This window comes from Varanus komodoensis, unplaced genomic scaffold, assembly GCF_004798865.1.
Source record: "Varanus komodoensis strain SLA01 unplaced genomic scaffold, ASM479886v1 scaffold82, whole genome shotgun sequence".
Classification (NCBI taxonomy): domain Eukaryota; kingdom Metazoa; phylum Chordata; class Lepidosauria; order Squamata; family Varanidae; genus Varanus; species Varanus komodoensis.
The window spans coordinates 1,336,459-1,476,131 of record NW_025336508.1 but is presented as its reverse complement, the minus strand read 5'-3'; the positions used below and the strand labels follow the sequence as shown (position 1 = coordinate 1,476,131).

General features: G+C 52.2%; 5 protein-coding genes across 9 annotated transcripts in view; 2 read left to right on the top strand and 3 right to left on the bottom strand.

The window, feature by feature from the left end:
- PCYT1A (phosphate cytidylyltransferase 1A, choline) overlaps positions 1-9,767 on the bottom strand; it is a 27,169-nt gene extending 17,402 nt beyond the window's left edge. Inside the window, exon 1 of one of the 3 annotated variants that reach the window (XM_044456252.1) lies at positions 9,667-9,767. The gene's annotated coding sequence lies outside the window, so the exon portion shown is untranslated. Of the gene's footprint in view, positions 1-9,546; positions 9,612-9,666 lie in introns of those variants that run through there. The other 2 variants (XM_044456251.1, XM_044456253.1) reach the window with 2 other exon arrangements.
- Positions 9,768-16,075: 6,308 nt separating this feature from the next.
- Positions 16,076-20,894, bottom strand: DYNLT2B (dynein light chain Tctex-type 2B). Its single transcript, XM_044456213.1, has 5 exons — positions 20,791-20,894; positions 19,384-19,517; positions 18,747-18,816; positions 17,680-17,743; positions 16,076-16,871 (listed from the first exon to the last, which is right to left on the bottom strand). Exons 1-5 carry the CDS (start codon positions 20,892-20,894, stop codon positions 16,824-16,826), a joined length of 420 nt encoding a protein of 139 aa, XP_044312148.1. The 3' UTR covers positions 16,076-16,823.
- A 13,430-nt stretch (positions 20,895-34,324) lies between these two features.
- On the top strand, positions 34,325-45,046 carry PDCD1 (programmed cell death 1). The gene is made up of 5 exons (XM_044456256.1): positions 34,325-34,532; positions 36,829-37,140; positions 38,365-38,565; positions 39,971-40,005; positions 42,973-45,046. The coding sequence occupies exons 1-5, from the start codon at positions 34,448-34,450 to the stop codon at positions 43,195-43,197; spliced, it is 858 nt and encodes a 285-aa protein (XP_044312191.1). The 5' UTR covers positions 34,325-34,447; the 3' UTR covers positions 43,198-45,046.
- Positions 45,047-49,745: 4,699 nt separating this feature from the next.
- On the top strand, positions 49,746-57,176 carry LOC123036777 (receptor-transporting protein 2-like). The gene is made up of 3 exons (XM_044456212.1): positions 49,746-49,855; positions 52,357-52,875; positions 56,975-57,176. Exons 1-3 carry the CDS (start codon positions 49,746-49,748, stop codon positions 57,174-57,176), a joined length of 831 nt encoding a protein of 276 aa, XP_044312147.1.
- A 3,352-nt stretch (positions 57,177-60,528) lies between these two features.
- MASP1 (MBL associated serine protease 1) lies at positions 60,529-131,283 on the bottom strand. 3 transcript variants are annotated; one of them, XM_044456242.1, is made up of 17 exons: positions 131,171-131,283; positions 130,897-131,008; positions 120,142-120,367; positions 98,104-98,281; positions 96,772-96,903; positions 94,670-94,866; positions 92,879-93,026; positions 92,236-92,354; positions 91,766-91,844; positions 79,728-79,865; positions 78,247-78,321; positions 65,479-65,613; positions 63,788-63,901; positions 63,179-63,364; positions 62,382-62,449; positions 61,630-61,729; positions 60,529-60,891 (listed from the first exon to the last, which is right to left on the bottom strand). In XM_044456242.1, exons 1-17 carry the CDS (start codon positions 131,229-131,231, stop codon positions 60,701-60,703), a joined length of 2,259 nt encoding a protein of 752 aa, XP_044312177.1. In that variant the 5' UTR covers positions 131,232-131,283; the 3' UTR covers positions 60,529-60,700. The 3 variants fall into 3 exon arrangements, with proteins under 3 accessions (XP_044312177.1, XP_044312176.1, XP_044312178.1); XM_044456241.1 differs by lacking the exons at positions 60,529-60,891; positions 61,630-61,729; positions 62,382-62,449; ... (1 more) ...; positions 63,788-63,901; positions 65,479-65,613 and adding an exon at positions 68,411-71,554; XM_044456243.1 differs by lacking the exons at positions 60,529-60,891; positions 61,630-61,729; positions 62,382-62,449; ... (3 more) ...; positions 78,247-78,321; positions 79,728-79,865 and adding an exon at positions 88,063-88,416.
- Positions 131,284-139,673: the final 8,390 nt, after the last annotated feature.

The following is a 139,673-nucleotide window of genomic DNA, read 5'->3' as shown; positions in this document are numbered from 1 at the left end:
GCCTTCCCTGCTGTGGCACCCTCCCGCTGGAATCGCGTCCCCTCTGCAATATTTTCGGCACGGGCAACGATGACCAGTGTTAGCGTGTTTTTAAGAGGAGTGTCTTGGAAGATGACCTGCTTTGGGATCTTTAAAATGGGAGCTCTGATGCAAGCAAACAAGCCAGCCTGCGAGGTGCGGCCAATGCGCAGTCGTCACTTCCATGCAGCAGCGTCACCCTGCAGACCAAGGAATGCGACACGCACGCCTCCATCCTTCTGGAGTTCACGACCGAAGTCCGCATGACGGTCACGAAGGCTGCCCCCCGCCACCCGGCCCGCCTCTCCTCTCCCTTCCACACGGCCGCTGGCTTGGAGGCTCCATTTCCTCTGGAAAGTGCTGCCACCTGAGTGGCAGGGCCTCCGAGAACCCGGCAGCACAGCCTGGGCTGGTTTTCTTGGACGAGTCTTGGTCGGTACAGCGCGAGGATGCTGACGGGTGCTTGGCCAGGTTTGCGCAAGCACCTCTGCACTGCATCCTCGCCCCTCCTGGCTTATAAAAACCAGCAAGGAAGGACTAACCGGCTGGGCTGGGGAGGTGGTGGAGGCCTCTTTGCGGAAGGGGGTGGTCCCTTGTGCCTGAAAGAGGCGGGGGTGAGGCGACTCCTGACAAGAGCCTCCGCGGCCCAGAGGTCCTTATGCTGGCGGCTGACATCTCTTTCTGGGACAAAGGTTGCAAAAGGAGGGTCGGGGATCGACTCCGCTTCAGTCAGGGCTCAGGCCTGGGCTTGGTACAACAACAGCCTTCGTCGCCCTGCATGACAATCCACGGCAGGAGAGAGATGGGGGGTGTGACCCTGCTGATACTCCTGGGCCCCTCGGCGGCTTCTGCTACCATTAACCACGGCATCCTTCCGGGGCGCTCTCCGAGTTAGGAGTGGGGGGCGGGTACTGCTTTGCAGGGGTTCCACTTACTTGGAGGGCTATCTCCAGAAGGTGGGGCTTGGGGAACAGTGTTCAACCCTGTGGATTCTCCAGCTTGGAATTCCTCAGCGGTCTGCCGTCCTCCATGCTTTTTAACATTTACATGAAATCACTGAGTGGGGTCACACCTGGAGCTTGAAGTCCCCTGCCATCAGCATGCTGACGACAAGTAACTCTAATTCTCCTTTTCACCATTGAGAAGTGAGGCTGTGGATGTGCAGAGCTGGAGCCTGGGCGTGACAACGGACTGGAGGAGGAGGAGGAGGAGGAGGAGGAGGAGGAGGAGGAGGAGGAGGAAGAGGGCGCCTTATTTCATTTCCATATCGCCCCACAGCCAAAGATCCCTGGGATGAGGGCCAGCAGACAGACTGAAGTGCAGTCTAGTCAAGACTGAGGTGCCGTTAAAGGTCACTCCTCTGACCGGAACGTGGATGTACCAACCTGCTCTAGATGGGGTGGCACTGCTGCAGAAGCAGGCCTGTAGCCTGGAGGTGCTCCTTGACCCATAATTGTGGCCTCAGCGGCTTGGAGCGCCTCCTCCTCCCTTTGGCTATGCCCCCACCTGGACAGGGATGGCCCGGCTTCAGCAAACTCTAAACTGCGTAAGTGCAATGCACTCTATCTGGGCTGCCCTTGAAGACGATTCAGAAGCCGCAGCTTGTGCAGAATGTGGCAGCCGGATTAATAACGGGGCCCTGCAGGCCCTAACGCTTCGGACAGGTTCTGGCCTGCTTGCACTGGCCGCCTGCAGGCTCCCGGGTGCAATTCGAGGTGTTGGTTTTAACCAGGAACGCCTCACATGGCTTGGGACCGCGAAACCTGTTGGAGCACCTCTCCCACCTGGCCTGCTTGCACGCTATGCTCAACCTCTGGCCTCCCCTTGAGCGCCACCGCTGAGGGAGGCTCCGAGGACGGCAACAAGGGGGAGGGCTTTCTTGTGGCAAAACAGCCTCCCCCGCGACCTGCCTGGTGCCAAATTTGTCAACTTTCTCACGCCAGGTTAAGATAGAAACATAAAGCATAGAAACAGAGCGAGTCAGAAGGGGCCTCCCGGGCCATCTAGTCTGGCCCCCAACTCCAGCTGGCTCCGCTCACGACAGGCCCACCATGTGGACGTCCAGCCTGTCCTTGAACACCCGCACCGATGGGGCCTCAGCCACCTCCGGGAAGCCCATCCCATACCCTCGGCATCAGGAAATGTTTCCTGGCAACCACCCTAAACCTTGGTATCCTGAGCTTTGCTCCATAAAGATGGCCCTTTATGCTGAAGCTTTCAAAGATGTACTCAGCTACCAGCGGTTCGGAGGGGGGAGGTTACCCATCCTAGGTGATCTTAATTTTCCTTTTACAGGTCAGGTTTACTGCATATTTTAGCTATTTAAAATGTGCTGCCATGCTCCTTTGTTTTTATATTTGTTTTTACTTTTCGTTTTTATGCACTTCTGTAAACCACCCAGAGAACTTTGGCTATGGGGTGGCATGAAAATGAAATGAATAAATAAATACTTATTTTTTAAGGTCTATTTCCTAATGCATAAGCACATCTGTATTCCCTTAAGGTCCCTCTAAGGAAGAGCCTACAGATTACAAAAGTTACAAGACACCTACTCACCGGGCTGTGCTTATGATGAAACACCCCTGTGCACCTGCTTTGGCACCGCATGCTTTCGTTATGAAAACACACTCCGTGGCTGCGAAGGGAGGCTGGAACCCCCCAGGAGCCACACAGAAGCAAGCCCAGGAGAGGAGAAGCAGGCACCGGCACCACCGCCAGCCTGAGGGGGGCTTCAAGGTCCCTGTACCGCTTGCACAGAAGCTCCCAGGGCTTCTTCCGAAGCAGAGCACTGCTGACTGCCACCCAGACGTGCTCTAGGGTGCCCCTGACGAGCCACAGGAGGGGTGCACGGCCTACGTGCGTCCTTTCCCAGCAATCCCAAGTACCATGACCGCAGCCCAGGAAGCCACCACTGAAGGCGCACCTGCCGCTTCTGCTCCCACCTGCTCCACCGGCTGCGAGGACCGTGTGACCCAGCACAGGGGGACCCGGCCCAGAATCAGCTGCCTGCTCCCTCCCCCACACAGCCTCACACAGACTGCTTTTTCCCTGCGGTCCCGTAAGAAGGACGACGGCCTGTGCACATATGCACATGGTCTTGCACATGTGCCCCCCTCCCGTCAGCATCACAGCCAGCGCCAACCTGCTGCGCACGCCAGTCCACAGGCTCTAGAGGAAGATGGTCCTTCTTTCACATTGCCTGGCCTTGGCCATTAAATGTACAATCTAACTTTCCTCCAAGGAGTTCAAAGCAGCATACTTATTTCAGCCATGAAATATGTCAGGAGCAGGGTTCCCCCCATTTTCATTTCAAGCAGCAGGCTGTCTCTTTGAAAAAAGTGCTCTTCACAAAGTAGAGTCACAAGAAGGTGAGTCTCTGTGCATGAACAGAGTATTTTGCTGAACCTAAACTAGAAACTACTCCTGAGAAGTAGTTTTCCTTCTTTTCAGTAGCCCTGGGACCCACCCCTCTGGAGAAGGGCCACCTTCCTAGACCTATGCAGGCCCTGTACCCGGGTAGCCCTTCTAGCCCAGTGCCACATCATGGGGTCAGGAACTGGACTGGACTCCTCCGCTTCCTTTCCCTTGTCCCCTCCCTTCACTTCCAGACTCTCTCTGTTCCGATGGTCTGCCTGAGCACCTGGAGACAGCAGCCCTGAGACAATCTCATCCTCCTCTGCCATCTTGGTTTCCACCCTCCTCACTTCCCGGCCCTCCCAGCCCTCCTCCAGAGTTGGAGCCACCCTGACACAATAACCTACAGCATCTTACTCACCGGCAACTGGAATGTATGACTGGAACGGAAACCAAGAACTGGCTCACGCCATCAAGCCTGAAACCAGTCCTGTAATCCTATCTACTCAAGGAACATCTCAGTATCAGTCACACCGGAAAGTGGTCCTTCACTGGCATGCCTTCTTATGTAACTGGATTGCCATGTGCCAGCAATGCCCTTCTAGCTCTGACAGCCGGGTCTCTATGCACTGATGCTCAGGGGGCAACAAACCAGATACTGAAAATGGAATCACCCAGGAACCAGATGGACAGCATTTCAGTCTCTTTGGACAACAAAGCACACCATTTTTGCTATACTCAAAAATTAGGAAATTCCACCATTTATTTGTATTAAACTTGATGCTATCAGACCTGAGGTCAACAAAAACAAGTTGTCCCTTGTTTGGTACTCAAGTACACTGCCTTCCCCATCCTGGTATTCTTTGGACGTGGAAAAGCAAGAGCGGCATCAGCTTCATCTGCCGGCCTGAGAGGGCCAGGGGCCATGAAACGCCATCAGTACCACCCCGCTGCCTGGAGGGGCCAGCCTGAGGGAGATGGGTGTACGCCCTTGCTTGACCAGCATCACCTTCACCCTTTGAACTGGACCTTGTTTTCATTTACGAGCCACATGGCGCGACGTTTGTGGGCCTCCTGGCCCCCGTTTTCAAGAACACTTTCTTCCACACCCGTGTGTGTATATAAATGCCTGCCAACAAAGAAGTTTCTTAGATCTGATGAACTGAGTTCTGGTCCCCAAAAACCTGCCGCAATCTGTGCCAGGAGTCACTGCTAATTTAATGGACGATTTTGTGGTGAAGGCTCATGCCACAGAACTCTGCACACCTAAGAACAGAGGAAGAAATATCTGAGGCAGCAGGCCAGGGCGTGAGCGAAGGAGGCGAGGGGGCGTTCCAGAGCAGAGTAAGCTTGCACAAACAGAGCCGGCCCTGACTTTTGCCCCGAGGAGCGCAGGAACCAGAGATGTTTTCATTCACTGCCAAAGTATGTTGGCACTGTCAGTTTCAAGAGAGAGGTTCAGACTGCAAGGTAGAGTGCACTGAACTATGCTAGTCTTTGCTCGTGTGTTAGTGCAGAAAAAATCACACACACACACTCACTCTCTCTTCCAGTTATACTCAATGACCGAGGACTCTGACCATGGTGTCAAGACTGCAGTGTCCTGTGATGCAAATCAGGCGGAGGAATCCGGTTCAGATAAGGGAATCCGGAAGTCTGTGGATGGGTGCGTGGGGAGTCCTGCTACTTATTTATATGGAAACTAACCCTCTGCACTACTAGGGGCGATACCTCAGTGGCAGAGCACCTGCTTTGCAGGCAGGAGGTCCTGGGCTTGCTTGCCAGCTTCTCCAGGTAGGGCAGGAAGAATGCCTGCTCGAAATCTTGGAGCGCTGCTGCGTATCAGTGTCAGCAGTTCTGGGCTAGATGGACTAAGACGCTGACTCAGCATAAGGCTGCCTCTTGTGTCCCTACTAAAAGTACATTTCATCTTTTTTCTCCTTATGAGGGACCCACAGTGGCTTACATGGTCTCCCTCTTCTCCATATCATCCTCACTACAACCCGGTGAGGTGGGGTAGGCTGAAAGCCAGTGCCTGGCCCAAAACCACCCAAAGGTCTGCACGGCCAAGAAAGGACTGGAGCCCAGATCCCCCGAGTCCCAACCCAACACCCTCACGACACCACCGCACTGCTCCTCTGTGGAGCCTGGAGAGAGATTTCAAGAGCAGGCGTAGGTGGAACCTCCGGGAACTTCCTGTTCCACCCCAAGCCAGGATCACCCTGACTTTCTCAGCTGTCAGCTGAGCCACGGGGCAGCATTTGCACTATGATACAGTCCCAGCGCCGTGGCTCCTTTGCTGACTCACACATTCTCCGAACAAGTAACCGCTTGCATTCTAACTACAGTTTGCTTGGGAAAGTCCAGCGTACAAAGAATGGGTGATTTCCCCGAGGAAAAGATGAGTGGGATGCAGAGAACTGGAGGCATTCATGCTTGGTGCAGGCGAATACCCACATCTTATATGCCCCAGCCTGACACTGAGCCCTCACACAAGCCAATTCCATCTGGCCCATGAGGTCTGAACTTTCTCAAGGGGCTGGAAGACTCTCCTGCTTCAGGTGGGTGAGATTCCAGTTCAGAAGGGCGCTCTCACTGCCTTGCACCCGCAGCCATTTTTGAGCAAATGCAAACTGGCCCTCACCATGCAACAGGCTCAGCAGAAGCTGGAGAAAGATTCCAGACATCAACAGCCATTTCTGCACAAGCCTCACTGGCCTCCTGAAGACTATGCAGTAAATCTGAGGGACATCCCTGTTTATTAGTAGTGCTAAAAAGCCCAGCAGGACTTCTTTAACAGTTTGCACCAGACGAAAATTCAGAGGACAGCTTGCCAACTGAGAAGGATGGCTTAACATGGGAGCCCCGCACTGAGAAGGGGGCTGGCCCCTTCCAACTCCATGAATCTGTTCCTTTCTGGCTCTTGGCAGTTCATTCACAAGAAGAAGAAGCCTCCAAAGTACACATGAACCTATACATGTCTGCCCACCTTGAGCTACTTTTAATGGAATAATTTCCTGAAGCTAGTCTGTCAAGAGTTCTTTGTCATCCAGTTAAACAGAACCCAAAAATCGGAGCAAAAGCAACCCATATCCTTGCTCTGCAATATAAACAAAACATTCTTCATGTCAGTACAGTTAAGACTAAGCAAACAAGTATTTAGCTCTGGCACTTGCTGAAATGTCAGTTCTCTTGCGCATTATAAACTCCACACCCTTGCGCTTCCCTGGCATTAATCCAGGCCTGGTTATATGCTTAACACAACACCCAAGCCACAAAAACAAGCAACTGGTGCAACCATGTGTGGGCAATTCAAGTGGGATGGGGGGTGGGGGCTGCTGCCTGGTCCAGAAGTCTGGAGAATGCTCATTTTGGCCATTGAACTCCAAAAATAAACTCTCCATGGAAGTAAATTAAAACATAGATATGTGTTCTGCTCCAATCACATTGTAGTTTGGGCATGTAAATTGCATTTGTAGCCCATCTCGTTACCTTTCTGTTTTTTTCAGCTGGAGGAGGTTTCTGTGTAGTTCATGCAACACACTGGAGGGTGGAAAGCAACGGCCACCTCACACGCTCCCTGCCCCCCAATGCCCTGGCCTCCCACTGCCTTCCAAGCTGTTTCAGAAAGTTTATGGGACCAAAGGAATTGACAACCGGATTCCATGGAGATCTGTCTTGATTCTCTGGGGACAATCAGCAATGATTACATTGTGATGAAATGGCAAGCTATGTTCTGCTGCTTTACTATGCCATCAAGCAGGAGGCGATAAGAATGATCAAAGGGACAGGAGGCCACACCAAATTAGTGCTGAAGACCCAACGAAGTATTCCATCCACGGCTGACTCCTGAAATGAAACGCTGGGAAGGAAGGAGGAGGCAGGGCACAGGCAGTCGAGCAGGAAGACAGCTGGCTTCAGTGCTGCTCTCCTCCTCTGAGACCAGAGAAGAAAGGACACGCCTCTGGAGCTGCAAGGGGAACTGGCTCCCAAGGCTGCAATTAAGCACCTGTTCAGTCATCACAATTAAGCTCATGGGCAGCTGCTGCACGCAGATCCAACATCTGATATCCAGCTATTTATTGGATGGGCTGCGTAAAGCAGCTACTGCTCTCCTGTGTGTTTTCTTGGCCTTCTGGCCTGTAAGGATGCACTTGCTCTCTCCCCCGTGCCCAAAAGCATATTCATTCATCCACCACACGAATACACCAGATGGAGAGATCTTTGGTCCCAGAAAGCTTATGTCACAATCTATTCGCAAAACATTAGGGTGCCACAGAGCCCTTTGCTGAATTTTTGCTACCCTGCGTGGTTCAGAAGTCTTATGTGCAGATCCATAAAAATGTGTACAATTTCAGTAAGGTCTGGTGATCCTACAGTTGCGCTCCACCCCTCAAACTGATTTCCCCCCTAAAACTAATGATTAAGATATTGGTGATAAATGTAGGAATACAGTTCTGCCTAGAAGAGCAGACCAGACTGGAGTTACTGCGGTGAGGTGAGGAAAATGGAGACAGAATTAACCGGAAGAGGGATCCCACTGCCCCGTCCCCAGCCACCCCTGCCAAGAGCCACCCCATTGCTTTGTGTAGTCTAGGCATGGTCTCCAACTGCAGAGGTCCCACAGGGCAGCTACAGCACTGTCACCCTCCAAACAGCCCCTTTTTATGCCTCAGTCACATACCCCCATGCGCCAGCCTCTGCTGTGTGGTACGGTTTCATTTTCCACTCAGTTGCTCTTCTTTCCACCGAATCCATTGCTTACCCAAATCTCTTCCCACTGCCTCTGGGAGAGCTCTCCACACTGAGCATGGCCACCACTGCCAACCATCTCCTTGCTACATTTCCACTGCATTGTGTCGCAGCATCCTCTGCCCCCAAATGAACAAGCACATCCCATCAATGCTTCTTTAAGTCAGTCTTCTCCTACAGGGCAGAGATGCCCTTAAGACAAGACCAGCAACCCTCAGACTTCTTCCTTTCCTGCTCAGGTGATGGGGCTCCCATAGGCACCCATTTCCCAAGAAAGAAGGGCAAAGGGCGACCTGCCTCCCCTCCAATTCAAGTAAATCAGACCCTCATGTCTGTTATTTGTTCAAGGAAAACCCTAATCATGCCAGGCCAAACTGGTCTGACTCTCAGGTAGCTTTAAAAGGGGATCCAGGAGCCAGTCCTGAGAGAGAGATGAGGGAGGAGCCAAGCCATTTCACCAGCCCTGCTGAAGATCCCATGAAGGAGAAAAGGCCCATTGTACCCACCAGCCAGAGGCCACCCCCTTGAAGTCTTCCTCTCTCTCTCTCATTCTGGTAGGCAGCAGATGAGAATAGGAAGCAGAGGCACACCACCAGTCCCGCTGAAACACATTTCCCATTCTTACCTCCCCATTCAGCTTTCTTTCAGTGGCATGTCTTTCTAGATTTTAGGACTGCAGACAAAAATCTTACTAATTTGGTGTAAGCCACCCCTGAAGCAGGGAAATATAAATCCTTCAAAAAGATAAATAAAATTTGGACACAAAGGCCCTTTCTTTGCAATAGCTACCCTTTTCTAGCCCTCCCTCCAATCCACAAACGTCTCCAGGGGTCCCTTCTCAGAGGTGTGGCCCATCTCCTTCACCACGGGGACAATCTGCCAGGCCCTGTCAGTGCCCATCGCAACCTCCATTCCCTACTTCATTCGAACACTGGGGCGAAGGAGGGGGAGGAGAAGAGGGCTTCCCACATACATCGAAGGCAAGGCGCTTGCTTCCCAATGCCCTTCTAATGTCCTCATCAGCACCGCCCCCTCACTCTGCCCCCGTTCGAGTGCAGGGCCAGTGTGTGTGTCATGGCCAGTACCAGCAGCATTCGTAGGGCACGGGAGCCCCTGGGCAGAAGCAGTGGGCTGGGCTGAAGTGCTGCAGGGTTCCCACAAAACATATTCCTGTTACTACGCCACAATTGTGTTCCGCCTTTCCCCCTCTTGTAAGGGACTCGAGGTAGGTACAGGGTGCCACTTCATCCTCGCAACAACAACCCTGCGAGGCAGGGCAGGCGAGACTGCCTGGACAATGGGAGACTGTACGGGCTCCTCGTGCGCGGCGCCGGGGGCGCGCGTCGTATCCGCCATGCCCGAGGAGTCGCTGGGGCCTGGCGGGACCAAGGGTTCAAGCCCCTCCCGGGAGCCTGGCCTCACCTCCGCCCAGCCGCGGGAGCCTGGCCGCGCTCGAGCGCCCGACGGCCCGCCGCCCTCCGAGAGCGGCCACCCCGCCTCCCCTCGGCGCCCCGGCCCGCCGCCCGGCCTCGGCTTTCCTACCGGCCTCTCCCCGCAGGGCGCCGGCTGGGCTCGGCTGGGCTCGGCTCGGGTCGCTCGGCGGCGCTGCACAGGAAGTGCTTCCCGCCGGACGCCGGAAGGGGCCGTCGCAGGAGTCCGCGCTCGCGCCGCCCCCGGAAACCGGGGCCCTCGCGCCGGTTCCGGCGAGACGCGCTGCCCCGCGGCCCGCCCGGCTCCGGAGGGACGCTGCGGGCCCGCCCTCGGGGGGCCGGGGCTCGCTCGCGTCTTTGGGCCAGCCGCCCGACTGGGCCCGGCCGCCGCCCCTCCCGGCCTGGCACCCCGCGGGCGCGGCTGGCCATCACGGCCCAGCCCGGGCGGCGAGCTGCAGGCGGGGAGAGGCTGCCCGGAGAAGCCGCCCCTGGGCTCGCCTTGCTCCCGCGCTCGTCCGGCCCCCTGCCTTGGATCTTTGAGTGTAAGCTCCTCGGGGCAGGGACTTGGCCTTCTCCATCTTGGCTTCTCCGTGAGGCATCATGCACGTGGTTATAGAAACCGGTCATCTTGCCATATGTATCACGCACAAGGTGATTAATAAAGCATGATAAAAATACCAGTACTCCAATAACTTGCTATCAGTCTTAGTTCCGTGGAGAACAATCCAAAACAGCTCAATCCATTTCGATTCCATTCACAATATACCTACCGAAGCAACTTCAAAACCAAAACAATTTGTTACGAGCAGAGTGGAAACAGAACGGGCCCTTTTGAAGAGCTGCAGGAAAAGATAATCCCTTCTGTCTTAGGTGATACCAGGACAGGGTGAATGCCTTTGGCTTAGGTGAAAAATAACAGCCAACAAAGCTCTGTTTTGACTATGGTGGCTGTAATTAAGCAGTTTTTTAAAGTGAAAAACCACATCTGGGGTTGCTTTGCTACATCCCCTGAAAGGGAGCATCCAAGTCAGCAAAGGTGGTGGCTTGTTTGCAAATACTTATTAACAAATGTTTCATCTAGACGATGCCAGGAAATTTGGACACCAGGTTCTTACTACATCTTTCTAGCCCCCATGCGTTTTAATTTATCATCATTCTACTACCACTAAAATACTTTTGCATTCCTGAACCATAAAGATACAGCTTACCTAGTTAGTAGGCTGCACAAATTATTGTAAAAACCATAACAGGACAGTAACAGATAATGACATTCCAGTCGAACAATATTACATTGTGCCATTGTAGCTGAGAGCAAAAACCCAACACCAAGCTGTGTAATACTAAGATGACACTGTCTTGTTTTGTGATGCCATATAATACGAGTATTTTAGGAGATCTTAACATGCCACAAGGAAATGTGGATTAGAAGCAGAGGAAGGAATGACAATTGATAGACAGGCAGATGAGACCAGCTTAGTGGCCCAAAGCAGCAATGAATTGACATGATCCTGATGAAAACTAAAGGAGAAAGTGCAAAGGCAGGCCTGCAGCGGGACACTGAGAAAACAAAAATCACGACTAGGGAAGAATCACGCAACTTGATTATCAACCATGAAGAAATTGAAATTGTGAAAGAAGCTGCGTGCCATGGCTCACTCAGCAATTCCAATGGGAACTAGAGCCAAGAAATTAGAAGGAGACTGAGACCAGGAAGAGCAGCAATGAAGGAACTATTAAAGATCATGCAGTGTGAAGAGGAGAGCAAGGCCAAGATCATTCACACTATTGAATTCCCAGTCACTATGAATGGGTGTGAAAGTAGGACAGTGAAGAAGCAGAGAGGAAGAAGATCGATGCATTTGAAACATGGTGCTGGAGGAAAACTTTGGGAATAGCCTGCATTGACCGAAAAGTGAGCAAGGGGGTCCTGGATCAAATCAAGCCAGAGCTTTTTTCCCTGGAAGCCAAAATGACAAAACTGAGGCTGTCATACTTTGGACATATCACAAGAAGGCTGGGCTCCCTGGAGAAGGCCATCATGCTAGGGAAAGTTAAAGGCAGAAGAGGAGGAGGAAGACCAAATATGAGAAGGACTGACTCCATAAAAGAAGCCACAACCTTGAATTTACAAGAGCTGAGCAGAGTTGTCAAGAACTGGAGATCTGGGGCGGCATTTGTTCAGAGTCCTCCTAGGCTGGACACCACTGAATGGCACACAACAACAACTTTTCATTTTGGCATATAATTATTACAAATGCCATTCAGGAAGAATAACATAAGCTGAAGGGATCTTGCTTGGATATTGTTCTTTTTGTTGCTGCGTTCGTAATCGATTTGTTTCTTGAAATGTTTCAATTGAGATACTGTTCTCAATTTATTGTTAATCTGCTGGCAGTTTTTTTAGGACTTGCGCTTATCACACCCTTCTTTCAATATTGCACTCAAGGCAACTGTGATTAGACAATGGGGACAGCTGCAAATTGATCCAGGCACGCATCTGGAAGAACACACTTTCTACCCAAGTGTAGTTCTGGGTAAATATGAGATGGATGGATTCCATCAAGGAAGCCACAGAGTAAATCCGGATCTGGTTCATTGGCATGGTCATCACAGATCGGGGCATTTGTGTATCGCCTCCGCTGTTGCCAACTCTTCTCTAGGTCCCAGGTCTTTCACATCACCGGCCCCAATTCCATTAAAGGAAGCAGGTGTAGTGTACTGGTTACTTGGGAGAATCTGGGTTCGGGTCTCCCACTTGCACCCAAAGCTCACCTGCTGTGAGCCAGCCACTGATTCTCAGCCTCGCCTACCTCACAGCATTGTTGTGAGAATAAAAAATCAGAGAAGTGGAAGATGATGGGCTCCTTGCAAGAGGAAACAAAGGCAAGACAAATGCAATCACGAATACGATAAAAAAAGCTGAAGTTGTTGACAAGAAAACTGATTTTCTGCAGATGACATGTATAACCAAGATGCAGTGAGGGCCAATCAAGAACAAATTGTTTCGATGTAATTGTGCCTGTTAACGCATGAAAAAAAGATTATGTTGGTTGGTATGCTATCTTTTAGAGGTTCTGCGCCTAACAGCTAGAATTAGCTTATGTCACTGCTTGAGTGATCAGGGGAAAAGTTAGAGGGCTTCTATCAGATTCTATCAGTCCCTGCTTCTGACCCTAACACGCACCAAATTTAGCCGAATCACGGCCCCATAATTCAAGCACTGCTCACTGGGGCTGCTTGGAAGACGGAAGGCGCTCTGTACATGCTTAGCAGCAGTCCCTGTTTTGAATAGTACCTGGCCCCCTGGCCTTGGAAATGGGGGGAGGCCAAGCCCCGGTTGGCTTGGCCCCAGGGAGCCTGTCCCTGGGCGAGAGGCCTGGCCACGGCCGTGCTCCGAAGGGGCAGGGCAGGACTCACCCACTCAGCCTGCGGCGGCCCCCCTTCCTCCTTCTCCTCTGCGTCGGGCTCCCTTTGCTCATCCTCCGAGCCCCCGCTGTCCGCCGGCGAGGGGGCCCTGGGGTCGCGCCACTGGGGGCCCGCCGCCGTCCCCACGGGGTGGAGTGGGCCGGGGGGCGGCGGGCAGCATGCGGGACACAGATCCCCTTCCGCCGCCCCGGGGAAGGGCGCCTCGCACTGCAGGCACCGCTTGGACTTCCGGCTGTGCTTGAGAGGCTTGTCCGCCATGGCGGTGGGCTGGCAGCCGGGAGGCCTCTGGGGGCCCACAGTGCCTGGGACGCTGGGTGCCCAGGGCTGGGGAGGGGGCACCAGGTGACCTGGCAGTGCCTGGGCAGTGCCCTCTGCCTGGGGCCGCACTCCCGCCAGGGCCCACCAGGGGGCGACAGACACAGCCCTGGAGGGGCGGCCCACTCTGCAGCTCCCCCTGCTGGGGAGGAGGCCTCTGCCCAGCCTGCAGGCCCTCTGCCAGGAGAGTGCCAGGGAAGCGGGGGTTCAGTGGGGCCCTTTGCACGAGCTGGAGGAGGCACGAGCGGTGGCCCGGTTCAAGGTGCTTGCCTGGACATATTAAGCCCCAAACGGCTCAGGCCCCCGCTACCTAAAGGAACGCCTGCACCCACCTGGCCTCCAAGATCAACGCACGTGGCTGTCACGGTGGAAGCAAGAGGGGTGGCCGCTAGGAGGGCCGTTCCTGCAGCTGCCCCCCACATCTGGAACGCTCTCCCCACGGAGTCTCCCGGCACCTCCTTTCTACTCTGTCTGGTGCCAGGTGAGGACCTACCTCTTCCAAAGACATTTTAATATTATTAGTCACTACCTAACCCTTCAGTTGTGTTCATTTAATGTAACTTTATTAGGTTTTATATTCATATTAATTTATGCCTTTGTTTTATAATGTATTTTAATTGTCTGACGTTAGCTGCCTAGAAGTCATGAGCGAAAAGTGGCATATAAATGTTTTAAATAAACAAATGAGGTCCAGGGTTCTGTCTCTGGTGTCTTTGATTAAAATAGTCAAAGGCTGCAGGGTTAGGAATAAATCCTGAGCAAAATTCTGGAGAGCCGGTGTTCCCTGACGGTATTCGCAGAGATGGACTAACAGGCAGTGACACTAAGGAATCCGCAATTATTTTGTTGTTTAGGAACTGGTTGTGAAAATAACAGCCTATTAAAAAACTTGCTGCGAGATGATAGGATGCCTTTTCTGTAGGGTTCGGCTTCCTTCTTCTAGGAAAAGCTCCAAGACGGGGCTAAGGTTGTACGAATTTATACGAACTATAGCAAACAAAGGCTGACTCATTCGAAACGTCAGTCTTGCTGGGAGTGATCAGCAGAAAGAGGAGAAGTGGCTGCCCCAGCACCCGTTGGCTGGACACCATAGAGAGAGACACTGGCCATCTTGAAGAAAGCAGAGTGAGACAGAGAGGCACGGAGAGCAATGATGCACCGAGTCACCAGGGGTCGGACATGACGGAATGGTTGCCGATGACTCTATGAGACCTCACAACCCGGTCGCTTTACTGACTGACCTACCATAAGAGCCATGGAAAGTCTAACGTAGGATATTTGTGTCTTGTTAGAATGCCCTTCATGCTGTCCTTGGCTTTTCAGTCCACGGAGAGCAAATGATTTATTATTTTTATTACATTTCTGTATCGCCGGTACACAAAGCTCTCTGGGTGATTCACGACGTCCAAGTCACCCATCTGGATTTCAACCAGGCCTGACCCTGACCCAAGATTAGGCAGGATCAGGTGCTTCAGGCTACACGAAAGCTACACAGAATCTGGCTTTTGGCCATCTGCAATGGTTGCTTTGGTCAGTGGTCTTTGGAATAGGAAGACAGAGAGACACACACACACAGAGCGCGAGCGAGCGCACCTCATTTTCCACGTGCAGCATGGATCGTGCAGCAGGGAACTGGCAGGGGCCCCTTCCGCCAGCTCACTCTCCAGCATTCCCCAACACACACGACCACAGCCTGATCAAGCTCCACCCGCCATCAGGTACGCTCCAGATGCCTGGACTGCAATTGCTATTATTTCTAGCAAGCCATCCAGTAGAAGCTTTGAATTTCAGGATCATTCTTAAGGGGCAGCCAATTTTGGGGGGTGGGACGGCAATGTCAATCTGTTGCAACAGGAGTTTATTGGCCCACCATAAGGACTATGCGTCTGTTCTAGCATGAGCTTCTGCAGAGCAGGGTGCAACTCTTGGTACCATCTCATGCAATTTAGGAACTGAAGGCCTTTTCTGTCTAAGCCTGCACCAGACTAGCCTTTCGTGGGTCTGATGAAGAGGGGGCTCCTCCATGGATGCTTACAAAAATATCAAATTTGTGCTTTTGTTGTTGATATTACATCTGCATTTTTGTTTGTAGCATAAGCAGCCTTGGGAATATTCTGCCAAAAGGGGAACAAAAAGGTCCTTAAGCAAGCAAACCGACTGATAACCAGGTGGTCCCACACAAACCACACATTAATGATCCATCAGCAACAGGGCACCTGGAAGGTCCCTGGTTCACAGCTCATGCAAATCAAGTGCATCACCTTTCCAGGTGACCTCTGTTAAACCTCAGCCTCTTTGGCCCATTGGAAGATAATAATTCTGGCCTATGATACCCTAGGCTGGCACTTGATCGGACTTAACGGGCCTGGCCTAGCCCTCGCAGCTTTTCATGGTGATCATGCACCAGACGGGCACAACGCGCATCCTGCACATGAGTGGCAGGAGTCTTTAGCCACAACAGTATCTGACGATAAGCAAATGCAAGCTGCTGCTGTGTGCAGGCCAAGCCACGGTTGCCATTACCAGTCAAGCAGACCAAGCTACTTCACCGGGGTGCTGCAGGGCCTGCAGAGATTGGACCCTGAGCTCTTGGAACACACCGAAAGCACAAGGTAAATGTCAAGGCAGGCTGCACTATTTGATCGATCAGGTAGGCAAATAAATTATACAAACTTCTGATCAGCTTCAAAAAGTCCTCTGACTTGACTCCCAGTTTGTCTCCCTTCTAAGGGCGCTCGTTGCAACACATGCTAAAAGGAAGTATGAATCTTGCTGCAGAATTTTTGTTTTAGCCATAGGCAAACTGTATGACTCCACTAGGATTCCTTTATTCAGGCAACAATAATAATTCTAAGTATGATGGCTATACAAAACCATTTCCCCCAGTAGATTTATTAAGCTAAGGAGCTGAGGGATGAGGCAGGAAGGACGGAAGAAGATCTAATGAATCTTATCTGGGAAAACACAGTGTCACCCTTGCAGTCGTCCTCACATTTTTAATTTGGAGAAGGAGACAGAATACAGAAGGCAAACAGAATGAGAAAAAAATGAATTTGCCAGACTGGATTAGGTGTTCATCTCCTCTGTGAGTAAAACACCACGCAGTTGGCATTAAGACTTCAATATCCTCATTCAAGTGGATTGATACTCAGCATATGAGTTGTGCTTCTGCAAGCCCCACACTGGATCTGTCACCAGAATGGATGGTAAATGATAAAAACAGATCGATCCTATTTTATGCACTATTACATGGAAAAATACCATGAATTTGGTAGGATGCTCTTCTGTGCAAGCAGCAACAAAAGAACAGGAGCTGGGCAAGAACACGGGCCCATCCAGTCAGCGCGACTTGTGCAGAAAGCTCCGTCTGTATACAAAGGCAGTTCCAGGGGGAGTTTGTGATAGCTTCTAAGCACCATGTAGAAAATGCATTTGCTAAAGTGAGTATCTTGAAAAACTACACGTAGAATATCAGTTCCTCACTATCTCAGAAACGACGACCATTCTCCTTGGAGCTTCCAATCATCTTCAGTAGAAGAAGGAGCCGAAAGCAACTGCCACGCAGAAGAGGCTGTCCTGGGGAACGGAGGAGAGAATGCAGGGATCAGCGAAAATGTCTTCAGGGGAACGAAGCCACACACTTTTGTGCCTGGGGCAGTACAAAGCAACATGGGGATTTTGAATGTAATCTTTCTGTTAACATGTGTTTTCCTACAGGCTGCAGTACCTGATCCTTGGAAGCTACGGATTGGGCCAGGCTGAAATCTGGGTAGGTGACTGAAATGTTGTCAATTGTCCAGAGAGCTTCGTATAGGGTGGTACAGAAATGCAATTCAGTAACAACAAAAGCTTTTAGATTCCTGAGAAGGTGAGCTTGAAATGAGCTTTGCCTGGGGAGATCTGTATAGCCTGTTAGCAAAAGGGGGAAGTTCTGGTCCTTAGGACATGGGTTCTCAGAGAAACACCTGCTCCTGTTTTACCTTGCCCACATGTTGAGGTCACCTCCCTACAACTTCTGTGCAGTTTGGACAATGCTGCACTTCACTTAACTGCCCAGAAGAGAAATCTGCATAATGCTGCCCAATTTGGCCTTGGTACCTGGTACACCACCGAAAGCTAATATTGCTACTCTAAGAACTTCTTAGCTTGACAAAAGTGCTTTGATTAGGACTGGAGAAAGACTTCAACAACTACGAGATTTTTCATACATGTTTTGTTCAAATGGAGGCACAGATGCAGTACAGCTTTTGTGCCCTGGTACATCCTGCGCCGCGTCTTCCAGCCAGCAGGGCAAGTCCAGTTACACCTGCAAAGGGGCCCAGTGAGCACCTTCTCTGAGCAGCCGTCTGTGGATGACACTCGACAACGGTGGCAAAGCACTTACATTCATGAAAACATCCTGAGCGTAGTTGTCCGTGTCGGCATCCCAGAAGCACCGGGCGGCCATGCTGAAAACACAAACGGGGCGGATCCATCAACAAGGATGGGGGCAGTGACTAACATGTGGACGGTGCTCGTTCTACCTAAAAAGCTGGCGTGCCTCTCCAGAAGTGCCCTGTGAGCCAGGATTGGTAGAAGGGGGACTTCTATGTCTGCAAAGTCAGGGAAAATGCACCCAAACTCTGGGAAACAGCTACACGCTGGAGAAAATCAGAATGCTAATTTATTTATTTATTTAAAACATTTCTATGCTGCCCCCATCGCAACAAAGCCTCGGGGCGGCTCACAACATACATAAAAATACAATCAATAATTTAAAAACTGGTACCATCTCGGCTATATATTAAAATCTATAAATACAATAATAAGAAATTAACAGTTAAAATAACTTTTAAATAAAAAGGTCTTCGCTTGGCGCTGAAGAGCAAATAATGACAGCGCCAGGCGGACCTCTCTGGGGATTTTATCTGGTTATTAAAAATAATGCGGATCTGCATGGGTTTGCTGCAGACAAAACAAGATACGGGAGTGCTAGCTGCATCAAACATCCCAGTGTGGTGTGGTGGTGAAGGGTCTGGGTCTGGGAGTCAGGCGGACAGATCCCTGCTCAGCCATGGAAACATCTGGGTGATTGTGGGCCAGCCACAGACTCTCAGCTCAGCCTACCTCACAGGGCTGTTGTTGCTGGGCAGATCAGATTGAGAGCAGGAGGTGAATTATGTAAGCTGCTTTGAATTCTTTGTAAGAAAAAAAGCAGGCTGTATATCTAATCAATCAGTCTTATTGCTCCCAAGCTGCCTGATTTTGTCTGGATGTTTAGACATGGGATGAGAAATAGAATAGGTAACTGTTTAAAGTTTCTAAAAGAAATGTGGTAATTTGCTATTTGTAGAATGTTTGGGATAAAAGCAAAGCAATCTTTAGTTCTGCAAATTTAACAGAAATATACATAATGATGCAAAAGTATTTAACATATAGACAATTCCATAAAGAGGAAAAAGCCACACTTACTTCACTCCCTCGCCTCTCTGTTCTCCGATCACCACCTGCACAACTATTTTATACCTGTGAAATCCTTTCTCTAAAAGGGAAGTGGTGAAGAAGGATAGCTGATGAGAAGGCATGGATACATTTTACACACCTGTAGCACAAGTGACAACAAGAGAGAGGGCCTTTACAACAGTGCCCCCCCTCCAAATTCTGGAATGTTCTCCCCACTAGAACCTGGTTCGGATTCTGTAGTCTGTTGTCTTTTTGGCATCAGATTACAACTGCCCTCTTCCCCCCAGGCATTTAACAGCACGACAAGACTTTTATGTCAGCTGGTTTTAACAGGTCTAGTTTAGCCTTATTCTTCTAGCTCTGTCCAGGGAGTGTTATGGCTAATGGGGCAAGCTAAAAATCAATCAATCAATCATCTACTGAAAAATGCAGTATTTTATAGCATGTACGGTATGTGTTTCTGTGCATTGTTCTGAACTGCCTGGCTTGCTTTGGCTATTGGGCACTACAGAAATGAAATTACACAAATTATTACAACAGAAGTTCTGCCAACATCAGAACCACAGTGGTATGTGTGTGTGGACAGAAGGCCGAGAGGGAGGAATGTAGGTGGAAGAACTGCCCTTTCCGTCATACACCTTACTACCTTTCAGTCTGTCTCGGATTGTTTCTGACAAAGATTTGGTGAGTTGGGGGACTTCTTCCGGGTCGTACTGTACATTTTCCAGTTCCTCCTTTAACACCTCATGGATGCAGTCTTTCACTGTAGAAGAGCGGAATCTTAGGAAAGAGAAGGGAACAGAATTACCTTGAGTCCTATTTTCCCCTCCCTCAGTGCATCAAGGGTGTGAGACATCTGACTGGTAAGCCAAATAATGGATAGAATTCTCAAACAGGTCTCAACCTCCGCCATGTTTGGGAGGCGATACACTCCACCCACCCCTCAAGAAGCATGTGGCGTGTGCCTCCACGAACTGTGCCACTGTGCCTTGTGAGTGGGAGACAATTAGACTGCTTTGCTATACAACGCTCTGCATACAGAAAACCAGACTGCCTCGGGGGATGTCTGCACGGTGCAGAAGTTGCTCTGGAAAAGAGGCTGCCCTGGAGCCACCTGTGCGCCACTCTCGGGCTGATGGGAGAACTGCAGCTGGTTTTCAGCCCGCTGAGCAGTCACGCTTGGCAGGCATGTGGGAAAAGCGCTGCACTGAGGTGGAGGGGACTATCAAGGGAGATGCTGCAACACCCTGCGTCGTGCACTAGGACTGAACGGGGGTGAAGAGGTTATCAAAATATATTTGCAAATCACTGTGGGCATGCCAAAGTGGTTTTTAAGTCCCAGAAGCAGATTGGGAGAGTTGCTCTCTTTCACTTGAAAACTGGAGGACTTGGCCCATTTATTCCATCAAGTGACTTAATTAGGACTGGGCTGCACCCGAGGTGTTCATTGATCGGTGGCACCTTGCGAATTTCCATAATGGCTTGTGGGAAGAGGTGAAGGGTGACGCACCCCAGACCCAGCTGGGGGCTTTGTGCAAGTGAGGCGTTTCACAGCAGTCTCCCCCATCCTGGCGCCCTTCGCTACAAGTCCCATCACCGTTAGCCGAGCAACCACGGATGCATTGGACTGCACTGCCCGTTATCCCCAGATGCACCTAGCCCGGCACAGGCCATCACTGGACTACAACTCCCATCATTCCAAGCCTTCCTCATCGTGGCTATCCCATAAGCGTTGGCTTACAACTCCCTTCACCTTTAACCTGGCAGGAGCACTTGCTAAGAACTACAATCCCAGCCTCCCCAACCTAATGCTCCCGGCTGGGCGGGACGACAGCGCCCATCATGCTGCAGCTTTCTCCAACCTGGCGCCCCCGGACTGTGTTTGGGGTACAGCTCCCATCACCCCAGTCCCCTCAAGTCCACTGGGCTACAGCTCTTCATCCTGCCCCATATGTGCTGGGCGGCAGCACCTAGCCGAGGATGATAGGAGCTGCAGTCCCCCCAGATCCGTGTCCGCGGGCACCAGGTTGGGGCCGGCGGCAGAGCCACTGACTTGTGCTGGAAGGGCGGCCGGAGGCTGTAGGTGCGCGACGGGCTGCCCGGGCGGGGCGCGCGGCCCGCAGCGATGCGGGCGGGCGACAGCTGCAGCTCCGCCATGGCCGCTCGGCGGCGCTTCCGAGGGGCCCAGCAGCGTCACCATGGCGACTCTCGCTTCCGCTCCCCCGTCGTGGCGCCCCGCCTAGGAAGGCCCTACTTCCGGAACCGCAGGAAGCCGCTCTTGGCCAACGCTCTGCATTGCCGCAGAGCGGCGTCGCTCTGAGGAATCGCACCTCTATGGTCACAGCTCCTCATGGAAACGAGTGGAGTCGCCGCTCCTGTCTGAGGCCGCGAGAGCTCTGCCCCCTCACCCCACACTCAGTTTCTGGTGGAGCGAGGCTTGTCCTAATGCTGAAGCAAGGGGAAAATCCGCTTAGAAATCTACGAGGCCTCGGGGGGGTCGAATGGCTTTTCATGTTTCCTCCTGCCAGCCCCTCTACCCTTTTTACTATCTCTACGTTTCACAGGGGGAGGGGGCCATCGCGGGAACCAGAGGAGAACGAGAGCGAGGCGGGAGCGCCGGAAGTCGCGTCCCGGGACTTCCGGTGCCGCCGCCGGCTTCCCGGGCTTGTTCCGGCGCCGCCTGGGCCCCCTCAGAGCCCGGTGGCCGGGGACGGTGGGAGGAGCAGTCCAGCCCGGGGGCCCCTGCTGGGGATGATGGTGGTCCAGCCCTCTGGGGGCCGGGAAGGCGGCAGGCGGGCCTCAGGCGCCCGAGAGCCGCTACGGGGGCGGCGCGGGGGAAGCGCTGCCCGGCCCCGGCCGGCTCGGGGTGCTCTGCGCGCCTGGAGCGGCCCACCGGGCAGGCCGCACGGGAGAGCGCCGGGGCCGCGCTGCAGCCGCCCCGGGTCGGCCTAGGCCCGGCCGCTGCTCACCGGCGGCCAGGGAGCTGCCCGTGGGACGCCCACAGGCCACGCGCGGATGCAGCGGTGCTCCCCTGCCCATGTTCCCCAGGAGCCCGCCCGCCCGCCTTTCCGTGCAGAGGCGGCACAGCCGCCCAGACCGGTCACCGCGGCAGCCTCCTCCCGCAGGAGTGTGTCCGTCCCCCTTTGAAAGCCGTGTGACGTGGCGGCCATCGCGGCATTTTGCAAAAGCGAATTGCATAACTGATAGCTTGAGTGGCACAGAGCCCCGTTTCTGTTCCAGAGAACAGATGAGCCCAGGAGCCGGGTCCACCTCTGTGTCCGCTGGCAACCCTCCAGCATCAAGGGAGCGGTGAGGATGGACCGAGCCACAGCACAGCACAGAACACCGTGCCCTCCATACCAACGTTGCCTAAACAACATGCTTGTTCAGGGTGTGGCCCTTAACCACTGTCACATCCTGGCAATTTGGAGATTGGATGAACATGGAGCATGTGACCAAAGGTCTCTTGTTCGCTGTTAATTGAATAGGAGCAAAGGGCTTACTTTTTTTTTTAAATAAAACAACCTAACTGATAACTAAAAAAAAAAATTATCACAACACAAAAAAAATTGTGCGCCCCAGGAGAGCCAGTGTGGTGTAGTGGTTAAGAGCGTGGGACTGGGACTCAGGCGATCTGGGTTCGAGTCCCCGCTCAGCCATGGAGCCAACTGGGTGACTTTGGGCCAGTCACAGACTCTCAGCCCAACCTACCTCACAGGGTTGTTGTTGTGGGGATAAGATGGAGGAGGAGAGATGATGTAAGCTGCCTTGAGCCCTTTGAGGAAAAAGGCAGGATATAAATAGAAAAAAATAAATAAAAATAAATATTTCCATTTCCCTGCATACAATATAACAACAATATAAAATTTACTGTAGTCATACCTATATCCCCTCCAAAAATTCATATATGCTTGATTAGGCTTACAGCTTTTCCCTTCCATCAGTACTGCTTTTACGAAATCTTCCCTATTTCATTATATTTACTTTTATTATCCCCTTTTAAATCTTTATTTCTGATGTCAATTTATCATTAACAATCATATTCCATATTTCATTATACTATTCATTCCTTTGTATAACCCAGTTCTGTTTCCAATACCATTACTAACCTAGCTGCCATGATCAGATTTAAGATCAATTCTTTCTTCTTTATATCTTGTTTTTCAATCAGCAGCAATAACACAATTCTTGGTGACATTTCTAGATTTATATCTTAGAATTTCTCTAATTTCATTAAACACCATAATCCATATCTTTTGCATATTATCACAATCCCACACATGTGTTTATAAATTCCAATCTCTTTTCCACATCTCCAACAAACCTTAGAATATTTATCATCAATTTGGTTTAACTTGACTGGTGTTAAATACCATCTCCATGGTTAAATACCATATCCATGTTCTTTAATTCTAACAGGGCTTGCTTCTTTGTCAGAGGTAACACTTAGGCTGATGGTTGTCAACAGCCTTAACCCTTAATTTTCCTAAGCCTATTGGGGTCCTCCCAGCTGGGAATGATAGGTGTTGTACTTTAATGTACCTGGGAATGCAAGGTAATGAATATATGCGAAATCTAAGCCAGTAGCCATCCCTCAGAATGCAACAGCAAATACTATAAGCTATTCTTGTAAGGTGGAGTACTTTCTTTTGCATGCCCTGAACCTATTGGCTATCAAGTTATTATTATTATTATAACATTTCTATGCCGCCCCTTGCCGAAACCTCGGGGCGGCTTACAACATGATAAAATACATTGAAATACAATAGTAGTAAGTTGCAGTGGTGACCCCGAGTTCTAGTATAATAGGAGAAAAGTAGTTCTCTATCCACATCTTGCCATTTGTGATGTTTAACCTTGTATCCTCTTCAGGTTGCTGCAACACTTGGCACCCTTTCCTCTGATTTAAAATTCCCCTAACGGCTTCACCCGCCTTGCCTCAAGGGGAGGGAAGATGGGTCACTTTAATGGGCCTTTCCCTCCTCAGGTGTTTTTCCAGTGAGTTGATGGTATAGTCATTTATTTGAACATTGATTATAAATGTATGTGATCCCAGTATGTTTCATGGCTTACTGTTTTTAGTTTCAGTCCAGTTATGACCTCTCCCTCACATTTTCGCTTTAGTAGGACGCCACATAGGCATTCTGTTTTCCAGAATGATGATGCTGTCTCTGTTCCGAGAAGCTAGGCATGTTGCGACAGTGGAAGTTTAAAACCAGATGGAAATCCTAAACTAAAGGCATGCCTGGTTGCCCCTTCATCTCATGTTATAGCTACAATAATAAAAATAGACCTTTATGGCTATGAAGTGAATTGGCTGCAGATGCAGCTACTTTAGGGTCAGTGAAATAGTATAAGCCTGTGGCAGTTAAGTATTATCTCCGGTATTGGAGGCAGCATGTCTCTACCATTTTCTGGACTATGTAAGCCACTTATGATGAATCACCATAAAAGAGGCAATGTACAACCCAAAAAAGAGGGCACGAGTTTGCATATGCTAAATCATACGTGTAGGTGCACATTTAGGTTAGACTACTATAACGCACTCTACATGGGGCTGCCCTTGAGGATGGTCCGGATACCTTCAGTTGGTTCAGAATAGAGCTACCAAGTTGTTAACAGGGACTGGCAGGTATGAACACGTAATGCCAGTCCTTTGCCACCTACAGTGGCTACCAGTTGAAGTCCGGGCCCAATTTAAGGTCCTGGTGATGACCTACAAAGCCCTAAACAGCTTTAGGACCTGGTTACCTTCCATATGTGCCTGCCTGCTCCTTAAGATCTGGGGCAGAGGCCCTTCTCCGGGAGCCCTCCTTGAAGGAGATTGGGAGGGTGACTACCCAGAGAAGGGCCTTTTCTGCAGTGGCACCCTGATTGCAGAACATGCTCCCCGGAGAGGTTCTCCTGGCACTGGCACTTTATTCTTTTTGGTGCAAGGCTAAAAGCTTTTTATTTTTCCAATATTTTAAGGTTTGTTATTTTAATAAGGGTTTTATTGTCAGAAGTTGATTAGGATGCTGTGTTTATTTTATTTTTTGTCTTACTGTTAACTGTCCCGAGACGATGGTAAGGGACAGTCTAAGCAACTACTTCTTCCTTCTCTTTCTCCTCCTATATTTTTATTTTATACTGATAATTTTAATTTTGTATTTGTAAATCAATGTATTTTTTGTATTTTTATATTTAATGGTAATTTATTATGTACTATTGTATTTCAATGTATTTTATCATGTTGTAAGCCGCCCCGAGGTTTCGGCAAGGGGCGGCATAGAAATGTTATAATAATAATAATAATAATAATAATACTAATAATAATAAGTTTTAAATAAACAAAAATAATTAAATACATAGATTGAATTGCTATAGTTTAAATGGAAATAGTGCATCTCATTTGAGCAGACAATCACGCTGGGGGAAGGCGCGGGTAGGAGGAGGACAGGAAGATCAAATTCAAGGTGGAGCGCTTCTGAGAGGAAGGCTCAGCCTTGCGTTCACGAGCGCTGGGCAGGGCTGGCAGGAAAGGCAATTTGGAGGGCATTCGGTTCATTGGTGCTGGAGATGACTTGACTTCATGGATCAGCAGCAAATACTTCAGTATCGAGTGAAAAGTTGTGACCGGGGGGCTCGGGCACCATGCTCTGTTGGCCATTTAGTGCTGCTGAGGGTTTTTGGTGTTGCTTTGATGGGCTTCAATTGAGAAGTGGGCTTGGACGGGCCATCCTTTCAAACCGAGGACGTGCCTCAGAAAAGGATGACACCTGGCCAGCATAAACAGGAGTGTGCTTTTGTGTCCGTGTGCTTCTTGTGCTACCCTCTCTGGTCACTGCAAATGGGAGGCCAAGCTGTTGCAATTCATCTTCCTTCTGGGCACTTCACAACGGGTCTTGCAATCCATTCTGAAACACAAGCAACATTGAAGACATCCTAAAATATCCAAGCCAGCTATTTCATCCAATCAGAGTGTCCAAGGATCTACGAATAACCCAAAACACCCTCCTCCCCAGTCCAGCATAGTGGGCTTTGATGAGGAAATCAGCTGCCCGTTTTCAAGTCTGCCAGTTCATGCCTACAATTCTAGCCGCTGTTAAAGCACAAGAATGGCTCAACAGCTTGATTTAGGTCTGTCAAAACATCGATGGTTCCCCTTTCTGGTGCAAAAGCACCCATCGGAGCAGCTCACAGCGGCAAACAAAAATGCAGAATGGTTGCTCTAACCCTGGATTTGGCTTGGAGTCGTGGGGCTCCTTCGGGGGTCAAGAGTGCTTGTCTACGGAAGCGCTCGGGGAACTCGCAGAGTGGCAGCTTCTGGTTCAGCCGGCTGGTGGGCAGGCTTCTGTGTCTGTGCTGACGCCCACTCTTCAACGTTCTATGGAAAGAATCAGGTGGAAAGAATCTTATCAGTACAGAAACCTCAACTCAGCACGCAGTGGGCCCTGTTGCTGCTCCCCCCAGCACGAGGGGGCGGGCACCGCTTCAGCCAGTTGGAGCCATCCTGCTGATAAGAGAGATGCTATCGGGGCTGAACTCGGAAAGAATTTGCCTTCTTTTGGATTATTTTCGTCAAACCACAAATGGAAATGATTAGCATGTCTTTCTGCCGGGGTATGTCACATCAATGCCTTTCTCTTTGATTTTTTCAAAATTTCTAAAGTAACAGGAAGGGCATCGTTACATTGCAGATGTAAAGACCGGTGCAGCCCTTTGTGTTATCCAGCATCTGCCGCCGCCTGACAGCCCTGTTCATAGAAGGTGTTTTACCCTGTTTCTTGGCATCTTCCCTGCTCACCTCCTTCAGCAGGTCCCCTTAGCCTCTGTGTAGAATTTGGGAGGGTTGGAGGGGCTGCTGTGGGGAGAAGGGGGCAGATAAGTCTGCTTCTGCCTACCTAGTTGCACATTCCTACATCTTGATCCAACACATTAACCTGGTTCTCAGAAAAGGACAAACCATGATTTAACAAATGGCTTGTGGAACCATGGATTGTCCTATGTGCAAAGTTGGAACTGTGGGTTAATTATGGGTTCTTAACTATGATCGGCCCACAAAAAGAATCCATAGTTTATTGCTTGGGATGAAAACTGGTTTGTTTAAACCATGGCATGTTGTTACAAGTGAACCCAGAAGCATGGCTTATTTTGCCAGGCTATTGAGGCAACAGGTAAGACTCACCCTTTCCACATACCTGTACTGCAGTGCTGCAAAGATAATGGGAAGGAAACGGAAGGAACAGGTGAAGCAGGAGAGAAATCAATAACTTGGGCTGAGGGAACAAACCATAGTTTATTTGGACAGCTGCCAGACCAGCTTAGAGGAGGGCAACAAATCATGGTTTAAATATATGTATTTGTTTTAAATAAGATATTTCTTGAGTACTGTTCAGGGCAGAAGCCCCTTGAACTACAACACATAAAACCTACTCAATATTAAGGGAAATAAAAACACAAAACTGTCAGAACGTAGTAAAAACAGCAATAAAAACCAACAACAAAGCCAGCAATAGAACTGGCAACAAAGCAATTATCTCTGGTGAAGTCAGGGGCACATTTGCAAGGAGATGTTTTCAAAGCTTTCCTAAAAGACTGCAAAATACAAGGCAAGTATAGGTGCTATTGATACGGTGCCGACACAAGCGTCTGCAGGTGTTCTCCTAGGTGTTCTCCCAGGTATAACAGACTTACAGTGCTTTTCCTGAGCATGGCAAGAGTTGCTCACTTTGGTGGCTACTGTGTTCAAAATTTCTTCTCCCATCTTGGCTTGCAGGATGTAGGAACTGCAACCTGCCATAACCGGCCTGTCTAACCAGTGTTGTCAGAGTTGATTGACTGCAGTAGCAGCCCCTCCCCAGGGAACCATGCAGAAATATTTTCAGCTCTACCTGGAGACACCGAAGATTGAACTGGGAACCTTCTGCACAGGAAGCAGGGGCTCTGCCACTGAGTCAGAGTTCCTTTCATTCCATAGCTTTGGATCTGGGAGCTGTTGAATACAACAGAAAAGCAACAAGCACCTTTCGGCACCATGGATAACTTCTTTACCATTCAGACTAAACCCCAGAGTGGGTACACCACCACCCCAAGGAGAACTGGGTTCCCCAGTCTGAAGAAGCTCTTTTCTTTATGTGCCCAAGAAGTTGCGTGAACGTAAATGGTTCCCAATTGCATCGAGAATGGAGGGAAACCTCTGCCAGCTGCCCCCAGGTGTCCCTTGGGCACTTGTGGGTGTTTCACAATGGCATTGCGAAGCTGCCATGATGGTTTTTGTTGTTCTGGTTTGGCCAATGCAAGAACTGCCTGCTGTTGATCAAACCCTCTAACAAGCCATCGTTATACGGATGCCTTATAAGCCAAACTTGAACCACCTGTCATGGGTATGGGTATGCAGACCCATTGACTAAGAGACAGCTGTGTGAGGTGGTTTGATTTTAAGCAGAGTGGTGGGAAACGAAAAAGAAAGACAAGGAACACATCAAGTCAGCGTCTGGGTTTCTCAGCAGCTGCTCACATTTCCTCCAAAGAGCCTCCAGAATTGCACATAATACACACAGACAGACAACTTGCCTTTCCTGGAAGTGGTTTTGTGTTTTCTTGTTGATATCGTTCTTTGTGATCATTGCTTTTCATGCAAACAACGCAATCTTCCAATTGCTCATGAACCTGGGGAGGGAAATTGATGGCAGTTGCATCTTACCATGACCTCAAGGGAAAAAGCTGCTGGCGTCTTCTTTTATAATATTGATTTCCAACAAGAATACACGCATGCCCAGTAGTGAAGCAAAAATCCAATCTAACCAAATGGATTTTTATAATTCTGTCATTTAGAACACAGGCTGGTGGGGCCTGCTCATGACCCTCTGAACTGGGAGGATTACAGATGTCTTGTGTGGGACAGGGGAGCACCCACTTGTGGAAGGTCCGGGGGTTTTCTGGTGCCACCCCTGGGAACCTCCTGCCCTGCAAAGTGTCCGGCAGTCTGGCTTCAGTGCCTCAGAGCAGAGAGAAGGGGCTGAGGCATCACCAGGGAACCATGCCTCTTGGTGGGACCAGTCCCTCTGCTCTGCACTCCCTTAAACTCCCTCGGTTTTTCCTGTGCCAACCACAATGGGACAGCATGCTCGGGACACTGAGAGCCGGAGCTTCTTTCCATCCCCAGAGGAACGGGGCTCCAAAAACCCCAGTGGTCCTCTCAGCACTACCTAAGGTGCATGGGCTTATTCTGCCTTTGGTTTAAATACCTAACTTGCCCCATCTGAAGGACTGGGCTTGGCAACAACACACGAACTCTTGAAATGAGTGCTGTGCCAGCAATGGCACTCAAGCATCTTTGGTTACTCCCCAAATTTCAGTGTTCGCAAGTAGTCTGCTAATAATCCTGAACAAAACAAAGCTCGACGCGTCTGCTCAACCTCAGTGGGACTTACTCCCAGGCAGGTGTGCATCGGATTGGCCCCGAAGTGTAACTTAAAATTTAACCAACTTTGATGTTACCTATTTCAAAATCTGGGCATATGAGGTATAATCTATGCAGAAGAGTGGGGTGGTTCTTAAAAATCAGCAAGTTCAAACTGAATCAGTACTGTGGAAGCTCAGATTCGAGAGGCGTCTGGATAACTAGCTCAGTTGGGAACCGCCGGCACCCGTTCCATCTTCCACGGCTGGAAGAAAGCCACCATAGGTCCCCTCTGAGGTCTGAAACATACGCTCTGTTTGCCCGCTTCTCCAACCCCATCCCTTCCAGATGCGTTGGACCATAATCCCCCAGTGCGGTGGGGATTATGTGACCCCACACATCTGGAAGGCATGGGGCTGGAGAAGGCAGTAGGCCAAGCCAGTGAATATTGGAACCCTTCCCCGTTGCCCAGGCCTCAAAGCCCAGTGCGGACAGATTGGCTCTCCGATCTGGGGAGATGCTCGGGGCTGGACCACAGCGGGACTCCCCCACAGAGCGACTCTTGTCAACAGTGATGGCTGGCGCAGCCGCGGGTGGGATCCACGCTGTTGGGCCCGATCTGCCCCGAACAAGCGGCGTACGGTTCACAGCGCTTCTTAACTGTTAAAGGAGGAGGAGGAGGAAGAAATTCTGAGGAGGGGATCTGAAAAAAGAATCTGAACACACTTTCTGCTTTGTGTGTGTGTGTTTTGGTCGCGTGGTTTTGAACAAAGCAAACGTGAACCGTTCTGATGGTGTATCGGTTGTGCCTTGATGCTACTAATGAGCACAATGCCGGTTATTCTGAGAAAAGCACGAAACAGCCTGTGGTGATGGCAATGAATCATTTCTTTTAAACCGCACTATGAAATGTTTCTTGCTGATGGAGAGTATTTTGTGCTAAAGAGGGGGAGTGACGAGGGCTTGATCTTCCATTCAGGTATCGCTGTGAAAAGTTATGTCATAACCAGGCCCTTAAAATGTTTAACTTTCTCTGGATTCTTTCAGACTTGCCCCGCTGAGCCAGTTCACCAGTTAGATTAAAATATATATTTGTTTATGCCAGTGTGTCTAGGAAGAATATAAAATGCAAACAATACAAAAGGTTGGAGAAATCATAATCAGCAGGGAGGATATTTTCTTAAGTGTAGAGCAGCTTGAAAAGAGCACCCCCCCCCGCTACTCTTACATGTGGATCTGGGCCATGGCCACCCCCCGGCACCCCACAAGTGGCCGTGTGGCTAGGGGTGGCTGGCATGGGTTGGGTGACCCCACGGTGCTTGGCAGCCCTTTTGATTCACCGTGGCTTTTATTTTATTTATTTATTTATATTTATTTTTCAATTTATACCCTGCCTTTTTCCTACAAAGGGCTCAAGGCAGCTTACATCATTCTCCTCCTCCATCTCATCCCCACAACAAAAACCCTGTGAGGTAGGTTGGGCTGAGAGTCTGTGACTGGCCCAAAGTCACCCAGTTGGCTCCATGGCTGAGCGGGGACTCGAACCCAGATCCTCCGAGTCCCAGTCCCATGCTCTTAACCACTACGCCACACTGGCTCTTTTCTGTCCCTTCAGCCTTCCCCACCGCCAACAGGAAGCAGCACATGCCCCACTGCCTCATCAAAGCCCCTTCGCAACCCTAGAAAATGGGGTGCACTTTTGCACTTCCCTGAGCAGCTGGAGTCTTGCGGAAAAGTGCAAAATGTTCTGTCTGTCAGGCAAAAAGAGAAAAAGATGGCGGCTTTCACCTTAGAGGGGTGTAAATCTCAGCACCCCCCTTTGTGCTCGATATCCCTCTCCTTCCCTCACCTATTGACTGTGTCAAGAGGAAACAAAGGGGAGAAAAACCCTCTCGGAACCACCTTTAGGTCAACGTCTAGAGTCGGCACCTGATGCACTCTGACTGCAGGTGCCCCTGCCTGATGTTGTGCAGCCGGGGTCCCCATTTTCACACTCACAGAATTGACATTGCACAAGCGCAACAATGTATGCACACTGAATGCATGTTTTTATTTTTATTTAACATGATTGCTACCCACCTGCAGCCCTCCAACGTGCGACACCTTGCGCTTACGCACATTGAACGCCGTCCTCTTGTCTCCTGCCCACTTCCATAGTCTGTCCAGATCCTTTTGGATCTGGAGTACCTGCTCCTCAGTTGTGGCCACTGCTCCAGTTTTAGTGTCGTCTGTGAATTTGATCAGCTGGGGGACCCCGCTTGTCACTGGCCGCCATCCTGATGATTCCCCACTAATGGTTACCTTCTGCTTTCGGTCAGTCAACCATGCCCTAATCCACTGGACAGTGCTTTGGTGTATCCCAAAACTCCTTAATTTCTCCACCAGGATATCATGGGGCACTTTGTCAAAGGCCTTGCTGAAATCCAGGTAAACCACATCCACTGCATCCCCTCCATCCAGCCATCTCAAAACCTTGTCATAGAACTCCACAAGGTTTGTCTGGCAGGACCTGTTTTTGTGGAAATTGTGTTGTGTGGCTGTCAGCCTCCCTTCCCTATCTAGCATCACCAGATCTCTCTCTATTATGAGCCTTTCCATTGTTTTTCCTACAATGGACGTAAGGCTAACCGGTCTGTAATTCCCCACGTCCCTTGTACTACCCTTCTTGAGGATTGGGACCACTGATGCCACCCTCCGGTCTGCCGGAACCTCACCCGTTCTCCATGAGGCCTCAAATATGGAGGCCAGCAGATATGAGAGTACCCCCACCAACTCCCGAAGTACCCTCGGGTGTAACCCATCAGGGCCCAGTGCCTTTGTAATGTCCAGTGCCCTGAGGAGCTTCTAGTGCTCGACCTGCTGCACGTCCCCAGTCCCCTGATCTCAAAGCAAAGGATGGAGTGATCACTCGCATCCAGAGCTTCCCTAATCTGTACTTCATCTATTGGCTCCTCCCTGTTGGTCAAGACCAAGTCAAGGATATTCCCCCCGCCCCCGTCACCTCCCAGACCCTCTGTGTGAAAAACCCTCCCTCTATAGCTTCTAGGAAGCGACGTGACCTGGCTGTCACCGCCGAGTGAGTCTCCCAACTAATATCTGGGAGACTGAAATCTCCCATAATTACTGTGTCTCTCCCCCAAGATATCCTTAGAATCTGGCCTGTCAGGACATCATCCAGGGTCTTAAGGTTTACCAGGAGGGCGATAACATGCCCCCACTGACAGGTCTCTTTCCCTGTCAAGACCCCTAAGTTTCACCCAGACTGCCTCTGCCGAATCCCCATCTGTGCTGCCTTCTATCTCACTGCATCCTGTCCTTTCCCTGACGTATAAAGACACGCCCCCACCCCTCTTTCCCTTCCTGTCCTTTCTCAGAAGGTGATACCCCTCTATGTTCACCTTCCAGACTTGCCTTTCACCCCACCAGGTTTCTGTGATCCCCTGCAGACGACCAAGGGCTCTGTGGCTCTCCTTCTTGGTCCCTGCAAGAGTCCCGGGAGACTCGATAGATCAACTACTTTTCCGTCTCCCTGCTGTGATCTATCTCAGTCTTGCCATCCTTTCCCCACCTTTTAGACCCTTTTGTTGGGTAGGAGAAATTGTGAGAACAGGCTGGCAGAGGTGAGGCCGCAACAGGCCACCTCAGCGACATTCGATCCCTTTTCTCAGGCTATATTGACTCAGTGGGAAAATCCAGACAGATCAAAAGGTGTCTGGTGGTGGGATTGGATAGTTCAATTTGTATCTCGATTCAAGCCGTGGGCGGGATTATGAGTGTTTGTTCTTTTCGGCATTGTGTGCAGACTGGGATTCGCCTGCCTCAGCAACCCAGGACTGGCCCTGCTGTTTCCCTGACTTCAAAGTCTCCTTTGGTGCTGGAGGTGCTTCCAGAGGCCAAGCCATGTTTATACACACCTACTTTGGTGAATAAAGGTGATACACAGAATCTTAAACAGGACTGGAACAGGGAACTGGGCTGGCTTATTTTGCCCAATTCTACATTTGACACTTTGGAAGCCCCAGTGGATCTTGGATTACATCTTATTCAGCAAAAGCTCTTGTTCGATGTGCGTTGGACAGCATGACTAATTCAGCTCATTGCTGGAGGTGAAACAGAGTCAGGACTTCATTTAATCTAATATTTTGAAATGTTTTGGCAAGTACTTGCCTCTTTTTGGAGAGAGGTTATAACATGGATAAACTTTGTACTGGAAGACTCCTTTGCATGTATCGGTGCGTCATGTCCTCTTACATTATCCGCTTTCTTCCTCTACCACATCATTTTGACATCCAAGAGTGATGTTTCAGCTCCGGGAGAATCAATGCTCACTTCTCTAATACAATGTTTGAGGACCTTACAATTCTTTCAGTGTGTGAATGGATGGGATATGAATGGATTCATTCATGGATATTTGGCCTGCCTCTGTTGTAGCTTATATGTAATTTAGAAAGCTGTCTTTTCCTAGGCACATCCATGCGTACGTCTCACGTGTGTCAATTAGAATCGATATAGTCAATGTAATCTAGTTCTGCCTTTTTTCTTTTTCTGGTTTTCAAAAACGGGTTTGCTGAATCCACAATAAACCCGAATGCGTAAGGTCACGCTTGCAGCTTCCTTGCGTGGCCGCGGCGAGCGGCACTCTGAGCGAAGTGGGCCGTGGCCTGAATCCTGCGGCTCTTGTTCCTTCCGCCGTGGTTGCCCATCCACTGCTGCATCCAAACCGTTGCAATTTCAGCCCAGCTGCTTGAGCTGGCAGCCCATCAGGTTCCAAGCGCAGTGATTAATTTCTCCCAAGTCATTCTGTCCGCGCTGTTTGTCAGCCGTAAACACTGTCACGGGTCTCCGCCTGTCATGGGGACCATCCAAGGGAACTCTGCCGCTTCCCTTCCCCGCGTGTTTCCTGTTCGGCTCTGGGTGTTGTGTTCCGCTGTGGGCCGTTGCGGCTTTGCGATGTGCCAACAGAGCAGCTTGCAAAGACCCCGCCTCCCTTTTGCTTGCGGTTGCAGGCTCCTTTATCTTCCTCCTGGGATGCTGCTGTTTCCTTTAAATGCCCTGAATGTGCGAAACTTGCTCGGCAGGAGGCAGAAGGAGGTGGGCAGGAAGCTGTGGGTTGGCCCTTGGCGGGGGGTGGGGGGTGGGCCCAGTTCATGCCACGGCTGCCCCAGGGCACCTCTCGGAGGACGTGGGGCATGGCGCTGGTCTCTGCTGACATGGCGGGCTGTGGAATGGCCTGCCCGGAGCCTCGCCTCAGGCCGGCTTGAATCCCGGGCGCGGAAGTGGCTCAGGAGGAGATGCCTGGGCTGCTCCCAGCTTCCCAGGGGTAGCCATGGAGGACCCACATCAGGTGCTGCTGGCGGGAGCGTGCCTGTTGCTGCTTCTCTGCCAGCCTGCTCTGCTGGATGAGCCCTCGCGTATGTACCAAGTGTGCTTGTGGGAGAACGGTCGGTCGCTTCCTAGGAGTGGGCTTGAGGAGACCGATGTGCGTGTGAGAAGGAGAGGCAGAGCGGGCGAGCCCTGGTCCCGTGGCGGGCTCCCAGGAAGCGTGCGCGGAGGGCCGGTTCCTGGCAAGGCAGACTAGGACGTATGTCCTCGAGCCCCTTTTGTGGCCTTCTCAGGGATGTTTAGTCAGGGCCTTTCTTAGGAAGAAGGAAAACGACGCGTAAACACCACACACAAACACCACTTACAAACTCTGTAAGAGTTTGTCATAACTGCTGAGTATCTTGTGGAACTCAACGTGCTTTTCCCATTACGATCTGTTTTCTTCTTTTTAATGGGCTAAATAAATACCTGCTGGAGTTGCTTGTCAGATCTGGGCAACCGGCCATGCCACTTAGGTGGACGGCCTGAGTGAAAAGGATTCAACAGAGCCTTTTTGTACCTTAAAGAGCATTAAGGAGGAAGCTTTTGTTGACTAGGGCGTATGTCAGCCAGTACATGTCCCTGGCTAGAGCGAGAGGTGAAGTGAGGGAAAACAGCACTGAAAATTCGGACTGTTGGTATGCTGTCATCCAGGCAGGCAGCAATGGCAGACCTGCTTTTTGCCCAGGTCCTTCCGTGACGGTTGGCTTGCTCAGCTCCTCTGCGTTATTTGAACTGGGCCGCTACTCTTTTAATCATTGCTTCTTGCTTTAATAATTGGTCTTATGGTATTTCCTCAGCATTTTCTATTGTAGATCACTTTGGGTGGGTTTTCTTCTGAATTAAAAGTGGTATAGCGGTTTTGGAAAGAAATGGCACATGCAGATCCCACACTGGAGCTGCAAAGTTATTAGCTTCCACTGAATCAAGATCATGTGGGTGTTTTAATTGAAGACTGGATATTTTTCTTGCTTTGGAAATGGGTGTTGTTAGTGCTTTAGAGACACTAAAGGCTTACGACAAGGTTTGGTTATTATTTGTTTCCACTGTGCGTCCACCTACCCACACTAAGGACTTTTTCTCCCCTAAACCCATGTACGGGAAAGTATAATTTTAGACCTGCCAAGCTGGGAATACCCACGTGCCTGCTAGCGTTGTCCTTTGTTCATGGGAATGTATGCCTTTTTACACCTGTAATCCCTTAAAGCACCATGAGGGCCTTCCAGGCAAAGTTTTTATCCTGTAGTTACTGTGTCTCAAACCTGGAATATTATGGGGATGAGCACATGACAGTCTCTTCCATTTTGTAACCCTCCTGCACTTTCCTATCATTTCTCCCATCTCTTCTTTTTACAAGAAAGAAAGAAAGAAAGAAAGAAAGAAAGAAAGAAAGAAAGACAGACAGACAGACAGACAGACAGAAAATTGTTAGTGAGAGAAAGGGAGAATAGTTGTACAACGACTTCGGGGTTGTCACACTGGGGAGTTCTCCATGGGTGCACCCTAACCCAACCTCCGGTGCTTTTTGCTACAACAGATGCACCTACCTCTAAGGAATGCTTACTGGTTTTGCCCATGCGTTGTGGTCCCAAATGGGCCACTTGCCCCCACTGCCAGGAAAACCTCCTGGGCAAAGCCCATTGAATGGCCAAGAGAAAGCGAAGGCATCCCAGGAGAACTCTCCTGGCTTTGCATTTCTTTTCCTGGCGCACCAGCGCATAACTTCTTGGCGTCCCCTGCACTGCTTCTGGTTGGCCTTGTGATGTGCCACTGAGTTGTCTGGCTTAGGAAAGCCCTCCAAAATGCTCTGTCTGTGCCCGCGGGGCTCAGCCCTTCCCAGCCCAAGGCCGTGGCTTCCTTGATGGACTCGATCCATTGCATTGCTCTGCCTTCAGCTTTGCCTGTACGATTGTCTTCTCCAGGGAGTTTTGCCTTCTCACAATGTGCCCAAGGTACAACAGCTTCCATGTCATCATTTTTGCTCTGGCTTGATTTCCTCAAGAATACATTTGCTCATCTTTCTGTCAGTCCAGTGTATCCACAAAGTTTTCCTCCAGCTTTCTTCCCATCAGCTGGCTTCACTGTCCAGCTTTCACACCATCCACAGAGCTTCAGGAATACAAGAACGTGGATTATCTTGGCCTTGGTCTCCTGTAAACACTTCCTACATCGGATGTTCTTTTCTAATTCCTTCATTGCTACCCTTCCAGGTCTTAGTCTTCTTCAAATTCCTTTCCTTATTTGGGTATTTATAAATATATACATTTATTGAAATTACTTATTGCATCTATTTCTTGAATTTCTTGGCACTGCTTAGGCATCTTACTTTTTTGTTTCCTTTGGCAGCAAGGATCTGGCCATCGCAGTTAAACCTATCCATGGGAGAAACAGCTGTTTTCACCTGCAACACCTCGAATGTACTTACCTCGCAGTATCACCTTAATTGGTACAAGATGGACAGTCGGGGCCAGCCAGAGAGACTGGAAAGCAGTAAAAACACCAGGAAGTACAACATAACCAGACTGAATTCAGGGACGTTCAAGATGCAGATCCGGAACGTGCAGAAGAATGACAGCGGGACCTACTCCTGCACTCTCCTGGCCTTCTCCTTAAACGAAACACTAAAGGAAAGCAACAAAGCCAACCTTACGGTGACAGGTGAACCCTCAGAGCATTCCCCGTTCCCCGGGGGCGGCTGCCAAGGGTCCCACTGTCCATCTCTTGCAGCGCATTCCTGCTCTCTCAACCTCCCTCTTCTACAGCCGGGATCCACATTTCTGGCCTGACGCTTTTCAGCACGTTCCGAAATGATGCTGCACGAGGAGCGAGCGGGGAAACGCTCAAGCTTGTCGATGATACCGAATTATTTAGGGTGGTTCAAGCCAGGCTGTGTGAAGGGAGGCTCTCCAAGCTGCGGGGATGGGCAGCCAAATGGCAAAGTGATTCATGCGGGGGGCAAAATATATATATATATAAAATGAAAAGCAAATGGCGCATATAAGCTGCTGGGAGTTGAAGAAGCCTGAACCGATGGGACTCAGTGCTCCTTTCACGACGATCTCAGCTCAAAGTTCTTTGCGTTGCCATGGAGAAGATGGGTTCTGCCGGGAACGTTTGGTCCCTGCTCTCCCACCTGCTCTGAGGATTGTGGCCAAGCCAGGGGTCGGGGTGGGAGGGCTGGCAGCCAACCCCTAGGCCAGCGCTGCGTTCCGTGAGCTCTGGCTCCAGCGGCTGCCCCCCCCCCCACCCCCGGGCCTGCCCTGGTGGCACGTGGGCTCAAGGCAGAGGTGGCCCCACGTGGCCGTTGGCCTCCTTGCCCAAGGCAAAGCGGAGGTGAGCTCGTAATGGCCTCGTCCTTGGCCTGGTTGTGCAACCAGTCCTTGGGATATTTGCTCTCATGGAACTTCTGCCGAAGGAAGGGAGTTCTCCGAGAGCAACGCCCAGCTCGGAAAAGCCCAGCTGTAGGCTGGGGGCTGCCCAGAAGGGCTTTCGCAGCTTGGCTCTGCCAGGAGGAACGCGCAAGCGGATTGGGATCTTAGAATGCCTGGCTGGGAAGAAGCAGTCTTGCAAGGGGGCTCGAGGTGGGGCAGAGGGGGGAATGGATGTCGCTGCGCTTGGCCTTGCCAGCCTGGGCACCCCTCGCTGCAAACTGTGCGTGCAACCGCCCCCCCCCCCCGACCACGTCACCTACCACACTGCCCCACATGTCCACATTCCACATTCCCCACGAGGCTGCCCCTCTGAAGCCACCCCCAAACTTCCCGCTGAAGCAAATGGGGGGCACCAGTCCTCTGCTCCTGGATGAACCCGTGGGATTCGCTTTGGAATGCAGCTGGTTTCACAATCAGTCGATGAATCTGCCTTTCTGCTTCACATCCTCAGAAAAGCCTAACCCTGAGCCAAGACCTACAGAAGAGGAAAGGAGAAAGGAGGAGGAGGAGGAGGAGGAGGAGGAAGAGGAAAAGCCTGAAAGTGGACACCCCAACCACAGCACCCTTCTTGTTGCGATCGGAGGAGCCGGGCTGGTTGTGCTGCTCGTGTCTGTGTGTTTCTTTCTCGCCACTGTCCTCAGGAAAAGGAAAGGTACATCTCGGGGGCAGGCCCAGCCCGTCCACCCGCTCTCCCCGCGTGTCCGTGTCCGTGCAGCCCCTGCGCTGAACCCTCAGCCGGTTCCCAAGCCCATCGCTGAGGGCGCAGGCGACGGACTGAATGGGCAACCGCTGTTCATGCAGAAAAGAGCCCTTGGGTTGGGGTTCTTACTTCGGTTTGCTTTATAGGTGATCTTTCTGCATAATGAACCTCAAACTTTACCCAGAAATAATAATAGGAATAATGATGATGATGATGATGATGATGATGATGATAATGATAATAGTAGTAGTAGTAACACAAATAGAGGCACAGGTAAAGATGCGCATGTTTTAAAGCACCGGGTTCTCAGCCAGCGCATGTGCGTCTACTTTTTCAGCCCCGAGATCAGCCTTTAGCTAGAAGCAAGCGCATGGAGCCGGAGCCGTGGCGGGTTTCCTCCTCACACCAGTCCTTCCTGGGAGTGAGCTCAGGGGAGCGGCTTGGAGCCCTGCGTGCGGCTCCCGTGGTTTCTTGGTGGGAACATAGGCAGGCACGGACTCTGGTCCCTTTCAAAAGGGGACAGAAGGCCAGAGAAGAAAAAGGGGCCCTGGTGAGAGATGGATGGACTTCATAAAGGAGGCTGCAGTGCTGGACTTGGAGCCGTTAAGCAGGGCTGTCACAGATAGGCCATTCAGAAGGGCTTTCATCCAAAATGAGTGGGTCTCACCGCAGCCTCCGGTCATCCAGGACCTCCCCTTCTTCCACTGGGGCTGTGTCCCAGTGTGGAAATACTTTATTTATTTATTCATTGCAATGGCTTCTACGCCGCTCGTCCCGATACAAACCCAGCGCTTCCATGTGCCGTAAAGATGTCAGCATCACAATGATCAGTATCAGGAATTGGTCTAGATGGCCATTGTTGGGGACGGTGGGCGGCTGGGGTGGCGGTAAGGAGCAACTCGAGCTTGCCCCTCTCTGCGGCGCCCCCTCCCCTTCTAAGGAGCCTATGCAACATAGGGGAGGCAGCGGGCGCGGCCCTTTCCGTGCCCACCGGGAAGGGGGCAGCGTGGCAGCTCAGCCTTCGGGGTCTGAGCTCCAGAGCCGGAGTGGGACGGCAGAGTGTGTGCCTATCAAGCCCTTTTTGGGTGGGTGGGCAGAATCTCACGCATTGTGGCCGTGAGAAGAGCAACAGTCTACTGATTTCAAGGACGATGCTCCTGCAGGCTGCTGTAGAGTCGACTGTCTCTTGGGAAACCGCAGGTTGTGCGAGGCATCACTGCAGTGTGATGTCTTTTAAAAAATAAGAGCGCGTAAACCATCACCTCCCCTTTCATCCCGCTCAGGTGGAGGTGCGCAGGTGGGAGTGCGGCTGGGGGATCTTGCTTAACCAGTGGATGAATTCTGTGTTGTCTTGCAGGACAGAAGAGGTCACAGGATGAAAATGCTCCCTTGGTAAGAGCCGTTTTGCTCAGAGCTGAGATTGTTTTCATGGATGTGGCTGACTTGGGTTTGCACCTGAGCGCTTCAGGTCGCAAAGGACCCGCTGACCGGGATTACAGGGCAACCTGTTCAAGGGCCCCTGCATGTTCCTGGCAAGATGGCCTTTAAGAAAATAGCTGGCAGCCAGAGGTACTTCTGAATCTGCTGTAGTTTTGGAGTGACCCTCCTATTGGCAGTGATGGGAGATTTATTTGTGTTTATTAAATGTATATACTGGCCATCAGATTTCTCTCAAATACAAAGAGCTCCTTCAGAGGAAGGATTTTCTTCAGGTCTGTGAGGAGTTAAATTCCTCACTCCAAGCCAGCTCTGATCATGCAGCCTAAGAGCAGGTCCAAGCCGTGGCACCGAAGTCTGGGGGAGAGCACCCCCCCAGGCAATCTGAGTTCCGGAGGAGCTTTGCACGGTGCTGAACCAAACCTCCAAAGTGCCGGGCTTCACAATGCACCAGAGATACATGCTGGGGCTTCTTCCAGGGTCACGAATAACGCCCTGACTTCTGCGAGCGGATCCTGGCAGGCGGTGCAGGTTGGCAGTTCTAAACCCAGCCAGGCAGTGCATTTGCTCCTGGTCATCGTCTCCTTTGGGGATGAAGCCCAGCAGATCCTTTCAAGTTCAGACTGAAACCCGGGGTGGGTACACTGCCTCTGCGGTGTCGGAGCCCCGTCCGAGCCTGCGGTGCTGCGAGGCCTCCGAAAGCCACAGCCGACTGCTGGGGGGCCTTTGCTTGCGCTCAGTGGACACTGGAGCACTGTGCGTACTCTAGCGCACCGCCATCCCGCCTCATCACAGAGGCTGGGCGGGGGGCAGGTAGCAGTCATCATATTCCCATCCCCTGTGTTTGCTCCCTGCTTCCTCATTTCCCCTGCGATCATGTGAGGGAGAAAAGCAGGCCAGTTGCACAAGCCCTTCTGGCTGCTGCTGCATCTGGAAGGTCTCCTGGGAGGCAAAGGGCAGGCGTGGCCAGACCAGGAAGGCCTGTTCATGCCACCCGTGTCTGCCCCGTTCACACATCCGTGGGGTCCGGGAGTCTGCTGCGAAGACCCGAGGGCGTAGCTGCAGGCCAGTGCCCCTTAATTTCCGCTGGAATCCCCTTGGACATTCTCCCCCAAGCCCCCCTCCCTTCGGGGGTTGACGTTTGCCTGGCCTGATGGGGCACAGACGGTGCAGGAAGTGCCCTTCTGTAGCAGATAAACGGCTCTCGGATGGGTGGAGCAGTTCCGATTCTGGACTGGACCGCTTCAGAGTGGACGTGGGGCGACTTCTCCTTCCCCCCAAATTTGGGAACAATGGCTGTTCTTCAGATCTTTATTTAAGGGTGACAGAGACATGCTTTCCCCCAAAAAGCCCACTGCCATGTGTGGCAAATTTCCACGCTGGGGAGATCAAGACTCTTTCCTTTCTGATATGCTAATTTTCTGCATGCGGGGGACGTTTGCTTCCAGGCAGCACAAACTCCGCTTCTCACCTCATTCTGCATCCTTGCAGCAGAACGAGGTGGCACAGTCAGAATGGATAGGTGGTGACTGCTGCGTAGAAACGATCTCCCACACAGTCAAAACTCCCTGCAAGTAGAAAACTAGCATATAAGGGAGAAATGGTCGATTTGTGGATTGGCCTGCTGCTTTTCTGCCTTTGGGGAACTGTAAAAAAAGCATGTGTGGGGGAGTCAAACTGCCTTACTGAACCAGGTCAGCTTGTCCTGCATTCTCTACCCGGAAGTAACAGGAGGCAGAGCTGCCTTTTGCTGTCCTTTGAGTCTTGGGGGGGTCCGAGAACACACAGGTGCAGCTTGACTGGAATTGTGGAGCCTCTTTCATTGTGAGGTCCAGATTCAGTTCTGGGGATTTTCTTGGGGGGGTGAAGACATTCATATGCAAAAGTGGGGGGGATACCAACCCCCCAGCCTATTTTAGCTTACAGGGCTTACTGCCAGTGACTCAGCCTTGGCAGAAGCATTTTCTGCACTGGTGTGGGCGGGATGCCAGATGAGGAGAGACTGAGGGAACTGGTCTTTTCAGCCTGGAGACGAGGAGACTCCCAGGGGATCTTTGAGCGACTTATAGGTATAAGAAGGGGTGCTGCACAGAGGTGGGTAGAGACCCGTTTTCCCCTGTGGAGGAGGGCAGGATGCGTCCCAATGGGGCAAAGCTCAAGGGACCAGGCTTCAGGGTGGATGTCAGGAAGTACTTCCTGATGGCTCGGACCCCTAGGAGATGGAATGGGCTTCCCCGGGAGGTGGTCGAGGCCCCATCAGTATGGGTGTTCAAGGATAGGCTGGACGTCCACATGGTGGGCATGTGGTGAGCAGAGCTGGCTGGAGCCAGGGGTCAGACTAGATGGCCCAGGAGACCCCTTCTGACTCGCTCTGTTTCTATGTTTTTATTTTCACACGAGAGCCAGTGTGGCTTGGGATGTAGAGTGCTGGACTCAGGACCCAGGAGTTCGGGGCTCTCGTCCCCAGCTCCCTGGGTGACTTGGCCCAGTCGCTCCTGTCGCCCCAGCCCACCTCACCTGGTTGCGCTCGTGAGGGCAAAACGGAGCTCTGCAGCGCCCCTTGCGCCCCTTGCAAGAGGGAAAAAGGTGGCCCATGAATGCAATGTAATAAGTGGTGCTACTCGTGATTCCAACCCTTTGGGAATATGTGCAAAGAGCCACTGATGGCTGGGCGGGGGGGGGGCTCAGAGGGGGCATGGTCCCCTAGGAAGCTCTGGAGGGTTTGCCTTGGCCCCCGGGCTGAGGGATAACCATCCAGCGTTTCATCCTTGCGGCAGGTCGGACCCACTTGCTTTACCTTCCCACGTGGCCGCATCATTTCTGTTTTTCGTCAGAAAATGCTCCTGTCCTTATTTTTTAAAAAAATTATCACGAGGGACATGCGCTCTTACTGAAATTCTCCCACTCTGGATTGAACGGAAGGAAGAAGAGCCGCCCGGAGTGACCGTCTTCACGGTGGATTACGGGGTGCTGCAGTTCCAGGCGCCGGGGACGGCGAAAAAGGCTCCCCCTGCCAAGCGCACTGCTTCTGAGCAGACCGAGTACGCCACCATCGTCTTCCCTCCGGAGAAGCCCGGCCCGGCCGAGGCGGACAAGGCAGCCAGGCGCAGTCCGAGGGCATGCCCCGGCAGCCGGCCTCCACGCTGAAGGGACGGGTGAGCGCAGCCGCGGCCCCGCCTGGCGTCTCCCGCTCTCACGGATCCCGGGGTGGCACCGCAAGCACCGGCGGTGTGGCGGTGAATCATCTGAGGACCCAGACGTGTCTGGGCATCCAGACTTGCTGGCAAACCACATCCTTTGAGCCGCAGAAGCCTTCCTTCACAGCACAGGCGCCTGGAGCCAGGCCCTGGCAGAGACAGCCGAGTGCGGGTGCTCAGGGGCACGGCGTCCTTCCGGCTGAAGCTGGGGTGCAGGGCTGAGCGGCGCCCCCGAAGTGGCCCTGAGCTGTGAGGCTGGGCTCCCTCCGGGGCCTTGTGCCTGGCATACCGTCTGTCGCTGGCTCACCTGGAGCCCTTCCTGGCCAGGACACAACAGGCTCGGAAGTCCACTGACCCTGCGGCCACTTAGGTTGGCTTGAGAGCCTGGGGGACTGCGGCCCACCCCCTCGCTTGCGCTGGGATCTCTGCCCCTGCAAAACGCACCTGCCCCACTTCTGATGGCGGGGAGCCGGGGGCGGCGTATCGAGCTGGTGCGGTGGAGCCACATTGGCCGAGCTGCACGGTCCGCGCGCCATGCCTCCTGGGGCTGATTCCCCAGAAGAACCTACTTGCCTGGCTCAAGGACTTGGGGCACGATGGGGAAGGACAGGGGGTGAGAAAGGGGCCGGGGGAGCTGCCGGGCAGACCATCCACGCCCATGTGCCACAGTGGCTGCATCCTTCCAGCGGCATCGCAAGCAGGCGGGTTCTGCTTTTCGCTTCTCTGGGCTCCTGGGAGTGGGGATGGTGAGAAACAGGTCGGGTTTGCATCCCAGTGGGAACCCGCTGCCCCTGCACCTTCTTAATGGAAATGCAAACCTCAGTTTACTGGAAGCGTCCATGCGATGCTGACGCTTGCAGTGCGGTTCGCAGAAAGGGGGCGAAGTGCCCCTCGATCTCGGTACAGGCCCAAAATGCATGCAAGAGGGGCACACATTTAACAGCAAAAAAGCCTCACAAAACTGTGTCTGTCTGAAAAAAGCCCGCACAAAAACTGCTTTGATCTTTCACAGTTGTACAGTCCAAGCACAAATATTTTTGTGGTTTGCAAAGCTGCAATTATTATTCATTGAAAAAGCACTCAGGGGAAGAACCTGCACACGTAGTGGAAAAATGTGCGCTTGAAAACCAAACAAAAAAAAGCCCACCTGTGTGTTTTTCAAAAACACACCATAAAAAAGATTTTGCGGCTTGAGGCAGAAACAGGAGGGAATGAAGTTAAAAAAAGAAACAAACAAGCGAGAAGAGAATCTGTGCCCAGCTGAGATTTACTGATTTCCTGGCCAGTAGTTCAGTAGTTCAAAGAAAGTTGAACTATTTTGGCCTTAGTTTCTTATGTGTAGAGAAGTGAGGAGGGTATTCAGAAAAAAGAGGATTTACCCCTTCCGCCTACCACAGATCACCCCCCACCCCTGCTCACTACTCTGCTTGTGAAATTCCACGCACAATTAATACAGTGTATGACTCTGTTCAGATGCTCTTTTCTCCTGAAGAGGAATGGGTGCAAACCCGCAGGCAAGGAGGCCCTTCCTGAGCACGGCACTCAGTCTAGCCTGGGGGTCCCTCCAGAAGGAAACCCTCCGGCGCTGCACCAGATCGACCAGGATCTGTGGCGTGCAGGCAAACATTCCCGTCCGTGCAGAGCCATTTTGGGAGTGGATCTGCTTGCTGCTGCCTATTTCTGTTGTGGTATTTTATTGTGCATTTTTGAATGGAATGTTTCTTTCTGGATCTGTCTGCAAAATGTTGCATATGGTATCACTGCCTGAAATTCCTTCAGTAAATCATGGGAGAACCGTGGCATGGAGGATATGTGCCCTGGGGAGCACGGATAGCTCACATCTCACACCAGAAGGATTTGACAGACTCTTACTCACGAATGGCTTCTGTTCCAAGCCACAGAAACCAGTTTGGGCAAACTGGTTTGGTATCACACCTGAATGGCCACAGCCCAGCTTGGGGTGCTGCTCCATCCCTTTGGGACTTCTCTTTGGGAAAGAAGCCAGGGGTTATTCCCAGGGAAGGCGGAGAAGATGCTGTGATCCCCACTCACCTGCACACCTGCAGGGACTCACCTGCAGGTCCTCACCTGCACATCTCTTCTCCACATATCCCCACCACCTGTCAGCCCTCACCTATTCATAGTCTTTCTTCTTCCATCATGCCCACGCTAAAGCAAAATGAGTGTCCTCATTCTCTGGACCACACCAGTTCCCAATCATTCCACCTTTCCTACAGGTCCTTTGCTGTTCCCTGATTTGTTGAAGTGCTCCTCAGGTTACATTGGCCATCTTTTCAAAACGGAGCCACTTCTGCAGGTGTGAGAGCTGCTAATTTATTCCTGAGTTCAACCGGGAAGGGTCTCTGTTGTGCAGCTCCCGGACTCTCAGGTTTTGGGTTCCACCATGACCGCAATTCTGCCCAAACTCTGCTTTTCACCATCCTTTCTGTCTCCACGATGCTCTCTGGGCTTGGGTGCCTCTGGAGCAAGGGAAAAGGCAGCTCTGAGGAGGTCCCTTGCTGCTGCTGAGAACCACAAGCTCCCACTCAGGTGCCCAGACCTCAAGCCAGAACAGCTGTGAAGGTGGAGAAACACGACCATCCTAACCAGCGTGGTCTTCACTCTCACTGCAGCTGCCTCCGAGTGGTTTGCTCTGTCAGACCTCAGGAAGTGGGCGGGCTGGGACGAAACGCTCGGCTGGGCGCCACCAAGTGGGGCTCGTCCGCCCACACGAGTGTGATCGGCCTCTGTGGTGCGCACTGAAGTCTGTGCACAGCATTTATGATTCAAAACTTTTGTAGAGGGTCCCTTACTGTAGTCTCGGGAGGATTGACAGTAAGGCAAAAAATAAGGCCAAACACAGCATCCTAATCAAATTCTGACAATAAAACCCGTATTAGAATAACAGTCAAACCTTAAAATATTGGGAAAATAAAAAAGTTTTAGGTGGCACCAAAAATAATAAAGCGACAGCGCCAGGTGAACCTCTCTGAAGCGTATTCCACGGTCGGGGTGCCAATGTAGAGAAGGCCCTTCTCCGGGTAACTACCCTGCCAATCTCCTTCAAGATCTTAAAGGGTGGCAGGCACCTATGGAAGGAGACGCTCCTTCAGGTAACCAGGTCCTAAGCCATTTAGGGCTTTGTAGGTCATCACCAGCACCTTGAATTGGGCCCGGACTCCAACTGGTAGCCAGTGTAGGTGGAAAAGGACCGGCATTATGTGTTCATACCTGCCGGTCCCTGTTAACCACCTGGTGGTGCTATTCTGGACCAGTTGAAGTATCCGGACCCTCTTCAAGGGCAGCCCCATGCAGAGCGTGTTACAGCAATCCAACCAGGAGGCTACCAAAGCATGGGTCACCATTGCAAGGCACTGCCCATCCAGATGGGGGCACAGTTGATGGATCAGCCGGAGCTGAAGGAAAGTGCTCCTTGCCACTGGGACTCCAGGGACAGCTCCGGGACGAGGAGCAATCCCAAGCTGCGGACCCTGTCCTTTCGGGGGAGTGCGACCTGTCCAGGACAGGGCTGAGATCACTTACCTGGAAGGCTGAACTGCCCACCAACAGGACCTGCCTCTTGCCTGGATTAAGCCTCAGTTTATTGGCCCTCATCCAGCCCATCACGTCAGCCAGGCACCGGTCAAGAACGGCCATGGCCTCACCTGGACTAGATGTAAAGGACAGGTAGAGCTGGGTGTCATCAGCATATTGATGACTCCGCAGCCCAAACCTCCGGATGGCCTCCCCCAGCGGTTTCACACAGATGTTTACAAGCATGGGGGGTAAGATGGACCCCTGCAGTACTCCATGGCAGAGCTGCCATGGCATGGAGCCACAATCCCCAGCACCACCTTCTGGAATCGGCCAGCCAAGCAGCAGTGGGACCACGGCAGAGAAGTGCCTCCGACCCCCAACGCCAGCAAGCCTGCGCATTTCCGGACCCCTAACAGTTAAGCCTGTACCTTGGGGAGCTCTTGAACAGGCCCTTTTGCTGAACTCTTGAGGCATGAATAATCTGATTTTTATTATCCTTGTAAAGAACAGCACCCCTGCCCCCCGACCCAGCCCCCTTATGCCGCATCTGCCAATAAAGGCTTCAGCGACTGGGCAGCACAGTCGTGCAATTAATAACCGTGCAATTAATAATAAGAACAACATCCTCCCCTTTCTTCAGACTGGTGATACTGCATTTTCAAAATATGCTGTGATTTTTCCGCAGTATGTTTTCTTGTCTCAGGAATTATTAGCGGAAAACTCACCTGGTGTGCGTATGGATGCAGAAGTCCACTGTCCTCACCGGCACTTGCTTCTGAGAAAGGTGGCATGGTGGGGGTGTTGCACATGGCGCGCATGTCATGAGCGGAGCCGGCTGGAGCCGGGGGTCAGACTAGATGGCCCGGGAGGGTCCTTCTGGCTCACTCTGTTTCTGTGTTATATTTCTATGAATGGGCTTCCACGGGAGGTCGTTGAGGCCCCATCGGTGCGGGTGTTCGAGGACAGGCTGGACATGCACATGGTGGGCATGTCATGAGCGGAGCCGGCTGGAACCGGGGGTCAGACTAGATGGCCCAGGAGGACCCTTCTGGCTTGCTCTGTTTCTCTGTTTCCATGTTGTTTTGGCTTTAGGGAAGGATCTAGGTTCTATTTCCTGCTCCGTGTAGATCCATTCAGCTTAGGTGCAGAGAAAGAACACGTGAATGGGAAGGGCCGTTTCCCAGCACGCATCCTGTTTCGAGCTCATCCCGCAGGACGGCCTTGCCAGCCGGGGTTGGGGGAGCAATCCATTTGCCCCCTTCTCACGGATCCTCCCAAGGACCCGCACCCCACTGCCCCTCCCCACTGTTGGCTAATAGACCCCCGCTAAGGAGGAAGAAAATGGAGCAGCTGATGGGAGAAAGTCTGGGCAACGCCTCGCACCCACCAATTCTCACATAAAATGCCCCCTCCGGAAATCTTTGAAGGCCGTGCGGGTGCCAAGGAGGTGGCGAGGTGGGGAGGCAGCAATATTGGCCGGGGACCTGTGATCCGGGTCCTCATCCCCCTTTGACCTGCTCGCTGGGGGTCTTGGGCCCAATCTCAGCCCAAGCCTCCTCACAGGGTTGTTGTTGGGAGAAAGTGGAGTGCAGGGGGCCTGTGTAAGCTGCCTTGGCTTCCTTGTAAGAGGAAAAGACAGGGAATAAATACAAAGGAGTAATATAATAATAGAAACCATCACAGCGATGTGTCGGTCTGTCTTGCCAGGTTGTTCTGAGTGTGCAGCCAGTCCACAGGCTTGGAGTTCAAATTGGGTGGTGATGATAAATTCTAGGAAGTCCTAGGAATAGAAAAAAAAAAGTCAATTGCCACTGATAGTTTCCCCACTTTTAAGTCTTCTTCATCCCAAGCACCAAGAATAACAAGAAGAAGAATACATATCACATGGCACTCTGCACATGCACCAGTGTCCAATGGACGCATCTTTGACAAGCAGGTCTACTCAAGGAATGCATCTTTAACTTGACTTTTCTTAACACGCACGTTTTACAACTTGTTTCCGGATGTGTGGATTCCTTTGCAGGGTTCCGGGAAGTGGAAATTCCGAAGGACAAGAATGCTCGTTTGTAAAGTGGCTCTTTAGTGTAAAATTGGCTACATTCCTGCTAAAATGCAGGTTTCTTTGCCTGCCCTGGGAATGTTTCTCTGTGCCCACATCTGGGCAAGGCACCCTGCAGGCCAGGGCGACCCAGTGTTTGCCATGCTGGTAAATCCAAATGCCCGGTGGAGGATGTGATTGCTGCAGCCCCAAAAGCCCTTGATGTCATCCGATACGGGGCAAAAAAGTTCTGACCGTAATACCCAGGCTCAGTGGCCTTATTCTTGCACAATGGTGTTTATCCATATGCAATTTATAAATAGACCTTTTACTAATTGTATTTGTGTTGCTGCTAACACAAAGCAAACAGGCAAATAAACAAGCTCACACAAAAGATAATTCTTGCATCCTTAATCTATGGCTCTGGGGAAGCCCGGAAGGGGGGACTGGGAACGTGGGCAGGGTGAATTTGACCCCTGGCCTGAGGTTCTGCAGCCCTGGAATGGGCAAGCGACCTGGGAAATTACTTACCAGACCGCAACTGATGCATTGATCATCCCAGAACAGCTTCAGACAACCAGACTGGAGCTTTTTCTCTCCCGTAGCAAAGCCACCGGTTTGGCAGGAAGGCAGACAAGATCAGGGTGTTTGCGAAATGCAGGAAATCCTACCTCTGAAACGGATTGCATCTGATCCCTTCACTTGCGTTTTTGTGAGGTATAGTTGTGCTGCGTCCAGTGTTTCCTTGGAGCTGAACAGCTGCAGGTCAAGTCAAGGCAACACAGAATCTTGTGGAGGGAGCGGCACAATCCAGGTGGGGCGATCGTTTCCTTCCTTGTTCCAAGGTTCAGTTTCCCTCATTGCTGTGCGGATTCGAAAGAGAACTGGACAATATGTGGACATGGAAGATAATGTTTGTGAACATGATGGAATGCCAGAAACTACCAGATGAATGGGATTTGACGGAAGATCCAGAAATGGAAACATGTCTTAAAGGATGGCGACAGTACGTCCAGAACCATCTCTTTGGCAGGTGAGGCATAGCTGGGGATCAGGGTTGGGGTGGCCGCAAAGAATCCTCAGCGCATTCCCTTGGGGTTTGGACTCTTGTCTTTCACTTCTGAAGTGGGAGAATCCATCCCTGGTTTGTTTGCACATGACAAGACAAGCAGCGCCTTGCCCGACGGTTCTAAGTTCCTGACTCTGGCTTCCTCGATGGACGCCACCCACCTCTTCCGGGGTCTTCCTTTGCTGTTGTGCCTCGACTTTCCCTGGCACAATTGCCTTCTGCAGGGAGCCTGATGTATCTTGCCAGATACGGACTGGAAAGAGGCTTATGCCCTTGGAAGGGGTGGAAGTGCCTGATTCTGCGTAGTCACTACACAGAATTTGAAAATGATTATGAATGGCTGCAAGTGTGCATTTTAAAACACCCTGAGTAAATTCTGTGTGAATGTATATGGGGTATGTATCTCCCATAAAACTCAAAAGAAAAGCTGCAACGGGTGGGGAGCCCCTAGGATGTAGCCATTAACAGCTTCTCCTGCCTCCAAGCACGGCTGTCCTGACTTTCTGCTGGTTGGAGCTCCAGAACGGCTCTTCACAAGGCATTGTCCACTTCTTGTTCTCACTCTCTGCTGTTTCTGGCTTCTTTCGATGATGCCATAACACTCCAGTTTCGGTTCTGCTTTCAAAGAGCCTTTATAACATTAGGAAACCAAGGTGTGGCATTTTTGAAAGTGAAAGCTACTTGTGCAACTGTGTTATTGCACTTTTATTCACTTGGAAGTGATCAACCTCTTTTCAAATCTGTTTTAAAATCTGCTTCTAGTGATATCCTGGAACTTCAATTTGTGAGGAGGAGCTAAAACTCAGGTGCGTGGGAAATATCAAGTGTTTAGACCATCCGCTGCTCTATTGTTTAGCCCAGGTTCCCCACGGCTCCGTAGTCACGATGATGCATCACTTTGCAGGCAGAGGGAAACTCGACTGAGCGGTTTCAATACAATTACAGGTCATTTTATACCCTCCTGGTCACATACACAGGTACAGAGCAATTAATGAAATTCTGAGGTCATCATATGCAGAACAAATTAAGGAAGATCAACCAATCATACAAGTGGCAATAAGATTACGCTATTTCTAATGGCAAAGTATTGACACTTCAGTTGAGTAACTTAGAAACACAGAAACAGAGCGAGTCAGAAGGGGTCTCCCGGGCCATCTAGTCTGACCTCCGGCACCAGCCGGCTCTGCTCATGACAGGCCCACCCTGTGCACGTCCAGCCTGTCCTTGAACACCCGCAACTTCCGGAGACTGAACCCACCTCCAGGTCTGCTTAGACATGTAAATTCTGGCTACCGAGAAATCTTCCTGAAATCATAAGCCCCTGTGTTACATGCCATTATCAGGCAGGCTGAGACCATGAGTAAAGCATAGCAAAACAGATACTTCCAGGTAAACTGTAAATCCCTGCAAGGATTGTTTAGCTACATTGTGAACGTATGTAATGTATATTCCACTGAATGGCAGAGCTGCTCAGGCTTACAGCGAGAAGAGCGAGAGCCATTTTCTGAAAGCTACAGCACTATTAAACAGTGACTTGGCTTGGAGCGCCAATACTTTTGAGAAGGAGTGCAGGTTTGATTTTATAACGCAAAAGCACATATAAGCAACGTTTTTCTGCCAGGATTTATCCAAATTTTCCCAACATTAGCAAATTTTTTTCTGGTGGTCTTGGCCTTAAAAATGTGAAAAGCTTGATTGTTGGGGACGTCCAATTAATTCCTCAGATAAAAAATATGCTTTTGCATGTCCTTTAATATAAAATCTGGCAGAAGTGCCTTGCTCCTCTCCGCTCAAAGGGACTAGAACTTTTCCGAGCTCCGCATGCCTGGGAAAAACCCCAGAAATGTAAAATTCCCTAGCCCAGCTCCCTGCATGAAGGAATTCAGCATCCCTGACTGCAAAACCTACAACATTCTAAACCAGCTATATTTCTGTAACTCCTGACTGTTTTATTTGTGATCTGTTACCCAAGTCTTTGATGGGTCATGATGTTTTCCCAATGCCTATAATGATTTCTCAGTGTTTCTGCATTGTTCCCCACTGTCCTCACCTTCTCACCCATTTGGAATCCCACCTCTGCCTTGTAATTCACTCCACCTGTGCACTGGAAGCTTGAAGGTAGCGAGCAGCTCCGTTGTCAGGTTTGTCTCCGCAGAGAATTCCCTGGGTGTTCTCACCAATAAAACTGGTGCATTTTTACTGGTACAATAGAACTCGGCGTGTATATTCTCCAGGATGCTAAATCGGGATTTCCTGACAGAGCCGTGGGCAGGGGGCCGGCTCCGGATTTTTTGTGGCCCCCAACATTTGGGTCCCGAACCAGCCTGGCCCCCAAGCTGGAAACGGCTCCCCACCCTTGTTGTAACTGGCTTGGGGCCAGGGCGACTTGAGTGCCGCCTTCAACCGGTCGGGTTCTCAGCGATCCGAACTGCCGTTGAGCAAAGGGACTGCTTCTCTCCCATCAGCTTCGAGTGTTCGAAATGTTCGCACACCTGGAAGTCGGCCAAGGTGACTGTCATCTTCCACATGCAGCTTCTCAGGACTGCTTTGGGACCGGCCCGGGGGAAAGTGAAGATGCGGGTGTTCGGACAGAAATGCCGCCGCTGCAGGAGCGGCAAGTTTGAAGAGCCGAAGTTCAGTGACAAGACGGCCGAGTGCTGCCTGCACAACCTGGTGCAGAAGATCCTCGAAAAATGCTATGAAAGGGGCAGAAAAGCCCACGCCCTGCTGCAGCCCGAGCCCGAGGACGGGAACTGCTGGGGCCCGCACGATCGGAACGGCTGCGAGGCCTGTGCATGCGGGCTCTGCTTTGAGCCGTCGAGGCCCGCTTCCCAGGGGCCGTGGGAAGGCATCTCTCTGCAGTCCTCTCCCTTAGCCTGGCGGCACGAGCTGAAGAGGCGTGCAGGGGATGCTTCAGCCCCCTGTGTCTGGCTTCTTGTTGTGGCTGCTGCTGTGCTCATCCTTCTAGCCTCCAGCCTTCAGAAGTAAAGGAAAACCTGGCGTTCCGAGAAATCTTTTCTTCTTTCACCACGATGTCAGCTGGAAACTTTATGTGATTTTTTTTCAAAATCCTTGCTGTGATTCTATTGTATTCTTCAGCTTTGAGAAATGTTTTGCAGGGCGTCTAAGGAGTTCATTTGATAAGCATCCCATAAACAAAACAAACACATACCTAAATCCTAAAGAGAAAGAGTCATTGGCTCCCGGCCCAGAGGTGGAAAGTTCTGCCACGATGGATTCTCTTTTCAGCCCGTGTCCTTTTTGCTCTCATGCCGTCCGTCACAGGCATCATTTGGAGCACGGGTGATCTGAGCTGAAGGGAAATCTCCTAACCCCCAGCAACTGATTATTTTTATTTACTTAAAGTTTTTCTATGCCGTCCAATACCAGAGTCTCTGGATGGCAAACACAACAAAACAAAAAACACAACACGACACAACATGGCTTCCGACCATTAATGATAAAAACACAAATAAAACCAATTAAATGCTAAAATGCTGGGAAAATAAAAAGGGCTTGATTAGTCAGGCCCTGACCAGGAATGAGCCCTTCTTGGTGGTTTGCGGCCTCTCCGTGGGGACAATGAGGTGGGGACTGAGAACTGACCTTGCAGGTCAGGTGCCTGGCGTTGTCTCGCTTGCAGGGTTTCATTTATTCCTGTATTAGATTCAGCTCCTGCTTTTTCCCTGCACGGCATCGGAGGCAGTGTGCAGTGCGCATGATCTCCTTTCTCTATCCTCATAAGAACCCTGTGAGGTAGGCCAGGCTGAGAGTCTGTGACTGGCCCAAAGTCACCCCATGAGTTCTAGTAAGGACTAGAACCCAGATCTCCCCAGTACCCGCCCAGCACTCAAATTGCGACCCTGCTGAGTTCCCAGAATAACCTGGCATTATCATCATGATCATTTCTGAGCCAGTCAATAGTCAACGCTCTTTAGTTGCCTCGCAAAAACCAGAATCCTAAAACAGAGTGGGATAAAACGCAATGTTTAAACTGACTGTGAGCGGTGAAAAGCGACGGCTCATGAAATATCAGCTTGTTCGCCAACTGCCGCCCCTCTGGGGCTTGGGGCAGGGCTGAGGTAGCTCGCTTGTCCTCTCCTGGGTGATGGCATTTGTAGTAGGACCGAATCCCGGCTCGTTCACACAGGCTGGGTCGAAATGGAAGAGGCTGTAACAGTGCAGAGCAGGTGCCGTTCAAAGGCTGGGATCTCAGTTCCAAAAGGAACTGGAAAGGCTGGGGAAGAATCGCTCCTGGACTTTGGAGAGCTGCTGTCAGTTCGCTGATCGATGCCGGACTCGAGAGGCAGGCACCATCCAAGGCAGCCTTAAACCGTCGAAGCAACTGGAGGCAGCGGGTATTATTTGTAATGTGCTCTGCTTTTGCTTTGCTCTGCTTGCACTATGCATGTGTTAACATTTTATTAAAGTATCAGGAGAAGGCAAAACTCCTCGCAGAAGACCATCCTGGCAGGGTAAGTTGAGTGCAGAGGAAGGGGAAAGCCAAGTAGGAGATGGGTGAGCCCATAAAGGAGGCTGCAGCCTGGAGTTTATTTGGGGGGTGGGGGTGTTCAGTCCCAGGGACACCCTAAGTGGGGGAGGACGTAGGGGCACTTAGCAACACCATCTTCGAAAGGTGCCCCCTTGCCCATCTGCATGGAGGCAGAGGGAAGGCGCAAGCCATTTACCGGCCTGGCTGAAAGGCATTTTTCTCCCCTCTTCATGTGCTTCTTATGTTTCATGTCTTTTTAAGGGCCTGTCCTGTTAATGAATTACAAGTAAACTGACCTGGAAGTCTTTTTGGCTGAGAAGCGGCATAACAATACTTCAAATGAATAAATAAAATAAATATTTACTCACGGAGATGTTTAGACATTGAAAAGCAGGATAGACATGTTTTTAATAAATAAAAGATACATAAACAAAGAAATGGCAAGAGACCAGCGTGCTTGTGGAGGATGCTTCTCAAATATTTCATGGTAATTATATATATAAAAAAACCTTATTCCACAAACACATTGTCAGTCATGGGATTTGTGCTTTTGGCATGCAGATCTAGACTGTCGGCCATTTCCTCTGTGTGTCTACTTTGACGTAAACTCCACTAAGTTCAGTGGGACTTACTCCAGGGGGAGTGTGTCTAGGATTGGGCTCTCAGAAGTTTTTATACAGAGGGTGCAGAACCTCAGCTCTAAGCTGGCCCTCTGTGGCTCCCTAGATAGAAACACAGAAACAGAGCGGGTCAGAAGGGGTCTTTCAGGCCATCTAGTCTGACCCCCGGCTCCAGCTGGCTTTGCTCATGACATGACTCCCATCTCACCCAGTCCTTTAGGTTTCCAGGCTTATGGGCAGACACCCCTGCCATTCTAAAAAAATTGAAGTGCCTTTTGGAAGCTGACTGGGGTTTTTTGCTAAGATAGCTCAATGTGTTCAATATTTTTACATTTTCATCTCATTTCTATATCACGCTATAGCTGACGCTGTCTGGGTAGTTTACAGCAATCTGTAAAAACAAAGCAAGAACATACAATAAAAATATCATAAAAATGAGCAAAGAGTAAACAAAATGAAAACAGCTAAATCAAGCAACAAAGAGTGACCCTGTTAAACCACCCAGGATTGGCAATCTGCTAACACCCGTGGGTAGCTCAGTAAAGTCCGTGGTATAAGCTGCAGGGCTAACCTGATGCTAAAAAGTTAACAAGGCTGCCATGGGAAGTTGTTTCAGAGATGGGGGCCAAAAAAACCAGGCCTTCCCGCCTGTTGCCACCCACCGCTCCCCATTCAGGTCTTCCCACCACCGGAATTTAGCCTCCAGCAGCTCCTCCAGAACAGAAATCCCTTGCAGGCTTTTTCAAAATCACCCCCTTTTCAATGGAAATCCACCCCTATATTAGGGTTAGGGGTGTGCACCAGGGTAGGGTTAGGGTTAGAAAAACGAGGTGTCCTGGCACGATTTTGATGGTTGGAATGTGTTCAGAATGGGCAGAAATGATGAGCTGTGCAGAAAAAGCTACTCAAGGAAGGCTTTTCCAGAATCGCCCACTTTTCAATGGAATTTTAGCCCCATATTAGGGTTAGGGGTGTGCACCAGGGTAGGGTTAGGGTTAGGAAAACGAGGTGTCCTGGCATGAATCTGACGGTTGGAATGTGTTCAGAATGGGCAGAAATGATGAGCAGTGCAGAAAAAGCTACTCAGGGAAGGCTTTTTCAAAATCGCCCTCTTTTCCATGGAACTTTAGTCCCATATTAGGAATAGGGGTGTGCACCAGGGTAGGGTTAGGGTTAGAAAAACAAGGTGTCCTGGAGTGAATCTGACGGTTGGAATGTGCTTAGAATGGGCAGAAATGTTGAGCTGCGCAGAAAAAGCTACTCAAGGCGGGCTTTTTCAAAATTGCGTTATTTTCAATGGAACCTTTCCCCTGTATTAGGGTTAGGAGGATGCACCAGGATAGGGCTAGGGTTAGAAAAATGAGGTGTCCTGGAGTGATTTTGATGGTTGGAATGTGCTTAGAAAGGGCAGAAAGGTTGAGCTGTGCAGAGAAAGCTGCTCAAGGAAGGCTTTTTCAGAATCCCGTTATGTTCCATGGAAGGCTTGAGTAGATTCTGCCCTCTTGCTTCATACGAAGAGCAGTGTATTGCAGGTGTCCACATCCACATGTGTCAAGAGCTGTGCTTCCTCCTTCACGCATTCCACCTTTGCACAGTCCTTTTCCATGCAAAGCATCCTTTATTGCCCAAAAGGCGCAAAACTCCCAGAATGGATCTCTGAGCATGTTTGTTGAATTCAGTCTAGTATTCTCCTCCAGGAACTCTCCTTATGAGCACACCTGCCCTGCCCCATCCCTTCACGAGGGCCTTCCGAAAGCAAGCACACCTCCTCTCCGCAGGCCAGTTCCTTAATTGGGCCTCCCTACTCTGCTGATGCGTGTCATGAGGCCAAGAGCTGTGCTCACCTCACCTGAATCCAAGAAGCTCTCCTGTTCCAAGTCCCCTTCTGCCAATTCTACGTCTTGGTTATTCCCAGAGAAAAATGGGATCAGAAGGAAATAAAAAGTTTGGACAGTGACTACTGCATTGCAGACAGGAGTCATTAAAGGGAAAGTTGCAGCTGGTCACTGCAACAGGAACATGGAGGGTGATTCCAAAGGATCCTTCTCCTGTTCCAAACCTCTGCGCATGGGGACTGGTTCTTCTGCTGACTTCTGAGCCAGAGATCTCCTGCTCTGATCTCCTTTTGAAGCTTCTTGGTTCTGCAAAGGCCACTTTGCAGTCAATGTCCTAAGTCATAACCCTGTTGGCTTACAATCCCCCACCCGCACATATGCATGTGAATAACCCTGGAATTCCCTACATGCATCTGACGAAAAATACGAAAAATACGCAGGCAGGATCACAGACCTGCAAGCTGGGAAGGCAGGTTGCCGAACCTTTGTTTGGCCAGTGGGCCAAATTCCATGTAGGAGAAGCACTTGGGGGCATGTTGCAATGAAGGCATCATCAGCAGAATCCCCATTGTCATTCTTTTCATATTCATTAGATATTGTAGTTTACCATCCCAGAGAGGGCAAATGGAGGAGAGTAAATCTACTCCAGTTCAGCAAATGCTTTCTAAAGCGCACCTCTGCTTCTTGGCTTATAGCAGTCATGGACCTCCAGTTCCCTTTCTATGAAAGAGACTGCTCCTCTGCAAAATCTTTCCCAAGTTCTGGAGGCATGGCATCTGGCAGGAGGTCTCACCCCATTTACTCCCAGGGTTGTCTGCGATGTTATTTGGACAGTATTTCAGACTCCCAAACTAGAACTAACAGCACTGAATTATTCCCATGGCGGGCCAGCCAAAGAGGAGCAGTTTGTGAACAGTGACATTTTTCAGCGCCATCCCGTGCAGCCTGATGTGAGACGTGTTTTCTGGGAAGCTTGTCTTCCCTTTTAATCGAGGGGCTTAGATAGGAGCCAGAAGGGCTGCTGGAACGGCCCTCCTGATTGATGGCAAACTTTCAGCGCACATCTTTTTCCAACGGCTCGTGCTTATGAATCATTCCTGGGGTGTAGCTGGCCTCAGCAGAGACATCCAATGATGCAGAGATTCACTTTATACGTAGCACGTGTGCAGTGTGTGTGGGAGCATAGGAGAGACAGTGTGGTCTAGTGGTTAGAGTGTTGAGCTGGAACTTGTGGAGCCAGGTTCATGTCCTGACTCAGGAATGAAGTTCGCTGGACAGGCCACTGCTGAAGTGACCCTTTGGACAAAGTGCAGCGTTGACCTGGGCACCTCAAAATCTCCATCTGGCCAGTTGCTCAGGACAACCTCTCAGCCACTGATCTTTTGCAGAAACTTCCACTTGGCTTGTGTGTAAAATAAATCAACCCTCTCTAATTTCCTGAAAGGTGGTGTTTGGGAACTGGACATGCTGGATCCAACTTTCCATGACATCCAGATGACAGGAGTTTTTAAAAAATAAAAAGATCAGTATTGTATTGAGCATGACCGGTCCTGAAGGAAACATGGAATCCACTGGGTGTGGATTTGGGTGGCGGGAGTGTGGGGGGAGATATTTAAGAAGACGATCGAAGAGATGAAGCCTAGCAATGCGCGGAGACTTACAATGGAGTGGAAGCTTGACTTCTGTTAGCGTGGAACCTAGAAGGAGGGAATTGCTGAAGGAACACACCCAGGCAAGCGAAGAAACTGCTGGCCACCGGATTTTTAATCTGCAGCATGTTCTCCCTGGCCTGACCGAAGGAGAGCCCTCTGAGTGGGATGTGTAAACTGGTGACCTGCAAGAGCGGGAGGCTGGACCAATGGCCTTCTGGGCCCCTTCCAACTCTGTATTCCATGAGTCCGTATCTGACAGCCGAGATGGGAACGCTTGCGCTGCTATGCGTGGAGTGTCAGGAACTCTGGTGCCGTCATCTGGCTCCCCTCTCTCCCTGCCTCCTGGAACTTTTGCACAACCCGTAACCCCGGGGCTTGAGTCCAGTCAGAAGACAGTTCCATCTTTTCCTCTTTAATGGGAGTGTGTGTGGGAGGAACCTGGGAGAAGCAGTCGGAGAACTTGGGAGCGCTGCAGCTGGAGAACACGAAGCATTTCGCGAAAGAGGAGAGGAATTCCAGAGGAATTATTGACCGGGATGGACCTGTGGCTGTTTCCCCAGAAGGCCCATATATAGGTGCACTGCTCTTGATACTAGATAATCTATAGTCACCATGCCTAGCAACGGTTGATATTGCTTTTATATCTTGGCTTTTTCCCCTTTGAGAGGAGGAGCACAGGAAAGGCCCTGCCGAATCTGATCTGATCCCTCCAGCCGGATGCGGGCAAACCAGCTGCCCCCAGGATCCCTCCTGCTGGATGGGGGCAAGACCTCCTCCTGCCCAAGCTCCTCAGCAATTGGTGTGTGCAGCCACCTCTGCTAAAGGAGCCCTGGGCTTAAGGAGCCCCATCTTCATCCTTACAACAACCCTGTGAGGTAGGTTAGCCTAAGCGAGAGTGACTGGCTCAGAGTCCCAGTGGGCTTCGTGGCCAAGTGGGACTACAGCCTGGACCCCGGGGCCCCTGGTCTGGCCTCCTCGCCACGGCGCCACACGGGACGGCTTGCATCCCTTGCATGGTACGATTTCCAGGCATGTCCTGCTGGAGAAAAACCACCCTGACAAAATCAAAGCCCTTCCACCCCTTTTCCTCATATTACTACACAAGCTGCAGCGTTCAGTCGCTCTCATTCCAGAATTCTTATTTTTATTTTTTCTTTAAGGCAAGCTCACACGGCACCCTGATGCAGGACGTGCTCAGTGCAAACATAAATTGGAACAATGTCTTTGCAGATTTATTTCTTGCGAGTCCCCGAGCTTTTGGCTCCTGGGCGCTGCCTTTGCATTCCAGTATTTTGTCTGCGAGCCCAGAAAACAGCACGTTACACGGGGAGTCAATCCATTCCAGCACTGGGTACAAGTCCCAATGCCCACAAACTTTAGACCCTCCAGATGTGTGGGACCACAAGTGCCTGCTGGGGATGTTGGGATTTGTAGTCCAGCACATGTGGAGGGGACTGGTTTGGGGGAGGCTGGGAAGACTCCATGGCCTCAGACAGAAAACTCTTTTAGCACTGCTCCCGGAGGGCCTTTTGAAAGCGTGGGAGGGCCACTCGCATCCTGTGGACTAATTTCAAAAGCCCTCTGCAAGCAGCCAGTCCACATGGGGTTTTGGCAAGAGCAGACTGTCCGTCCCACAGCTGATCCCTGGGCGGGAAGGAAGAGAGAGAGAGAGAGGGATAAAAGGGGGCGATTCCCCCACCTTTGCCTCTGCCTCCGCCCCCCATGGCCCTCGGTGTTCCCCCCGGCCACCGTGCAGCCCGTCTGCAGGCATTACCCTGAACCCGGGACCAGCCCTTGTCTGAGTGGGGGCCAGGAGGACGGAGCTGTAAGGCTTCTCCACAGCAAGCAGCGCTCTGCCCTCACACGGCCGGTCGCTGGTCAACGCCGCCGCAATGCCCCTGAGATCTCTTTTCATGGAGAGCGTCTTCCCCAGAGTGAAGCCGGCTGCGGAGGGCATTCGGAAACCTCCCCGCCCAAAGTGGCCCTCATGGTGTTGATGCAGCCCGGTGGGGTCCCTGCCAGCCCACACGTGGCTGGATTTTCCGGGTGAGAGCCGTGCCCGCCTCTTGGAGCGGGGTTCCGTTCAGCCGGGCCGGGTGCTGATTGGCTGCACCTCCAGAGGGAACGTGCATCGCAGCCAATAAGCTCTTCCTTGGGCTTTTCCCGCCCTGTTCCTTTGGATGGTTGGTGGTTGGTATGGCTTGGGGGGCTCAATATTCCACCCCGGTGGTCTCCTTAATCCACGGCAGAGCCAGGAGGACGTTGGAATACACCCCATAGCGGTCGACCAAGCCGCATCCGTCGCCCCAGGACACGGTTCCCACGAGCTGCCACTGGCCGGTGCGGTGGCTCAGCATGACCATGGGCCCCCCTGAATCGCCACTGCAGGTGTCGGTTCCTCCTAGGCGAGAAGAGAGACGCGTGCGTTGGTGTGGCGTCCGTGAAGGAGCCGCCATATTTGGCCTCGGGGCTGGCATGAGGGGCCAGCACGGCTGAGCACCTCCCGAAGGCCTTGCCCAGCTGGAGCCCCTGGCAACCCCCCCCCCCCCGGCCGGCCCCCCCCCCCCCCCCCCCCCCTCTGTCCCCCCCGGCCCCCTCCCCCCCGCTGGAGTCCTGATGCCAAAGGGAAGCCAGGAGAGAAGGCCAGCCAAGGTAGGAGGAGGAGGGGGCATGGCCCTGGGATCACTGGTCCCCGCTGGCCCCCACTGGTCCCTGGCCCCCGTCCTTGGCCTGCATGCAAGCGGGTGGTAGCCATGATGGGCCAGAGGGCAAGGAGCAGGAGCGGCGGGTGGGAAGCTGGACTCCCTGAGGGGCCCCATGGAAGCGTGCAGGGGGAGGCATCCTGCCAAGAGCCCAGAGCCCAGAAGCGGTCCTCCGGTGAGACCCCCTGGCCCAGACAGGGGGGGTGGCAGGAGATGCCCCGGCCCACTCGCGCTGGGACATCCTCTGGTCAAGCAAGCGCACTGGGCGCCACGGGGAGAACGAGGGAGCCAAGAAGCAGCCGGGGGCAGCGGCAGGGAATTCCACCAGTGGGAACTCCGGAGGAGAAAAGGAGCTGCTGTGACCCCCAAAGGGGCATTTTGAGAAGTAAGGTAAAGACACCCTGGGCAGACTCCAGCTCCTTCCCTGCAGTTTTTACCTTGTTTTTCTCCAGCACAGATCATGTCCTCCGTCACGAGCTTATGCAGCTTGGCATAAGCTCCCGTGCACACGGCATGGTCCACCAGCGGGATCTCAATCTGCCACACGCAGAAAAATAAATGACATTTTGCCGAAGCTGCCTGGACAGTTCACAAAATCAACTTAAACAGCCGAAACAACTTGGGTAAGGCAGCTGACGTCAACGCCCCTCTTACGCCGTTCCAAAAAGACAAAACGGTTGACGCCAGTCCCTCTGTGTGCCGGCTTTTAAGGGCCCCTGTCCCCCAAGAATGCCCCTATTTGCTAAAAGAGCTTCTTTGGAGGCAAAGGGCTTTGGTCCCAGAAAAAAGGTGGGGCAGAAAGGTTCATTTGGGGGGCAGAAGGAGGGGAGGCCCTTGGGGTTGGACCAAATGGCCTTGTCGGCCCTCCAATCATCTGTCTGCACGATTCTGGGCAGACAACAAAGCCAGCCCATCTGCGGGGATCCAGTGCAACAGAGACCAACAGGGCCGGCGCCCGGCGTTTCGGAAAGTGCCCGGGGGCAGCGGAGAGGTAGGGCAGGCAGCCTCCGGGGGATTTGGGGCTCTGTCCCCAGTGGGCTTCCTTAACAACACCTCTGACTGGGGGGCCTGCAAAGGCCCCCTCCCTCATCGCCACCCTGGGGATCCTCAGACGCCAAGCGCACGTTCGCCTCTCATGCCTACGCCCTACTGCGTCCATCAGTCACGCAAGCTAAAACGGCGGCGTCACCTCCATCAGGGCTTCTGGGAGACGCTGTAAGAACTGTTTCCCCCAGCCGCTGACGATGACCATGGCACCTGGAGGAGGAGAGAGACAGCTGCTACGCTCATGTAGGGAAGTGGTGCAGGAGAGCAAGGAGGCCGTCATGGGCCACAGTGGGGCTTGCGTAGGAGCATTCGGGCGGATCGGGTCCCATTGACCTTAGACTCTCCAGTCTTATCTTACCATGGGGTACGGTTGGCTCCGGTTATGACTAGGTCCTCCATGCAGGGTGGACACCCTGATGCCCTTCAGAACGCTGGGACTACAGTTCCCAAAAGCTATAGTCAGTATGCTCTGCCCAGGGATTATGGGAGTTGTGGTCCAAAGCATGCAGAGCAGGGCAGATCCCTTATTTATTTCCTACATTTCTTTCCTGCCCAGTAGCCAACAGCCTCTGGGTGGCTTACAAGACAAAGCTTGAATCCATAAAATACGATAGCATAGGGAAGCATCATATAAAAATCCTGCATTTGAAACAGAATAAAATCAAAGCACTTGCCAAGATGAAATGCAGCAGTGGACAAAGACCTGAAAGGGGTCTTACGAAAGCTGAAGGGATGGCTCACCTGGGGTGGAGAAGCCGGGAAGAGCACTTCCCGAGCTCGTGCTGCACAGTGCAAGAGCGGCATCCTCACCTGTCGGATGCAGCCCGTCTGGGAAGCACCCCGGCATCCTCACCTGCTGGGTGCAGCCCGTCTGGGAAGCACCCCGGCATCCTCACCTGCTGGGTGCAGCCCGTCTGGGAAGCACTCCGGCATCCTCACCTGCTGGGTGCAGCCCGTCTGGGAGGCACACCGGCATCACGTAGTCATTCAGCCGGGCCTCCTTCGACAGCTCCACGAGGGCGACGTCGTGCTGGAAGTTGGCCGGATTGTAAGACGGGTGGATGTACAGCATCCGGGGCTGCAGCATTTGCTCCGTGTCGTCTTGCTGGCGGGTTCTGTGTTTTCCTGTGGAGAGAGGGAAGGGAGGAGAGGGTGGGGAACACGGCACGTGAGATGGGCCAGCCTGAGTTGGGCAAGGCCGTCTCGCCCAGCATTCTGTTCACACAAAGGCCAGCCAGCTGCCCTAGCGAGAAATCCACAGATGGGATCGGAGTGCAACAGCACCCTCTTCCCATGTTCCCCAGCAACTGGTGTATGCAGCTACACTGCCTCTGATCCTGGAGGATGCATGGAGCCATCCGGAGTAGGAGCCGCGGTTAGCCTTTCCAGGAAAGCCCTGGAAATTGGTGGCCATCGCAGCCTCTGGTGGCCGTGGCTTCCATGCCTGAGTTTCACAGTCTCAGGGCTATGGCACAGGCAGGCGGGCAGGCATCCTCCTTTATTGCTCCGGATGGATGTTGCCTCCTTCTGCCATTGGCACTCGCTTACCCAGGATGACCTTGAACGATGAGGGGCTGATGAGGTCACGGCTTTGGAGGACGGAGTCCTCTGGGTCCAGCTCATTGTGGAGACAGTGAGCGGCAGTCACGACCCACCTGTTGCCTAGGAAGCAATGAAGCAGGAGGTCTGTATCTCACTTAGGTCACAATTAGCCTAACGAAGCAGCAGCAGCAGCCACGTCCCACTCTCAGGAGTCACACGTTTCCAGATCTGAAGTTTGTTGCTGGGCAACACCTTTCTGAAGACCAACCAAACTCACCAAAGTGCAGAAGCTTTTGCATTTGCTAGAATGCTTTCTCAGGCTGGGTGGTCCAAAAACCAGGAGATACAGAAAGAGAAGTGAAAAAACAAAAACAGCCCCCCACCCAAAAAGAAAATTTAAATTCAGAATGGCCAGGTGTTGTGGCCATGAGATCTCGAAACTGAGATTTCTGGCCTGAAATTATTCGGCAGTGGCAGGTGCTTCAGGACTTATAAAATCTTAGAACGGCAGAGTTGGAAGGCCAACAGGTCCAACTTCCTGCCCGGTGCAGGACTCCCAGTTAAACCAGTCCTCTCAGATGGCTGTCCAGTTGGCTAGGATCATACCTAGATCATAAGAGCAGAAGGGCATAAAGGCAGGAAACGAAGGGTTGCCATGGGGCGTCAGATCAAGGACCACCTGGTTCAGCATTCTGTCCTCACGGTGACCAAAGCCAGCTGCCCACCGGAAGCACAAAATAGCTGCCTTCCTTCAAAAACCAAGGCTGTGACCTGGATCAGACTCTTGTGCTGGCTCTCAAAGTGGGCTTCTCAAGCACTGAGGGAGCCTGAAAAGCCGATGGCCCAAGAAACCTAACCGCGTGGAAGCAGAAGGCCAAACAGTGGAGCTGCGGGAGCACGTCTGGCAGAAATGGAAGCTGTGAGACGCGTGCCCGCCTCGTTCCAGGATCCCCTGCAATGCTGCAGAGGTTCCCTGTGGTGACAGTCAGCAGCTGAGCATCTGAGAGCTGGTCTCCAAGTCCTGGAAGACAGAGACGTGGCCCCGTCCTTCAGGGCCTTTGCAAAGAGTTCAGAGACTTTGAGCGGCACAAGTCGATGCGGGTTGAGTCTGCAAGGATGTGCTGCTTCCCCAGAATGCCTGTGTCAGGTGGCATTTGCTACCAGGTCCAGATCCACAGCGGGTGCTCGGCTATCAACTGGTGTGTCTCTCACTCCTAGCAAGCTCCCTGTAGCTTCTGGATATCCTGCCACAGCTCTGCTTCCAGGAGGCAGGGAAGCAGCTGTGCCCCCCAATCTCCTTTTCCCTTGATCTTGGTGTCTAGTGCAGTTGAATCTGGGCTCTGGCCAGGTATGGAGTTGCTGTTGACTCCACAAAGCCATTTGCCAGGGAGGGGACTGATTTCGCTTAACTCTCTGACTGACGGATGCCCCCGGTCTGAGAAATTTGGTCCTCCGGGAAATATTTCCTCTCATTCCCTCTCGGGGGGCAGGTGATGGTGCGAAAGAAAGCAAGGCCTGGGCTGATGCCGCTAATGGCTGAGATTGCTCTCGGCACACGCAGGTCACGCATAGACAGAATCCATGTATCCCCCTTTTTACAGAACGCAACATCCTGCAGTGGAGGAGATGGTTGCATTCCGAAATCCTTTGGAGCACTTTCTTTGCTGCAGACCCCACTCAACCCAGCAGGTTCTTACCTAGGAGTGAGCCTCCGCAGAAGGGGAGTCCATTCCTGTGCAGCATGGCGATCCACGGAGAGACCCCCCTCTGGGCAGGGCGCTGATTAGCAATATGGGCCGGCAGGCTTCTGGAGAACTTTGGCTTCCCGCACACTGAAAAAGGCAGGGGTGGCAGGTGTTCAGCCTGGGTCATGGCTAGCACACCGCCAGTAGCTCAGGAACAGGGACTTGTGGGAGGGGTGTGGAGGGTGGGTGGGTGGGCGCGTGCAAGAAAGCGGCCATCCTAGGTGGTCCCTTGAAGCCCACCGGAGTCCTGGTGTGGCTCAATGAGAACTTTTTGTACTGACCTTCTTGCTTGGAGGCATCACCCCGATTCTATTCTCCTGGGAATTCAGTGGTAGTTACCCAGTTTAAAAGTTGCAACCAGGGTACTTTGGAGCCTCGCTTGGCTTGCTTGATCTTGGTGCCAGGAGCAGCATATCTGTTCCCGACTCCCTTCCCACCACCAACTTTTGGCCTCCCCTGGGGAGGGTTAGGTTGGCTGACCAAGAGCTGAACTAACTGTCTGAGAAGGCCTGCAACGTAACAGGGTCACCCAGGGATACACAAACTCTGGCCTGGAGTGCTTAGAGAAATCCATTTTGATACTCTTGCCTCCAATTTGTGAGACTGACATCTGATTAAATACTTCAAATAAAGAATGAAAGATAGGTTAGGTCTAATATAAGTACAGTTCTTCTGCAGAATGATTATCTTTACCACAGCCATTTCCCGTAAACATGAAAGTTTTAATTTTTCCCCGTTGTTACAATAGTCTGAAACTATTGTCTGAATAGTCTGAATGGCTTGAAATTTAGTTTGACAACATTTTCTATTAATTTTGGTAGATGTGTCTCTAAGTATTTATACTATTGGCTTTTTGGGTACCACAAGTTCTCATGAACTTATCTTTAATAGCCTTTGTGTGGGATCAGAGATCTGTCTGCCCTTCATAAACCCACATTAAACTTCCACAATGACTTTAGATGCAGTTTCATCTAAGACTGAAGCCAACATTTCTGTACAGTGTGTCTTTGCTTTAGCCATGAAATTAGTCTATAATTTTCTACTTCCTCCGCGTCTTCATTTGGTTTAGACTGTAACATTATGCTGGAAATTTTCATGTGCATCACACAGGCACCCCAATCACAACTAAAAACAACACAACCCTGAACGGGTACCACAAAGCCTCTCTCTCTCTTTTTCCAGGGGATGTGGGACAGTCTTTTACAGCTGAGGAGTAATTTATGAGGCAGCTTGAGAAAATGCAGCGGAGGGGAAGCCAAAGCAGGAATGGTCTCTTTAACTCACTGCCACCCAGTATTGGAAACAGTTTAAGGTGTGAACCGAGCAAGATTAGTGGAAAGCGCCAAACCGGGAGGCGGATGATCTACCATGGCAGAGCGCAAGCAGTGGTGGAGGCAGGCTGGGGTGGCCTCTGACGGCTCCCGTCTCCCCGCCTGCCCACCTCCGGAAACACCCCCTTTAGCCCCTCTCTGAGGCTGCTTTCTTAACCTCAGAGCACAGCCGGTGCCGTTCTCTCACACTTGCTGTGAAGGAGGGAGAGGTGTGGAGCCGATTCCCGGCCCCGGCGTTGGAGCCCTGTCTCCAGACTTGGAGAATCTGGAGAATCAGAACCATCCTATGGCCCCCAGAACACACTTAGGGGCCACAGGATTGTTCCCTAAGACCCCGTGTGCAGCATTATCTCCAAGAGTCCCGTTTCCCATGACTGATCAGTGGGCCTGAATGAATAAAGGATGCCAGTCATGTGCAAGTGATCCTTGTCTCTTACTCTCCACCTCAGGTCAACCCTGGTTGTTCTGATGTGCCATCAAGATGCCTCCAACTTATGGAGGCTTCCAAAATCTCCTGTCCATGATGTCCCCTGCTCAGATCTTCTAAGCTCATCAGAAGCACAATAATTCTTCCTTGCTGCACCCAGTACTTAATGCCGCCTCTTATCTGAGCACAAAGCATCACCAGAAGAAGTTTAGGAGTCCAGCAGGTGATGCTTTGCTCTTTTTCACCATCTTCTGGGATGTTCCAACCATCCAGGATCGCTGCCCTGTTCCTCGTTTCTCCCTGAGTCCTCCGTCTGGCGGGCCTTCAACATTCAGTGTGAGCACTTTAAATGGTGATATTACTTCTTTTAGGGTAGAGGTTCCTGCTGTTCCTCTGGATGAGTGCCTGCGCCAGAGGAGGAAGGCTGGTTCTCTGGAGATGACCAGTGAGAACCAGCGAAGAATTTCAAAGATGCTGTTCTGGGTGGAGTTTTGAGACGCATGTCTTGGACAAGTTCCACCAGGCTGCCCTCTGTCAGCAGGAGATATGTGCTTCACTCTTCTGCTAAGTGCTTCTTGATAGCCCTTCCATCAGCCGATTCCTTAACCCTTGCCATTCTGAGGTCAGTCCTTCTGTTTTCCCCGGTGTCTTTCTTGAGGCGTAGCCCCTCATTCATCAACCTCCATTTGTAACAATCTTCTTCTCATGACGAAGCCCCAGTTTGCTGTTGCAGGGCCCATCCGGGTTAGTCGCTCCTTCCCAGGCAGGGTCCTTTGAAGGCTTTATCGCGTCCTTCCAGGCCTCCAGCTGTTCTCCAATTTCTGCCATGTTGATGGCTCCAATGTCAGCCATTTTGTTCAGCCTTTTCATCCCAGTGTGGTTGGAGGGGCCTCATTTTGTGACTATATATTCTAAGTTAACAGATGCTTCTAGATGAATGACTTTAGGACTGGCAGGACTCTGAGAAATTCCCCAGTGAAGGATCTCCCTGTGTTTTCATTTGTAGGATGCTCATCTTTAGGATTGTGGATGCTTATATGGGCAGTGGACCAATAGATTATATTGCCACTTCTCTTGACAGGTTTCCTCTCCAATATAGTCCTTGATGCACAGAGATTTCTACATGACACAATAATTTTATTCCTTTCTCTCTAAAGATTATAATACAAATATTAGGAATACTACAAAATGGAGTACAAGACCCATAACAAATAGCATAATATATCTTAAATATGTAACAGAGTCTTCTAAGCATGCATTATGCCAACACGTTCTTTGGATTATTTCAGTGCCTGATTTCCTGACTGCTACCCTCTGAAGCAGAACCGTAATGGATGAGGGAGGAACCAAGGAGAAAAAACTCCAGGTTTTGGCCTGATGGACCATGCGGAAAACCCCGATCCTTTTATTGGTATGTTTTTAAATGCTTATCAGAACTGGGAGTGTTTCTGAGGTTTACGCAAAAGGTACAGGGCCCCTCTGCCTTATGCTGGGGATGACATGAACGGAGCCGGCTGCAACCGGGGGTCAGACTAGATGGCCTCGGAGACCCCTTCTGCCTTGCTCTGTTTCTCAGCTTCTATGATGCAAACATCCATACCAGGGAGGGTTAGTTATTTTTCGTGGGACCAAGGTCTGTTAGGATAAAATAGACATGTTTTTGAGTTATGCTCTTTCATGCATCGGAATTGAAAGTGTTAGGAAGCTGCTGTAGTAGGTACATCAGAAGTCATACCCATGGGCCATATAGCCAGTGTTGTCTACACAGACTGGCAGCAATGGCTCTCCAGCGTTTTTCCCACCTTAACTGGAAATGCTAGGGGTCCAACCTGGGGCCACTGCATGCAACACAGATGTTCTGTCCCATGGGAGTGGCAGTCCGAAACATCTGGAGCATATGAGATTGAAAAAGTCTGCTTTAAGCAATGAGGTACAGGATAAGGAAGCACAAAATTCAAAGTAATTTTTTCCTATACAAGAAACACATATGTTTCTCCTTCTAGTTGGGACATATATTTATCTTGGGCAAGGGAAGGGGGGGAAGATGGTGGCAACGTGACATTAAAATTTGCGTCATGAACCAGAAGTGGATAATGGCAGGAAGCTGGAACCCACAAATTTGCAAAGATTGGTGGAACATGCTCTGGACGGAGTACAACTTGAGTTGTGTTTATTGTGAATTGAAGAGGGAACCCTCAATATTTGGAAGGGTATGGTTGGGAATACTGAGTGTTTGGTACCAAATCCTTCCAGGAAACTCACTACTCACTAAAAAAGTCAAACTTTTGGTGCAGATTTTTCATTTGATAACCTGACAAGTTAATGATTTCTTTCAAGGGGAGAGAGTTGTAATTGAGTAATTAAAAAAGGAGTTTTCCTTTGTAATTAAAGAGGCCACTAGAATAGACCAGATGCACTCTCTCTGTGTGTGTGTGTATGCGTGTGTACGGGGGGGGGTCATTAAATGTTTAATGCAATGCCCACTGTCAGGACAGATCAAACAAAGTACCTATAAGGGACATATATGACATATTTTAGGTGCACACCTATGCTTGTTAAAGGCAGAGCCTGAAAACATAAAAAGTGGACATGGCAAGGACACAGCTGCATACGAAGATGTCCAGTGTGCTGGGAAAACTCCATTTCCCAGGGACCCCAGTACTGGGCAAGATGCCCAAGCAGCATCCCAGCAGGTTTTGGGAATGCAGGCAAGAAGTCCCCCTTGGCCCTGCCCCACTGCCCCACAGCGTCCAGGGTAGGAAAGGGGGAAGGGAGCCATGGGCAACATGTTGGAAGGGCTTATGGGAGAGTTTCTCCTCCCACCGATGGGCCTGGAACAAACCAAGCTATCTCGCAGTTTGCAGCGCCTAATTCTGAATCTGCATTCACCAATCAGCAAGGGAAGCATATCCAAATTAGTCGCCCCAGCCTGCTGTGATCCACCTAAGCTGCGTCTCTTGAGGTCTCATCAGGAAACAGGCACTCCTTTCATGGCCCCGGGAGGCTGGGGAACAGATCTGCAGGGCGAATGATTCCTTGGACACCGTTCAGTGGAAGGGCAGGGTGAGGGACTACTCAGCCTATGATGCTCACTCAGCCACGTTCCGTGTGGCACTCCCAGTCGCGGATGGACGCGTTGGGCCTGGAGTGGAGCGGCGCTGGTGGCAACGGCAGATTCCGCAATTGGCAAAAATGAGATATTCCCATAACAGAAGCACTGTGTACACAGAAGTTACCTGGGCCCTCCTCCCGCCAGGAAATAACAAGTGTAAACATCCGGTGAGTGGACAAAAGCGCACAGTCCATCGCAGCCTTCAAAATATCACGGACACCCCCGAGCTCCGAGGCCGTGCTGGCGACAGGCCCCCAGTCCTTGCTGGCTCCGCTCATCTGCCCACAGCCGTGCCCATGAAAGTCCACCCACTTTTCTCTTGCAGCCAGTCCACGTAGTTGGAGACCTTGGTGTACACGCCGTAGACCTGCTTGCTCCCGCACTCTTCCGGCCCTCCCCACGAGACGAGTCCCTGGGCCACCCACCTCCGGCTGCCGGGGTCCTGGATGACGAACGCTCCCCCGCTGTCTCCGAGGCAGGTGTCCTTTCCGCCTTCGTAATAGCCCGCGCAGAACATGTTTTCGGTCACGCTGTAGTTCCCCGAGCGCGACTCGTAGCTCCTCTTGCACTCCGAGTGGAGCACCACCGGCAGCTTGACGTACTGCAGGACGTCGGAAAGGATCTGCATCCCCGAGCTGATGACCTCGTCCACGGTGATGTTGGGATTGGAGATGCCCCAGCCGGCCACCAGGCCCAGCGTGTTGGGCTGCGGTCCTTCCAGTTCGTGTGCGTGCTGCGGCAGACACACCGGCATGACGTACGGGCCCATGGTCACCTTCTCCTTCAGCCTGACCAACGCAATGTCATGGTTGTAGTTCTGGATGTTGAAGGCCTCGTGGAGGATGATCTTCTCCACCGTCCGGTTGACGGCATCCATCTTGTTTTTCACATTGTGAAGGCCCAGGTAGACAGTGACATGTTCCTTGGAGACGGGGATGATGGTGTTGTCCCGGCGCTGTGAGCGAAGGACGTGGGCTGCCGTCAGCACCCAGGACTCGGAGAGGAGGCCTCCGCTGCCGAACCATCTGTCATTAGGGACCCGGGACGTGTCTTCGACTACGATCAGCACTTGCCAGGGGAAGAAGCCCGGCTCTGCGTTTCGCCCACCGATGATGCGCTTGATGAGCGTGGGGAGAGGGTGGGCCGGCTGCCCGCACACTGCGAAGAGAACACAACAGCCATCAGCCGACCGTGGCCGGGCTCTTCACCAAAGAGCAGCTGAACTGGGACTTTTGAGTAGATGATGCCAGGTTCTCTCCCAGGAAATTTGACAAGGGGGGATAGAAAACTCCAGCTTCGCCTCGCTCAGGTCTGCTCTTGCTCCCTACCGTTTATTGTATAAGCGAACTACTGCCTGATCACTTTTAATTCCAGGGATGGATGAAATTGCAGTGTATGATTTTAAACAATTAGCAATTCCAATGGACATGAGGAATTTGGAAATGATGGAAGGTTGAATGTCAGATTTTGTGGATTCTGAGATTTTGTATTTAGTATATTCCTGCAGCCAGTGAAAGCTCAGTAGCAAAATGCTCAGGCACCGTGCAAATGGACTGAAATGTCATTTCTAGGAAATAAATATTTTTCAAATGATACCAATTTCAAGGGGCCTAAGACCTCACCATCAATGGCCTTGGGACTTGAACTGTGTGCACGTTTGTGTATTTCCTTGACTGAAGATCCATGCCAAATCCACTTCTGAAATTCATTTCATACATACATGTGAATCTGAACTGTTCGGCCCACCTTTTTAAATCTTTGAGGCTGGTCTAGATGGTCGGCAGAGGCCACACGCCCAGGTTCCCCAGCCCCTGCAGGGGCCTGAATTGTGAAAAAGCCAGGCTGTGCTTAACTTGCAGACCTTCAGCTGCTTTTTGGTCCACTCTCTGCCCACGGATGGGCTCAAAATGCACTTGCCCAGATTGGCCACCCAGAGCATCATCCTGGCTAACGGGTGGGGAGGAAATTAAATAAAACAGATACATCAGCAATGAGCAAATTCTTCCACAGTGTGTGTTTTTACACTTTTGTTGTGCACAGATGCCATATTCTGGATGCCTGAGCTGATGGTGTCTTTTCAGTGGCTAAATTTATGCAGAAATACACCAAGTGGAAAGAAAAGAAACTCAAGCCCCACGGACAGGTAAAGGCCGGAAAAGCCAGCCCGTTCAGGTGTCCCTGGTGGGCTTGCAGAAGGCCCAGTTCCTTTTTGCCCTCTGTGGCTTTCTCCAGCATCCCCACCTGCCTGAGATTTGCCGGCGTGAGCACCAGGTGGAACCCTTGAGCAGAGCTGAGCTGAGCTGAGCGTTGCTGGTGGAAGAGCGGCCCTGAACGACCTGGGTGAGCGGTCCCGCTTGGCCTGTGGCAGATTCCCGTCAGACTGCCATGTTTCACATGGGTCTTAAGAGCAGTGCCCTCAAACAGGACGCTCCTTTTCGTTGCCCCCCAGGGAGTGGGGAGGCATGACCTGTGGCATAATCTACAGGCAATGATGCACTCGCACCGTGCGGCGCGATCCATCATTGCGGCCTCGGAGATCTGGAGTACCTGGTGGGGTGGGGAAGGCTGTGGCCGAGCTGCCACAAACATGCACGGGGAGCGGGCACAGGTGCGGCGTCCCTGCCGCCGGCCAGCACAACCTTCTTGGTCTTCGGAGATGCCCTAGGCTGGCGGGGAAACAGAGCGCGGGCCGGGCGCGGCTGTCGCTGCACCTCTGCGGGGGCTGCATCGCTTCTGGAAGAGCCTCGACCCCCCCCCGGGTGCCACAGAGATCTGCGCGGCCAGCGGTGTGCCAGCTGCTCGCTGTGGTGTACGGATCTGACCGGCACTGTACCAACAAACATTAGTTTGCACACAACCTGAAACCGATGGGGGATCCAGGTTGCCCCGGGGCATTTGAGTGTGGTCATCGCACCAGGCTGCCCAGGGTGTCCGCAGCATGGAATTTCTCAAGGCAAACATACTTGGCCAGCTCCATCCACTCGCCAGAAAAAAATAATCAGAAAATTCCAGCGGAGCAGCAGTACAGACTTGCAACATTTCGCAGGATCCTGACCATGTATAAGGGCTTTGGACTGTTCTTTTGTCTGCTAAAACTGCTTTCTCAATTTGTGTTCCGTTTGATCAGGACGGGGGCTCTGTGTTTGTTCCTTGCCACGGTAAGGCGGGAACGCTTCACCTGTGAAACACCTGCTTGTTACATAAGGTGCGGGAGGCCAGTCCCCACCCCTGAGCTCTCCTGGATGCAAGTCTAATCAGTTTCATGCAGGTAAAATCAATGCGCCCCGATGTGCGCGGTGCGACGTCCACATGGCCAGACGCAGGACGGCCTCAGTGCAGAGTGCTCACCACAGTGCGGCTTCCACCTGCCTCTAACAACCCCTAATGCTCGGAGCTGGTCCACCTGCAGCATATAAACTGCTGTTTTGAGGCTTCTTCCGTTTCCATTGTGGGAAGATTAGAAGGACCTTTGCAGGAGGTTCCCCCCGCCCCCCCCCCACCGGTTTCTGCTTCCCTTTGCATATGCTCCTGTATGTTCCTTTGGAGAACACCAGGGGGTGTGGAGGGACACGGGGTGGGGGGGGGGAATTGCAAATTTGTAGGAGGCTTCTGTGGTGGATAGAGGCAGCACCCGTTTTGCATTTCCTTGCTCGGGAAAAACAAGCCAGGGAAATGGCTTGGGACTCCAGAGAGGCCCTGGGGGAGGCCTGGAAAGGTCTCACCCCTGAGAGCGGGACTGCCAGTGCTCACGCCACGCCTCGTGCCGGGAAGCCCCAGCACCTCACCTGGCCGGAGCTTGTGCAGTGGCATCGAGGGCTCCGAAATGCATGATGCGTGTGCTGTGCATCCGCCAGCGGGCCGTGCGGACGCCTTTAAATGGTTGGCAAGGCGAGTGCTGGCTCGAAGGAGGGAAGATTGAATGGACAAAAGTGTGGTTGGAGCGAGCCCCAGGCGTGTCTCGCATTATCAGCCCCTGTGATGGTCACTCAGATACGACAATTTTCCTCCAGGCTGGAACGTCGCTGCTGGTGCAAGCCGGAGAGCAGAGGCACCCTAGAAGCCATCCTCGCTGCCCCCCAAATTTTGCCACGATCTTCTTCCCATGAGGGTTGGGCCAGTTTTAAGATCCACGATACAAGCTCGTCCTTCCAAACCTGCTCCTCGTTTTGTTCATGGAATGATTCTTTTTCAAGAAAGAGGTGCGAGGGGGAAATGGTTTCAATCAGAAGCAGGCAGCCCCTGGGCTTCAGCCCACCCTGAGGTAGGGTCAAAGGTGGTGTAGCCCGACCTTCGCATTTCAGCAGGGACTCACCCGTGAGAGCCCCCAGGCTGGGGTTGGGATGCAACTCAGCCCAGTCCGTCCCTCTAGTGTTCGTGGGCGCCCTGTGCCGCTTGCCCTGGCCTTGGAAAACGGGTTGAGGCAAGAGGAAGCCCCCGGGCGCCCACGGAACGAGCGCTGCTGCCTGAGGCGTGGAAGAGGCCGTCACGTGTGCCCCAGTTGCAGGGGCTCCGTTCCTGGTGAGCGCTGTGCAAATGCTGGGCACGCTCGCCAGGGCTGTGGTCCAGCAGAACGGGGCCTGGGGAGGCGAGCCCGGGGAGCCCGCTGGGCTCCCAGCCCCACATCCCTGCCCTGGGCTTGCTCTGCATTCCCACGGCAGCCCGTTTGCCCGCGGCTCAGTTGCTTGGCAGGCGCAGTTTGTGCAGGCAGAGGTCGCTCTGGACCCGAGCAGCGGGCGGGACGGGCAGCAAGGGAAGAGTGCGCAACAGTGAAGGGCAGTGTGGTGCAGTGGTTAAGGATGTGGGACTGCGACTCGGGCAGCCCGGGTCCTAGTCCCCACTCAGCCATGGGGCTCAGTGGGTGGTGTGGGGCCAGTCACGGCCTCTCAGCCCAGCCTACCTCACAGGGCTGTTGTTGTGAGGATAAGGCTGACAGGAGGCGGAGAATCACATTTCCCTTGAAGGAAACAAGCCGGGGGATACATATAATAAAGAAATGAAGAAATAGTCGAGGGCTCTCAGCCAGGAGGGGGAAGACTTTAGTCTCTCCAAGCAACCCCAGTGCAGCCTCGCTCTCTCGGTGTCTGTGCCTTCGGCCTGCCCTCCGCCAGCATCCAGCCCCTGACTACCTTGGTCCCTGGGACCCTGGTCCTCAGGTCCCCAAATAATCCGAAGAAAGCAGTCCAAAACCACAAATGTGTGCCTGGAAAGTCCCGGTTTGTCCGGTGGGACTTCCTTCTGGGTAATCGTGTCCAGCGTTGCAGGATGAACAGCCAGAAAAGATGGCAAAGGCGCTGAGGCACCTTAAGGACCGACCCTTCACTCTTGCGAAGGTCTTTCCGGGCATTGCCCATTTCCTCCGGAAAAACTTTAGCCCAAATAAAGGCATTTGTTTTGATGGGCTGGCAGGACCCTTTCTTGTTCCTGAGGCAGCGAGCTGAAACGCTGTTGCCCTGGAGGAAGGCAGCCGGTCCCCGGCACCCAAATGTTCCCTCCCCCCCCCCGCTGCGCAGAAGTGAGCGATCGCCCGAAGGGGCTGCAGGAAGGGATGCCTGCCGGTGACAGACAGCTGGCTCCGCAGAATAAAGGGAGGAGAAATGCAGAGCGGAGTGAATTCCTTGCTCTTAGCCAGCTTGCCCTGACCTCTGGAAAACTTTCCCCGGGAACTGCCAGCCCGCCTGGATTCCATCAGAACCAGAAGCAGACACACATGGAAAGCGAGCGTTTAAAAGCAAGCCAGAGTTTAACAGGGAAGGGAAACGGGCACGGCCTGTCCCATAACATTCTGCAGGCAGCTTGAACGGCTCCTCGGCTCCCTTCCCCCTGTTGCGGAGAGCGAGGCATGAGTTCCCACGCTCCGTCCGTCCGGATCGTTCCTCCAAGTCCTGGGGAGCCTTCCCCTCCCACCAGCTCTGCTAGGTGCGCATCCCGGGCCCCAAGCCCCTGCTCTCGGCCCCGCTTCCCAAAGTGAGCCGAGCTGACGGCCATCCCCCGGCAAGGCTGGCACCTGGACTGCAGAGCACCAAGGCGGAGGAGTGCTTGGGGATCCGGCTGCGTGGCCCCGAGCTGCTGACGTGCAGAGGGCTCTCCAGGGGGGTGGCAGCCACCTGGCCAGTGGGCCGCCACCTGTTCCACAAATGGCACCCGTGTGACTTTCAGCCAGGGCTGTTTCCAAACTCGAGAGGTGCCACCTGGTCCTGGGTGGCCCCGGGGAGACTGTGAGTGCCCACGTGTGGCAGGTGGCAGCTGACATGGTGATGCCCCCAGAGGGCAGCCCCCTCCCGGCACTGCCACGGTTTCTGCTTCCCCTTCGCACCGGAACCGCCGCTGCTCCGGGGGCCCGCGAGGGCCTCCCTCAGGCCTTGGCAGGCTTCCTTGGGAGCTGTGCCTGGGTGGCACCATCTTCCTGGGGACCCTTTGCACTGCGCCTTCAATCTGATGCCACCTGAGGGGCTGGCCTGCCCTTGTCACGGCCCCCAGGAAGCAGAAGGAACGATGACGGAGGAGGTGACGCCAGCTGGGGTGGCCGCAGACTCCGCTTTGCCCCCTGGCGGTCCCGTGCCCGTGCAGGCCTTGTGCTTGATGCAGAAGGGCTTGGTGAGACCCCCCGCCCCCCTCGCTGCCTCGTATGGCGCTCGACTGCCGCCCAGTTTTGCTGAAAGGAAAGCTGCAAGTCCTTCTGAGTGGCAGCTTTCGGGGGTTTGAAAGGGCGGAGACAAAAAGCAGGAGCGGGGCCGATGCCACCCCCACGGTGCCCCCCATATCTCCCCTGCCCCAAGCCCTCACAAGCTGCACCTCCCCTCCCAGCTCTGTGTTTGCAGGGTTTTGCTTTCACCTGCTTGCACGCGGCCTGTTATAGGGAGAAAGAGGGGGCAAGAGAGGCACAGAGAAGGGACGGTTAAGGAATAGAAGCGGGGAAGGGAAGGGAAGGGGGCTGATAGGTGGTGGGGGCAACCTCTGGGGACAGTTCCCGCCTGCCAAGTCCACTGTGGGCCGTACACCCCACTGCCAAAATCCACATTAGCAAAGCCCCTACATTTTCACTACAAAGGCACATGGGACGTATATCCCCTCAGAGGGGGTCTGTTGGCGACATCCAGGTATGTGAGGGGATGTCACAGGGAGGTGGGGAGAGACCTGTTCTCCCCTGCAGAGGAAGGCAGGACGCGCTCCAATGGAGCAAAGCTCAGGGAGCCAAGGTTTCGTTTAGATGCCAGGAAGCACTTCCTGACAGTTAGGACCCTGAGGGTGTGGAATGGGCTTCCACGAGAGGTCGTTGAGGCCCCATCGGTGCGGGTGTTCAAGGATAGGCTGGACACGCACATGGTGGGCATGTCGTGAGCAGAGCTGCCTGGAGCCAGAGGTCAGACTAGATGGCCCGGGAGGCCCCTTCTGACTTGCTCTGTTTCTATGTTTCTATGTATGTTCCCTCTTTCAATGCCTGCCATGCTGCTAGGAACTCCAGAAACTTTGCTTTGAAGGGAAAATGTATCTTTTTAAACCACTGCTCTGCCAAAATTTGGCGGCAATTTGGCGATGGAGGCTTGAGAGGTGTGGGGGCTGTACAGCAAGCTGGGGACACACACAGGACCCACAGCTCATGGAATCCACACTCCTTGTGGGGCAGACAAGTAATGATATCCAAAACTAAATTACAGACGGAGGGAAACTTGGAAAAGTTTCAGCAGTGCAGACTCTGTGTGGAATAAAGACCTCAGCAGCCTTTTTGGAAAGCACCATGAAAAAGCTCAGAAACCAAGACTCCTTCTTTGCCCCCAGTTTAGATTTTGACACAGGCTCTTTGAAGACGGAGGTGGAACTAGGGGGAGGTATTGTAAGGGAAATTTAGGTACCTGGAAGACAGGAGGGAAGGCGTGTCCCCAGCTCGGCACTTCTCCAGCTCCCCTTGGCGTCACAGGTGTAGGTACCTGGGAAAGACCAGAGCGCGTAGGGATGAGCATGAATCATGCCAGCAGGTGGCGCTGCCGGCGCGTCTACTCCGTTCTTTTCGCTCTAAGCCTGCAGGTGCTTTTCTTATTTGGTGCGTTACTTAATACTTAATTTAGTTTGCAGCATTTGTATACCAATCTACATCCAAGCAGATCGCAGAATCAGAGAACAGAAAGGTCCCAACAGTCCAAGAAGGCCACTGGGTCCAACCGTGCTGTTGAAGGACACCAAGTCACACCATCCCACTCAGAGGGCTGCCCAGTTTCCTTTTGAATGTCTCCGGTGTGGGAGAGCCCACCTCCTCTCCAGGCAGCCGGTCCCACTGTCCCATTGCTCTGACAGTGAGGAAGCTCTTCCTGATGTCCAGCCTGAACCTGGGTTGTTGCCACTTGAAGTGATTATTCCATGTCCTGCACTCTGGCATTAGAAGAGATCTTGACCTTCCTCTTTGGGACAGCCTTTGAGGGACTTCTAGAGGGAAATCACATCCCCCCTCAGTCTTCTCTTCTCACGGCTGAACATGCCCAGTTCTCCCAGTCTCTTCTCACAGGGCAGAGTTTCCAAACCCTGGATCATTTTTGTGGCCCTCTGCTGGGCCCTTTCCAATTTCCCTGCATCTTTCTTAAATCTTGGTGCTCAGAACAGGACACAGCATTCCAGGTGAGGTCTGACTAGTGAGGAGAAAAGGGAAACTACTACTTCTCGTGATTTGGAAGTAATGCTTCTGTTAATGTATCCCAAAAGATTCTGGACTGGTAAATAGGGCAAAGCTACTGGAGGTACAAGGATAAAACAATGCATTCAAAGCAGTATATTGAAGCAAGGCGAGATGAGAACAATGGCTTGCCTACAAGAAAGAATTTAGGGGTTTTTTTTAGTGGTGGTGCCCTGACTTTGGAACATGCTCTCCAGGGAGGTTCTCCTGGTGCCGTCACTTTATTCTTTTCAGCACCAGGTGAAGACCTTTTTATTTTCCCAATATTTTAACAGCTAATTGGTTTTATCTTTGATTTTATCATTATTTATTGGATGCAGTGTGTTGTGTGTTGTTTGCTGTATATGGTTGCACTTTTCTGTGTTTTTTGTAAGCCGCCCAAAGACTTTTAATATTGAACTGCATATAAAAACTTTAAATAAGTATTTATTGTGAGCCGCCCCGAGGCTTCAGTGAATGGGGCGGCATAGAAGTCTCCTAAATAAATAAATAAAATAAATGAAATAAATAAGTAAATAAATAAACAGGTGGCTGGTCAGATATGTCTCTTAGGCAGATCTAGCAAAGCTTTCTTTGTGCTCCTCATGCAGCAGGCCACCTCACTCAGATGCTTCTGCTCCACCCGCCCACTCGGCATGCTGGCCGGACCCCCGAGGTCACCGGTCTCACCTGTGATGTTGGGGACCATCTGGTAGTAGGGATGCTGGCAAACATACTGGATCTCGGACTGGTAGGTGGTCAGGTTGTCCGGCGTGGAGAAGGTTACGGTGCCGTGGTCCAGTGGGCGCGGCATCTTGCAGTCGGCAACTGCAAAGCCAAGAAGATGCAGGGGATTGGAGCAGTCCAGAGGCCAGACTGGCCATGGGTCTGGGGAGTCCCTCTCAAGGTTCTCCAGAGGTTCCCTCTCCCCCCGCCAAGGCTTCAGGGGTCCCAAATCGCTGTAGTAGCGGCTAGCCCAGGAAAGGAAATGGAGGCACCCACCCCAAATGCTCCTTGTCCACCTCGGCTAGGATCATCCAGGCAGAAATTAATGACTTGAAAGGCTGCTTTGGCCAAAGTGCTTTCCCCCAGCGATGGTTTTTCCTGCCTGGCATTAATGCAAAGCTGCTGCAGGTGCAGCTGCGGGTGGGGGAAGGTGGGTTGCTTAGTCCTTTCCTTTCCTGCCGTGTGTCCACTTAAATCCCCCCAAGAGGAACGAGAGAGGGACTCCAAGGAGAAAGGATATGGGGAGAGGCCATTCCAGAACAGTCATAGTAATATTATGAACGAGTAACATGCATTGACACTGAAGAGGCCAAAAGCCTCTGAAATGTGCATAAAAGCGGCACATCATAACACCCCATGCGCACAGATGCAGATTTAGAACTATTCCACAGAATTGTTCCATCAGATGGAGAATTTTCACCCACTCTGTTCTCCTTCCTTTGATCCAGACTTGGACTGGACGGAGGACACAGCCATCCAATAGAGGACCACCCCATATAAAATAGGACAGATGGCCACCCTAGGCCGGGCAGAGTTCCCAGGCACAATGCCCAAGATCTCCAGGTGGGGCTCGGAAGGAGCCCCAGAGCGCTGCCCTTTCTTCCCAAACAGGAACTGCAGTCTTGACCAGTCCTCCAGGGGACATGGCAAAGGGCCTGCACTGGGCAGCCAGCTTGGGTTGCACCAGTGGCAACTGGGAGCAGGTGCTTAAGCCACGGGGCAGTTAACAGCTCTGGAGTCCTTGCGGCAGAACGGCTGGCGATGCCCCGCCATTCCCTCCTGCACCGCCTTGAATGAACTGCAGTGACCCTCGTGGGGCAGCGGATGTGAACGGAGCGAACGGAGCGCTGACGGGCCTTTGCAGGGCTTCTCTGATGTCCCAGATTTCTCAAAAAAGCAGGTTAAGATGGCATCCTGGGCATTCAATGGCATAAAACGATGCATTCATATCAGCCCCAGCATCTTCGTACAAATGTTTCTGCTGTGGAAGCGTGTGATCCTACCCATTTAAGACAGGAAAAGGACTACAATTCCCAGCATGTCCCAGCCAAGGAGCATCCTGGGAGTCATAGGATCTTTCTTCTGTCGAAGTCTGCATGGGGATTCACCATAAATTGTTTATATATTGCCTGTTAGGAATATGAGAGCATGCTTTTATTCCCTTATAATGTGATGCTTTTTGCAAGCCACCCAAAGAGGTTTGGCTCTTGGGTGGTACAGAAATGAAATAAATTTTCACCAGCATCACCATTCACTCAAAATGAATGAGGACAGTTTAATTGATTCATGTTGAATTTAATTAGTCTGGTTTCCCTCCTTAGTTCTTGTTGCATAAGAGTCTCTGCAGAAACAAGCCACAGTGAGAGCATTTCGGTTGCAAAACGTATACCTATTTTCCTGGGAAGCCCTGGGGTTCTTCAGAAGACGAGCCATGTTCCTCAGGGAGAAAATCAAGACAGGTGGGCAAGCTGCCCTGAAATGCAGCTTGCCCACCCTGACCGGCTTGCTTTTTAAAATGTGTAGCCCCAGACTTATAGGGGCTACCGAGGCTGAACCTTCTGGAATATTTCATCATGCAAGAAGCAAACGAAAATTCCTTCCGTATATTTTCTGTCATGATGCAAACATATTCACCTATTTCTTCATGCCTTCCCACCCGAATGCAACACTTGTTGTGCTTTGTGATGTCAGGCTGACGGGCTAATCAAGTGGCGAGAACACCCATTTTCCTGTGTGAGCTCCAGTTCAGGACCAGTTCAGGTGAGAGGCTCTGTGGCTGAGCCGAGATTGCTCAGATTGCTTGACCTCCAGTCCCGGGCTCTTAACCGGTACACCACACTGGTCCTCTCTCTCTCTAGCTTCCTAAGTCTTACAATTCATCATTCCAGTGAGCAGCAGGTTTGGGCAGAGTGAAAGAAACCCAGGGACATGTGAAGGAAGAGGAGAGGTGCGAATCATGACCCATGAATGCCGGAGCGAAGAGAAGCTCGGCCTATTTTTCACTGGCGTCAGCCTGGGAGAGGCGATGGGGATTGTTAGGTTTCCTCTGGCAAGGAGGACAGTGAGCCGGGATTTCTGGGACAGAGATGCAGGAATTGGTCCTTGGCTGGAAAGAGAACCAATAGAAACATTGTCTGTCCACAGGTAGCAAGCACCTGGGCCATAGACAAGGCTCACCTGGTCACCCGATGGTGCGATGTCCGGTATTTCTATTTATTTCAGAACTTGCACATAACATATGCACAGAGGATGTGCAAATGCCGTGCCAGCCACAACGCTCTTTCGTCCTCACTTCTGGGGGAAGCCTTCCTTTTCTGGCAGTTCACCAGTGGCTTGGTAGGGCGGAAGGTCGTGGTGGACGTGGCGGAAGGTAGTTTGTGAGATTTGCTCTTGGACCGCTATCGGATTTCCATGTATGGTCCAGAGCCTTCTCCTTCCTGGTGTTCTTGGGAATGAAATGCAAGAAAATGAAAAGTCTGGGCCAGGTGGGCCCAGGGTTTGGGGATCTGGGGGCCCTTTCCTGCTGCCCTCCGTGAGGTGCTTGTAAAGCAGTTGGGGGTATGGAGCGGGATACTGAATTGAGAATCACAGTGAGCTCCGTCTGACCCACTTAATGGTGCTAAAGCTGCATTGCGGGGGATTTTGCTACTGAATCTGCTACTGCAGCAATTTAGGCCACAGGATGCCCACCTGCTTGGCTGGACCACAGGTGCCACTCGCTGCTTCTCGTGTTTGTAAGCGAGGGGCAGACCGTGGATGATTTAATCAAGGTAAGCTATCCGATCTGGGCTTTGGGGCCCGGCCCCACGGGCTTGCTCGATGGAGTTAAAGCACACCTGTGGGACCTGGTGGCTCAGTGGCTGCTAGTCCAGATGGCTAGGCAGGATCCTAGCAGAGTAGAGCTGGAAGGGGCCGTGAAGGTCCCAGGTGCTGCCTGTGGACAGGCAAGGCCTGCTGGTACAGAGCATCAATTTACACCATCCCACTCAGAGGGCCGTCCAGTTTCTTCATTTATTATCTTCATGTCCCACCTTTTTTCCTTCCAAGCTACTCAAGGTGGCTTACATACGCCTCCTCCTCTTCCTCCTCCTCTCAGCCTAATCCTCACAACAGCCCTGTGAGGTAGGCTGGGCTGAGAGTCTGGGACTGGCCCGAAGTGGCCCAGGGAGCTCCGTGGCAGAGTGGGGGCCAGGACCCGGATCTTCTGAGCCCCAGTCCTGTGCTCTTAACCACGACACCACGCTGGCTCCCTGTTCCCTCCAACAGTACCAGAGGCAGGAGATGTGAGCTGGAACCCAAGAAGAACACCAGCTCGCAAGCCCAGGTCGCTGTTACGTTTAAGTCTGGCTTGCGGGTTTCCTACAGGCACATGGTCGGCTGCTAAGGGAATGGAACCCTTGGCTAGAGAGCCCTGGACCTGATCCGGCTGACTCCTCTTACTTCCTAGTAAACAAATGCTACAGTCCACGCAAGATGCAAGCAGGCACATCTCTGGTGAAGGAAAGCCTCTTAGACTGGGGTCTTCTCTTGAAACAAACCTCTCAGGAGCAGGAGGCAAGTCCCTCTCGGGATTTTCAGCTGCTGGAAACCCGGGTCGGTGCCCTGCTTCTTCCTGCCTGATGTGAAGGAAAGGATCCCTCCCCTCCCCGAGGCGCAGTTCCATGCGCAGAAGGTGGACAAGTAGAAGGAAGCCTGTCTTCAGACAAAGCCTAATTGCCCCCAAAATTCATTGCCACCAGATATTGTTAGTAAAGATTTTCTACTCCTCCGCTAGCAGTATTTGGTGCCCGGATGTGGTTTCTCTCTTCCTGTTTTTGTTTGTTTGTTTTTAAATCTCCCTCTTTGAAAACATGATTAATAATGCCAAATGTAAAAAGAAACAGCTGTGATTTAACTTCACTTTGAAAACTGTTAATATGGTACATGAACCTTTGCCCATTCTGCGTCCCGGGCCCGGGGTAAGGGATGGTGGCAAACGTGGAATTGGGGAGTGGTCCAAAACGAGTTCCTTCATCCCTGAATTCCCAGCTCTGTGTTGTGTGGAGCCTCAAATCCCTCAAAATCTTGCTGCCGGTCTGCTCCTCCTCCAGCCCAAGCAAACGTAAAGGCGAGGGCTGGCAGTGAGGAGGAACGGTTGGTGACAACAGACGCCAAGTAAGTTTCGGTAGGGTTTGGAGTTACAGGGGTGTCTGGGATGTACAGTTTCCCGTGTCTCTTGGGAGCCACAGAGAACTAGAATGCCTGTGCAGTTCCCAGCAGCCTAGGACCCTCCTGAAGGATTCCTACACTGGGAAAGGAGACACCCGTGGCAGCTGCCATCACTGCATCTGCAGGCAACAAATTCTATGGGGCAAACACAAACTTCATCCCGCCCTGGACTTACTACCACTGCATTCAGTGACCTCGGGGTCTGGTTTCATTCCAAATTCAAATTGTTAGGGAGGTCCTGAGATTTAGCTGGCCGACATCTGTGTTAGCACCCTGTTTGTTGCAAAATAGCTTCTCTTGCTTTGATCTGGCTAGGGAAGATGTTTGAGAAGACGTAAAAAAAGTAGAACAATTTTGTAAAAGTAGAGGAGTGAATTAATTCCAGCACATATTTTCCCAGTGAAAATGACTCTTTCTTACACGCTTGGGAGGTGAGGAGGCACCTTTCAGCCGAGAGAAGTTAGCTCTAGTTTTTCCCCTGCTGATATGCTATCTTGTCTTTATCCAGTCACCAACGTACTTGGGAGGAGAACACATCGGGGCGGATGGACGCTATGAACGATCAGAAGGACTGGGAAGCCTGGGGCAGCGGATTGCATGGGTTTGGAAAGTAGGGAACTTTGGAAGTAGAGAACTTCCATTGCATAAGAGGGGATTCTGGAGCCAGAGCACTGGAATCGGTGCTGTTTGCCTTGATAAGATTATGTGTCGGTGTTCATTACGGGAAGGAAAATCGAGTTAAGTTGCCCCACACCGTTGTTCACCTTTGGCCTGAAGAGCCCTCATCTGGCTTGGAATGGGGACAACACGGGACAGAAGCCCTTGAGTGAGAATTAAATGGAATCAGCATCAAAATACTGCAGGCTCTTCTCACTTCCAGCGGGGATTACTAATGCTCAGCATCCCAGCCAACCGTTCCTTCAAGACAGAATATTCCATTCCACCCATGTTTTGTTTTTCATTTTCAGCTGTCACTCATTTTTTGGTGACTACTGAACACGTTCAACTAGTGTTGAGTTGTTTCAGGCCACTGCGGGTTTTTTTTTTAAACAGTTTTTTTGTGCATCTGTAAACCTTACAATTCCCCCAAGCATGATGAGACACAACACTGACCCACTCCGTTTTGCTGCCTGAGCCAAAGAGGACGAGGACAGCTCTCCACTGCACACAGGGAGCTGGCGGAGTGGCCGAGTAGCCCATCCGTGGGGCAGGGTATCCACCCCGGGCTTTAGCCTGAACTCCAGCAGAGCTGTGGATGGTTGCAGAATTGCACCCCAAATCGATTCAGCACCACGGATAGCTCTTTCAAGTTTCAGACGACCCCAGAGTGGATGCAAAGTGTTGCAACCGGCAGCCTCACTGCGAGCTGGGCAGTTACAACAAGAAGGTCTCCACCGCTGCCAGTGAGCCCAGCAGGCCAGCTCAGGGTGGGCTTCATGGCCTGGACAGGTCTGCTCTCAAGCAGAGAGAATGGGTGGGGGCACCCAGGAGGAGCAGAGAGCTGGGAGGTGTCCCCACCTGCCGCCTGGGTTGGCTGCCATGTTTTGCCTAACGGCAGGGAAGGCCCCGCTTCTGCTTCTGAGCAGCTTCCTGGGGGAATCCTGGCAGCAGGCACCCCCGGAGTGTGCTCGGACGAGGACAGGTGGGCAGGAGAGGAACCTTGCCTCTGCTGATGGCCATAACTTGGTTGGGACAACCTGACAAGTCACCCTGGATCAATAAATCCAGGGCAATGTGAGAGGTGCTGCATCTTCGTATAACTGCCCCCTGGGAGCAGATGACACGACCAGCCACCAGAACCCCCTGCCAGGGCTTGCATTTTCACCATGGCAACAGCCGTGCCACAGCTTCTCATGAGTAAATTAACCCACGAGGGGCTGTTGGGTTGGTGAACTGGCTGGAAACTCTTCAGCAGCCAGAGGGCAGGGGAAAGTGGGCATCCCATGGCAGCCATGGCAACAGACGTGATCGCGAGGGGCAGGTACGGCTTCTGTAAGCTGGATGACAACCTCACATGCACTGCTCTGATCCCATTGCTATTATTTTTAGCCTGGGACCCATCATCGAGCCATCAGCACCTCACACGAGGGGGGCTGCAGGCATTTCGGCACCGCCAAGGGGAACAGATGGGCTACGATTTGTCGGGAAAGGCTGGGGAGAGTAGGCAGAGCTGATTCTTGCCGAGAAGTCCCGGGCGGCTTCTTCCAGGGACTGCTTCGCTTTGCCAACAGAATGGAAGCGACCATCTTTAATCGTGGGCTGGACAGATGGCAGTGACTCCTCCGCCCACTCCAGATGCCTGGTGGAAAATCCCAAGACTGAAACCATGTCTGTTTTCAAGAGCCTTAACAATCGCCGGGGAATCTTTTCCTGATTCATCAGTGCAAATTACCAGTGCTGTCAGAATTCAGCTTTCTACACGGCTCTGTCAGATCTCTAGCTAGGCGTTCCTCCCACGTCTTTGGCTACTACTGGGCCATACTGCACTGACAAGAGATGCCATCCCATAATGATGCCCTGGTGACAATTGGGCAGCATTCTCCCCCCTTTCAGTCCCTCCTCTGTCCCCCTGCCCAGTCCGATTTCCTGTAACACTGGCAGGACTGGGGGGGAAGCTCGTCCATTTCGCTTCCGCAGGGCCCAATTTCCACTGCGGTGAAACTGACCCGATCAAAGGAAAAGCCTTGTTAATTTCACTGGCTTCTCTTCCTGCTCCGACAGGTATTTATACGGACACCGGCACTGGAGCATATCCCATTAATATAATAATAGTACTAATGCCAGGAAGATGTACTGGGGGAAGTGGAAAAGGCTTTCCCCATATCGTGTCAGTTTCACTAGAGTGTGGAAGTGAAGGAGAGGTCAATGCAGCCCACATTCTTGGACAAGGAGGCCCTGGAGGAAGGAAAGATCTCACACCTAATCCGAGTGCCTATTCAGAGCGAGCAGAGAGGTTAAAATATCTCAAGGCTGTTCTTAGAAGTATTCAGCTGTACAGAAAAACGAGTTCTGGATCTTCATGAGATTAGCTGCATTTAAAAAAAAATCAAGCTATCACTGCATTTTCAGATACCTGAAAGACTGTCCAAGACCGGGGTCCTAACCGTCAGGAAGCATTTCCTGGCATCCACCTTGACCTTGGATTCCTGAGCTTTGCTCCATTGGAACATGTCCTGCCTTCCCCTGCAGGGAAAACAGGTCTCTACCCACCTCCGCGTGGCCCCTTCTGTCATCTAATGTAAAAAATATTGTCCTCTGTACACCAACACACACCACACACGAGAGGGTTGCCCCTCCCTCCCATCACGGCCCAGAGGGCTGTTGGGTTGGAGCAGCTTTCGCCACTGCTAGGAAAAGCTTCCCAGATTCAGCGGTAAGCTGAGCTTTGGAGCAGTGGCCGGCTTCAGATGTCTACATCCAGGGAAGGCCAGCACATGGTCGGAGAACCGGGAATGCAGCAGCAGGGCCCAGCTCCAACTTTCGCAGGGCTGTCTGAGCATGTACATATTTGGATCAAGCCATGGAAATCAGAGGTGGGTTCTGCTGCTGTGATCCAGAATTTACCTCCATGCATGGGATCTCCATGGATTAAGCCCCTCGAGGGACGGTGGTTTCACTGGGGCCTGATTTTCAGTTTGCTGAGTTGCGAAGTGATGGGACAACTCTGTATGGAAAGAGATCTACAGCGGCCCTCCATCGCAGAGCTGGCAGAAGAGGCAGAAAAGGGTGAATTGTGTCGTGGAAGGAAAAACACCGTAAGTACCGCCACCACATTAGCACACCCGGTTATTGCAAAACTTGTTCATTCAGGCAGGGTCGGAGTGTACCAAAAGTGAGAACAAGACAGAGGCAGAGGGCGTCTGGGGAGCAGCCATGGCCCAAGTCCAGCAGTAGGCACAGCAGCTTCATTCCAAGGAGAATCGTGTTGTTTTTAGTGCCTCGTGAGTCAGTCCCAGAATTAAGAGCATGCCCGAGCATGAAGGGTTAACATCCCGGGCCCACAATCATGAAGGCCGATTGGCGTCGCAGCCCCAGCAGAACCTTAAGAGGTTCCCCCAGACCACTTCCTCTCTTAAAGGCTGTGCCAAGCACTGGGGTCATTCGGTTACTGGGTTCACATCCTCCTTTATCGTTGTCCAGTGGTGTGTTGTCTCAGTTTCAGCAACTGTTCCAAAAGCAGAAGGAAAAGGGAAGGAAGGAAGGAAGGAAGGAAGGAAGGAAGGAAGGAAGGAAGGAAGGAAGGAATTAGTAGTCAGGCAGCGAAAGAGCATGCAAGAGGTGGCGATAACATTATTAAGCAGCATTAAAAATGATGCACAGACTCTGTTCATTAAGCACAGAGGGCAGGCGTTGGTCGTCACTGTGATAAGAATTGGCAAACTACTCAAGGAAAAAAATCTCACCCTTCAATCTGACGTGAACACCCACCACTCCAGGTGGCATTCGTGGCTCAGCCACGGAAACCCCTTTGTGGAAAAAGCCTTCGGAGTAATGGCTGGGCTACAGCAGAAGAATGGCCAGGAGATTATTAAAGCTCAACAGGTAGTGTAGACTCCTGCTATGGTGTCCACAAGCAAGGAGTTTTTGGGAGGCCTGCTAAGATCTTGCAAATAGCACAAGATTATGCAGGCAGGCAGAGTCTGAGAGATGGTTACTTCAAAGCTACACACTTTTTGGATGTTTCCATGAGAAATGAAACTATTTTCCATCCTGAAGTTGCTTCTCCCATCCCCTACTGTCATTTTCCAGGACAGCATCTAGAAACAGGAGAAAGCAACCTACAAACACCTGGTCAAGCAAGCTACCTTTTGATACCTGCTTAGGGAGGTTTGATACCTGTGCAGGTGCCTTGGAGGCCAGGGGCAGTCTCCAGGCCTATTCAGGGAGCTGATCGGACATGGAAAATGTCTCATAAACTCGCAGTTACTGGTTGCAATTTCTCATTATACGCTGTACCTGTGTTCCAACTCTGCAATCAATAAATGCCATCTTTCACACAAGGGATCTTGCTTCCTTTGGGTATTCCATGGAATCCACTTGGCCGGGATCCAAAAGAGTGGATCAGCCCCCTTTTCATTGTACATCAGTCAGTGTGGGCTCCGTAGTTCCCTGTGCCTCGCCATGCCCCCCACGCTCCCCCGGGTCTACTGGAGATGTCCCTTTGCTGCAGAGGCAGGTGCCCATAGTCCGGAAGAAGGTGTGCAACACCATCAGACCCGGGTTCAACATGGTTTGAAGTCTGTTTGCCAGCATGAAGTGGAATGACATGAAAGCGGACCCTGAATGCGTGGGGCTGAGCAGAAATCATCATACAGCTACTTCAACGTTTGCCCGTTTGCATGAGGAAGTGGCCAGAAGCAGGCTGGCCAGAAATATGGCGGGTGAACAAGATGGCGACCTCTTTTTGTGAGACCCAAGGATGGAGTTTGGAACATTTTGGGATCTGGGCCCAGTGGGCCCTGACCCTGGTGTGGCCATCTGACTCTGACCTTGTGACTGCGGGGGCTAATCTTGTTGGAGGCTGAGCCTACCGGGGGCCCCATGAGCCATTTCATGAGGGTTACTTAAATTGCACTTTATCTGGCATTTGTAATTTGACAGTTGTGATTTTCATGGTGTTCCTGTGTGCTACTGTTTCAATGTGATTTGTTAGCTGTCCTAATCTCCCTGCAAAGATGGGTAGGATAGAAATAGGAATATATTTACATTTAATTTAAATAAATATCAACAGGGGTCTTGGCTTGCCGGCTGATTTTGCGAGTAGCATCACCAGGTACTTCAGCTACACCAAGCACTGGGTGGACTGCTGGGAAAGTCAACAGTTTTGGATGGGGCACATGGTCAGGAGGAATTAAGGAATTAATTAATTAAGCCTTGAGCCTGAAGGCGCCTCTGATTTCCCCCGGCCTTGGGCGGCAGCAGGATCTGTCCCACAGAGACCAAAGCAACAGGTTCCAATAGAGCTTTGCTACAGAAACGTGCAGTCGCTCTTGTAATCAGCTGCAGCATGTGATGCGAAGGGGATGGAAACCCATCACGTGATGTTTTCCAAGGATGCTCAGAAGCATCTGAAGATAGCCCAGCCTTTGGTAACAAAGGGATGAAAGAAAGAAGAGAGATTTTAGGATAGGCCGAGTCCATCCGCTTTCATCAGCTTAAGCTTCGGTATCAGTTGGCTGTGACCCTATCTGGACAGAGATAGCCTGGAGACACTCAGCCACCTTCGGGTCAGTTCCCAGAATGGATGACCACTCCATGATGCAGCTGATGGCACGGCAGAAAGCTGGAAAACCTGCGCGACTGCCCAAGAGAGCTGCTAGGCTGCCAGCTGGGCTGGGCTGATATGACCATGGATAATGGCACTTCTTCAGCTGCAGAGGCTTCTAGGCTGACTGAAGCCAAAGGGCTGGTGCTGACCCTTAAAAGCCTAGGAGGCCTTTAGGGCCAGAATAACGCAGGGAATGTCCTGCCCTTGACTTGCCTGTGGAGCCCTGAGGCCATCTTCCGAGGCCGCCACCTCTTCCGCGGTGGCACCCCATTTGTATTTTATATTTTTTATTTATTTTATATTGTTAATTTTAATTTTATATTGTTATTTTTGTATTTTATTGTATTTTATTGCATTGTAAGCCGCCCTGAGGCTTCGGCAAGGGGCGGCATAGAAATGTTATAATAATAATAATTATTATTATTATTATTTTTATTATTTGTGGACTCTCCCCCCTAACAGGTTTGCTTGTGTCTCCTTTGCTATACTTTTGGTGCCAGGCTTTTCTTTTCTCCCAGGCATTCTACATTTTAGGCTTTGTGACTGGTTGATCTATTTTATTTCTGTTCCCCTGTGTTGTTCTAATAGAATCTTATTCTTTTAGATTTATGCACTCTGTCCAGAGAATCTTAGTTACTGGGCAGATTAAAAACAGAGCAAATGTCAGGGCTATGTGCGCATAGGTGATGGTGGCGCTAGGTGAACACAGAAAAGAATGTCAGGGACTGGTTAAGCCTTAGAAGCCACCAGGAAATGGACCAGAATTCCTGGGATTAGGCAAAATCGTCTGTAAATCTTCCAGCCCCTCCTCAAGCAGGTTATATTACCAGTCTGGTGGGAGGTAGCATGAGGAACTTCCTGAATTCCTGCAGGATTTACAAGGGCTCAAAATACATAGCTTTAAACGCTGTCTCACTGACTTGGTGGGTAACTGTGGGCATCATTCAGTGCGCTTTTATAGCACACTAATAGCACAGGAAGATCTGGAGAACCCATGGGAACATGTGGGGTGGCTGGCATTTGGGAGTCTCCATGGGACTGTACTACGTGCGGGATGCATTTGGGGCTGCCGGTATGAAGACTCCCCAAATCGGTCTCTCCTTCACAACATTAATGTGTCGTAGGAGGCGCACCAGCTTTCCTGGAATTTTGACCCGGCCTCCACCAGGCCCTCCAGAGGTGCGGTCGCCTGCGGAGGAACATCCGGGCTCATTGCCGTGCGGAACGGATGAGAAAGGGGTCTTACTTTTGCAGGTGGGGACGCTGTTGCTCCACAGGCCGTCCTTCATGCACTCGATCTGGAACGTTTCACTCTCCACGTCATCCTGCAAGGGAAGGCAAAGGGCAGAAGGGAATGTTGCTGCCCAGGGACAAGCGGCTGGCAACCATGTGCAATGTTTGCCCTGCCGTGCCCCCTCCTTTGCACTTTGGGGTGCCCCAAGATGCCTATGGGAAGGCTGCAGGGCTCGAGGGCACAGGCTTCGTTGGTCTGCTGCCGGGTACAGACCAGAGGAGAACGGGGTGGGGCCGAGGAGGACGTCCCTCGGGGTCCTGGGCCTCCCGTTGAGTCGAAGGCAGACCTGCGTGATGCCGTGCCGGGCCTCTCTGAGCCCAGCCCAAGCAACCATTGCTTTTGGGGCAAGGTCAGCTGAAGCCAGTGGCGCTGAGCCCTCAGCTGGTTCCCAAGAAGCTCTGAGCCGGTCGCTGGGAATATACCTTGATGACCTTGAATCCCGTGTTGCAGCTGATGACCACCTGGTCCTTGAAGGTGTACGTTGCCTGGGAAGGCTCGAGTTTGCCGTTGAGCGGGGGCTCCAGCAGTGGGCATGGGTCCCCTATGTCAGAGAGCGGATAAGGAGAGAGTGAGTGAGAGAGAAGGGTGGAGAATCCCAATTTAAAAAAAAAAAAGGGGGGGGATCCCAATTAAGGAAAAATCATGGTTTTCCTAACATGGAATTCCCAGCCAAGTGACTGCCTCATCCAACCATGGAGACCATGACACCCCTGCAGTTTGAAATGGATCCATGCATTTATTGTATTTCTATCCCAGCAGGTTTCTTCTTTGGCTTATAACTTGCCTTTCCACCCAGACATGGTGCTGCGTAATAGCAAAACCACACCTTAATTGAGAACTCAGCCCAGGACGGGTGGAAGGAGAGCAAGTTCGTGCTGGCGTGCCGGCCTGGGATTCCAGGGGTGGGGCTGCCATGGATCTGGCCATAGGCGGCTCAGTTCTTCTCACCCCCCCCGACCTTTGAAGTTCTCTCGACATAACCGAGCTCGTGCAGGTATGTAGCGTGCAAAATGCGCAACCGGCTAGCCAGCAAAGCGCAAGCACACCGCACAGGGGCAGAATTACCGATTGCCGTGTAAGCGAGTCGCCATCCTCCATTTTCTCCTGAGTTGTCACTGTGGAACAGGATCTGGACGCTGTTGCTACGGGTCTCGATACGGCCTGGAGATCGTTCTCCACAAAGAGGTCCAAACTCCTGAAGCCCAGCTTTGATCTGCCAGGGAGGGTGAGCAGAGGAACAGTACAGGGGCTGTTCCTTGTTTCTCTCCACCCACCCGTCCCTCTCTCCTCCTAGCCCCAGGATGTGGTCTGAAACGCACAAGACGGCCGACAGTGCCCAGAAGGGAAACCTCTACATTCCCAGGCGCAGCAAGGGGGTCGTGCCGCTGAGAAGATGGACACATTTACACTGGGCTGAGCTTCTGGGGTTGTCGTCCACTTTGCCGGTGGTACCCAGCTGGGCAACAGAGGAAAGGTGGTCTGGAAATGCATGGGGTGGAAAGCTATCGGACGATCTAAATGAGTGCGATTGAGGCAGGTGCAGGATGGGTGGGCCCCAGACCCTCCTGACTCAGACAAGGGATGCCGTGATCGTGTTCAGGAGAGGCTCGCTTGGTCCAAGCCCACGTTTCCTCGGAAAGGCCGGCTTGGAATGCTGGGGACCACGGATGTCCGTGAGAAGATCGCCCTGGTCAAATGCACGCCCTCCGTCTCCCAGCTCTGCCTGGCGACCCAAGCCTTTCCCGGTTGTCCCTGCTGGTAGAACACGGGCATGGGTGGGCCATAAGGCCCCAGAGAGGCCAAAATCGGTGCCACGTTGCCAGGCCTCCTTGTCTGGGGCTGCCCCAGCACAAGGCGCAAGGGCCGTCACGTCCGGGCTACTGGACGCTCCTATGAGTCACAGCAGTATCTCGCCTGCGGCCTCCCGGGCAGGACGATCTCTTTGGCATGACTGTGGCTCCCTGAGGTGTAGGGTGGCCACATGTCATCTTTTCAGAGGATGATCCTCTGTTTGCAGGCAACCTTTAGTGGAATGGCGTCTGGTTTAAAGGCAGACGGTAAAATCTAGAGCAAGTCCTTCTTAAGAGAGGCTGGTAGAGCGACAGTCTTTGCTCTCCTAGAACCATGGAATAGCAGAGTGGGGAGGGGCCATGAAGGCCATCCAGTCCACCCCCTGCTGGTGCTGCTCGACGTAGGTCTTACGCTGGATTTTGTCCCGTAAACCATAAGAAGGGAGAACAGAAGAGACTTACTCGGCACATCAAGGGCTAGCGCTCGGGCTCCCACACCCCTAGAGCACCATGTGCTGGTATTCATATTAGCAATTATAGTAATTATTTCTAAATGTGCATCATTGATTAAGAAGGTGCACGTCCACCTTCTATGCAGCCCTGTGCTCTCCTGGGTCCACTCTTTTGGGCAGTGCAGGGTCTTTGGGGCCGTGAGCCCGGCCACCCAGCCGAGCCTTGCTGGGCGAGAGCCTTTCTCTCTGAGGCTGAAGCGGGGGGTGCTCTCCTGGGCCTAACCGATGCCTTCTGCCCACAGGTCTCTCTGCAGGAGCTCAGCTCTGCGGCTCCGCTCCATTGGACTGAAATTTGGCCCGGGGTGAAGCGACGCCACACCCAAAAGGGCCACCAGGGCAGATTATCGTGAAGGCAGACATCTTGAGTGGGGCAGCCCTCAAAGTGACAAGGCGGTGCAGGCAGAGGGCCGAAGCTAAAATATTTGCTTCTGCCAGTGTGGGACACATGGATATGCTGGGGAAAGGTGCCAGGGTATTCTCACAGGAGGATAGCAGCTTCCCCACTCCCACTCGCTCCCGTCCCCATGCAACACGGGTAAGGTCCACCGACTCACCTTTATGTAGTCATACGGACAGGTGACCTCCGGGTGATCTTCAATGTCGAAGTTGTCCTCAAACTGCAGGGTAATAAAGAAGCCTTCTTCCAACTCGATGCGGTACAAGCAATCGGAGCTCTTTGGGTAGGAATGGGGAAAGTCCGGGCTGTTGATCACTCCATTCCTCTGAACAAAGAGGTTGTCGCTGCATTCCACTGTGACAAACACAAGGCAGGGACAGAGGACATTCTGGGGAAGTTGTGGCTGATGGGGTCACTCCACCCAGAATTAGGGAATGGGGCACATCCACCCATTCTGTTGTGCCCGTGGCCCAACGGCCAGAAATGAGGAGAAATGTTCTTTTCCAGATCTGGGCAGGCCTACGAATCTGCCGTCTGGAAACGAACGCTTCCGCTCATCTCTGGGCTTTCGGGAAGGCTGTGTGCCAGAGTCTGGCTGGTGCATGGGCAGAAAAGGGTACGGCCCACAGCGTTCAGGCAGCATTCCTGAAGCCTAGGGAAAGGCGGCGGAATGTTATTCTTGGAGAGGACGTTGCTCCACAGTGCTAGTCTGGGAGGAAAGAAATGCATCTCGCCGGTCGTGTTAGCAGCTGCTTCCGCTGGAACGGGGCCATATTGTACCGATCGCAAAGCTCCAAAGAACTGTCCTGGGGGCTTCTTTATCCCCAGCACTCACCGAAAGTGCAATTAAAACCCACGCAGACACCGTCTGGCCATGCAGTGGGCACATGGCCCCTTTTGCCGTGGGCGCTCCTCTGTTGGAAGGGCTGCTCTATCCAATTCTGGTTTAAAGAAGATTCTAAAAAGGACTTGCCCATCCAGGTGTAGCACCTGGGCAGCAGACCAGACAGGTAGGCACACAGCTCACCTGGTCACAGTCTTCCACGCTACGTTGAGATGCCCTGTATCGCTACTTTAAACTCGCGACTATTTGCCGGCTCTACCTCTGTACATAGGAATTAGCATATAACCGTTTTATGCAGATCGGCGCCCTCCTTTTTGCAAACGCTTTTCTTCTCTGTTTGGGCGGCTCATGTGTGGATGCCGCTCTTGGTTGTGCTCTCAGGCTTTTCATGCCTCGAACAGTCACTACGACAATCTCACACACGGCTCCCTCCGTCCCCAAGAACTAGAAGCCGTGGGTGAAGAAGAGGGTCGGAACCTCGGGTAGCTCAGAGCCCCGTAAAGTGACCGTTGTGCAAAGCCAAAGCTCATCCTTGGACCCGGGTTCAGATGCCTGCACAGCCTTGAGCCACTCAGGCTAACACCAAAGGGCTGTTTTTGCGAAGGGGGAAACGACTTCTCTTGCACAGTGATCGGGATGCTAGCCTGGTCCGTCCATGAAAAGCAAAAGTTCTTTACCTTAAAGCACCTGCAAGCTGAATAACTGAATGTCTTCAGATGCTGAGTCTGTCCCAGCTCCTAATGCATCTCTCTGCCAGCGTTTGCGCAAGGTGCAGCCAAGGTGGGGCCCAGAGCTCTGTGGCTCAGCGTGGCGTGTGGGACATGCTGCAGCGCATTCCCAGCATCTCCGCCCAGGCGCCACCGGAGACCTTGCAGGGCAGCTGCCCCTAACAGCAGGCTGGGTGGACTAGCCTGGCTGCACCTGAGGCTGCATCTTACGTGTCTTGGCAAGGCCCGTAGCTCAGTGGGGGAACCTATGCCTAAGGGGCCAGTGATGCCTAGCGGGTGGAGTGCTGGACTGGCACATGGGAGAGCCGAGTTCCAGTCCCCACTTGAGCATGAAACTGACTGGGTGACTCTGGGCCAGGCACTGACTCTTAGCCTAACCCACCTTGCAGGGCTTTTGGGAGGATCAAACAGAGAGGAGGAGGTCTCTGTGGACTGACTAAGGATCCTCGCTGGGACTGGTCTGCACAACTGGGAATGCTCCAGCCGCACAGGCTGGTCTGCCGGGGGCCCAGCCCCACGTCTGGCCATCCTGGGCACACCCCTGCCAGCAGAACCGGAGGTTTTTACGACAGCGCTGGGCTGGGCAAGTCCTTAGCTGCTCTAGCTGAGGCTGAGCGAACTGGAGGCTAGTGCTGCACCGACAGAGGCTTCTGAGCGGCCCTCCCGTGAGGGGCAGCACGGCCGTACCTTTGCAAGTCCTGTTGTCCGAGTGGAGGATGTAGCCGAACCGGCAGGAGCAGTAGTACCCCCCGATGTAGTTGTGGCAGTGATGGTCGCAGGCCAGCTCTTCGTCACTCTTCTCCAAGCACTCGTCCACGTCTGCCAGGAGACAGGAGAGAGGAACACGCGCGTGAACTGGTGGGCCAGATGCAGCTCCCCCGCAGGCCACATCCAGTACGTGGGCCGACGTTCCCCATGCCTGTTGCAAGCAACTCTCCTTCCCGGTCGCCACAAGATGCAGCACCAATTTGGATGGCTTCACAAGAGGATGGGGCAAATCCGTAAAGGAGAAGATGCTACTGCTCCCAAGGGAGATATGGTACCTCCTGTATCAGAGGCAATGCACTTGTGGCTGGGGAACATGGTTTAGTGGGTGCTGTTGCACTTGTGTCCTGCTTGCAGGTTTTCCAAGGCAGCTTTGGGCCACTGGGCCGAGAAGATGCTGGGCTGGATGGACCTCGACCCGATCCAGCCGGGCTCTTCTGATGTTCTTCTGCTTCCTCTCCCAGTTTGACATAGTGGCCACCACACGCGTTACAGCTCTTGGGATCTCAAGGCTGGGCTGACTGAGCAGCGTTGGTTGCAGGAGGCCTCCAAGGCTGCTCAGGAGCTTTGGCCAAGGATGAACCAAGGCCTGGTGATTTGGGGAAGGGAGCCACTGGGCCCAGGGTATGGGCTAAAGGCACACGAGGCCTCCACCATCTTGAAGCTGAGCAGGTCTGGGGCGGCCTGAGCTTGGAGGGGAGACCAGCTGGGAATCACAAGCAGCTGCCTTGGGTGCCACAATGGGAGAAAGGTGGAATATACATATAATAAATGCACAAAGCATTGGTGTTCCAGCATTTGCAGAGACTTCCTAACGGATTGTAAGCATAGATCTGGGCTAATGCATGGATCTATGAAGTTAATTGATCTCTCATTTACGGCAGCATTTCCCACAATGGGGAAAAAGCTCTCCTTGGTGCTGATGAAGCACACACAGCGAAATAACAATAATGCCGTTGTTAACAGATGTGACAACACTTCAGCGCGAAAGGCGGTGTTGAAAATATCACAATACTATGAGCGCCAGAATCACAGGAAGTGAACTGGGAAAAAGAAGACTCGTTGAATGCAGGCCGAAGGAAAGCAAAGAAAGGAGTCACCCAAGCTTGTGCGCCCCGGGTGTGTTTGTGTAGCACTTGTGCGATTCGTGGCCAGCAGGGATGGTGGTGGGGAAGCCAACGCACCTGGAGCGCACAAGGGTGCCTTGCCTGCGCTGATGGAGAGCGCGTTTTCGGCAGCCCGGCTCTTACATACCCACTGCGGCGAAATGGGCATCAAACCCCGTGAAGCGTTCCTCATTGGAGAAGTCTGATTTAAAGGTGACGCTCATGTACGAACTGGGGGACACGATGGGCTGCTGCCCCGGCGTCAGCTCTGTGTCGGTGGTCTCCCTTCCACAGAAAGTAGCCATGACCTGGTCTTCAGACTCGACCTGTGGGCGGTGGAAGAGAGACACCCATCACCCCGAAGCTGGCGGGATCACCTTGCTTCTTGGTCAGCTGCTGTGGGAGCTGCCCAGGTGAGGACTCCTGGCTGAGACCAGGTCACGGAGTCAAACAGGGTGACTCTGGGCCCGTCACAGACTCTCAGCCCAGCCTCCCTCACAGGGCTGTTGTTGTGGCCACACACTCACTGGGCGACACTGGGCTGGTCATGGACTCAGCCAGAGCTACTTCCCAGGGTTGCGGTGAGGACAAAATGGAAAGGAGAGATCTGCATTTGGAAGCAAATCCCTGATAAAATGACTTGCATTTTTATTGTATTTGTATGCGCTTCTGCAAACCACCCTGAGAGCTTTAGCTACCGTGCAGTACAGAAATAAATATATAAAGAGATACTCTGAGCATGTGCAGCTGTGCATTTTCAGCTCGCACCAAAATAAGCGTCGGAAGGACCACCTCCTGCCGCTCGCGGGGTGGTCCTTGCGGCCTGGCCCGGACTCCCCCACTGCCCCCTTGTCCCGTGAGAAGCACCACCGGAGGGGCTGCCACGTGGTGCTGCTGCGTGCCGAGACTGGGCACGTGCCTGCTCTCCCCAGGCCCCTTTAGCGGCCGCCCCGCACTGCAGAGACGCCCTCCTGGGGCTGCTTCTCCCCGTTTGATCCTTGCAGCCTTGGGACTTGCAAAGCGCTTCCCTGGGCTGACGGTTCCGTGTTCTTCCTCTCTCAGATTTCAGTGAATCAGTTCCCATCTTTTTCACATTTGCTGCTTTTGATAACTTGGTATTTGCTCTTTGAAACTGAGTTTGGTTGCTCATTCTTTTTTGAAAGTGGATTCAAGTAGAAATTGGATTCGATTGTGTTTTGTTTCGTAACTGCGCATGTTGCCCTGAAAGCTGCCCTCGTAATTATATTAATGAATAATCCAGAGTCGGACTGTTTCCACCTTGCTTCTTGCATGGCTGAGTGTCCACAGGACTGTTTACAAAACTGATAAGGGCTTTCTCTGACCGGCAGTTTCGAGCAGAAATCAGACAGAAAATGTGTTTGCATCAGATTGTGATAATTTGGTCATGAGAAAGGAGGAAGAACGGGGCAGGGGGCCACACTGGCCCTGCCAGAAGGTTCGGAAGACCTTCTGCACTGGGAAGAAAACCCTGAGTAAGAAGAGTGGGGCGTGGGCAGAATTCGCACTATTAAATGCTGCTGGGCAGTTCACAACAATCCATAAAACTTGGCAATAAAGTACAATAAAATATCAAATATAAAACATTAAAACAGCAAGATGTTATCAATAGCCAAAACAACAAAGAAAGACTAGATGACACATGGGGTGGGTACTCCCCCTTAGCCCCCCCGGGAGTCCAAAAAGTTCACCCACCATGCACCCCAAACCGCAACCACCAGAAAGCGGAGCTGAATGAAAAACTAATCCACAAGGCTTGAAATGCTGATCTGAGAAAAGCCGGGCAGAACAGAGAGATTCTGGCTTGGCACTGACAAGACGGCAAAGCAGGCATTGGGCCTGTGGACGGTTACACACTGCCAAAGAGGGAACGGGAAAATCACTGCTAAAACCGAGGGCCAGACAGCCAGTTAGGAGACATTTGCATATGCAATCTGCAGGTGCAGGTTTAGAAATGATATATGGCGTTTAAGCAGAAATATAGGACACCCCACCATGGTGGAGCAGACCGATTAGGAGGCCGGTGAGCCTGCTTAGTCAGCTCTCCGGGTCCACAGGAATCCTTTGCGCAGAGGACACCCCCCGCCCGATGCCTGAACAGAGGACTGTCGTCTGTGGAGGGGAGGAGGTTGCTGCAGAGTCTGGCCTTCCTTCCAGACTTCTGACTGTGAGGGCTCATGGGCTTTGGTGGCCCACCGAAGATGACCCAAGAGTGTGGGCCGCTGCGTACCCCACGGAGAAGGTGTGCTGAAGCGTGTGTCATTTGCAGACGACACGCCCAGCAGAGTAGGGCTCAAGTGAGACAAGGAAAGATAACTTCCTGCAAAGCCAAGCCAAGCCAAGCCCTGCCGGGCTCCGTTGAGCCCACATGCTGTCCCTGCAGGAAATCCACAAGGCACATGAGCGTAACGCCCCTTTCCCCCAGGAACGGTTGCACCTAGGATAGTGCCTCTGATACTGGAGGCAGCATGTGGTCATGAGGACTAGCAACCAGGCTAGCCTTCCCCTCCGTGAATCAGTCAATCCTCCTTTCAAATGCGTGCCCATCCATCCCCATTGCTCAGCAACCCACTTCATGGGACGCCCCGGGTTCTCATATGCACAAGCTGAGATTTCCTTGCAGCCCCGTCCACTGGCTTCCACGGAGCTGCATTTGCTGCCCGGGCTCCCAGTTTGGAGAGCGCGGCCTGCCTGTCTTGTGAACGCACTTGCAACGGCCGCTTGGCCATGCCAGGCTCCCCCACACGCCCTGCATGGATAAATTAAGTGCTAGGACATTTATGTGTTGTCAGACTGCTGGGGCAGCAGCTCCTGCTCTTTCCCCAATTCCTTACGCAAGTCCAGCCTCGCTTGCAGACACCGTGCGGAGGCAGGAAGAGCCTTCATTTGTGCTGGTTTGCAGGCCACAGCAGAAGGGGAAGAAATATATGTTCCACATTAGCCGGGCTACAATACTTCTTTCATACAACAGCTCTCGCTCTTAAAGGGCTGCCAGCCGCCTCAAATCCTTGGGATGAAGCAGCCCCATACCCCAACTAATAAAACACAGCAAGGCCCTGCAGTTTCCTGGAAGGAAATGAACCTTCCTGGGTAATTTAGGCAGCAGCCAGTCCCATGTGGTTGATCCGGGGCAGAGCGGTTCAGGGAACAGACCCACTTTGAATGGTGCCAAGTCTGCAGTCTTCCAAGGCGCCCACCACACCCTGCGCAAACCATCTCCCCCCCCCCCCCCCCCGTCTTGCCACGGATCTGGAAAAGAGAGACCCAGGCCTGCTGTGGCATCGATGGAGAACTCTTACGCAGCCACGCGAGACTTTCCATCAGGTTGTCTTAATTATTTCTGCTTAGGAGCAGCTGATGACAGAGTTGCTCGGGATGCAGGAATAATACTTTCCATCAAGTTAGATTATTATCTTTAAAAATAGCTGCATGGTGAAGCGAGACGGAAGCTCATGCAATCGTTGAGAAAGACAATTCTGAGAGATGCGTTATTATCTGGGAGGGGACGGAGCGCAGAGGCTTTGCAGTTCAAAAGCCAGATTGTGGCTTCTCCGCTCAGAAGCTTGAATGTGGCGTCTCGGGCTTGGGTCGCAGTCCAGCCATGCCGTGGCCACTGAATTTCAGCGGGTTCCCTGATCTCTCTGCTTCAGTCCCCAGTCCTTTGGCCTTTGGCGCATCACAGGAACATGGCCCCTGAAAACCATTCAGCAGCTGATTCATTTTATTTTTCACCACCCAATCTCGAAGGAGCTCAGGAAAGCAAGCCCGTTTCCCTGCATATTATCCTCACAGCAACCCTGTGAGGGAGGTCAAGCTCACTGCCTGCTCCCAGGCCCCCCATTCAGCAGCATGGCTGCATGGGGATTTGAACCCGGGTCTCCCTGGCAGGGTCTAATCACTGCTTTCCATGATTCCCAATTGCAACTTCCCTTCCCTGTTTCCTGCCACAGCAAATTCAGTCACTTTTTGTGTGTACCAGGCTTGGATTTCCTCCTTCAAATGCACATAAATAGCACACTGGATTCTGCAGATCTCCTTCACAACCTTAAAAAAAGTGTGAGAAGATGAGCTCTTCTAAGCAAAGATAGTTTGTGTTTTCATTTAAAGGGCGCTGGGCTTACTCTCCCTCCGGGCGCACTCCAAATGTTCACGTCAGCCCACAAATGCTGTCATTTTTGCAGCGTTCCCGCCTGCTGCCGCCTGTGTTCCATTCCATCGTCAGATGCATGAAATGTCATGCCAAAAGACATTTGAGCAGAAATAAAACAGGCATTAGAGGCCGTCTCCACGCTCTTTGAGAAAACAACGAGGTCGGATCTCGCCTCTGGCCAGGGCCGCTCCTCCCACGAGGCAGGGCGATTCCCCCACTTCAGGCGTCAGCGCAGAAGGGGTGGCCAGCGGCACCTTTCCTCCCTGCGAGCGTGGGTGGCTGCCCGCCCGGCAGGGGCACTTCAGTGGGGGCTCCCGCTGGTGACAGGCAGCGCCGCTCTCCCCGCAGGCGTCTGCAGCAGCGGGGCCCGCGTGGTCATGCAGCAGGACTGGGCACTCTGCAAGGCTTCTGGGACGCCCCCCTGCCCTGCTCCGCTTGGGGACGGCTGCTCGGTGCTCCTCCGTCTGCGCTTGCCCCCCGCTGCCTCCTGCCCCCGCCTGCAGCCTGCCCTTCTGCGCTCGCCCTGGCCTGGCCTTGCTCTTGGCCCTGCTTGTTTGTGCTGGTATCAGGCCCCAATCTGCCTCTGGACCTGGCGTTCGGCACTGGTTCTGCCGCACCGTGTTGGCATCAAATCCTCCCAACCTCTCCCAACCTCTGAGCTGCACGCTTGGTCCATTTCTGGCCCTCGCGCATCCTGGTTCTGCCTTTGCTTCTGGACCTGCCATGCCTTGCTGGGTGTCCAACCCTTGCTTCCTCCTGACTTCCCTTCAGTCTCCGGCCCCTCAGCATCCCCAGTATCCTCCATCACCCCTGGGCCTGGTGTTCCAGCTGTGGACACCAGCTGTCCATGCCCTGGGCCTGCCATGGGCAGTCCTGGGATTTTTCTGTAGCTTTTAAAATCATTTCTGTTATTTTATCGCTGCTATAAATGTTTATTAATTGCATATTTTCATTTTGCCTTTTAATACTTTGACTTGTAAACCGCTTAAAGAGTTTGTCAGCTCAAGTGGTATACAAGTTTTTTAAATAAATGGGATGGGATTTATAGCTTGGAGTGCACTAGGCTGGGAAAGGTTGCCTGAGACCGCTGGCAATGCTGGTTAGGTATATGGGACTTGTAGCCCCACACATTTGAATGACACCAGGTTCCCTAGTTTGTTGCATAGGTAAACCCATGTGGATAGCTTTGAAAAACCATCAAGGAAGGTGCCGTTGGTGCTCCAAGAAGGGGCATTGAAATGGCAAATGCAGTTCAATGTAAGCGAACGTAAATTGAGGGACATTGCTGCCAAAACTTCACATATGTGCTGATGGAATCTGAAAAAGGGGTGATGCCCAGAAAGATCCTGGGCTGGCGGCAGACAACGGGACGAAAATGTTGGGTGCTGCTTGTCGCTTGAAAGGCAAACTTTGTATGATGCAAAATTAAAAGAGGCACTGGGAGTAAAACTCTGAATGGCATGCAGTCCTTACACAAATCCATGGTGTGGGGCGCTTGGAATACTGTGTTCAGTTCTGATCACTACATGGAAAAATGATCATGGTAGAACTGGAAAAAGTGCAGAAAAGAGTAATTAAAATAACCAAGAGACTGCAGCGATTCCTGCTTGGAAAAGCTTAAGAACAGCTGAGACCGCTCAGTCTAGAAAGAACAAATAAGGGGAGACATGACAGAGGTGTGCAAAATTCTGCATGATGTGGAGAAAAGGAGAGACGGAGGCATTTTGCCTCCCTTCTCACAAAATATTGGAACCCAGTTGGGTTATCCCAAGAAGTGGAACAGCAGGAGGTTCAAGGCAAGCGAATAGAAGGACTTCTACACACAGTGTGGCCACGGAATTCATTGCCACAAGAAGGTGATAGCTACCAGTTTGGACGGCCATAAAAGGATCATCTTTTTAAGATGGCTGAACAGTCTTATGGCTTAATGGTCCTGTGCTACCTCCAGCATTGGAGGCAGTATTCCTATGCACAGCAAGTGCTGGGGAAGATGGGTAGGAGGGTCCCGTTGCCTGCGGGATCCCGTGGGCAGTTGCTCGGCCCCTTGTGACCCTAATTCTGGACTACTGGGCCACGGGTCCGACCTGGCAGGGCCGTGATGTTCTTACTGCGAGGCCGAAGGGGCCGGCCCCTTTGCGGAGCTCCAGATGGTTTGGCCCATGTCTCCCGTGTGCCCCAGAGAGCACAGTCAATGGGCAGGGATAGCGGGTGGCAGAAAGCTGCTTCGCCTGTAATTCCTTAGAAAGCAATAAGGTAAGGGGAAAAATACCCGGAAGAGATGCTCAGCCAATGTGTCATATTAACGGCGCTTCAGATTCCCTCCCAATTCCTGTGCAGTGTGTGAAGGACTGTGGAGCGGCGCGGATGAGAGCGAGTCCATGTTCGGGCAGAGGGAACGGGACGCCTCTCTTGCTACATGCCAAAGTCTTGCCGAGGCTCAAAGTCTGATTTCGCAACTGCTCCCTAACCTTTAGCGAGTCCAGCCAGAGGGTGGTGCAACCGTCTCGATTTCCTGCTCCCAGCTCTTCCCTGAAATGTTTTTGGTAAAGCCGTCGGAAGGGCATGCAAATTGCTTCTCCGGACCAGAGCAAGGTCCGTCTCATCCCAGCCTAAGTGGACGATGATTGGCCAGATGGGGAGAATGGAGAAGCAGAGGAATGTTGCAAATGAAGGACAAAAGATGAGACGGACATGGGAAAATCAAGTTAGCATGGCCTGCCCAGAGCAAACGCTAGCCGGTGACCTTCACCACTGGGGGCGGAGGTAGGGGCTGCCCATGAGCAACGTTGCATTCAAAACATAATTGAGTTTAGCTATTACTTTGCGCTCCTGTAAGGCTGCCAACATTTGGAGTGAAGGGCTTCTGAATAGGGGCAGTGGGTGGTGCTGATCCTTCAAGGGGGGGGGGGGGAACGCCGCTGTTTTTGCTAGTTTAGGGTAGGCCTTGTGCCAGTGTGGTCTATTTACGGCAGGGCGAAATTCCCCTTTGGAAAAGTTTTCCATGTTTGGTGGGGCAGGGCCAAAATAAGAACAATATCCCAAATTTTAGCTTCAGGCTGCTCCTGACAATAACCAAACCTTCCTTGGATTTCAGCTTTTCATTTCAGCTTTTTAGAATGGGAGGGGGAGCTGTGCAAAAGCTGGGCAGAGCCCAAACGATGGGTGGTTACGGGAAAGGAAAAGTCCTTGGGCACCCCAGAGCAGGCTAGCTTTGCAGCTGAAATTGTGGGCCAGCAGGGAAAAGAGCCATCGTGGCTTGTTTTCCTGGCATATGTCGCCAGAGCAAATAATATGCAATCGCTCCCTGCTGGGTCGGCTGTAAACTCTCTCTGTAGGTTATATCCGCTGTGGGTCCAACTGCACTCCTTTCAGTGAGTCTAAGCAGGGGAAACGGGACATCCAACCCCTCCTGGGTCCTCGATGTGGGAGCTGCAGCCCCTGAAGCCTTCTGCCCTAAAGAGCCTCCGGGATCTTATGGCATCAAAGGAGCCTTTGTTGTCTGCTTCTAATGCCTTCCCGTGATTGTTTTGTTTGAAGGTGCCACTCATGGGGTGCTTGCAACAGGGAGCTCTCTAGCCCAGGGGGTTCCATGCTTCCGTCAAGGAAAAATAAGGGGGCTGGGCCACCCTTTCATACAGCGCGCCATGAAGTTGCTTCAGCCGCGCCTTGATTAGGCTCAGGCTGCCGCATTGTCGAGATTTAAGGCTTAAGTGAAACGCAAAGCCGAGGCGAGCAGAGAGAAACCCCTTTGGACAGGGACGCTGTGGCTCCCATGTCCTGCGCTGCAACAAGGCACGGTGTGAAGAAAAGTTTTCCAGAGCAGCGAGAGCGGTCGGAAAACAAGGACAAAGAGGCTGTTGTTCTCCGGAGTCCTTCCCCCGCCCCACACCTTTCTCCCACTTTCTCCTGGGCACAGTGCGTTGCCATCTGGAGCGCTCAAGAAAACCATGGTGATCGCCGGAGACAAATACAGGGAATGCAAGCTCGCCCCGCTCCTGGGATTTTGGGGGCAGCGCCTTTCTTTTCCTGGCCTGGTGCCACCATCCACTCACACACCCCGACCTTGGTAGCCCGCAGGAATCCGATGCCTCCTGGGGCTTAGAGGCTGCAGCCCTGCCCTGGAGGGTTCTCACCCCAGATGGCAGCCTCGTCTGGATTCCAAATGGTGCAACCACGAATACTGTGCCCTTGCCCTTCTTCCTCCCCCAGGAGGGAAGGGGGCCCAGAGAGGGAGGGGTGCTTCACGCGGTCCTCTCGAACCCGCTGCCTCCGAGAAGTGTCTCCTGCAGCTCGCATCCTCTCCAGCTCGCACATCTGGCGGCTGCCAGCCGGGCCGCTCAGCTGCTCCTGCCAAGCTGTCTCTGCTCGGCTGCGCCATGCTGAGCTTTTGTTATTCTGCGGGAGAGTTCCAAGGGTTGCTCCCCCCCAGCCCTGCCTGGCTGTGCCGGGTCCACGGGTTGCCTGGCAGGCTCGGAGTGCCAGGGTGCCCCAGACGGTGAGAGAACGGCTGCGCTGCAGGGGCGCGAGGTCGCCAGGCGGGCTGAGTGGGCCTTATTAGCCGGCGCAGGATTTTGGGCGCTTTCCTGCAGAACAGCATGTCTTAGGGATGTGCGGCAGAAGAGTCTGGTGAGGAGGAGCAGCTGCTGGGATGAAACGGACGCTGCTTTGCCTCTGGAAGAATTCAGAGCACCCGCTCCCTAAGGGAGAAGGGGGATCGCCCTGTTCATGGAGCCACCCACATGGGTTTCCTGATGCTTGATTCATGCTGCCCTTACACGCAACGTTCATATTCACACATGACTTTCACCCATCAGTCACATGCCCCTTTTATTGCGCACACGCAATTTTCTTGCCCACAGCTGAATCTCTGACCCCACCTTGAGGGTGCAGCTGGATCTTCTGTTCTGCAAGGAACGCACAGGGAGGGTTGAATGCGGGTTGTCAGGGAACCCTGGGCTGTTGCTGAGTTGTGGGTTATCTGATGTCCGAACCCAGCTGCACCCACAAGGCACGGATTGTGAGCCATGGGCAATCCATGAAGGGAATGGCTTATTCACCCTGTCTGGTTCTCTCGTTTGGGTCCAGACAGCACAATAACTCTGAACAACAACCTAGCATCACGTGACAACCCACACTCAAGAGTTATCTTATGGTCTGAACCCAGCAAGTATCTTGTGCATGAAGTATCTTATTTGTTATTTTTAAAAGCAACAACTTCTGACGCTCTATAGCTTCCCTGCGGCTGATCCAATGGCTAGGTTGAGCTGAAGCCACTATTCCAAAATCAGCAGGGATTTGGAGATCTGAAAGACATCAGTTGCCTCCCCTTTCCCAGAATTTTCTCATCTTGGAGGGATATATTGGCAAAACCATGATTTTTCCGCAAAAACCCTTTAATTTGAAACACCAATATTTTCTCCATGAGTGTAAGTACCCCAGTGTAGTAGGGAAAACTGACTTGGATGGATGGATAGGTGAGAATTAGTGGGTAGCTCAGAATAGAATGCAGTAGAACAGGAATTACATAGAGCAAACGGTTGAGGGCGAAAGTGGTGAAACCTGCAGAAAACTGAGGCCACAGCCCACACGTCCTTCCAGGGAGCAAGCTCCAGTAGATGAGGAGGGCCTGTCTTCCGACTCAGGGTGCGTAGGATCGCTCTGCGAGGATTTAGCTGTATGTGCCGTTGTCCCTCACAGAGCAGTGGGAGCTGAAAAAGCTGCTGTAGGCGGAATTCTCTCTCCTGGGCAACTCTGAGCCACACACAGATCATCCTGGGTTTGTGAGCTCACATTATGCTGACTCCATAGATAATCATAATTCGTACAAGCTGAAGCGAGCCGTTTCTAAGGCTCATCCATTTCAAAAAGCCTTTGAGAAAAGCTCTCACTGGAGACTAAATTTAGCTCGCGTGGAACAAGAGGTGGGATCCCCTTGAGGATCTGGAGCTACTTAAGGAAGGGGAAAGGGAGAGCAGGAAAAACCGGGCAACTCGTGCAACGGAGCAGGAAGCCTCCAAGGATGTGGGTGGGCAGAGCTCTTCTGGGGGGAAGCTCACTCGGGCTGGAGACATAAATCTCTGGGAGGTCCTTCCCCCACCCCAAATCCTGCCAGAGGCCCTGAAGCTTTTCTCCCACATGCGCTTCGCCTCCTGCTGCCTCCACCTCGAATCTTTTTGCGTGGGGCATCTTTCTGCCCTCTCGTGCCCATGCGTATCTTTTTACACAGCGTTGTCTTTAGGAGACAGGAACCTCTAGGCTGCATGCCAGCGCGAGCCTTGGGTGAGAGTCCTGGATCATGTTGGAGCCCGATGCTCCCCCCGTGTGGGGACCGGGAGATCTAACTTGATCGCAAGAGACCTGGTCTTGGGAGAGAGCTGTGAGGAGGCCAAACCCCTCAGCCTAAGCCTCAGCCTTTGATTTGAAGGAATGGCTTAGAAGATTTCAGTCACTGCTACCATTTTAATTCTGTAATTTCGTGGGATTTTAATTTTATGGATGCATATAATTATTTTCTAATGTTCTTCATTGCATAGTATCCCCCTTCTCAATTTATCAACTTCTAAAATTTACTTTAATTACTATTATTAGTTGGTTTTTAATTACTATTAATTTTATTGATTTTAGTGTTATTATTGCTTTAGTGTACAATTGTTTTTATTGCGGCTCTGGCTGCGTGTAAGCCACCCAGAGAGCTGACGGCTAATCTGGTGACATAAATCAAATCAATAAATACAGGACAGGGTGAGAAAAGAAGGAGGTCTTTAAAAAGGAGAAGAGTAGCCAGCTCTGAGATGCCCTTTCTCACTACGGTACATGCGCCCTCCAACAGCAGACGCTGAGTCCCAGTCTCAAAGGAGTGCAAGCAGTGGGAGGGTGGGGGGGTCATGCCCTCGTGTCTTGGGGTGCTTGGCTGAGAGCAAGTCCATCAAGAGGGCTTAAGCCCGAGGCTGCATTCCATTTCGGAGCAGCTCTGGGGGTCTCCAGCCCATGCACGGGCCCAGTGGCCAAGGGGCCAGGCCAGGCACCCCGGCACCCTGAAGGGTGCAAAATCTTGGGACGGGCAAGTGCGCCCACAGTCCTGCCTCCAGTTCTGGCTCCACATTATAGGAGATATGCAGCTGGGATGGTGTACGAGGAGAAACATAGCAACAGAGCGAGTCAGAAGGGTTCTCCCAGGCCATCTAGTCTGACCCCCGGCTCCAGCCGGGTCTTTTCAGCCTGGAGGAGACTCCGAGGGGATCTTTGAGCGACTTACAGGTATGAGAGGGGGTGCCATGTGGAGGATGGCTGGCACCTTTTCCTCCCTGCAGTGGAGAGTAGGATGTGTCCCAGTGGTGCAAAGCTCAAGGAGCCAGGCTTCAGGTTGGATGCCAGGAAGTCGTTCCTGACAGTCAGGACCCCAAGGGTGTGGAATGGGCATCCCCAGGAGGTGGTTGAAGCCCCCTCAGTGAGGGCGTTCAAGGATATGCTGGACACGCACATGGTAGGCGTGTCGTGAGCGGAGCCGGCTAGAGCCAGGGGTCAGACTAGATGGCCTCGGAGACCCCTTCTGACTCACTCTGTTGCTATGTTTCTAAGTGTGCCCAGAGTGGGAAGAGGCTGTCGGACTGCCTACACCTTTGGCCTCATCCTTCTGGATTCTTCTGCTCTCTACTGCAACATGTGCTTCACATCCACTGCAATCCGCAGGACCGGACATGCTTAACTCCTCGGCATCGCATCTTTGGTGTTTAAGTGTTTTTCCTGTTGCGCTGACCCAGGTTGCCCAGCCTCACAACAACCGTACCCTGAAGCCTACCAGCACTGCCAGAAAATGTTCTGGCTGTGCGCCTGGTCCCCACTGTTGACTTCATGCATCCAGGAATGTGTTCAGAGCTGCACTGGAATCTGGCTGCCTTAATGAGCTGTTCCTATATATCTTACAGGGGTGGGGGCGGGGTGAATTATGCTCTCATCAACCCAATTAGTGCATTCCTGGGCTGGCCGGGAGGGTCGACGGCCTCGTTTCTTGATTGCCTGCCGCTGGGTCGCAGGGACAACGCCCGCCTCGGCCGGGTTCCCATGAGCGGACACAAGCCGCTTTCCGCAGCGGGTCACAGCGCTCTCCCTTCTTGGACTTGCACCCCCCGACACAAGAATCAGAGACTGCTGCCTACAGGGCATGCTGGCTGGGAGTGATGGGGGTGGTAGTCCGGTGCAGTTGTCGGGCACCAGCCTGGAGAAGGCTGCCTTACTGGCCCGTGGGCATGCTCCAGGCTGAGGTGCCCCACTGCTCCAGCACCGTGGCACCACTGGTGGATGGGACTTGCACCTCCTCTTGCTTGCAACTGTGCCATTTCCGGCTCTGGGTCAGCTTGGCCCAGAGATTCTCCAAAAGAGCCAGGCTGGGGATGGTGGAGTCGCTGTCCAAGCACATTTGGAGGATGCTAGGTTAGGGGCCTGCTGAGGGCAGTTACTGGGAAATTTTGGGGGAGAGACTTGGGGTGAAGAAGAGGGGCAGTGGAGGGAAGTCTCACGGGGCAGGAGCCTGGGGGTTGGCAGGGGCCATGACCCGGTCGCCCCCACCCCAGGCTCCTCTCTTCCTTCTGAACGTAGCTGCAGCCTTCACACCTGGGGTCGTTGCATGGCGTGACAGTCTCCCACAGGTGGCTCGACCCACCATGAGGTTGTGCCACATGTGGGGCCCTGCTTTGGAATATGCAACCTGGTGAGTGTGGTTTCTGCGATAGAAATGGGGCCGCCACACTGAAGGCCCTCCCTCGGACCTACGCCCGCCAGGCGGATGCCCTCCGATGACTTCAGTGGCCAGGCAGGTGGGTAAAGGCGGAGGGCATCCTGCTTCCAAGTTGTTTGGGGCTTCTCCTGGATGTACCAGAGCCTTATACCTGGCCTGGTAGCCAACTGGCATCCATGGACACTCCTTGGGCACGTGGAGTGGGGCTGTCAAGACAAGCGCCTGCACTTCAGAATAGTCCACTGCCCCATTGCACTGGGATAGGGGCCAGCAGCGTACGGTAAAGGGAAAAAGCAGGAGGGCATGTAGGGCAGCCATGGGGCAAAGTTAGTGAAAATCGTCTCTGCCTAAGACCTCAAGAGAACATGCCTGAGATTCTGCCCTGTCTCCCTCCCAAAGAGAATCTCAGGAGGAGGCTGGATGCCCGATTCATCAGGCCAAAGGGTGAGATTTCGCAACCCCCTGTGAGTCCGGCGTCTCCGATGGTTCGGCTAAAAAGGGAAACTTAGGATCATTGCTTTTAACCCAGCTTCTCCAAGCACGCGCAAGAGAGATCCAGCAATTGTTTTTGCGGGCCGCCTGATTTTATGCCGCGTTTCCCCCTCCGAGCAATTGATGTTCCTCCTGGGGGATGGAATCTTCTCTAGTGAACAAGCCGACATCGTGACCCCGGAGGGGAGTCCCACCAAAGGAACAGCCAAGATTTAATTACCGGCTGGCTCTTGGGATGTAAATGATCTGTGGAAAAGTATACAGTCCTCTGCAGAGGTGACACACATTGACCTCTCTGTTTAGTTGATTCTTCGGGGAAGGGGGCTGCTTGTTCCATGCGCTGCAGGGAGGGATAACAGCATTTCTAGCAGGAATGACTTCTCTGAAGCTGAGGGGCAGGCTTGGAGACATGAGCGTGTGCTGCCGGCCAGGGTCAAGATGAGCATGCTGTCCTTTGTCAAAGGTTATGCAGCGCTTCTAAACAGAGAGATACTCTTTAGTGATCACAGTGGAGCTGAGTGCGAGGGCCAAATGTTGCTTGCGTGCGATGCGGTTCCTTTGGGGTTTCTCAGAATAGTATTGCTATTCCATTGCACTTAGATCTGGCCCTTTTTCCTCCTGTGAGGAATCCAAGGCAGCTTGCATGGTTCCATTTGCTGCTCGCAACAACAACCCTGCGAGGTAGGATGGCTGGGAGGAAATGACTGGCCCAGACACACTCATGGAGTTTCCTGGCTTAGTGGAGACAAGAACCCGGATTTCCCAGGTCCCCAGATGATTGAACTATGGATGTTTGACAGAAAAAAGAATTTGTCATTCCCTGTGTGCCCCAGGCTGGGAATTGTAAGCCACTTTTCTGCCTGAGCTTGTCTGGCATTTCAGCTTTAAAGGAAAATATACTGGCATTTTCTGTACTTTATTGGCCTTGCCTCTTTTTGCCTTTGACCACCAAGTAGTGGAAAGCAGTCCTGGAGGAGGGTGTGTTTGGCCCCAAGTCCTCCATTCTCTGTCCTGAAATTCAGCAGCCTCTCTTGTGAGGTTAAACACTGGTACAAGATTCCTCAATTCTGAAGGGGGAGGGAAGGCAAGGTACTCATATATGGACAGGCCTGGGGTCAAGCCCCATGGGACTCGGTCGCACTTACTGCTGAGTGGACACACCTAGGAAGGCGTTGCCTGAATGGGCTTGGGAATGATGATCGCATTATTGGCATGTCCTCTTCCACAAGGATCAGTGCAGAATGATCTGTTGCATGCAGAAGGTGGAGACGAGCCGGGGGGCATGCCCTCTTCCCCAGGCCCCTGGTCTAGGACTTCCCCAGGGACTCCCCTTTGGAAGGAGAGGTCCCTCGAGAGCTACAGCATTTGGGATCATTTACAAATATCCAAGCAGAACACAAATGAATGCAGACAGCCGAACATAAAGGGTGTCTTCTGATGTTTTAGCCTACAGCTCCCAGCAACCCCAACTAGCCTGAGCAATAGCCAGGGATGATGGGAGCTGCAGTCCACAATGCTCCAGAGAAAGGCCCAGAACTGAGAGAGTTAACCTCCCATCTCTGCCCTTCTTGCTTCCCTCTGGGTATTCCCAGTGGGAACACCAGTGCAGGAATGTTGTGAGTGAGCTGGAGCAGTTGCACAACACAACACTGGGCGGGGGAAGGAAAGGCATGTGGGAAGACCGCTTGCTCCAGTGGATTCCCTGTTTGAAACATTCAAGAGCAGTCCAGCCACCTCTGGAGATGGGCTCCCACCAAGAGCCGTTTTCCTGGCCGTGGAGCTTTTCTCCAGGAACCCCAACCAGTCTTCCTCACAAGCCTTCAGCAGTGGGTCCTGGGGCCACGGGGACCCAGCAAGAGTCTTGCCGTTGTACAAGAGCTGTTGTTCGTTGCGAAGCCATGTCCAACCCATCGTGACCCCTCCTCCTCCAGGCCTTCCTGTCCTCTACCATCCCCGGAGTCCACCCAAGCTCACACCGACTGCTTCAGTGACCCCATCCAGCCACCTCATCCTCTGCCGTCCCCTCCTTCTTTCGCAGTCAATTGTTCCCAGCATCAGGCTCTTCTCCAGGGAGTCCTTCCTTCTCCTCAGGTGGCCAAAGTATTTGAGTTTCATCTTCAGTATTCAGCCTTCTAAAGAGCAGTCAGGGTTGATCTCCTCTAAGACTGGCTGGTTTTATTTCCTTGCAGTCCAAGGCACTCGCCTGTGAACTATTGGAGGACCTGGACATGAAGCATTTCCAATCTTGTGGCCTGAAGCAAACCAGACTCGGAAAATAAATCCAGTTAGGATGTTCTGAAAGTAAATCCAGTTAAGATGAATACTCCATCATCCCAAAAGAGAAGCGTGAACTGCCTCGATGAGGAGTGGAAAAAAAAGGAAGGCTCTTTGCTCCAGGACTGGACTGTTCACAATTTCAGAGTGGTGTACACCTGCTGTTCTGTGGCTGCCCGGGTGCAGAACTGGGTACTGGGGATGATGGTCTTCATTTGAAAACCAAGCTTCTAGTTCTCAAGACCTGACACTAAACAGGCAGCCCTGTGGTTATAGCTGGGAATGGCTGATGTGTCGGATTACAACCCCCATCATTCCCAGCCAGCACAGCCAATGTCCCTGCTGGATGGGGATAATGGGCATTGCAGTGGATCACATTTGGAGGGCATCAGGCTGAGGATGGGAGAAATTACTGCGCAGGAGTCTTTGACTCTCGCTGTCCACAAAGCTCTCCAATGTATGTGGGCTTTGCAGCACACAAGGGTAGATTTATCCTCAGGCAGCCTTTTGGGCTGTTTGATGCAAATTTGTATTCTTCTTAATCCCAAAATTACATGTGGCCTGGGCCTTCCCCTGCCACAGAAGAGTCTGCTGGGCTGGCTGAACGAGATCCAAACTGCTCAAACACCCAGATATGGTGTGGAGGGTGTTTGCTTCAAACAAAACAAAACAACCCCTCACATGGAATCCATCTGGATGACAGCGGCCTTGACATTCCAAGGAATTTGTACAAAAATGTACAGAAGGGAGCAGTGGCAAATGCTCAGGTCTCTTTGGGGAGCGTCCTGCCTGTCGGAAAGGAGGCCGGGCCAAAGGATGCGTCTGCTGTGCTTCTGCACGAGCTGCCAAAGCCGCAGAAATATGGAACCGCTTAATCCTGCAGAGTCAAGTCTGTCCTCGCGGCTTCCATGGAATGCTCAGGGCCGGCGCACGATGCTCCTTCCTTCTTGTGCCAGAAGAATCGCTGCTCTTCTGAGCCATGAATCAGGTCTGCGTTTCTTCTTGCTTGCATCTTGGTTCGCCCTCCTGAGAGCACGGGATGGGTGAGAACTGCATCCCGGTTCAGCTTGGATAAGAATTTACCCAAGTTTGCAAAGTTCTCCGTATGCAGAACAACAATAAAACAGCAGGATCCTGTCATCTTGGATTCTGCACATTATTTCTCCTGTGCATCCATTAAATGGCTCGATTCAATCCCTTTTAGGGTATAAGATGCTACATAAGAAGGTACGCACAGTTCTGTTGGGTTGTCCAAAAGGGACATGCAGTCGAGCACCTTGTCTCCTGCTGGGGATGCCTCGGAGAAACCCAGAGGTGGGAGATGAAGCCAATTGCATTTTCTGTTGGTCGTCCCCCAGCAGCTGGTATTTAGGACCGTACCAGTTACTTGTGGTTGACAGTTGCCACAGCTGTAATCCCAAGGAGAATCTCAAAACAGAGGGTTAAGCCAAGTCCAAGGTCCTAGCAGTTTTCTTCTTGACCAGCAGCAGGTCTTTGGTAAGCGCATGGGTTGGAATTGCTCATTTGGGACCAAACCATCCCCAAATACTTCCCATTACAGCAGGGACAACTCAAAAGATCCCTTTATGGAGCTGGTCCATGGGACGCAATAGTCCACCATGGGTTAATTTGCCCAGATCCTGTCATTCTGGATGCCCAAGGGCACCTGGCTTGCATGTGAACCTTGGCAGCAGGTGTCGGATGGTTGGATAACCAAGTAGTCCGAGAGCAAGATGTCGGTCCTATGAGGCTGCTTAACCTTCCAAGAACCCAGGCCACCGGGGTTCTCATGGGACAAGAACCCACTGCAAGGGGAACACTCCTGGGCACCGTGCCAGGTTGGTGTCCATCCTGCTTGGCACGACGCAACAGCTCCATGGCAGCCTGTGGAGGCCTGTGAAGAGACCCACTGCTTCTGGGGAAGTCATTTCTCCCCAGCTACTGTGAAAATTGCAGCTCTGCTTGAAGAAAGCAGAAAAGTCGTGGGGATGAGATCGCTCCTGCTATTTAAGAAGTCCAGAGCTTCAGCTCAGTGAATCCCGGCTGCCCTACACCATAGCTGATTATATGGCCTTGTGAGCTCCTTGGAGGAAGAGAGTCAAAATGCAGGAAAGAACAGAATCCCTAGCCATGCCAGCTCCTTTAATCGTGCTCCAAACACCTGTAACTAGTCATGTTTAATGTGCAGGAACTCACCATGAACACACATGGGCCAAAGAGCAGAAATACCCGGTTTATTCGGATCGGCATGGCTGCAGTCCTAGGCGCTTACTCACACGGTCACCATGGTGCTTATTGCTGACCGCCGAGATCCAACTTACGAAACACACAGAACTGTAACAACAGCTCTCCGGCTTGCTGAAAGCTATTTTTCATTATGATGCTGAGGATTATAATCAGCAATGATATTTCTAGGATTCCCGTTAGCCAGAGAACTGTGGCGGCTTACACAGATCCAAACCTTAAAAATACCACGTATACAAAACAATTTGAAACTCTTAGCAACCATGCTCACTCCAGGGTCCTCGGGGAAGCAAACTGGCTGGTACCCACCCAAATGGAATACATCCCAGTCTCTGCTGGGGAGGGAAACTTTTTCAGTCCCACTTGGGGAAGGTCCAGAGTTGTGGGGGAGGGCAGAAGAGAGATGTGCACAGTTTATCAGTGTATCAGTTCAAGAGTGGAGGAGGTGGGGCTTGAATTTGATTCTTACCAGTTGTAACCCTTGTTGTTGTTAGTCGCGAAGTCATGTCTGACCCATCGCGACCCCATGGACAACACTCCTCCAGGCCTTCCTGTCCTTCCCCATCGCCTGGAGTCCACCCAAGCTCACGCCGACTGCTTCAGTGACTCCATCCAGCCACCTCATCCTCTGCCGCCCCCTCCTTCTTTTGCCATCTATTGTTCCCAGCATTAGGCTCTTCTCCAGGGAGTCCTTCCTTCTCATTAGGTGACCAAAGTATTTGAGTTTCATCTTCAGTACCTGGCCTTCTAAAGAGCAGTCAGGGTTGTAACTCTACTCAGCAATAAGAGCTGTGTTTTTACTCAGAAGTAAGGAGGACTGAATTACTCAGCAGTGCTTCCAGATAGCACCACAGATACAACATTTTGGCATGTCCCTCCACCAGACTTGCCCAACTGGGGTACAAATTTTTGCAGAGGGAAAGAGAAGTGTTGAAGATGGCTGCTCAGATTTTGAAAATAGCTTGGAAAAGGAGGTAGGACTCCTTTCTGCACCCTTCTCTCATTCACTGCTTTGGTTCCTGACATTTCCACCAGAGGAGCCACAGACTGTGTGGCTCTGCTAACATGAGAAATGCAAAATGGACCCTGAAAGTTTCCGGGCCCAAGAAGAGATGTGCTTATCCATGCGGCTGGGACAGCTTGCTAAGCAGATCTTTGATGCTGAGCACTTCTCGGCTGTTATTTTCCCTGGCCTCCCAAACCTCATTTCTCCTTCCACTTCTGCATCACTCCCATCACCTCCAGACACCGGCACTTCCCAAACAAGGTCACCAACTCTTCATGCCGCTGAGTTCCCCAGAACTCTCCATGAGCCAAGATGGTAAGTTAAACAAGCAAGGGACGCGAGAAGACAGAAGTGGCTGAGGTTCAGCCATCGACTCTCCATTTGGCTCCCGAGATGTGCATACCCAGACACGTCTACTCAGAAGTAAATCCCATTAAGTTCAGTGAGGGTATAGGAATGTAGACTCGGTGGACATCAGTAGCCAGTTTCGGTTGGAGGAAAAGTATCTTTAAAAACCTGCTATAAATTTCACAATACCACACTGCTTTGAGCTCTCTAGCTCTCCATTCTGCTGCCCTCTAGTCCTGGGAATTTGAACATGTGTGTTCACACACGTGTGTTTGGACATGCCCATTTTTTCACATTCAGAAAGCTAAGAGGTCCAAGGGAGCAGAAGAACCCCAGAACTGGGCAATTTACATCAACTATTTTTTTAAAAAAAGCAGAAGGCAATAATGGGGTGAAATTAGGACAAAGTCAGGATTAGGGAGCAGGAAAGAGGAACACCCCTGGGCAAGCAAATGCCACTTAGTGATGACGATGGCAAATATTTATATACTGAGCCCCAGATGCAACAGCAGTCCCATCACCGTGGAAGGAAGATGGGCACAAATACCAGTTGGGAAACAAGCTCTGCACACCGAGAAGGCGAGAGACAAGACGTGACGGGTTTTGGTGGGTGCCCGGCTGGAGCCAACCACGAGGCCAGGTGAGTTGGATGCGAAGGGTGCTACTGCCACCCAAAATGGCAGCCATGCGCCCTGCATGCCCCACCTTTTCCATCGCACTGAGTCAAGCGATAGTGGGTGGCTCCTGACACCATTTCTCCACCCCTGCATCACTTCAGCGGCTGCTCCTGGCAAAGGGCAGATAGGCATGGAATGACTGGAGTCGAAGATGCCGGTGGTCTTTCTAGCTGTTGAGAGAGGGGAGCTAGACTCAGGGCTGCTGCATTTGGCAGCCGGCTCTCCTTCAGCCTCGCCTGAGAATGGCCCAGCTGGACCGTTTCCCCTGGGTTCCAAGCCCTCTCTTCCTGGAGAAAAACATGAAGCCTCGGCAGGCCGGATGGGTAAACTCTAGGCCAGGATGGGGCCCCTAGGTGGGACTAGGTCTTGGCTTGGATCTTTCCCGCCTCTGCCTTACAACAGTTGTGTCTGTGTGTGTGCCCAAGAGTCTCTGGAAGCACAAGCTATAAGGCTGGCTCAAGCCACATTCCAGTAAAATATCTCTGGCAGAGAGTCATATCAGGTCCTTCCAAGTCACGATGGGCCACAATCGAAACAGCCACGTTCGTTCTGTTTCCCTCTAAACCCCTTGCAAGGAGAGCCTCGTGCATCCGCCTCTGGGCGCCAGGGGTGAGATGCTTCATGGCGGCCTGAGAGTGACGGAAGGGCAGCCCACCCGGCCCCTGTGCCCATCCGGGAGAGCTCCTTGTGCCAACAGACACCGCAAAGTGTGAATCGAGCACACGCTTATTTGGAAGCACAGAGAGAGGTAATGAATCTCTCAAAATGGGGCGAGAAATCGCAGCCTAAGGGAAGAAAACTTTGTTTCCAGAGTGGCTCACAGGATGACTGGGGATAACTGCCCCGGGGACGGGATCTGACAGAGCCCCCTGCCCAAGTTCCCCAGTGACTGCGGAACATGGCATCCTTCCCCCAGTACTGGAGGTAATATATGGCCATCATGACAGGTAGTCCTTGGTAACCTTCTGCACATTCTCCCCCCTTAAAAACAACACTGAATGTGGCAACAGGAACGGGAAACATCTAGTGGTGCTCAAGCTGTTTTTATGGCGTGAATCTTTGAGGACCAAATGGTCTGCTATTCAGAGAAGCTCATGCCATAATCAATGGTTTCTCCTTAAGATGCCACAAGACTCTTAGTTAATTCTTCCTTAGGCGATGACCTTAATTTTTGGAGCAGCTCTAGAGAGGCAGCAAGAGAAGGAATAACAAGGGAAAAGGACAAACAAACCTTCAGGAAGAAAATCAAAGCAAAGCAAATATTTCCCTCCCCATTGGAAATGGTTTTCAACTGCAGGGGGGAATCTGCCAGGCATCTGCACATGGCTGACCCCTCCAGAGCTTTGGGCCTACAGTTCCCACCAGTCAGCTGAGCCAAAAGTGGGGGATGCTGGGAGTTGTAGGCCAACACATCCGGAAGGTGTTTTGTCCACCCCAGGTAGGGGCCACAAACTCCTTGCCCTTTTGGGAAGTGGAGGTTCTGGGAAGCTTCTGCTCGGCCATCTTTGTCAGTGCACAAAACAAGGACCTGGATGCTAGAAACAGAAGTTATGGCTTGACTCTGCAACATACTAATACCTTGTGCAGACAAAAGTCCTCCGAGCATGTAGCTTCTGCCATGGACTAAATAACCACCGGCTGCTTAAGTATTATCACTCTCATACATCAAGTAAAGCAGGTGTGTAACAAAACGCTTTAATTTATTTAAAAATTTTCTATACTGTCCATTGCTAAAAAAAAGGTCTCTGGATAGCTTACAAGAAAGGAAACCAGGAACAAGACACTGCATCTAAACTAGTAGTAAAAATGGGATAAAACCAATTTAAGCTTTAATTACAAAGTATTATTTTTTCTGTACCACCTGACCAATGGAAAGGCGCACTTCGTATCAGTAAAATATAGCACGGAAAGAACATGCAACGCATATAGATTCTCATTACAAGGATTTCTCAAAGGTGCTTTGGAAATGCCAGAGGGTGCAATGGGCAGAGCCCCACCCCACAAGATAGTGGAAACAGCACACGATTAATTCTGGAAACAAATGCTCCCAATTAAATAGAAACGAAGGAGGGCTTGAATCCAGTGCAGAGCAAAATTGTGGAACAACGCACTGCCCTTACTCAATCTGACGGCATCACCCAGAAGGCTTGGATTACAACAACCATCATCCCCAGCCAGCATGCCCGACCTGGGGGTGCTGGACTGGGGGTGGCAGATAAAGGAACAAGGCCTGGAGTGCTCACCTTCACATAGTCGTATTCGCAAAGATACGATGATTCAAGATCGAAATGCATGAAGTAGAGCTTGACTCGGAAACCGTCTGGCACGGAGATATTCCAGGTCACCTCCGAGTCACTGGGGTAGGCATCGGGGAAGCTGGGGGACTGGATCTCCCCAAACATGTCCGTCAGCTCGATGGTGTCTGCCTGGGTGAGGTGAAAGGCGCAGAGGGACCAGACGAAGAAGTACCTGGGCAAGACACACACAGATCCAGAGTGACCCCCTTCCGGACAGCCCCGCTTCCCCTCCAGGTTCCTTCCACATCTGCACTCACTGGCCACAGTCCCAGGAAAGCCAAATGTGCCCTGCAGCCGGGACACGGAACGAGCACCACAGTTTCAGCCGCTGTGCACGCTGGCGAGACCGCGAGCCCGAGGCGTGGGCGATCCGGTCGAAGTGCAAGAAGCTCAGTGGGCCAGTCGCAGAATCTCAGCCTAACCTACCCTGCAGGGCTGTGGTTGTGAGGGTAAAATGGAGATGTGGAGATGCCTATGAGCAACACGGTGGTTGCCTGCCAGAGGAGGAAAGCAGGGATACAAATGTCATCGTCATCATCATCTCCTTTCTGAAACCAGCAAAAGCAGTTTCCAAATAATAATCACAATACAAAACAGTGAGAAGATGAAAACAGACGGACAGCTTTAAAAACCAGAACACCCTTGATGCACCCTGCCTTTGTAGCCCACACTCCGTTGCATAATTTACTCATAGGTAGACCTTAAATCTAGTTCTTTCATGATGTCGTCATCTGCAGGATCAATGCCTGTAAATTTCAGCCACCCTCTTTTTGAAGTTCTGTTTTCTTTGGATGGGAGGGAACACACTGGAGTTGTTCCATGTTTTTGTAAAAAGCAATGCAATGGAATGCAAACACTATTAATAACGATTCAAGGATAATTAGCCATCTTGAAAGGAGACAAAGGCAAACTGGCTAGCCCCCAACATTCTCTCCTGGAATGAAGAGGAAAGGTCAGGAGGCTTAATTAGGGGTGGTGAGCTACAGGTGCTTGCCCCCCCCCCTCAAGCTAAGATGGCCTGAACCAAAGACTCCTCTCTGGGGGGAGCTGCCGGAAGCAGCCACATAGGCTTTTCTTTCACTGAGGCCGGGGTGGAGAAGCTGCAGTCCTTCAGACAATGCTGGTCTGCAACTCCCATCATTCTTGGATTGTGGCTCTGGCTGGGGTTGAGAGGAGCTGGAGTCCCGGAAGAACCACATCCTCTTGCTGCTTTCTGCTGTAAGGGGTTGTAGTTACAAAGAGTTTTACCTCCCTTTGGGCAGGATCTTCATGGAAGTCAATCGATGCATAAGGTAAACAGAAAGCCAGGAGAGATTTCCCATTTCTGGGAATTTGTGGTATCTAAAGGGTGTCGAACTGCCAAGTGGCTGAAGGTTTTGGGCCCACAAGAGAGTGACGTGCTTGGCTGAGGAATTTATTGAAGGGACTTGACTTGGGGTTGATTTTATATGCGGATGGGCTGACACTGGGCACATGTGAATGAGATATAGAGCTGATCTGGCAGCCAGTTCAGAACAGGGACAGTTAATGAGCCACAGTGGGGAAGGTTGGCCATTCTTCCCCCTCCTTAGGAGTTGAGGTTTGCAACAAACAGCCTTCGAAGTCCCCTCCAACCGCAGAGGCATCAAGCCAAGGGAAAAAGCTGCTCAGAAAATTGAGAGCCACATTCTCCATTGACGTCTGTCGGTCTTCTCTCTCTCTCTCTCTCTCTCTCTCTCTCTCTCTCTCTCTCTCTCTCTCTGGGGTGGGGTGTTCATGAAGCAACCCAAGGTGTGCTGACAGATGATCAGGCTGCTTCCCATAGGCAAGGGGGACACTGGAGGGTCTGCCACTGATCCATCACCCTTTTGAAAAATATACACATGTTGAGCCCCAAATAGGCACATATTATTATCTGATTGGATTTGTGCACGTGCACACTTGCACATTTCAATGTGCCTGAAAATGGCTTTGTTCACCTGGGCAAAATCCTGGAAGGTCTCTCCAGTCAATGTGCATTGGGTACCCCACACGATCATTGACCAGACAGGCTGCCAAGAGCTTTAGTTTCTACTTTGTGTTCTCTTGACAGCTGTCAAAAGGTGAGCTGTCAGGAGAAATCAAAGCTGTAAATGATCTTTTTTCACAAAAGGGGCATGTCCAGTGCCCCTCTTACACTGAGATTCCCAAGGGTTATATTTTGAGGGAAGAACTTGACTCTTCTGGAGTACTGTGTTCAGTTCTGGGCACCAAGATTTAAGAAAAATACAGAAAAATTAGGAAGGATCCAGAAGAGAGCAACGAAAATGATCTAGGGCAATGGTAGTAAACCTATGGCATATGGCCCCCGTGGGCACGCAGAGCCCTCTCTGTCGGCACACGAGTCAAGCCACCCCAGCATTGCCCCGGCAGCTGAGCATCGGATAACAGTGCGCATAGGGGCCATGCGCATGCTCGGAAAGGAGTAGTGGAGCCTGGTGATGACATCACAAGCCGCAACCCATCAGCCACGACTCGTCCGAGCTTTCGCAAGGCTGGTCAGTGGGCTGCCAAGGATAGATATATATTTGCTTGAACAGGCTGTGAGGTGTTTTTTCTAAGCTAAAACCTCAGTTTTCGGGTTTTATTGCTGTGTTGGCACTTTGAGATAAATAAGTGGTTTTGGGTTGCAGTTTGGGCACTTGGTCTCTAAAAGCTTTGCCATCACTGGGTAGGGTTAGAAAAACGAGGAGTCCTGGCATGATTTTGATGGTTGGAATGTGTTCAGAATGGGCAGCAATGTTGAGCTGTGCAGGAAAAGCTACTCAAGGAAGGCTTTTTCAAAATCCCATTATTTTCAATGGAACATTCGCCCTATATTAGGGTTAGGGGAGTGCACCAGGGTAGGGTTAGGGTTCAAAAAACGAGGTGCCCTGGCATGATGTTGATGGTTGGAATGTGTTTAGAATGCAGAGAAATGTTGAGCTGTGCAGGAAAAGCTACTCAAGGAAGGCTTTTTCAAAATCACTATTTTCAATGGAACATTCGCCCTATATTAGGGTTGGGGAGTGCACCAGGGTAGGGTCAGGCCAGTGGTGGAGAACCTTTGGCAAGAGTTCCGCAGCGGGCATGAAAGAGCCCTGTCAGCACGCGAGCCAAGTCGCCCCAGCATCGCCCCAGCAGCCGAACATCAGATAACAGCATCCAAAAGGGCCCTAACCCTAACCCATTCCAACCCTAACTCTCAGTTTTCAGGTTTTATTGGCACTTTGCGACAAATAAGTGGGTTTTTGGTTGCTGTTTGAGCACTTGGTCTCTAAAAGATTCGCCATCACTGATCCAGGGCCTGGAAACACTGCCTGAGAGAATTGGACATGTTCAACTTCGAGAAGAAGACTGAGGGGGGACATGGTATCCCCCTATATGTATCTCAAAGGTTGTCACAGAGAGGAAGGCCAAGATCTCTTCTTGCTGATGCCGGAGTGCAGGACACGGAATGGTCCTAGTTTTTAAATTATTGATTGTATTTTTATGTTTATTTTGGATGTTGTGAGCTGCCCCGAGGCTTTGTTGCAATGAGGGTGGCATAGAAATGTTTTAAATAAAATAAATAAAAATAAATAAATAATCACTTCAAGTTGCAACAACCCAGGTTCAGGCTGGACCTCAGGAAGAGCTTCCTCACTGTCAGAGCAGGACGACAGTGGGACCAGCTGCCTGGAGAGGTGGGGGGCTTGCCCACAATGGAGACATTCAGAAAGAAACTGGGCAGCCACCTGAGTACCTGGCCTGATACCCAGCAAACTGCAGACCCAGCAGGGCAGCCCTTCCCTCATGGCTAGGGAAGGAAATGGCCATCGACCTGCCAGTGTGGGAAGTCCCAGGCCCATAACCCAAGGCGGAACCTGGGCCTCCGAGGGCTCGGTCAAGACCACGTTCCACAGGCAGCCACTGGAATCCTAGCGCAGTGGAGCGGAATGGGACCCAAAGGGCCATCAGGGTCTTCCCCTGCTCGACGCAGCGCTCCACGTTCAAGGATCCCCAACATGCCAGATGGCTGTCCGGCTGCATCCCGGATGCCTCCAGTCTGGGAGAGCCCACCACCTCGCCAGGGCATGGCTTCCAGGGCTCAGCTGCTCTCACCATCAGGAGGAGTTTCCTGATACCCGCTGGAATCCGGCTGCCTGTAACTGGAGCCCGTCATTCTGTGTCCTGCCCTCTGAGAAGATCTAGAAGAGATCCTGGCCGAAGAGGGCTATTAAAGAGGAAATAAACAACCACACTTTCCCCTGTACTTCCGGTCATAATGTCATGCATGCACAACTCAGCTTTTGCCAACTCCAGATAACCTCGCAGGGGATGAGGGGAGTTGTAGCCCAACACACCTGAAAGGTGTGGGTCGGGGATGGCTTGCAGGGAAGGTCTTCCTGGCACCCCCCCTTCCTTCCTTCCTTCCTTCCTTCCTTCCTTCCTTCCTTCCTTCCTTCCTTCTTTCTTATGATAAGCAGCTGGGTTTGAAAAGCCAATGGCTATTTTAGAAAACAGACAGGGCCAGGCAGCCAATTGTCCTTTGTTCAATAAGCAAGGACAGCCCTACATCTGAAGCACTGCCCTGCCCAACTCCGGTTCGAAGATGAAGAGCCGCGAGGCCGGTTGCCCACCTGGAGAGGAAGCGCTCCACAGACGTGGCGGGCACGTGGGCCACCTGCTAACAGCCTTCCAGACTGCGGTGAGATGCACTGAAGTTGTGCACGCTTAAATGTGCAGCTCCGCACATGCATCAGTACATGCAAATTTATGCTAAGCGGCGTCATCACTGCTCCCATTTGCTCTTGGTGTTGATTAACATGCTCTGCCGCTCTGGTACTCATTACATGCAAAATGTCTGCAAGATAGAGGGGTTTAATTTTGACTTTTACAGTGGCCCCTTATAAAAAGTGGGTGAATGGAGGGCGATTCTTGCTGTTTTCCGTTGCATGTTCACTCATCTCAAAGGGAACGTGTGTGTCTCTTCTGTGGGGCCTTGAGTGGCCTTTGGATCTGCAGGCACCTCCCCTTAGGAAAAGGCTGGTCTTCTTCTCCACCTGAAAGCAGGGCCGTCTTCACGCACGGGCCTGATGGGCACTCGCCCGTGGGCCCCATACTAATCTGTGCATGTTAACCCTTGGAAAACTGGAACACTTCCAAAATTAACAGTAGTTGTAGTTGTCACAGGGGCCCCAGTACACTGCATTGCCCGGGGCCCATCATGCTGTTCAGACGGCCCTGTCTGAAAGGGGAAGCCAGCTGCTCCGTTGGCTTGGTGGTCCTGGGAATGCTGGGGCTTTGGAGAGCTGCCGGAGCCCTCAGTGGAGAGGGGCTTGCCCTAGCCCGGCACATGGGTTCTAGACTGACAAGGCCAGGAAGGGCCACGGACGGAAGCTGTCTCTCAGGAATGTGGTCCCAAGCCAGGCTGGCTTGCATAGGTCAGGCTGCTCTGGACTCGAAAGGTCAGTATAACGAGTACCTCAAATGGAGCCTGGACAGCGACTGGGACTCCATGTAGATGCTGGGCTTCTGGTGCAGAGAATCCTCTCGGCAGGGGAGCTGCAGAATTCAGCACCAGCTGAAGCAGGGAGCCAGGTGTCCTACTTCACCTGGTGTGGAATGGGCTCTCACGGGGGGTCGTTGAGGCCCCATCGGTGCAGGTGTTCAAGGATAGGCTGGACATGCACATGGTGGGCCTGTCGTGAGCGGAGCCGGCTGGAGCCTGGGGTCAGACTAGATGGCCTAGGAGGCTCCTTCTGGCTCGCTCTGTTTCTATGTTTCCTGCATAATGGAGGATAGTCCTCTAGTCTGAAGAGCTGGCAGGGGACAATTCTTTACCCAAAGATGTCCTCTCTTTGATGGACAAAGAGATAAAGCTTGTTTAAAGACGGGGTTCCTAAGACAGCAGAACAAGCCTTGAAGTTGCTCACCAAGTCGCCCTCTCTCCTATAGCGAGCTGTCCTGTGTTTCTATTTAAAGCGTAGTTGCCATTTCTCAGTCTGCACCTAGACGCGAAAGTGTGCATATGAAAATGATATGCAAATTGCACCTTTGGTTCTCTTTCTGCATTATGCATTTCCTCTGTTTTGGCAAGGTCTGCATGCAGCCTGGAACGGAAGCTTCTGCAAACTTCACCCGTCTTCACAATAGCTGAGCAGTGACTGTTAGCAACCTGATGCAGGTGGGGCCCGCCCATGAACGCAGGTAGATTTTATGTGGGGCATCCTTTTAGAAAAGCATCCGTTGCACGGACCAGCTGGTCAGAAGACTGTGTCTGTTCTGCGGAAGGGACACAGGGGCCTAGTTCCTCATGCTGCCCCTGCTTCCGCCTGCGGAACAACTGGCAGGAGCTAAGGTTGCTTCTCCAGTAGGACTCCATCTCTGTAAGACACCTACACACAGCTGGAGGCCAACTTGACCAGGATTTACCTCCTTCAAATGTGTGTGCTTTCTCTGTGCAACATAGAAACATAGAAACAGAGCGAGTCAGAAGGGGTCTTCCAGGCCATCTAGGCTGACCCCGGGCTCCAGCCAGCTCTGCTCACGACACGCCTACCATGTGCATGTCCAGCCTGTCCTTGAACACCCTCACCAGTGGGGCCTCAACCACCTCCTGGGGAAGCCCATTCATAGAAATATAACACAGAAACAGAGTGAGTCAGAAGGGGCCTCCTGGGCCATCTAGTCTGACCCCTGGCTCCAGCTGGCTCTACTCACAACATGCCCACCATGTGCATGTCCAGCCTGTCCTTGAACACCCTCACCAGTGGGGCCTCAACCACGTCTTGTGGAAGCCCATTCATAGAAACATAACATAGAAACAGAGTCAGAAGGGGCCTCCTGGGTCATCTAGTCTGACCCCTGGCTCCAGCTGGCTCCACTCATTCCATACCTGAGGGGTCCTAACTGTCAGGAATGCCTTCCTGGATCCACACTGAACCTTGGCCCTGGAGCATGGCAGTGCCATGAGACGCGCTTCAGGAATGCCATGGGTATGGAATCCAGTGCAGAAGAAATGTCGCATAAAGAGAAGCCCGAAGAAGGCAAGGCTTGAATGGATGTCTGTGTGAAGGGACCGGAAGATCTACTGCGTTTGGTGGTGGAAACAACTTCCTGGGCTCATAACCCTTGAGATTAAGTGCATGCTGCTTGCACCAGCTTCTGGTAAACCCCACCCCCCGACCTTTGATTCTGCCACCCAGAGCTGGATCAGCGCGGATCTAAAGCGTCTCGCATAAATATTTGGAATTTGGGAGTTCCCAGCATCATCGTTTTGGCTGGGGATAATTTTGTATTGCTGGGGTTAAGCCTGACCAGATTTCAAGGAGGGATTTTGAGGGCTGCTCAGCATCCATCCTTTTGCATGGCAAGCGGCCCTTCACATGGTCGCTATCAGGGCTTATTATTCAAATGGAGGCGGCAAATCGGTTGTGACTGCACCCTATTCACAAAGCAGAAAACAAACACTGTCCTTACTTAATCTGGGGAATGATAGTTTTCTAGAATTAATTAGAGGATCCCACAAATACACTCAGTAGGTTTAATGTATTTACTTATTTATTTCAATTATGGCCCACCCTTCAATACAAAGAGCCTAAGGCAGATAAAGACCTGTATCAAAATGACCGTTAAAATAACTCTAAAGTCACAGATGTGAGAATATACAATAAAACCCCAGCACAATCAACACAAACAGCACATGGAGCACTTGCTTAGTGTCTCAAAGTGCCCCAGGGAATTCACTTTTAACAGACAGCAGGGCAGACAGCGGAAACGTCTCTTAGAAGAATGCTCCACAGCTGGGAAGCCACCATCAAACATAGAAACATAGAAACAGAGCGAGTCAGAAGGGGTCTTCCAGGCCATCTAGTCTGACCCCCGGCTCCAGCCGGCTCCGCTCATGACATGCCCACCATGTGCACGTCCAGCCTGTCCTTGAACACCCGCACCGATGGGGCCTCAACCACCTCCCGTGGGAGCCCATTCCACACCCTCGGGGTCCCGACTGTCAGGAAATGCTTCCTGGCATCCACATGGAACCTGAAGGTCCTGCCATGTGTTCTAGCCGGTAAAGGCTGTGTGTTTGGCTACAAGCAGGGAAAGCTTCCACTTTGCTTCAGCTAAACATTTTTAAATGTCACCAGCAGTGCCTGAAGGCAGAGGAAGCCCCTCTCCAAATAGTGCCAGAGTGTGTCTTGTGCTGAGGGGAGAGGATTGCTAAATATACCACATGCACGCACGCACCCCCCCTTCCCTTTCAACCTTATCGGACAGAAGCAAAGCAACCCACCGGTATTGTTGGTTTCAGGAAACAATGGTTTCCTACTAGAGCCAATCAACATTCATGGGACCACAATGAGATAAAAACACACTGACTAATTTGGAAATGTTTGGTGCATTCTCAAATGTTTGGTCACGCAAATGGGTCCGTGTTAAATTGGCATTTTTATAGATGGATTTTAGCATATTGGCAATTGTTTTCATGGTGAGATGGACTTCAGTTAACTGGTGGAGCTGCAGCCCAGCAAGAGAAGAGGTGCTGTCCGTGCAGAAGGTCCCAGATTTAATCCTTGCAGCATCTCCAAGGAGGGCTGGGAAAAGTCCAGCTGAAACCTGGCTGAATGTCTGCTGCCAGCCAGCATCAATAGTACTGGGCTGGACTGGGCCAAGGTCTCAGTAAAGAACGTCCCCCACGTTCCTGGATGCCCCCCTCCCCCCGGCCCAATGAACAGAGGCTTGCACTTTAAAACTGTATTACGGGGCAGAAATTCAGCAGGCCCATAGCAAGTTGTGAATCTAAACTCCAAATGGACCGATGAGCAACCAAACAATACCATTCGGCTTTTATTGTTTATTAGTTACATTTGGCCTCTGCTTTCTCCCCTTCACTTGCCTTTTCCTGAGATTAGAACAACTAGAAAACCAGACGCTCTTAGGCCATTTTGTGGGCTAAGAGCTTCACAGGCAAAAAGGAATCTTTCTCCAAAGAAGGATCCTGTGACACCTCAAAGCTGGTGACTCTCCTTGAAGAGGCATTCTGTGTAACTGGAAATCTTGTTATTTTCTTATCACAGCTCTTTAGGAGCACAGTGCCATCATTTCAGACCCTGGACTTCATGCTCTTATTGCGCGTGGCTGAGGAGGGGGGCATGTGCCATTCCAGTTAATATGTGGCACAAAAGGAACATTTTGCTTGTCTCTCCACTCCACTGCAACATTCTCCAGCTTTTCAACTGCTTCTTCATTCATAATATGTCAGATTCAAACAGAAAACCTGCTTGCTAACTCTGATTTAAACATACACACACACACAAACACACACCGAGAGAGAGAGAGAGAGAGAGAGAGAGAGAGAGAGAGAGAGAGAGAGAGAGAGAGAGAGAGAGAGAGAGAGAGAGACAAACACACACAGAGCTCAGGGCTCACGTGTTTCATATTTTAAACTTATTAAATCATTGCTCCTTTATCAGTATGGGAATAAAACTGAGTTTGCTTCTCAGATGCTCCCTACATTACTTGGAGGATCAGCACCATTTAGTTGGGGAAAAGGGTAATTTCTACTGACATGTGAATCAAGTGAACATCTGTGGCCATGTTCACGCCCTCGCAGTTGTCCCCGGACTATAAAACAGTTTCAAAAACGCGAGGCGAGACGGATGCTTCGGTGAACAGCCCAACAGTCCAGGTGTTAACGCCAGGTCTGCTCGCCGCTACCTGCATCACTCTCCACTCCTGAGGTGGTCCTTTTTCCCTCCTCCCAGAGTGCCGCTGAACTCCCAGTTTTGACTCCGGGTGCTGGACAGATGCACCGGGGACTTCAAGGTGCCCCCTCGGTTTGTCAATCCTAAAAATGACCAAGGAATCAGTCCGCACACCTGCGAATACGACCTGAGCAGGACTTGGGTGGGGGATGCTTGGGAATCTGTGTTTTTAGAGGCAACTAAAACCTTATTTTAACTGTTAATAGTATTTATTTATTTTACTCTTTGGCCAGGGCGACTTAATTTATACTGTTAATTTATATTATTTTAACGAAGTTTATTTATGTTTGTGAGCCGCCCGAGGCTTTGGCGAATGGGGCGGCATAGACATTTTCTAAATAAATAAATAAATAAATCTCTGCTGGGGGTTGTTTTGTCTCTCTCAAAACTTTCTTTCCCCCTCTGAAATTCAGCCGCACCTTAACAATAGGCAGGTGCATGGGGGTGCCAGGAGCGAGGGCAGCCCCAGATCCGACCTTGGCAAGAATCAGCCCTTTTCTGACCCAGTCCCTTCTCCAGCCTCCAGCATGTCCACAGATGAGCAGGAGATGCAAATCACGGGTTGCCATGACCTTCCCGGCAGGAGAGAAATTCGCAAGTGAGAAATTAGCTTGCTCGCTTTTTGCACTTCCCAGCAATTTGCAGGGGGCTGCGCTCGGCATCGGAGGACCCCTTTCACAACTCTGCCGGAGTGATCCCTTTTCAGGCCAAAAGTGACCCCCTTCCCCTCTTCCAAGCCCCTCCACAAACAGCCTTCCCGAGAGGCGCATTTCACGCACCGTACACTGTCACTTCGGAAAGCACAGTCCAAAATCGCTCCACAGCCAGCGCTGGCACCAGACCTCCTTCTCTCTTTTCACCTTCCCTCCAGATCTGTCGCAAGGGCAAGCGGAGGCAACTGCCAAGAGCCAGAGCCCTTGCCAACTGTTCAGAACCCAAAAGCAGAGCCACTCACCTCATTTTTCCTCCGGTGGGTCCCCGCGTCTGTGGTGCTTCCCGATCCGATACGGGAGAGGAGTTTGTTGCTATCAGTTTGTTTGTCCTCACAGTTCGGCTGTCTGGCTTATCTTTGTCCGGAGATTTGGGAGTGGGGGGGGGGGAGAGAGAGAGAGAATGTGTGTGTGTCGGGGGCTCGCTGGCATTCTCCATGCTGGTCACGCCTCCCTCTCTCTGCAACAGTCACTCCCCCCCTCCACTTCTCCATGCACACTCTCGACATACAAACAAACCTGCCAGGCCAGGAGCGAAAGCTCGGCTCCCCGTTCCAGCAGTCTCGCAGCCCCGTGGCATGAAAACGTCTCAATCATTGCGCCGTGCAGAAGTGAGAGTTAGGAATTTGTCTCCCTAACGCGGCACAGTTGCGTGTTGTCAGAATCCACCCCCCCGCTGCCGCGTTGCCAGATGGCTCGAGCAGAATACCACATTGGCGGCTCAGTGGGGCACCAGAACTCTGGCAGGAGGGGAAGCTCAGCAGAGGCTGCCCAGAATCCTTCCCCCTTTCCATCCCTGCTCCACGTGAATATGGGGACGGATGCAGGCCCCGAGGATGCTCTCTTGCTGCAAGACTATGCGCGTCACAGGTTTGACGGGGTCGGATTTATGTCCTGATGTTTGTATGATGCGCTCCAGGCTCTCCGTCCTCCACCTGGGAGTCTATGAATGCCAGCAACTTAATTCGACCTGGAACCATTTACGGAGGGGACCGCAGAATGGCACCGAAGCAAACAGGACTTTGGGGGCTCCCCAGCCTCACGCTGTGGGGCAGACCCATCCCCCGGGCTGCTTGCACAGGGGCTTCTGCCTAATTTTAATGAAAGCTTAAGTTGTTTCTGGAGAATTTGCTTCCTGTGAGCAGAGCTCTTGTGCAGCATTCGGAGAAACATCACTGCCTCGGGCCAGGATGACGGCTGCTAAACAGAGGCAGAGAGAAATGCATCGAGTGGGAGAGCCCGGAGGGGAAGGGCCTGGGGCACCGCTCTCCGTGGGATCTGCAACTTCTCCGGAACCGGTTCTGCCATTAGGCGAAGCAAGGCAGCCACCTTGCATGGAGGCTGTGGAAGAGGCAGCCCCAGCGAGGGGGGGGGGGCGCAGATGCTGCGGAATCTGCCTGCATCTCCTGTGCTGGCCTGTTGCACTGTGGTGTGGGGGAGAGTCAGTGTGGCCTAGTGGTTAGCGTGCTGGGCTGGGGTGCAGGAGACCCGGGTTCTAGCCTCCGCTGGGCCATGAAGGTGCCTGTAGGCCAGTCCCTGGCTCTCAGCCAGGCCTACCTCACAGGGTTGCTGTGGGAATAAAATGGAGGGTCGGTGGAGGAGGAGCATGTAAACTGCCTTGGGCTCATTGTGGATGGGGATGAACGTTATGACGATTAATATTTCTGTTGCCCGATATTAATAATGGCTACATGTGCATTGATCAAATGCTGCAAATGCGTTATCTGGTTTTGGTTTCCTTGGAAGAAGAGAATTCCTTGGAAGGGGCAGGTTAAACATTTGATGATGATGATGATGGACGATCCGGTCACCCGTGCCAAAGTAAACGTCAGTCCTGCAGTGCAGATGCCTGTGGAGCATCTTGACTTCCGCCTCAGGTGGTACCATGTACTTCGTTTCCAAACGACGCCAGTGCCCCCTTGAGTCGCCGGGCTCCGATTCCCATCCTGGAGACTTGGCCCACCCAGAAATCCAGACCTGATCAGGCCGTTCCTAGAACAATTCAGTGCAGGCAGCAATTCACATGGTGGCATCGCCTCTCTGTGAAAGGCCATTTCATTCTGAGCGTGGCTTTCAGTCACCTCCCATAAGCAGAGCTGGCAAGAAACAGCGACGAAATGCAAAACAAAGGACTCCTCGGAGATTCAGAAGTGTGACCGGAGTAATCCCTGGATGAGACTGAGAGAAGACGGTGGTGCGGGAGACGCTGGGCATTTTCTCCTGCAACAAAGCCATTCCTTAGAGTTCGTAATAGCTGTTTATGCACTTGGCCTTGTCCCAAGTTTGTCTGGGAGGAAGATGGGCGGCAGTTGCGTGGAAAAGGTGGCGCGGTTCCTTGCCGATAGCAGGCTCGTGGGTCTTCCTTCGGACACGGCAATTCCTGTGGAACGCCTTCGCCTCGGAGTTAAAGGGGAGCCATCTTCTCTCAAGCGCCGTTCCAGAAATTCCCACCAGCTGTTCAAGGGCTCAGTGGCATTCCTGCAAGGGCGGCTGATTTAATTTTCTTACAAAGCCAGCAGAAACGGCCATGAGGCCGTTTTTGTAGGAGCAGACCATCCACCTGGCCACTCCATTTGGCCGCCCTTCCACAGTTTGGGACTACAACTCCCAGAATGCCAAATGGGGGGGGGGGTGAGTCCCTTTTGGGAACACTGCTGCAGCATCTCAGCCAGGCCGTGAGTCACTTTGGCAGCCCTGAAAACCTTGGCCTGGCTGTCGTTTGACCTAATCCTGCAAGATTCTTCTGAAGTTCTCCCATATTTTACATTAGGGGTGACGGACCTCTTTCCGCCCAGGGTCCAAATTCAATTTCAGAAATGCTTCGGTGGAGCGGGGGAGCGTGTCTCCATGGTGGGCAGGGATGCAGCAGAAGAAGCAGACCCAGATCAGAGGGGTGGGACTCAAAAGACCCCAGCTACCGGCAGAGTTTTGCTAAAACCTCCAGAGGCGTTCCGAGCTTCCAGAATGCGGGAAAATGCACGAAGTGTGTGCGGATACAGGGAAAGGGTGTGGGGGGAGGCGAAAGGGGCAGCCCCCCCAAGGGGCTCAACGGGGACCCCTAGGGGGGGCCAGACCCCCCCCAAGGAGGTTCTTCGTTCTGCCTCATGAATTGTCCATACAAAGAAAGCGAGCAGATATCTGCCGCCACTGTGTATAGCTCACACCTCTGCCTTGGGATCGTAAAAGAGGAGGGGGGGGGTCTCTGAAGGCGTGCAAGGTGACCCTGCTGTTGCCTCGACCCACTTTTATGATGCACGTTAATGGTTACACTGCTCCCGTGCTCGGCCGGTGGAGGGTCCCTACTGGGATAGCCCAGGAAGCCATTTTGAAGGCCACATCTAATGGGGGGTGAGAAAGTGGCCCCGCTCGTAAGGGGGTGGGGAGCTGAGTTAAAAGAAAGAGCCCTGGCACTTCGGGGCTGACCAAGAGGGTCGTTCTCTCCGGGTGTCCGATGTGGGCTCTTAATTCTGGCAGGGGGGCCTTTTGTCCTCCCCCAAGTTTGCCCAACTCTTGCAATATTTTATTTATCGCGACTTGCCCCAAAATGCAGCGTGGCAAAAATGGCATGTGTCTCCGATTCTCCGTCTCATGGGACAGAAACCAAACTCCCCTGGCCCGCGTGTGGTGCCCCTACAATCAGGAACTGCCAGGGAGCGGGAAACATACAACAGTATTTTGTCTCAGATGTATGCATTTTGTGAGCCGCAGGAATTTGGCTGCCGTCCATCGCTTGTTTGCCCGTGCATTTGAGGGCAGTGCGGTAAGCATCCATTTAGCAGCAAACTAACACTTTTGCTGAAATGAGCATTCTTCCTGAGGTGCTGCCACACCAGCCATTTTCTCGCTCAGTCTCTCCACAAAAGCCGGACCGCACCCCCCGCACCCCAACTCGCCGCGTCCCCGTCTCTGCCCCCACCTCCCCGTTGGTGCCGGCATTCCTATAATTGTTATTTTTCATTTCACTCCTGTCGTGCCCCATCACCAAAGCTCTCTGGTCAGTTTGCAGCAATCGATAGAAGCAAAAGAATAAACTGCAACGCGAATGAAGCAAAGCAGCATGAAGTGAAGAACTAAAGCGGCGAAAACTTCCTGTGAAACGGACCCCTCGCAGGGGCGATCTCCTCCGGCCCGTGGGTGGCCGTGTGCTGATTTACTGCGGGAGTGAACTTCTGTGGCGTCTGTGGCACAGTCCTTGCAGACGTGTCTGGGCTGTCGAGCCATCTCCTCGCCTGGGAGGGAGGCGAAGGGGCTGGGTGAGACCCCGTGGCAGATTCACAAAATTGGCCACGTTTGTCTTTTTGTGGGGCTTCCCCATCTCACTGCAGGGGTGGCAGAAGAGTGTTAATTTCCTCGAGGCTCACAATAATAGGCTGCCTGCTGTCATCAGAGGATTGTCCTGGCTTCTGGAAGGAGGAAACCATCAAAGGCATGAACAAATGAAACTTTCTGCTAAATATTGAGGGTGTTGTTCTGCCCTCCCCCCGCACCCCAATTGCAACGCTTGTAGTGCAAAGCTAGGGATGGAAATCAGTGAAAGGCAGAATAAACACGTGTTTCCAACAGCTGCCAAAACAGCATCTGGAACGGCACCTTCTGGGGTGGCATACGGGTGTGAAGCAGTGGGGAGGATTCCAAAGGGGGCCACAGCAGCACAGGCCCCGCTGCTGGCTGCCCTCAAAGCCGTCTTCAGGCATGGAAGGGCAGCAGTCCTTCTGCCTGGCCGGCCCTTGGACTGGCTTTGGTCTGTGCAAATACTCGGCGCTGAGTTTTCAGCCGATACTCGGTCAACAGAGCAATTCCTTCTGCAGCCGCAGCTCCAGCTGCCAACTAGAGGACCCCTGAGCCAGGGGAGTCCGGGAAATTAGCCCATTCACTGAACAATTGTTCTGGGTAAACTGCTTGATGGCATCACTCCAGGCAGAATCAGTACCCACACAGAGGGACAAGCCCTGCTGGGAAAAAGCCAGCATGGCTTCTGCAAGGTTTTGCCCAGTGATCTGTTGAACTGCCCACAAGCACATAGACAGGGTGGGCCAGTAGACATTGCCGACTGTTCTTCCAAAAGGCTTTTGACAAAGTCCCTTCCCAGAGGCTCCTGGGCGAACGATCCAGCTGTGGAATAAAAGGGCAAACACTGATGACTCACTCACTGATTAAAGAACAGAAGACAGAGGGTGGGAATAAATGGCAGATTCTCCCAATGGAGAAATGTAACCAGTGCCTTGCAGCCTAGTGATAAATGATCTTGAATGAGGAGTCAGTAGGGAGGGTGGTGAAAGCCAAAAAGGTTTGTGAGGAGCTCAAATGGGAGAGCCAGTGTGGTGTAGTGGTTAGAGCATGGGACTGGGACTCAGATGATCCGGGTTCGAGTCCCTGCTCAGCCATGGAGCCCACTGGGTGACCTTGGGCCAGTCACAGACTCTTGGCCCAACCTACCTCACAGGGTTGTTGTTGTGGGGATAAGATGGACGAGGAGAATGATGTGAGCTGCCTTGAGCCCTTTGTAGGAAAAGGGCAGGATATAAATCAGAAAATAGAATGAATGAATAAATAAATAAATCTCTCCAAGCTGGGAGAAGGGGCCTCAGCTCAGTGTAAGAGCAGAGTAATGGATGTTGCCATTCCAACTCCAAGCAGTGGCTGAGCAAGAAAGAGACCTTGGGGTAGCGGAGGACCGCCCGGTGGAAATGTCCACCCTGTGCACAGATGCTGTGAAGAAGACCCTCTCCATGCGAGCCATCCTTCAGGCGCAGAATAGAAAACAGAGTGCCAAAATCTCACTCCCCTTATGCAAATCCCAGGCGTGACTGGCCTTGGAATATCGTGCTCCGTTCTGGTTGCCTTACCTGAAAAAGGATGTTATTGGGTTGCAAAAAGCACAGAGAAGGGCAACAAAAATGGTCCGGGGGTGGAGCAGGTCCCTGTGAGGAGCCACTGTGACAACCGGGGCCGTTCAGTTTAGAGAAAACGGGAGGAAGGGGCAGCAGGATGGAGGGGCTCAGCACAAGGCACGGGGTGGCGGAGGGGAGAGGGAGATGTTTCCTCCGTCTCCTGTAACACTCAAACTTGGCGTCATCCCATGAAGCTGTTGGTGGGAGCTCTAGGGCAGATAAAAGGATGTACTTCTCCACATGGTGTACAGTTAAACCATGGGATTCGCTGCCCTGGGACATGTGGTGGCCGCCAATCTGGACGGCATTAAACAGGAATTGGCCAGATTCACGGAGGAGGAGGCAGTCCATGGCTACTAGCCTTGCTGGCCAGGTGCTACCTGCTTTCCCAGGGGTGGCACACCTGCCTGCACCAGTTGCTGAGGAGTGTGGGCAGGAGGAGGCCTTGATCCCACCCTGCTTGGGGGATCCCGGGGGCAGCCAGTTTGCCACCATGAGTACGGACTTTCCTCGCATTTTATGAGTGGGGCGAGAGAGTTCTTTCCCATGTGGCCATTCATTCCCTCTACCTACTTTCAGTTTCATTGCAGAACCAAGATCAGGGGACAGCTCAGAGCGCTTTTCCAGCACACAACCTCTAGGTGGCGTCATGCTATAGCAGAACAGTGCAAACACAACTGCGGAAATGGCAGGTTTGGAATATTTCCAATTCTAGAACACCTGGGATAATGCCACTGAAAGACAGGAGGAGCAGAGCTCTCCTGAAGAACCCATGAACCGCTGCGGGTAAAGAATGACATTAAACACCTCGTGCAAAAAAAGATTTGGGTACAAGTTTCCCCCCTCCCTGCAGCCCTGAAAGTAAATACATCACAGATTATGATCTCTCCTGATGCTTGCATTGCTGCCATGGGATGGCCACATTTAAGTCTGAATAAATTTGCATCAAGAATATTGTATGCACACCCCACCTTTTTTCCTCTTGCAAGGAGTCAAGAACAGCTAAGGTGTCGTTCTTTTTATTTTATCCCCACAACAGCCCTGTGAGGTGGGTTAGGTGGAGAGGCAGTGCTGGGCCAGCCGGCCGGCCAGCCCCTGGCCAAGTGGGGCTGAGAACCCGGGACTCTCGCCCACCGCTGCTCCACACCGCAATGAGCAAGGAATACTATTTCGTGCAGACAAATAATTATTCTCATTCCTTGCACGCAATGGCTCCAAGGTGCTGCCCATGGAAGACCAAGGCCGCAGTCACCAGCTTTTGATCAAAGGGCCAAAGACACGCGGCTTTGGAGCTTCGCTTTCAGCAGCGCTGTGAGTCAAGGGTTGTCTGGGGGCAGCTTGTGCCCTGATGCTTTCCCTCTGAGACTGGTAGAAGCTCTGGGGAGGGACCAGGGGCTGCACCTTGCTGGGAAAGGGATGGAGTCACCCTCCCATCTCCTTCCTTGCTGGCTTCTTCTCCTTCCGTGTAGCCCAATGTGTCTGGGGGCAGCTGTTTGCGGAAAGATGCCAGTTCCGCCTTCGAAAGGCACCTTTTCTGCAGCGCCCTCAGCTTGACAGTTCAGTTTTCCTCGCCAGTCTGAACAAAGCTACTGATATGCCCCTTCTTGCCCTCCCGGCCTTCCTCCTCCCCCTCTTCGCAGTGCCAGACCTGAGGCTATGCAAGCTCCTTGGGGCAGGGAACTGCCTCTTTCTTCCACGTGCAAACTGTTGCATGCACCCCCTGATAACAAAAGATGCAACTTTTAATGGATGATTTCTCTCTCCGTGTCTCTTAAAAGCATGTTGAGCGAGCAAATAGGAGTCCCAACTTAATTAGGCAGCAGGTATGTCTAAAACACAGGAATGTATAAAATCTGGAGATGGCAGGTGCAGGCGTGAAAAGGCTTCCGAGAGGCCTGGGAGGAGCAAATGCTTTCTGCAAGGCTGCGTGATCCTGCGTCAGCCCAGCGGCCCATTCTCACCGAGGCCAGACGAGCGAGACCGGCGGCAAAAGTGGCCACAGGCCGCACTCCGGTGCCACGCTCTAGCCAGCCAGGCCCTCTTGCGGGACACGCCATTCCGCCCCAGCATTCTGCCCTGCTCCCTCTACCGCCTGTGGCCACAGAGCCTGCCCCGGCTGGGCTCATTCGCCGCCACCCCTTCGGGACCCTGCGCTGCAAAGGGCGAGGCCTTCTGCAAACCTCGGCGCTTCCCCCGCCCTGCCCTGCCGCTCGCTCCCTCCTGCCTGCAGGTGGCCGGCGGTGGGCGTCTGACTGACCTGGAAGGCAGCAGGTTGGGAAAGGCCTGTTTGGGCAGTGCCACTCTGGTGCACGGGGCTTCCGGGGGTCACGGGGACAGGCATCTGCCCGAGGAGCATCTGCCTATCCAGCTCGGCAGTGCTCCTTCAGGGGCTGCGGCCTCCCTGGTGGGGTCTTTCCAGCCAGGAGTATCAGCGGAGACCCGAGACTTGCCTCGTGCAAAGTGCATCACTCCGCCGTTGCACTGAGCACACCACCTGACAGCAAAGGAAAACGGTCTTTCCAGAAGCGCTGTTTTATTCGTACTCAAACATCCCCACTCCATCAATTAACTCGGGTTTATGTATCGTGTGGCACGTGGGCAGCGAAGTCTCTCGGTCCGCCTTCCGCTTAGCCTCTCCGTCTTTGGCTGGCCAAGGGCTCCCCCTGCAGGCCAAGAGGAGAGATGCAGAAGCACGGTCTCCGCTGGGCTGCAGGTGGAGGAAGAGGAGCGTGTTCTCCGAGAAGGTGAAGGAGCTCCCCAGATGCTCTGGACTTCAACTCCCAGAGTTCCTGAGCACTGGCCATACTGGCAGGGACTTGGGGAGTCCAAAACGGCTGGATGTTTGCAGTGTCCCTCAGGCTGATGCCACTTCATCCCAGCAGGAAGTCGGGATAAAGGGTGTACGTTCTGGCTCACAGGGGTCGGCACAGCATGGAAGTGCTCCAGACGGACCTATTTCCATTGGTTCTGAGTTCGTTGTGACGGACCAAGAAAGAGGTCTTGTGCTTGGGCTGGAGGACTTGATGAAAGTATCAATCCAATGCCCCATGGCTGTGAAAGGGGCAACAATTAGAAAAGGAACTGAGCATAAAACTGCCGAGGTAACCCTGCGCTTATACAAAACTAGGAAT

Bases quoted from the DNA above. Each gene is read 5' to 3' on its own strand.
- DYNLT2B (XM_044456213.1), bottom strand. From the start codon at position 20,894: ATGGCGGAGCTGCAGCTGTCGCCCGCCCGCATCGCTGCGGGCCGCGCG. The intron at 18,817-19,383 runs GTAGTAAGGTGT...CTTCCCTTTTAG, and splicing joins AATCCGAGACAGACTGAAAG to AGAAAGGATTTCACAGGTAT. The intron at 16,872-17,679 runs GTAAGTGCTTTG...TCCGTTCCCCAG, and splicing joins CTCAGGATGTTTTCATGAAT to GACAGCCTCTTCTGCGTGGC.
- PDCD1 (XM_044456256.1), top strand. From the start codon at position 34,448: ATGGAGGACCCACATCAGGTGCTGCTGGCGGGAGCGTGCCTGTTGCTG. The intron at 38,566-39,970 runs GTACATCTCGGG...GTTGTCTTGCAG, and splicing joins TGTCCTCAGGAAAAGGAAAG to GACAGAAGAGGTCACAGGAT. The intron at 40,006-42,972 runs GTAAGAGCCGTT...ATTGAACGGAAG, and splicing joins AGGATGAAAATGCTCCCTTG to GAAGAAGAGCCGCCCGGAGT.
- LOC123036777 (XM_044456212.1), top strand. From the start codon at position 49,746: ATGATGGAATGCCAGAAACTACCAGATGAATGGGATTTGACGGAAGAT. The intron at 49,856-52,356 runs GTGAGGCATAGC...CTCTCCCATCAG, and splicing joins CAGAACCATCTCTTTGGCAG to CTTCGAGTGTTCGAAATGTT. The intron at 52,876-56,974 runs GTAAAGGAAAAC...ACTGCATTGCAG, and splicing joins CTAGCCTCCAGCCTTCAGAA to ACAGGAGTCATTAAAGGGAA.
- MASP1 (XM_044456241.1), bottom strand. From the start codon at position 131,231: ATGCCACGGGGCTGCGAGACTGCTGGAACGGGGAGCCGAGCTTTCGCT. The intron at 94,867-96,771 runs GTACGGCCGTGC...TGTTTGTCACAG, and splicing joins GGACAACAGGACTTGCAAAG to TGGAATGCAGCGACAACCTC. The intron at 79,866-91,765 runs GTAAGACCCCTT...TTGGCTTTGCAG, and splicing joins CAGCGTCCCCACCTGCAAAA to TTGCCGACTGCAAGATGCCG.